The following is a 144179-nucleotide window of genomic DNA, read 5'->3' as shown; positions in this document are numbered from 1 at the left end:
GACCATACTGCTAATATAAAGGATTTATTCTCATTGTTGGATAAACAAAAGGAAATAAAGAAGTTTCCTCAACACAAATGATGTTTTTCTTCCTTAGATCAGTGTTCATTTTTTACATCGTTATTGCAGTGTAAACTTGCGTTTCTTCTGAGACCACCTCACATTTCAAATTTAGACACTCACCTATTGTTAAGTGCATGCAATAATTTCCATAGCAATCCTCTTTCTCTTTAGTTTTCTAGTATTATCATTTTAAAACATAAATTATCTGGTTGTTTGGTTGCATAAATCACAGACCAAAAAATATAGAATTGATTAAAAATGTGCATAACATGGTCTGATGTTTCTAGAAATGAAAGAATGTTCAGTAAAAGCCCAGTTTTTCATTATTATTTGTAGCTCTGTGCTGTTCTTTCTCATAGCTTTAACCTCTGCATCCTTGCCAAAAAAGAAAAGAAAGGAGACAAAAAAAAAAAAAAAAAGTACTTTAAAAGCTGAGTCTATCATCGAGGTAGTTAGGTTCAATCCTTTTATCTTACCTTATTGTAGCAACTGAAATGGGGCTCTGGAGAGCTTTCCATTCCTGAAACTGCTTCTTAGTAGATTCTAAGAGAGTAACCAGGTTATTTGAAGAATCCTTGACAGATACTGATAAAGAAAAAACAATCCATGAAACATACCATATGCTTTGAATCTAGAGATATCCATGTGAACCATTACAATTCTAGTTGAAAGTTTGTTCTTGTGGAAACCTTCTCATGAGCCGTTGTACCTTCAAATAACTTTTCCCTCATCCTTGCTCCCACACTTGCCTACATCCACTGCCCTTTCCTCCACCCAAACCATCAGGGAGCAAGCCCTCCTGCACCTTTCTTCCTGGGTGCCTGGGTGTCACATTTGTACCTGCCTCCACAGATCATCTGTGAAAACTCTTTGTGCAACATGGGTGGGCTTCCCAGAGGCCTCTAAAAAAGATTCAGTGACTCTGGAATTCATAAACCGCCTTTGTCAATACCCCTCTGAGACCTGAGCAAGAAGGTTTCCTGCCCAGAGCTCCATGCTTAAAAGAACCTCACATATCACAAACATACACACACATAAAAGTTGTAAGAAACACATGGGTGCCTTTTGTCACTTGGAATCTGGTGTGCAACTGTGGTAATGTGCAAATCATAGCTTGAAATATCCATGCTTGTAACTAACACCATGCATGTCCCAGGGGATTTTTCCCCCTAGTTCCCTATATCCTAGAAGTAAAAGTCACTATATCCAAACATCATGAAGGTTTGGATTATGTCCCTATTGACACTGAATAGAGACACAGCTATGGAGTCAAAGGAGAATTAAGGTAGCAGATGTACTAAGTTAAAAAAAATTTTTTTTTTTTTTTTTATTAAATTTATTGAGGTGACAATTGTTAGTAAAATTACATAGATTTCAGGTGTACAATTCTGTATTACATCATCTATAAATCCCATTGTGTGTTCATCACCCAGAGTCAGTTCTCCTTCCATCACCATATATTCGATCCCCCTTACCCTCATCTCCCATCCCCCACCCCCCACCCCCCTTACCCTCTGGCAACCACCAAACCATTGTCTGTGTCTATGAGTTTCTGTTTCTCATTTGTTTGTCTTGTTCTTTTGTTGTTTTGGTTTATATACCACCTATCAGTGAAATCACATGGTTCTCTGCTTTTTCTGTCTGACTTATTTCGCTCAGCATTACACTCTCAAGATCCATCCATGTTGTCACAAATGTTCTTATATCATCTTTTCTTACCGCCGAATAGTATTCCATTGTGTATATATACCACAACTTCTTCATCCATTCATCTATCGAAGGACATTTTGGTTGTTTCCATGTCTTGGCCACTGTAAACAAAGCTGCAATGAACATTGGAGCACACGTGTCTTTATCTCTAAATGTTTTCAGGTTTTTTGGGGTAATACCCAGGAGCAGGATTGCTGGGTCATATGGCAATTCTATTCGTAATTTTTTGAGGAACCTCCACACCGCCTTCCATAATGGCTGCACCAGTCTGCATTCCCACCAACAGTGTATGAGGGTTCCCTTTTCTCCACAGCCTCTCCAACATTTGTTACTATTTGTCTTGTTGATGATGGCCATTCTGACTGGGGTGAGGTGATATCTCATTGTGGTTTTGATTTGCATTTCTCTGATGATTAGTGATGTTGAGCATCTTTCATATGTCTATTTGCCATTTGTATGTCCTCTTTGGAGAAATGTCTCTTCAAGTCCTCTGCCCATTTTTCAATTGGGTTGTTTGTTTTTTTGTTGTTGAGTTGCATGAGTTCCTTGTATATTCTGGATACTAGCCCCTTATCGGAGGCACTGTTTGCAAAAATCTTCTCCCATTCAGTTGGTGGCCTCTTTATTTTGTCAATGGTTTCTTTTGCTGTGCAGAAGCTTTTAAGTTTCATATAATCCCATTCGTTTATTTTAGCTTTTACTTCCATTGCCTTTGGAGTCAAATTCATAAAATGCTCTTTGAACCCAAGATCCATAAGTTTAGTACCTATGTTTTCTTCTATGCAGTTTATTGTGTCAGGTCTTATGCTTAAGTCTTTGATCCATTTTGAATGGCCATATTACCCAAAGCAATATACAGATTCAATGCAATCCCCATCAAAATCCCAATGGCATATTTTAAAAAAATAGAACAAAAAATCATCAGATTTGTTTGGAACCACAAAAGACCCCGAATAGCCAAAGCAATCTTAAGAAAAAAGAACTATAATGGAGGTATCACACTTCCTGACTTTGGCTTGTACTACAGGGCCACTATAATCAAAACAGCATGGTATTGGCAGAAAAACAGACATATAGACCAATGGAATAGAATTGAGAACCCAGAAATAAAACCACATAAATATGGACAGATAATTTTTGACAAAGAAGCTAAAAACATACAATGGAGCAAAGACAGCCTCTTCAATAAATGGTGCTGGGAGAATTGGATAGCCACGTGCAAAAGAATGAAACTGGACTGCTATTTGTCACCATGTACCAAAAAAATTTTTTAAGACAAATTAATTTGTCAAACCTTTCCACTCAGCATGGGTGCAATAGATTCTTGTAGAATAAAAAAATCATATACAGGGAGTGCTGAACGTCTTTTTCTTGCTCCTTTGTGTTCCAATTTATAATTCTGGAGATATTCATGGGTGGATTCAACTATTCACAACATTTGGACTTAGCTGAGGAATATTTTGCAATATTAAACAATTCATTTTCCCCTTAAATGAGTACATCCAGGCACAACACCAAGAAGCATGATACCATTTATTTACATTGACAACTAGTTGGAAGATGAATGACATAATTGGAAATACTTTTGTAAGAATATTTAGTAAAATCAAATAACATTTAAACATATATATAGATTTCAGCTTCATTTAAATTGTTTTTTATTTAAAATGTGACATTCATTAGTTATAGTTTATTTTTGCCTTTAAATTTAATTGATAATTATGACTATTAATTTTATAAAGCTATATAGTTGTAAAATAATAGCATTATACAAAATTTTCAATATATCATATATGGAATTAAAATCTCAGGGTAGGAGTATAGAACATCTTTTATTCACTCCATACTACTCTTCTAGAGTTTTCTTGGATTCTCAGAAGGACATAAAAGTGGACAAAAATGATGAAGCATCTCCACCTCCACCCAGAATTTTATCTTCCACGTTCTTTTCAGAAATATACAAAGATATGATCTCAAGGCTTAGGGAAATGAAAGCTATAAAATTCTCACCAGAATGTTGGGGAACCTCTTCCAAATCTATCCTACAGTAGGTGCCCAAATGAAAAGAGTTTTCTTCTTGCCCTTCATCTTATGACTTTATGACCCATTCAAAAGCTATAAAAGCTTTAATCACACCAAGTATGTAATACATATTTTCTGTGGGCAAGGCAAAATTTTCTGATTAGTGAGTCATTCACAAAAAATTACTCATGTGGGCTAAAATTATTTGGTGAAAGTTTCTGGAACATTACTTTTTAACACTCCATATATTTTTAGATCTTTGCTTTATGGTCTAAATTTAAGAAGTTAAACCTCCCTTTGAACTTTATTTGAAATAAACTACTCTTGTATCACTATTTTAGGAATGCCAAGATCTAGCTAATGGGGGGGAGGCTTCACCAATCTGCTCTGAAGTCTGCAGGGATCAGTCTCCCAAGATATGTAATGCATGTGTAAGCTACAATTAATAATAATTTGTCATGATTAGGGAAAAAATTAGGTAGTCCTGCAACTGTCAGGCTGTTATCCTAATGAAAAAGCTGTCAAGATAATTTTATTTTACTCTGAAATGTCTCCATCAATTAACTTTAGCTGATTGCTAGAACATTAACCTTGGTTTGTCTTTCAGATCTGCTGTTCCTAGAATGGTTGAAAATAAAGATATGGTATCAAATACCTCACTGTGCAAAGCTGATTTGCTGGATTTTTTTTTCTATGCTATATAAATAAAATTAAATGTCCCAAACATGAAAAATGTATTAGGTATTTCCCTGGGATTGAAAATGTATACCCAAAAGTGTCAAATGAACTCTAAATCTTATGGCAGGTGCAGGCCTATTCAGATTTTTCAGTTTATAGAACTACTCTATGAGCATATGAAGCTATAAAATAATTGACCCAACAAAGTGACAATCATTGTTATGATTAGTACCGGAAGCAACACCCTCAAGATCTCCTTCACAATGTTGGTGATAGCAGCCTCCTCAGAAAGGTCATACTCATGATTCATGGTTCACAAGAGTGAAGCAGGTTCAGATGACAGAGAGAGCAGACTATATCAGCATGGCCCCAAGAGAACAGGTTTAGGCTGTCACAATATCCTTAGAACCCCCATCTCTACCCCAGTTCTGTTCCTCAGTCCCCTTCTATTGGAGCTTTGTTATCTCATAGGAGCCAAGAAAAACTATGGTGTTGATGCACACTAATGTTGATGCTACAGAGCTGAGTTATTTTTTTCCCCCTTTCTTCAGCCTCCCCTGTCCCCAAGGGCTGCTCACTGCAGCCCAGCTGCATGGAGAGCTGTTGTTCACAATCTTAGCTATAGAGGGTGCAACTCACTAGCCCATGTGGGAATTGAACTGGCGACCTCGGAGTTAGGAGCCAAGCATTCCAACCACCTGAGTCACCGGGCTGGCCTAGCGCTGAGTTCTTAATTATTCCAATTGCATTTGGGGAAAACACAGGGATACTGCATTATAAATAATGTTGAACTTCTCAACAGTTCAACAAAATTTTGCATCGAATAGTCTTTATGCACCTCCTCCTGTACTTGTAAGCTCCTCAAGGACAGGAACAATATCCAGTGCATAATTGCCTCCCCCAAATATCCAGCACAGCAGTAGATGTTTAAATATTGTTTGTTGATTAAATGAATAGACTTCTGTTTCTGATAAAATGTTTGGTCAGGCATCTGACTGAAAGCAACTAAAAAGACTGAAGAAAATATTTTTAAGCCTTATTAATTGCATGGAAGACCTCGCAAGACTGTGGGGAATGTTCAGGCCAAATTCTATCTGTAGTAGGAAACACATAGAAGTTGTTTGTTTTTTCCCTCATAGGAGGAAACCACTTTTGCCCTGAGAGAATTTGCTAAATGTAGCAAACTTGAACTACAGTTCTCATGGCCTCACTGGTGCAGGAACAGAAACATGCTTAGAGGCTGCCAAGTGGGGAGTTTAACAGGAGACCTTGCCCTCAAAGCTCCATTCTCAATTTAAGCCTGAACCAGATGTAAACCACCTCTTCTTTCAACAGGAGGACACTTCAAGGAAAGTTGCTTTGGTGCTGAACAAAGAAGGGAGAAATGTCCCTGAGAAGTTACAAATAATAGCTGGTCATTATGCAGATTTGCAAACTAAATTTAAATTCACTAGGAACCTGTAACAAATGTACCACACTGGTGCGGGACATTGATATTGAGGCTGTATGTGAAGGTGGAGGGGTATGTTGGGAATTCTACTTCTCATTCAATTTTGCTATGAACCTAAAAATGTTCTAAAATAGTCTATTAATTGAAAAAAATTAACTAGGGGGAGTCCTCATATACCTGAAACTGAGGATTTATTTTTAAAAGAGACCAGACTCTTAAAGAAAGCTCCATGCTCTCCAAGCAATGAAAGTCCTCTCTGAACAATGCATCAACACTCCAGGCCTTGAGAATTCCCCAGAAACTTTTGTAAGAAAAATGCACATAGTCAAAAACCAAAAAATATCCAAGGAAACAAGTCTTCATGAGTAAACTTGAGCAGAAATTGGAGCTCTCTAAATTTCAAATGTTAAAATAGTAAGATTCACAATTTAAAATAAATCAAATACAAACTTGACAATATTGTCAGAAAATATGAAATATAAAATACAGGGTAAGAGATTTGAATGACAATGAGATAATACTTTCAGAAATGATAAATGTAACTACTGCAACAGAAAACTCAATAAATGGATATATCTGAACAAAAACATTGCAAACAAAATAAGTCAAAGGGAACATTTCAAAATGCATGATAGACAGAAGAGATGAAAACTATAAATGAACAGCTAAGAGACAGAGATGACAAAGTAAGAAGGTGTAAAATATACATAACTGGAGTTCCAGAAAGAGGAGAAGAAGGAAGAAATTGAGGCAATATTTGAAGAGGCAATAGTGTTTTCCACAACTGATAAAATACATTGATTCATAGTTTTAGGAATGTCAAAGAATCCCAAGCAGGATAAATATAAAGCAACATATATCCAGTAGTATAAAAGAAAAACTGCACAACAGCAAAGACCACTGGAAAATTTAAGGGCATCACAGAGAAAAAGATGATTACCATTAAAAGAGCAACACTTAGACTAACAGGGAAAATGGAAGCTATAGAAGAGTAGAATAGCTCTAATTTTCTGAGAGAAAAAAATTGCCAACCAACGTTAAGGGAGAAATAAGTCATTTTCAGAAAGAAGACAAAAAGTTTGCTAGGAGCAGACCCTCACAAAAAGAAATTCTAAACAGAGAAGGAAAGTGATCACAGATAGGTCTATGATGCAAGAAAAAATCAGAAAGTATAGACATTGATACGTATAGCACATGTTAGTGAATATAATATTTAAGTATATGTAAGTTAAAATAGAAATGTAGGCAAATCCTGTCCAAATTACATAGATAATTTGACCTCTTTTCACTACTTCCATTACCACCACCCTAAACTAAACTTTCGCTTGGATTGCTACAATGGTCTTTCTAACCGTCTTTCTGCTTCTGCCCTCAGACAGACTGATCCTTTTAAAATGTAAATCAATTCACAGCTCCTCTGTTGGAAATTCACCAATAGCTCCCATATGGATCAGAATAAAAAACAAAGTCTTTATAGACCTATAAGACCCACAGGTGAGCCCCACATAAGTGAGCACCCTCTTTTGTCTCTGGCCTTATTTCATAATACTCTTCCTCGTTAGCTGCATTCCAGTCAAACAGGACTCACACTGTCCTGAACACACCAGAGCCATTGCTGCCTCAGAGCCTTTAAAAGTTCTGCTCCCTCTGCCTAGAAAGCTCTTGCCTCGGAGATGCACAACTCTCTCCTTCACCTTGTTCAGTCATTATTCACAAGTTACCTTTTCAATGAGACTTAATTGGGAAAAGGTACTCAGCAGGGCATCTTCTAATGAATGGTAATGTCATATTCCTTATATTACTTGGGTGTTTGATTTATAACCATTCTTTAAAATCATTATATACTCATATGGTTTATATACACACCTGTGTGTATTCCAACACTTTAAAAATGAAAAAGAATGTTGAGTGAATGAATGAAAGAATGAGTGAACGAACAAATGAACAATGGCTGTTGATTGGTAATTGCCTTTTCCAAGAGAGTTCTTAGCTTGGGCTTCATATAACATTGCTACTCACATTTTGGGAAAAGTTAATTGAACCAGACTCCTACTATCCCTCTTGAAATTGCCAGCAGTCCTAGGCTTTTAAAAGAACACAAAGGTTTTCTTTTAAAAAATAACAATAGCTATTCTTGGAAACTCGTTCAATAGCATTTTTAAACAATTTATTGCTTTTTAAAAGCTTTTTATCTTCAAAGCCCCAGCTAAAGCTTTGGATTCTGTTTGCTTTATGTTCTTAAACCAGGCAATCTGCATAACAACTGTATTTCGTTTGAAATTTCCAGGCAATTTTTAGAAGACAGTTGTCTGCCCACTGTTTGGGGCATATTATTGGTACAGATGAGGATTAGCCAACTCTGGTGACAAGTTTTAATCGTTTAGGTTGTATTTAACTCCTATGTTTTCCCCAAGCTTATGACAGGCTTTGGAACTAAGCATGACTACAGTGAAATCCTACATTTACCATTTACTAACTGGATAAGCCTTCAGCAATTTTGTTAACTTCCCTGTGCCTCTGTTCCTTCAGCCTTGTAGGGTAAATGAAAAGATATGAAACAAGACAGGTAAGACATCTGTCACCAGTATTTAATACTTATAATAGATAGTCACTAAATGGAAAGAATTGTAATATTACATCAAAGTACATTTGGCTGATTCAAAAGTGAAGAATATGAGAATGAAGGTAAGAGGAAGAGTCTGGGAGGAAGAACAGAATCCATTTCATTCTACAAATGTGTTCTCCAAAACGTAGGTAGGATTTAGATTAGCCAGTTTTTGTAGGTGACAGTTATTCATCTGTGATTACAGGCACACAGGAACTAAAATAGCACTGTGAGGGTCATCAAGGGACCATGGGGCCACCAGCCTTTCAAATAAGGCTCAGTATCTCTGAGGAAATCTAGCCATATTCTAGAGTCCTCTTGAATAAACGAATTGTTTATCTCAGTCCCAACCTGCATCTGTGTCTGATACCTGGGAACTTACAGATCCCCCGTGACCCCCATGAAGTCTTCATTGGCTCTGTCTTTAAGCCTAGTTCTTCAGAATCCAATAGCACTCCATGGTTACAGTTTCCTACGGAACCCCGAAGCTCTCCTCAAATGAGGTTCCTGAAGCCACAGTTCTCTCAGCTACTGGAAGTTCCTCCTATTTTGCTCTTCCATTAGTCCTTTTCCCCTCACACAGCTGTGAAATTATATATTGGTGCTGGCCCTCTCCTCCCTTGCACCAATTTATCCTCAAAGCGAATTCAACCTTATAAGGGAATGAACAGAACGGGGCAAGATCACTCGTGGTAATAGCTGGTTTCTCGGCAAGGTTGTGTCCATAATTGTTCCTTGATTTTAGATTTGCCTACATGTTTCAAAAACTTAATTTTCCTGGGAGAAATAGAACTATGAATTATGTTTCACAGTTCATGTAGCTGATGATATGTCTTATCATGTTGTGTGTTCTTCCAACAGCTTCCTCCCATAGTCCCCTTTCTCCCATGCTCTGTGTTTCGTCCTTTCATCATGCAATGCTTGGTCTGCTATTAAGGTGTTGGAATATTGATATGGGTAGGCAAGGTAGGACGATATGCTCTCTATCTTTACCCAAATGTTCTACTTATCGAGAGGAGGTCCTAATACAAACTTAGTTCTGTTTGTGTAGGACCTAACAGACTTTTATAAGGGAGCTGGAATAATGATTTTAAAGCACCTAGAAGCAAAAGAATCCTGAACCTACCACCTAACTTAAGGCTCATTGGATGTGTACAAATCAATACTCCCATCTGAGAGAACAGACAGAAGTGTGGGGCAGCCAGCTTTCAGTGAAGTCAAGGAAGTATAGGGCACTTGTGGATTGTATTAAGGTAGGCTAGGCTGTGATTTTTTTTTTTAAAGCCAAATATTTCAGTAGTTTAACATAAAATGAATTTATTTTTTATTCATAAAAAAAAAGTATTCCTGTGTGATATGCAGTATTCTCCCTCAAATTTGGATATAGTTCTTTGAAGTCCCATGACTGAAGAACTAAAAGACAATTTTATCTCTCTCTTCACAATCCAAAGAAAATGGTGAAACCGAAGTAGTCTATTTGCAATAGAAATTCCCCTTCAGAAAGGGGAGAATGGGAGACAGAGAAGTGATCCATGTGACCGATGTCATCCTATTGGGCAGGTGTCAGAGACCCTATGCCCTGAGAGTGAGATCAGTTTGTTCATTCGACTCTGGCCCTGCCTTTGAGCCACCGCCCACCCCGAATGTTTGCATGGGGTGACTTATTTTCTTTTTTCTTTTTTTTTTAGGTTGATTCTTGTTTATACAAGTTTAAGAGCCTAAAGATTGCTCTGTGGCTTGAGCACTTGGTGCTTTTTTCAGGACACAGTCTGCTTTGTCAAATTGTCTCAAAATCTTATTATCTCTCTGATCAATTCGCTTCTAGTTGCTTCCACGTATCAACAACCATACTCACCCAATGCATAGTTCCTATACATAGTTTCCAAGTCCACTTTATTTCTTCATTTCTTCAACCCCATTGTTATTAATGGATGAATGAACACACATTTATAGAATCTTGTCTATAAGTCAGACACTATCCAGCACCTATAGGGTAGAACGCCAAGAGGTAAAAGACATGGTTTCAGATCTCAAGAAGTGTGGATGGGGTGGAAGAAAATATATGCATCAAAAGACAAATGACAATTCAAAGTATAGTTTTAGTACTAAATGAGTGGTGCAGATAATGATTTACACAAGTTTGGAAGTAGGAATGATGGCAGAGGTGGTGAGAGGACATGGGACGTTGGCCTGGAATGAACATTGACTCATGCAGGCTGAGAGGATTTGAAAAGACTTACAGGTATAGGAAATGGCAGGAAAATAGGCAGTGAGATACAAAAGCTCATGGTCTGTTGAGTGGACAAGGAATAGGCCAATTTGTCTGGCATGAGGAGTTCAAGCTATGGAGGAACAGAAGTACATTGAGGTAAAGAGAGATCAGGCCTTGGCTACCCTTAATGCCACGCTAAGCAATTTGGAAAAGAAAATCATATAGTATGATACTAAGTGTTGTGGAGGTAATGAACGTAGGTTCTGGGCTGAGGCAGGCAGTTATACACCTAAAGCATGGCTCTGTTCCTACCAGCCATGTGACCTCATGCCATGCTAAATCTGTCTAAGTCTTGGTTTCTTCATCTATACAAAGTGCTGATCCTACTTACCTCACAGGATTTTGGAAGATTCAATGACATAATTCATGTAAAGAGCTTAATATTGCCTCGACAGTACTGAGCAATAGTAATAGCTCCATTAAGAGTTACTATCACTGGTGGTTGGTAGCAAAGTTGAGCAGTTGAGGTGAGAGATAGTAGGTAGAGTCCAACTGCAATAATGTCATTAGTAGAGGTGATTCTCAATGCTCACAAAAATTTTCAAGAAGGAAGGTACATTTTACCTGATTCCCAGAGAAGACATTATAATAATCTGTGTTGTTTTTAGTTGTCATCACTGTGATAACGCTCCTTCTGCAACAAACAGAGTAAGTGACTTATTTCTGGAGTTGCTTAAATTGAAGTAACTAATATCCAGTTTGTACTTGTTTCTCCATTCTACTGCATACAAAAAAATTTTCCCATACAGATCCGGAAGAGTGATTTCCTCTCCTGGCCCTTTTTATTCCAAACAGATTTTTATACTTTTCAACCTATGAGAGGGGCACTATATATGCCCTTCATAGTGCCATAGGGGTCTTATCTTAATTTTACTATCTTTATGTCATTTCCCTAGTAGAACTCCAGGAGAACAGATTTATAAGTGAACACACATTTTAACACTATATTATTATACACAACAGAAGAATGTACTCCATAATTTGAGACCAAAAAAATCACTTCTTCATTTATCTATGCCTTTAAGAAACTTACCATCAGTAACTGGAATAAGAAATAAACACAAATGAGGATTCAGCAGAGGAAGAGAAAACATCCCACTTCATTGAAGAGACACCATTGAGCTGGACTTTAAAGGATGGTCAGGATTTAAAAGTGTAGAAAGACATTCCAGAGAGAGAGAGAGAGAGAGAGAGAGAGAGAGAACAGTAAGCAAGGCTGTTAAGTGGGAAGAGATCAAGACCACACTACGTGTACCAGCAAGGCGTCCATCGTTCTGCTATCTCAATCACTACTCACCAGCTGGTAACACGACACTTATTTCCAAAAGAATTTTTATTTCCATAGATTTACTTAAGATATCTAAGCCATATCACATTAGAAAATTACCTTATTAGCTAAAATTACAAATGCCCTTTCTACTGTTAAATCCTAAAAGACAGGCTTTTCCATCATTTTCATACATTTCCTCTACTACCCTTTACTCGTATCTTAACAAAGCAGTGAAGAAAGAGGCTGCAACATAGTCCATTTTTTCATGCAGAATATTTTTTATTATATGAACATTCCAGTGACTGAGTTCCTGATCCAGCCTATCACAACATCAGATTCCCTGTACTCTGAGAGGTGTGAATGCTCTCAGAAGGAATCCAAGTTGGTTGTTGAGAGTTCCAGGTACCTGGGATGCAATTTCCTTAGACCAGCTGGACATGTCAATGATATTAGAGATTGTGTCTGTCTCATTCCCTAGATGTATCCCCAGTTTCTGGCATAATGTCTGGTATACTTATTGAAGACATAAAATGCTTACCAGCCAGTCAGGTGGTCTTTTATAGTTTTGGTATCTGTGCCTGTACTATGAGGACCTGGAGACAGAATCAGATATGATCGTCTCTTAATGTTCTTTTGATGGTACACTCTAAGGTAGAGTTCACACTGTGACCCATAGACATGCTTTGTTTGATCTGCAGAGTCACCTAAAAATTTTAAATTAAATGCCCCAAATCTGGAGATTCACATACAAAATGTACTTGAAAAATCAAAAGACATGACAATATTGTGCCAAGCAATTTGCTTGCCTGATGCCAGTTGGTTAAAATGGATCTGACTTCTCTAGTGTACAGTTTGCTTTCCTGGCACCAGTCAACTGATTTAAATGAGGTCTGGTCTCTCCAGTATGCTGCATTCCCCCCCATTCCCTATTACTCACCATGCTCTTTCATTCATTTCCCTTTAACTCTTTGGTCCCTGTAGACATTTGACTTTGTGACCTCTCTTTTATAAAACATAATACCTTTCCCGTTTAATACATGGGAACATAGACACAAAAAACTTCTCTGTGATTATATTTGGGTCCCCATTAAATATCAAAACCTAAAAACAGAAGTCAAATCTACTGAAACATCACATCCAAGCCACTATGTACTTCTAGCTTTGAATTTTTTTCTCACTGCCAAAGCTTAGCTGTCTCTCATGTAAAAGCCTTCTCTGGGCTCATTTGGAAAAGAAAGAAATGTTCAACTCCATACAATTATAAAGTAGTTTCAGTAGAAACTGTAGCAGCATCTGTATTTTATAATTTTGAATCCATGATTTTGAAAAGATTAATTTTCCATGAAACTTTAGCTATAGTTAACTCGTGCTATTAGATAATTTCCCTCTCCACGACCCTAGAGAATATTGTTTCTTGCATTGTTTGGAATTACCACTGTCAAGGGTTGGAAGAGGTCTTCTACTCTAGTCCATTGTCAAAACCATTTTCTATTGTCTACAGAGAGGCTGCTTTTGGAGGATAGTGGACGTCCATATTTTCATTGACAGAAGAGGAAAACAGGCACACAAAATTTGAGCACTTACTCATGGTCACAGAATAAAGTGGAAGAACTGGAAAAAGAACCTGTATCTCTAACCTCTATTTGAACTCATTTTCCATTAAATCATGCTGACCACCCTTTCCCTTTTAATGCTGCAGAACAATAGTGGTAATAAGCTTAATCAGGGCCCAGTCCGCCAAGCATAGCGATGCCAACAAATTTGTGGAATTTGACAGTTTGCTTGGTGTTTTGCTAATTTCTCTAGAATCCTTCCTATCTAAAAATTGAACTGTCACTCCTTGAAAACAACGCTTGTTAAAAAAAGGAATTTCACTGGAAAATTCCACTGCTTTAATGTTGGCCGTGGCTAAATTTTAGTCTGTATTTGGAAAATGGTCAAATCTGAGAAATGAATAATTCTGTTATCAATCTACTAACCAATTCAGATTAATCACCCAATTATAGATTCCTCATTGTGAGTGGACATGGAGGGGTATTATAGAATCTTTAAAACAAAAACAAAGCCTAGGGAACAATTATTTTCCAGTCTGAGTGAGACCAGTTGAAAATACAGTAGGAATTTATTGAAGAAACTGATAGAGCAATCCGGATTCAATTGAACAGGCTGCTTGGAAGAGATAGGACTCTGTCTGAGTCTTACAGTGGAAGTAGATTGTAGGTAAATGAAGTTGGGGATGTACATTATTACCGATCTGCTGGCTCGCTTGTTGGTGTGGATCAATAGCCAAGACGGTAGCTCCTGCAGTTTCTGCAGGTTCTGCTTTGAATAAACCCTACCTGAAACACCATCATTTTACTTTTAAACTTTCCATATCCTTCTATTTAGGGTAGGTTTCTTATAAGCCTCATAAATGGGTTTTATATATTCATAACCAGTCAATCTGTCTTTGAACTGGAATATTTATTCAGTATTTAATATTATCTTTGGCACATTGTGTTCAAGTGTACCACTTAAATTTTTTTCCATACGTTCCATATGTTCTGCATTCTTTTTACTTTTAGTTCCTTTTTGTTTCCTTCTTTTTTTAGTTTTTTTTTTTGTTTTTCTAGTTTTTTGTGTTTTTTTTTTGTTTCCTTCTAGTATTTTTGTTGTTAGTTTTACATTCTTTCACTATTTTTATGGTTTACACTCATGAATCTTTAATTTACTTGAGTTTAATGATAGAAATATAGTCACGTTTCCTGTAGTTACTGATGTATTTGGGTTTAAATATGCCAATTTATGATTTAATTTTTATTTGTTCTAATGTTTTATGTAACTTTTTCCTTTCAATATTTTCATTTGCTTAATCAAAATTTTTTCATATTCTATTTTCCCTTCCTTTGTTTGTTATTGTTTGTTTTAGTCTTCTTTTGTGCCCTTGCAACATGCATCCTTGACTTATTAGAGTATCATATAAATTTCCCAAACAACACAAGAATTTTCAATACATTAGTTTCAATTACCACTGTCCCATGACTTATGCTATTTTTATCATGTATTATATTCCCATGTACATTTTAAATTCCACAAAACATTATTATCCATTTAAATTATATTTACCCTTTCCATTACTTTTCATTTCTACCAGTATTTCTGTATTTTCTTTCTGCCTTAAAAACTCTTTAGTAGTCTTCTAATATGGATCTGATGGTGATGAATTCTCTAATATTTTTATCTTCCTGAAGATATCTTTTCTTGCCTTTTTATAAAGCGTAGTTTTATTGGTTGAAGAATTCTAGGTTGGTGGTTGCTTTCTTTCAGCACTTAAAAATACTCTATTCTCTCCATTTTTAAGCCAAGCAAGCAGTAGATTTATTAAAAGGACACTACACTCTCAAGATAGTGAAGATGGTCAGGCCTGGAGAAGAGCAGCTGCCCCAAAGAACAAGAGGCTTAGGAATTTATTACTCCTAAAAAGAGGGTGAGAAATATTCAAGATTTAGGGGTGGCGTGATAGGTATTTCCTATGCGGGTCCACACTGACCACTCCTTCTCATCAGGAGGAGGGATTTTTGGTCTTATTTGCTCTTGTTGGAACTGTCATGGTGACACAAGGGGTGGAGATTTTTCTTGGCTGCCATGCTAATAATATTATAATCCATTATAATTAGCTAAAGTTCACCTAAACTGACAAGATGGCATCCTGGATCTGCCTATGGTAACATTCCCCCCTCAAGGAATCTGGGCCCTTGTAATCTTACAAGGGATTTGGGACAGAGGTCCGTCTTCCGGAGCTGCTTCCTGCTGAACAGGGGTGTTGTCCCTGCCTGTGGGTGCCAGAATTTCTTGCTATTCTATTAGTGCATGGAGGGGGCTATGGAGGATCTAGGGAGTGGGGTAAGGGGTAGCCATGAGAGTAAAATTCCACTTAGTTGAGCAGCCACTGGCATGGTTTGTCATCCTCAGAAGGATGGGTTAGAATCCTCGATGGACGACCATGTGGAGATGAAACTGCTAGAAGATACAAATTTGACAAGAGCTTGAAGAGACATGGTCTGAACACCAACAGTAGTATTATAGAGACCAAGGGTCCTAGTGAAGGTAGAAACCAGATTAGGAAAGCAAAGCACTTTTTACAGCCTGCCAGATTATATCAGCTGAGGGATTTTTATTTATAACTTCATAAAGCCATCTAGCTTAGTCATAGATGCTTTTGACATCTTTCTTCTACCTGGCTGGTAGTATTAATATAGGTGCAGCAAGTCTTATTAATTACTGCACAAATACCTCCTTGTTCAGCCAACAGGTAATTAAGGGCTAGTCAGTTGTCAAGGGCAACAATTGCAAGTAAATCAACGGATTGTTGTAAATTCTGGAGGGCGTCTCCAGTGTCTTGGGCTAAGGCAGCTATAGACCTTGCTAGGTTGGCTAAGGTAGCTTTCTGACAGGCAAATCCTCCCCAGGGGGCTGCTAGACTGATGGCAGCCCCAGTACCTACAAGAATGAGTCCTATGAGCTGACTGGCTCAGAGGCAGGTGATGTTATGAACTGTGACATACGCTGAGGACCTAGAAATCCTAGGGTGCATTGACCTTCAAACTGAGAGTTGTAAATGTATGAAAGGATAGGCTAGGGTCATAGGAGGTTGGTGGTAGACCCCATTGGGTGACTTTTTGCTGGGTAGTTCATTTTCACGAGGGCCACAGAGGAACAGGAATCCAGGGGAGCACAAATTTGACATGGAGGAATTATACCATGTGGTTAGGCTTGGACCCCAAGTAGGGTCTGTGTAACATTGGGAAGATGAGGGGCTCCCCCATTGCACAGCATCTCTGGGCCTGGTTGGTGTCCTTTCTGCCTTAGGGGGTAGGTAGTAGTATAGTCGCCAGAATTTCCTTTCACATCCCTGCCAATATGAACACCGGTTTGGGGGGCTTTTATTTTTGTTCCCATCTTTGATTAAATGGCTGGCCGGGTACCAAAAGTCAGTATTTGGAATGTGCTCTTTGAAGGTGTCAAATATTATGGGGTAGAAAGAGGAGCTGCTCAAAGACATGTGTTTCTCCAAAACATAGTTTCTACATGGAGTAGACGTGGAAGTGCTGTTGAGGACTCTAGCTCCGGCCTTATGAGACTGATTAAATAGTGGGCTGAGGTGTATGCAGCTCAGGTTTGTAGCTGAGGGGTCTAGTCTGACAATGACGGGGTGTTTTTTGGTATCCCTTCAAGGGGCTTGAAGGAAAAGTGAGGTTGACGTCACGGCATGCAGGCTGAAATGTAGGGGGGATTGTGGTTTGGTTGGGGCTGTTTATAGCATATCCAGCAGTCAGAGAGGCCACTGACCCTAGCAATTACATTAGAAAAATTTACAAAGATATTAGTTTCCCATTCTCCCCAGAGGAGCCCCTGTAGAAGAATTAAAAAGACTAAAATCATGGCAGTAACTGAGTATGGTTATGAAAGAAACAGTGTTTTATATGAGTCCCAGGGGAGCACAAGCACAGAGGAAGACTGGAGCTAAAATAAGGCTCAAGAGAAAGGCAATAATTAGCAAATCCAGAAGTCTGGGGTTAGTCATCAGTACTTACCAGTCTTAGGAGATTGACTTGCTTTGTCTGTTTGAAGAGGAGCTTGAGATCTTCAATCAGTTCACAGGAATAGGAAGGTGTCTCAGGGTTTTCTGAGTGACAGCCTTCCTCTCTGGGGGAGTCCTAGGGAGACTTAAATGAACAGGTTTGATTCCAGAGAGGTGTATGCAGCTGCTGACTCCTTGCAGCTGGACAGCGGTTGGAGTGCTGGAGAACTGTATGAACTGTATGAAAGAACTCCTTTCATTTAGTGTTAACTGGTCCCCTGGGGACCCCTCTTTCCAGGTCTCTAACAATACTTGGTCACCCGGTTCTATGAGGTTACAATGGGGAGAGGGGTTGGTCTGGGGGAGGTGCTGATCCCCATATTCCCTTAGTGCCCGTTGAACCTCTCCCAAGTTAATGATACAGGAAATACAGAATTGAGGTCGGAGTCTAGAAGTAGATCCAAGGTAAGTAGTGGCCTCCCATAGAGCATTTCATAAGGACTAAGTTGTAAGGACTTTTTGGGAGCAGGGTGACAATGAAGGAAAGCAATAAGCAGTAATCGGAGCCAGAGCTCAGAGGTCTCCTGACAAAGCTTTCCCAGGGTCCTTTTTAAAGTTTGGTTGGCTCATTCTTCCTGGACTGAGGTCTCCAGGAAGAATGGAGTTTGTAAGTTATCCCTAGAACAAATGTCAGGCTTTGGGTGACCTTACTGACAAAGGAAGGTCTGCTGTCACTCTTGAGTGACCTGGGGAACCAAATCTCAGGATTATCTCCCCTAAAAAGGCCTTAGAAGCCTCTGTAGCCTTTTCAGTCCTAGTAGGAAATCCTCTATCCACTTGGTGATGATGTCTATGAAAACAAGTACCCTGTTTCCCCGAAAATAAGATCTAGCCGGACAATCAGCTCTAATGCATCTTTTGGAGCAAAAATTAATATAAGGTCCAGTATTAAATTATATTACATTACATTATGTATTATATTACATTATTATTATATTATATTATATTATATTATATTATATTATATTATATTAATTATATTTATTATATTGACCCAGTCTTATAGTAAAATAGCACCAGGTCTTCTATTAATTTTTGCTCCCAAAGATGCATTAGAGCTGATGGTCCAGCCAGGTCTTATTTTCGGGGTAACATGGTAGGTACTGATATCCTGGGGCATCTGGGTGAAATCAAGCTGCCAATCTTCCCTGGGGTAGGTACCTTTATGCAGGACCGGTTTTAATGGTGGAGGTGGCCTGAAACCTCCAGCTGAGTTGTTTACGGTGCCGAGGGTACAAGCCTTGGTCACCTTTTTAATGACTGTAGGGAACCCGGCCCCAATGAAGAAGCGATGCGTGAGACAGAGCATGGCATCCCTTCCTAGCTGAGTAGAGTCATGTAGGGATCTAAACATGGCCCACTGACACTGGGCAGGTAACAAAATCTGCTTATCACCATCCCTCTGCCGTTTTTGATAGCCCTTCTGACAAGGCTCTTGATTCCTCTGAGGGAGAGTAAGAAGGAGTAGGTGGGGGCACCTCTCCTCCAGGACACGGGCTGAATTGTCCAGGAAGCTCTAGGAGGGCTGCTCTCTTGGCTGCCGGATCAGCCAGTCTATTACCTCTAATCTGGCTGAAATCTCCTTTTAAGTTTCCTCGGCAGTTCATTATTGCAACTTCAGCGGGCTCCAGGACAGGCTGAAGTAGACGCAAAATTTCGTGGTGATGTTTAATGGGGGAGTATTTTGTAGGTTAAGAGACCCGTTTTTTCCAGATAGCCATGTGAACATGGAGGATTAAAAATGTGTACTTTGAGTCAGTGTATTCATCTTTTTCCTTTACCCAGTTTCAGGACTCTGGTGAGGGCAATAAGTTCTGCCTTCCGAGCCGAGGTATTAGAAGGTCAAGGACCAGAGTCTATAAGGGAGTTGAGGCTTACTATGGTGTATCCTGCCCTGTGAATGCCATTGTGCATGTAGCTACTGCCATCTGTATACCACCCCTCATCTGTGTTGTCTAAAGGAGTGTCTCTTAGACCAGGCTTGCTAGAGTAGACCTCTTCTATAGTCTCTACACAGAAATGGGGTGTCAAGTCACTGTGAGCCCCTGTAGGTGTCAGGGAAGGTGGGTTAAGAGTTTGGCATGTCCTAAGGGTGATAGTAGGAGTGCCTGATATTTGGTAAGGCATCTTCCCATGAGCCAATGATGGCCTTTAGTCTCTAGGACTCCTTTGTACCTAGGGGAGTCCAAACCTCTAGTGTCATTCCCAGGGTTAACTTGGTGGCTTCTTCCACTAGGAGGGCCATAGCAGCCACTGCCCTTAAGCATCTCTGTCCTCCCTTGGCTATAGCATTTTTTTTTTTTTAATCACTCTCCAGTTTATTTTTCCTCCTTTAAAAGTAATGTCATTTGTTCTCTGGTTGCTTTTAAGATTTCTCTTTATCTTTGAATTTTAGCTATTGGCTACTGACATGTCTAGGTTTTGGTTTTGGTTTTAATCCTGCTTAGGTTTGTTGGAGCTTATTTAAATCTGTGGCTTAAGTTATTTTGACAGTCCAGGAAAATTCTTGGCCAATATTGTGCCTATTAGAGTTACCCCCATTCTTTCCTGCCTCTTCTTCTCTAACACTTTTACACAGATATTAAATGTTTTTACTATGTTCTATAGGGCCTCTAACACACTTTTCAGTATTTTTTAACCCTTTTATTGTTTTTGTGCTTCAGCCTGGATATTTTATGTTGTCCTATCTTCCAGTTTACTAATCTTCTCTTTCATTGTCTCTTCTGCTCTTATACCCATCTATTAAGTTCTTAATTTCAATATATCATATGTTAGGATTTCTCTGGTTAAATTCTGTCTCATTATCTATTTTCTTGAATATATGAATATTAATCTTTTTTTTAAGTCTGTGTCTGATGATTCCAACATCTGAATCACCTGTTTGTTATTGTGCTAGTAATTTGAGGCCCTTTCTGAGGTCCCCTTGAGAGGAGTTATCTTTTTCTTTCAGTCGAGTAGTCAGATTATGGACAGATCATCTTATTCCACTCAGGGACTGAGATGTTTTAGAGATGGGTTTTCGTCTTTACAAAGGCTTTTCTAGTTCTGGTCTAGCCTTACTTCTTAGGTATAGCCCTTCTTGGGAACTAATTGGATTTCTAGGGTGTTTGCTAGGACTCTTCTCTTCAGCTGGTGCTGGTGTTTAATTTTTGTCTCTCCTAATTCATGAGAGTTTAAGCTCTTCTAAGCTTTTCAGATTCTTAGCTGTCACTTTATACTTACTTTCTCAGTGTTTTGCCTCCACAAATACTATAAATTAGCAGATACCTCAAGGGGAAAAATGCTATGGACTGTCAAGCTTAAGAATATAAGACTAAGCTCATCGTGCTTCTTTTTTTTTTTTTTTTTTTGCTTCAGAAAGTTTCAGGTGCATTGTATGGTCTTTGATACCACAAACATTTTTTTTGTGTGAGATGGTGGTGGAGGTGGGGTGGGAAGGGTGGTCTATCTAACTTTCCCAGTTGCTTTCTGTGGTCAGTTTTATCTACAGCAATCTACCCCACCATTACTGGAAGTAGAAAATTTCCTGCTTGCTTTTTAAAAGAGTAATCTTTTTCATTTTACCTTAGAAAAAATGCTCATTGTCTGCTTCATAGAAGTAGATAGATCTGTAAATGCATATAATTATTGATGGTGCAAGGCTGGTTTTTCATAACTTCTCATTACAAGGCCAGAATAAGCTTTCACTGAGTATTTCTACATTTTTAAATCATCAGGTGTCCTTGGTGATAAATGAGAACTAATGAGAGACCACCATGAGAATTTATATTCATCTTTAATGGCCTGATGCTTCAATATTTTAAAACTGCCATTAATTTAAATGCCAGTAATTCTTGATTTCATATACTCCACTTGTCTACGAAGATGATAGGCAACTGAAAATCACAGATAATCCAATATCTCTTTTTAGCTGTTAGTTTTAAGCTTTCTCTCCGAACTTTTTTTTTCTTAACCAGAGATCTTACTTTAAGTAAATATTTTTCAAGCTCCAGGGGACAAAGAAACACATATGAAAATTCCCAAAAACAAGAGAGAGCAAACGTGGAAAAGCAGGGTTCCTAAATGAAAAACTATCTCCAATGTAGAGGGGAATTTTTTTAAGTAGTACTATGTATCAGGCACTTAAGATATATTTTTTAATACTAACAACAGTCCTATGAAGATATTATATCCATTTACATATTAGAAAAAAGACCCTGTGGGGTAAGAAACTTGTCCAGAGACATCCAACTAGTGGGTGGCATTCCTAGATAAAACAAAGCAAATAACTACTTCCTATTATTAATAGAGATACCTTTTTTTTTTTAATTCTACAGTTAAAAGTCAGGAAGAATACTCAACAAGGTTTTGAGAAGATTAAAAAGTCAATCTTTGAACTTATTATTTTTGCACTTATTTTTCACTGAAATTTTTACTGAGATAATTTCAAATTTCTCATTCAGTTGGAAGAAATATATATTTACCACTGAGATGTCCAATTTCCCATTACCTGTTTTCCTATGGTGGTGCTATCTTGCAAAACTGTATTACAATATATCAACCGGGTTAATGACATTGATACAATCCACCGATCTTATTCATATTTCTCCGGTTTTACTTGTACTTATTTGTCTGCATGTATTTAGTTCTATACAATTTTATCACACGTGTAGGTACCTATATCCATCACCACAGTGATGGATACAGAACAGCTCCAGGACCACAAGAATCCCTCATGTGATCCTGTTATAACCACACCCAGCTCCCTTCCACTCTCCCTCCCAGGACCCTAATCCCTGGTAATCACTAATTGGTTCTCCTTAAATTTTGTCATTTCAAAAGTGACACAAGTGAAATAATGTAGTATATAATCTTTCGGTATTTGCTTCTTTTCGTCAGCATCATTTCCTGGAGAGTCATCTTAGTTGTTATGTATATCAACAGTTTATTCCTTTTCAATGCTGGGTAGTATGCCCTGTTTTGGATGGACCACAGTTGGGTTTACCCATTGAAGGACATCTGGGCTGCTTCCAGCTTTTGGCTTTTATGAACAAAACTACTATAGATATTTGTGTATAGGTTTTTGTATGAACATCAGTTTTAATTTTCTGGAATAAATGCCCAAGAGTGTATTTGCTAGGCCATATGGCAATTGCATATGTAATTTTTAAAAAACACTGCCCAACTATTTTTCAGAGTGGCTATACTATTTTATATTCCCCAGAGCAATGTGAGGCTTATTTAGTGTCTCCACATCCTCATCGGCATTTAGTGTCATCCCTTTTTTTAATTGTAGTTAATTATAGGTGTGTAGTGACATCTCCTTGTTGTTTTCATTTGAATTTCCCTGATGGCTAATGATGTTGACGGTCTTTTCATACTTTTTGCCCTTGTTTTAATTCTCCTATTTAGCACCAAGATTTGCATTATTAGTAATTGGAAGAATAAAAGAAAACTTGATTTTTAAAAATCCATCCTCATAGTCTCTCCTGTCGAGACTCCAGTTCCTCTTGATTGAAGCTCTTATCCAAAATCCAATAGACCATTACTAAACTCCATATTCAGAACTGTGGTTATTATAAAGATGCTGAAATGGGTGCTGCATTTATATATTTCCTCTGAAAACCTTTTCAACATGAAAATTTTCAAATATACACTAAAGTGAATAGTATAATGAACTCCATGTACCCATTGACCAGCTTCAATAAGTATCAAAAAATTTGCCAATATTATTTCACTTTCTTTCCCAATTATTATTATTTGCCAGAGTATTTTTAAGCAAATCCCTATGTCATATAACTTCACCCATGAATTAGTGCTTTTCCTGACGAAGGCAAGTCATGAAATTGGCCAAGCTAGAGGACATACTGGTAGCTTGATTGTGGAGCAAAGGTTCAAACATGCTTTGTTTTTTGTATTAATGAAAAAAGACAGTGTTTGCAGAACACAATCTCTTAGGCAGGTGTACTTCTTGAAATGTTTCATTGAATTGTTTTTAACACAATTACTCTTTTTCTGGCCTAGACACCACTGTTCTATACATATAGACAGAATGACCTCTTGTATAATGGTCTGGATAAAATGAGAAAGATGTTTCACTATTAAAAAGAAAGCCATATGAGATAAACATATGGATCTATTCTATGTAAGGTCAGTCGTTTTTCTTTTAAACCCTCAATTTGTTTCCCTTCTACCATAAGAAATGACTTTTAAGTTTATGCCCAAGTTAACTTTCGTAAACATGTCCAGTTCTGCCACAAGCTCAGATGTCCTGGAAACAGTTCTTCTCTATGATACTATAGATGTCAACCAGGTCATTTCACAATTGCTTCTTTTTGGAAAAGCACAGCTGGCTCAGTTTGGTCAGGAACATTGCCTGAGTCACCACAGTATTTCAATTGAACTCTTCAGAACAGATTGTGTGTATGTAATATTCTTCCACAATAAAATGGCTATAATCAAAGGACTACAATAGCCATTGAGTGGTATGCCCTTACTCTGCACTAGGGTTGTTTTATTTCATATCCTTTCAGTAACTCCATCTGCACTGAAACTTTGAAGTTCAGATGGTCTCAAACCAAGCTAAGAGATGGCTTACTTTTGTCCTTACCAGGAGTGTGGCACTGTTTATGGCAGAATTCCTTTTGTTTTTATGTAGATCATTGTAATTCATAAATTGCTTATTCTCCCCACTGTTTTGTGCTTTGCTTTTTTTGTTTGTTTTTGATTGTTAGGAGTCACTGGAGCTGCTTCTTTGCAAACATGGTTACATATTTTATTGAACATTCTGTGATATTTTTAAGAATGTGCTGAACAAAGGCAAGTGTGAAATCCAATCTCAAGATCCCTCTAAACACTCTCATGGTACACATACTTTTCCTTTATATACAAGGAAAATTCAACACAATTATGAGTTTACTCTTAAGTATAATTATTGCATTAAGAACTCTCCACTCTTATTGCTATATCCTCAGCACCTAGCGCGGTCCTGGCCTACAGTAGGTGTTTATGCCAGCTATCAATTTATTGCCTTTCAGCTCCAAATCCAGCCTTCATTGTCTGCTCCATTATAATGGAGACGGACCCTGTAAATGGGCCTTTGCCACCTGGCACTATGCTAAGTTTTGTCAGCAGGTGCTGGAGAGACACGAGAGGAAGAAGTTTCTCCTCCTGATATGATGCACTTCACTTCTAAAAATGCTGCAGCTCACAATTTCTCCACTGTCCAGCCCCTCAGCACACACAGCTTCTCCAGCATCCAGAAACTACAGCACAGTCGGATTCTCCAGTTCCTGGCTCTTGCAGGGTGTGGTGGCTAAGGCGGCCCCGTGCTATCGGCTTCCCCAGCATTCCTTTTGGTGGCTTTGCAGTGGACTGTCACAAGTGACACACCTCCCTGTGAACAGCTTTCCTGGCATCTCTTCAGGTGGCTTTGTGGAAACTTCTGAAGTGTAGCTCTCCACCTAGGGACAGCTTCTTCTGGCACCTCCGAGGCAGATTTCCAGCAAGTTCTGTGGCATGGTAGGTACCACAGTGACTTCTCTGCCATCCAGCAAACCACAGCTGCGTGCTCTCCTACAAGGTCTGGATCTCCATCCTGGGGGCCTCTTCCTCACATGCTCTGTCTTAACACTAAGGGTATGGCTCATCCTTTTGACTATTATCCATGTTATTTCAAGTTCTATCTTATTTTTTAACTTTCTAATTCCTCATCACTCTAATCCCGGGTTATAACTAATAATTCTTTATATTAAACTTTGTTTGACTTACCATGAAGTTTCTGTCTCCTGTTTGGACTCTGATTTATGAAGTGCTCAATAAGTATCTGTTGAAAAATAAAAAAAGAACGAGAGGAAAAAGGAAAGAGAGGGAAGTAAGGGGGAGAGAGAGAACCTAAATTATTAGTAGCTATCACCAAACCAGTTGTGTGTTTATTTCCTGTTATTTGGAGTTTGAAATTGAAAAGAAAGAACTGAATTTTGTATGAATATGATCCTGTGTCACTGACTATTTCATTAGTTTACCCACTCTTTAATTTAATCACTCCTTTACTAAAAATGTATTGAGTAACTAGTTTGCCAAGCATATGCTAATAGATTTTTTGGGATAATGAGAGAGTTGATAAATCTGCAAAGAAAATTCAGACTCTAAGTATCAGCTTTCAGGAACACTAGGTTTCAAGACAGCCTTTAGATCAACTACATAATACTTCTCCTGTCCCTCCCCTCCCTCAACTCCTACCAATAAATGAATGAATGAGTAAACAAATAAATAGGTAGGTTAATTCTTGTACTTTGAATCTCACCAGCGGGAAATGCTATTTACTGTCTAAATTATAATTTTTCACCCCTTTCCTTCTTTCCTTTTAGACCTAGGGTATTCTTCATTAGATATACATAGCAGTTCTTTAAATTCTTATTAAATCACTCCTTTACCTTGTCTTCTGCAAGTTAAATAGTCCATGTATTTTATTCTTTCCGCATAGTTTTATTCTTTTTAATATTTTAATATCCAATGCTGTGACCGGTTTTCTTGTTTTCATGGACCCCATCTTCCCTGGCAAAGAGAATGGCACTCGATCTCACTGAGTCATACTCTCTCCATGTCACCAAGAACATTTATTTTCAGACTGCCGCTATCAACCTTATCTCCAGGGTTCAACTGAATGAGTCTGAGCCACAACCCTGACTTTGCACATAGGTGAAGGTTAACGCCATGGAAACCAAATTTCAGAAAGGTGTTCATACACAAAGATGACAGTGTCCCTCAGCCAGCCCCTCCTGCTGGTGTTAGCTGGGCATTCTTGCTTATTTACGGTTGCTTACACAGAGCCTTTCATCTGAGCAAACCCAGTAATTGCAAGTCTTCCACAGGGCCATTTGCCTGGTGAGTGTCATTACCTTTTTTTTTTTTTTTTGACAACTACCCATTTCCTTACAAACTGGGTTGTACACAAGAGCTGTGTGGACAGGGAGAATAAAACTTCAAGACTTGTCCCATTAGGTTTAAAGGTTTTGGACTCTCTGTTTTATAGCTTATCAGATAGTAACAAATCTAGTTCTATTGGGGGGTTTAATTCACATGTCATTAACTACCTTGGCAAAATCCAACATTAGCCCTGAAAGGCTAATTTGATTAAAGAATTGATGGACATTACTCCTCTCAGACAAATGAAGTTAATTTTAATGGAGATAATGTCTCCCTGGCAGATTATTGTGAGAATGCAATAAGCTAGCTAGCATATTTCAGAGGTTTTGTAAATTATAAAATGCTGAACGAATGTAGGTGATTATGACATGTCTCTTTATTCCTTTGTTACAGCCTCCAGATTCCTCCTTTTATGTCTTTCCCTCTTATGTCTTTTCCTACCTCTTCTCTAGAGGTCTTACCTAATTATTTAGCGGAGGGAAATCCTCAGTCCTGGCCTACTGTCATTTTGTATTTTCAACTAGCAAACTGATTTAATAAACATACGAGTATGTTTTAAAACATATGAATAGGTATTTGGAAACCTACCACGGGCACGTCATGGAGGTGTTATACTAACATACAAGATGCACACACACGCACAGTATGCCACATTCCAAAATGAGGCCACTGTGCACACATTTTGAAACATCTGGCTGAGAACTAGTAAGACAACTCTTAAATTCTTATTCACATTGAGTGCTTTACTAGTTCTCAGACAGGTATTTCAAAATGTGTGCACAGTGGATTGTAGCAAACTCAGCACACCACTAGGACACTAATAAACAGCATGTGTATCCTAAAGGAATGTTAGATAAATGCAAAAAAATTAACACAGGAAGCCTGGGATAATAAATTTTTATAGACAAATGATTAGCTCTGACAGACCAAAGAGCAGAATTCATTTGGGTAAACATTTCATTTGTACTTTTATGAAGGACAGTATCTTTTCTTTGAAAAGATAAAAAAAGAGTAGCAACAACTTGTTTAGAAGCAGAAAAGTGTGCTGATTTTTATTGTTAGCCATTCTACCAGTTTCTGTTGTATTATTCCCATGTGCAGTCACACGATTCCCAAATGAGAAAAAGGACAATCACACCAATCTACATACATTTGGAATATTTATTGTATTTCATAATGCATTTAATGTCCATAGCATTCTTTAATCAAGAATATAAAGTCATCTACTTAGCCTCTTCCATTCAAAGTTGGGAACATTCTTAGAATCCCATTATCTTAAAAGAACAGACTGGAATGATAAGCAAGTAAATTTGCCAATATAGCTATCATCAATAACATACATGTTTCCACATCATAACGCTAACATAGATATATATTAGTCTCTAGACCTCGCAAATTCTAAGAGTCCATTTTACGAGTACTGGGAGAGTACGCTTTTCAACCACATAGCCAGCCAGAAAGACTATGCTACATATGGAGTGTGCTTCTCACAAAAAAAGTCTCTCTCGTCCCTCTAATACCACGCATGCTACAACTGTAGCTATATTTGAAGAGAAAGTGAGTTCCAATGACAACCAATGCCTAAAAACATGTATAGATTCCTAGTCCTGGTTCCAGAAGAATGGCACACTGCACTGGACTCCTATGCCTACCTCTGTACAGAGAACAGCTGTCTGGCCTGTCTTCAGGGTGCCTAGACTTTCTGCCCCGTTTGAGATCCAGGATGCCTGGTCACCTGCTGGGTAACTGGCAAGAGGATACTTCAGAGGAGAAGTTCCTTACAAAACCTAACCCTTCACGTTTATTTTCTAACAGTGAAAATTCACTCATTGCTCTTCAATGCCTGGATTTGCTCATCATTATTTCCCCAACTTGGAGGGTCAAACTAAAAGTACTTTGTTCAAGGAAGTAGCTTGAACAGAAGAAAGAACTGTTCTGTAGAAAAAGGCATTCAATATTTAGAAAGTTTTCTGAGTAGAAAAGAGAACCTGAAAACAAAGACTTTAAAAAAAAATAAATTATCTGCTGTCATTGTGACTATGGATTCATGATAAATAATTCCACAGCCCTTCTTGGTTTAAGAGGAGGTATTTTTCAAATAGCTCACTGGTCCTCAATAACCTAGAGAAAGACTCTTAAGGACCCACTGGATACATACGAATACCGTAGTTTCAAAATGAGAAAACTGATTAGATCAGTTAGGCTTACAGCCCCCTTCCATAATAAACCTCCCTCTTTGGCAAAGCACAAATGGTTGGTTGGATGGTTTACAAAGGCAACCTTCTGGTAGAGTGTCAGCACCAACAAACCCTACACCCTTTAGTCTTTCCCACAAGCTAGTTACTTCTCCAACACAGAGATGCTCCTGTTTTTCTTCTTGGGCATCTATTTAGTTATAAGAAGTATGGAGGGAAGAGAGATATAATCACAACATCTAAGGCTCCAAAAGAAAAGTCAGAGGAGGTAAAAGGAAAAACAATCATTAAGATAAAATTTCTCTTAATCAAAATTCACAATTTTCTTTTTTTATCTCTCAGGAATCGTACAAGGCTGCTGTGGGTATACTCTGGCAGGGGGGGAGGGCAGTTATTTTTCTCCCTCGTTCTTTTTTCTACATGTCAAGATTTAGTCAGGAGGGAAAGCACATCAATGAAAGTCTTCCTATAGGCCCATCTTGATACAAACTGCACACAGGTTCGTGTACGTACACAGAAGATGGAGAGAATTCCCATGTGAACACCAATTATAAAGACAGCCTTCTCAACCCTTATAAAACAAATAAGATAACCATATATATTTTTTTCTTTTTGTTTTTCACTGAAATGGCACAGCTTGCCAGAGAACAGCCTATATGGGTGCATAAAGCATACAATGCTAGAAAAAACTAGTAAAAAACTGCTTGTTAAATATACAATTATTATTATTGATGTCCTTTTGATAAAATCCTATGTGATTTAAAATGAAAAACACACAGCCTGGGACAAACATCTATTCCACATTTCAAGTTGCGATCTGCTGCATTGGCATGAGTTTTGGTGAAACCTGGTAAAAGAAAAAGAAAAAAATAACCAAATTATGAAAAACCTCATGGTATAAACGTCTTTCCTTTCAATTTCTGAACTTGAATGATACAAGCAACACACAGCCTTTCCATGAACATCACCTGGAATGTCCTCATTATTTTCCATTCTGAATCATCAAGACAGAGAACTCCCTTTCTGCTCACATTTTGTGTACGTAGTAGTCCTCAACCTTCTTGCATTATAGATTCTAAATTAAGGACCATTAAGACTGGAACAGGGAGCAGAGGGAGACAAATACAGGGTCCAGATAATCAAGCTCTCTACTGAATGGATCACTGAGTTCTGAGGTTAATGCCTCTGAGACTTCACTCAAAACTGAGACATAGAGTAAGGCATATGTCTCAAACTCCTCAAAACAGGTCCAATTTACAGTTTTGCAAAGAGACATTTAATATGGTCTTTGGATTAACAGGATACATACTATGAAGAGATGCATGGTCAATGACAAAGTTTTATCACAGATTTTATAATCAGAATGGAAATGATACAAAGGCAGTAAAAAGATTCCAAGTTATTACAAAAAGGAGGTAACAGCATTAAAAATATTATAATAAATGTTGACTATATTTATGTCCAATGTAAAGAACAGCAAATGCATTCCTAGGAGTCTTGAAGCAGAGAAAAATGTGGACAGATTTACATTTAATGGTAGAGCTGGTGGAAGAAGAAACCTAAATGTAAGTGGTCTGGCTTCATTTTCATGGGTCTTTCGAGGTGTAATGCCACGTAGGTATTTCTTCCATCAATCCAGCAAACATTTCTCAAGTCCTAATAAGTAATAGTCCCCATGGAATGCACAGCAGAGAATACTAAAATTTAGGTGATTTTTTAAGCCCCTCAGGGATGTGGCAATTGAATGGCCTTACTAGCATTTTGCCTTAAACAGTTAATATTTTGTTAAATTAATGAATGAACAAATGAGTGAGTAGATTAGATAAGCTTCAAAGAACTAGAATAAAGGTTTCTAACAGAAGTTAAGTCAGTATTAAAAATAGGAGTAGGCAATTATTTGGGTTTGATGAGGTTAAATATTTTTAGTTCATTTACACATTCTTTCTGTATTAACTCTTCACAATGTCAAGAGTTAATGCCCCCTTTTCTATTTCTGTATTAAAAGAATGACATCACCAAAATAAAAAGGATTGGTGTGTCTTGGTATAGAGCTTAGAATAAATGAGAGCTCATTCAGACTTGCCAGTTCCAAGAACAGACATATAAAGACAAACAGTAGACATATAATAAATGGACAAAAGTCACGGCTCACATTTGCATAGAACTTCAACTCTACTGAAAAGAATAAGAATAAAAGATATATGGTCTCTGAGCATTTAGAAAGTTTGTCTCATAATCCATTTTCTATTTTTAAACAACAGAGCATCTGTGCAAATAATGAAATAAAACTTTTTTTTTGAAAACATAATTTCTAATAGATTCTTTATAGAATTTCCTATTAAAGGAAACTGGACACCTTATTTTCTTAAACTAAACATCCGATCCTTTTCCTTGTCAGGTTGGCCCTATTTTGAGTTCTTTATATAATTTATATCCTCAATGTGGAAACTGACTTTTATCAGAAGATGGAGCTTTATATAGACTGACTTGGCCTCTCTAATTTTTGTAATGAAAAACATCTATCAAACCACCATTTCTCATTCTGTTCTCTTATAGTCTCATCAACTTTGAACACCCAGGCGAGCGGGAACGGATTTTCCTGCCAAGGTGATCTACCAGCTAAGCACAAGACTAGATGATTTAAGTGTAGAAGACAAGCCAATGATTTGTCTTCCCAGTTCACTGATGTCCCAAGAGTGTACTGTTTAATTCTGGTTTAATGCCAGTTCATAACAGATATTGAGAATTTATTCAACTTGGCAAATAATGTCTGCTGCTGGCTTCTTTCAGATTCCTTTGCCAACATATAAATAAGCAGCATTCTTATTTAACTTTTTGCCACTGGTGGTTTAGGTGTATTTCTGCCTGGAGAATAAGACCAAGATCCTTGGGAGGAGGAAATGTACCAATTTGTTCTATTTTATTCACATTTCATAGCTCTCTGTAGGGAGCACGTATTGTGTTTTGCTCTCAGCCCCGTGAAAGAAGCTCACAAATAAAGGCTCGCCTCTGTGTACGAGGCCTACAGTTTTCCAAGGTTGTCTCTAACTGGGAGCTGAAGTCTCTCCCACCTCTGGAGTTCATATCTGAAAAGCCTGTTGTGGCTGCAACTAAGCCACACACTCCATGCTAGCCTTTATAATAACAGTGATATTATTACCTCAACCTGCCCAGACCCTTTATCTCCCTCAATAGATTCACAACTCAATCCCCAAGAAACACAGACAGAAGTCCCTTTCTTTATAACAATTACATTTTGAAGGATAGTGATCATATGGAACAAGATCTCTGTCCATTATGGGTTGGCATCTCTTGCTATGAACTACTCCTGACCAGAATCTTATTTTGGGAGTGTGGTGAAGGTTCCAGAAATATAGTCAATATTTGCATTTCTATGACAAAATTTCCACAGCCTCCTTTGGAGTCCAGACATATAAAAGACCCTTAAGAGACTTTTTCACCAATTGAATAGAAAACTCCTCCTTTCAACTGACACAAAATCATGAGTATAACTCATTACTCATTTTTTTGGTCATTACAATTTTTTTTAAGACGCTATTTCAGGTGATACTTAAAAGACACAATTTCCACATTTTTTGTTGTTGCTAACTGCAATGTAGTATACAAGAAACTCTTAGTAATTCTTTTTTTTTTAATGGCCAAATATTTCATTATAACCATTATTTTTTAATAACCTGAAACCACAATTTTGTCATGTCCTGTTATCTGATGCTGTCATATTTTGCCTTTTTCTTTGAAATTCTCAGTATTTTCTCAATCAGCTTATAGCCACAGTCTGTATATCTGTGCATTCACTTGCCCATATTCTTAAGTATATGAGACTTTTACCAACACAGTTTCACAATTACTTTGACCTAGGTTTTTACCTATTTTTCTTTATTGTGCAACAACCTGACTATTCTCTTCAAGAATGTTCACTTCCAATTATATAATGAAGGCTGAGTGGGCTTTTTCTCAAACAGAAAATCTTGAGTAACTTTATGTAGTTACATGTACAGTAAAACAAACCTACGTAGCAATAATCACCTGGGGTAGCTTGGGAATTCTAACATAGAATACCTTCTGAATTATCAAATAAAGAAATGTTATCCTCAATGTACTTTTACTCTTAAATAAGTAACCCAGCTATTAAGCAGAACGTTTTATTAATCAGAACACTCCAGTGCCTAGCTGTACAGAGAAACAATCTGCTCTATGTGATTTCATCTGTCAGGACCTAAAGAGATGCCATTGATGAGATCGTCACAAGCTAGTTCTTTGTCAAGGTGGTTCAGCTGATACTACACCATTTCATTTGCAGGACAACTCTGACATACAAGTTAACACTTCATCTCAACAGCCTAATTTGAAGGACACACGATTACATGTCAGTATCAAAAGAGGAGGGTGGTATTGTAGCAAAGGAGGGACCAAAGAGCTATTTTTCAATGTATCAAGACATGGAAACTATCACTTAAAAAAAAAAAAAAAGAAAGCAAAACAGTTAAGTCCATCTTTTTCATTCCTGATTTACCTACATGATTAAAAAAGAAACAGGTAACAATGAGGGCCTTCCTTTATTTATTCTCTTTTGAAGCAGAGAATTGAACATTTTATGGATTTCAAATAGGCTACCTGCTGAAGAAGAGGTTAATTCATCCACATGGGGAAAAAATACGAAGAAAAGTTGATTAAGTAAGAAGAATTGTTTGCTTTTATCACTGGAGTAAGAAATTCTAAATAGTTCAAGTATAGACAAATCCCATTTTTATGCCCTGAAGTTATTGAAAAGGTAATTAAAGATGTGCTATTTGTGTAACGTATTGCTGGCAGACTTCTTTTCTCCAAAGGGAAATTCAGAAAAGGTTAATAGACAAAGACCTTCATACAATACCAGAAATAGTTACATGTGGATAATTAATTATGCAGCAAAATTGTTTTTACGGAAATTTGTTATGCACGGATAGGAACCAGCCAAACATGTAGTACCTAAGGAAGAAATGTATGAATGACTCATCAAATAAGTTTTGTTAAATTACTTTCTCTAGGACAGGTAGCTGCAATGTTTCTTCTCATAAATACATTTCATTTTAACTAGTAGATCTGTTTTTAAAATGTATGCAAGAAGCAAATTCTTTTCCTTCATTTTTTCAGAGACATTTCGCCTTTACTTCTATTGACTTCAAATGGACTGAGCCATTCTCTCAAGACCCACTACATAGGTGATTGGTGACTTATAAACAAGCATTTACATTAAAAGGCAATTAATTATTACAGTATTATTCTCTTTGTTTTAAAAAGGGATTTGAAGATTTCTTAAATGGATACTCCCCTCATGTACTTATCTATTTTGTAAGTCAGAGTTTTCATGCACTAAGCTTTTCTTTAAGTGGAGGATACATCTATTTAGTGACTATAATCTGGTGGTGTCAGAAGCCCAACATTCTATTATCTTCAACAGATGGAATAATCAGGCATGGAAGCTCATCAAAGAGAAATTTATAAACCATAGATGAGTTTAAAAATAAAGAAGTATCAATGCTCTGTGTAGCTCATATTATTCAGTTAATCAAGTTTAGTTTCAGCTGATATGTAACCCAAGAACAGAGGAGTGCAAGGAACTTCACAAAGAGTAGCTTAGAGTTCAAACTCGACCTTCTGTTTCCAGCATCTCCTGGTGGTTCCTCTCCTCCCTGTTTCTGACCCCTGAGCCAAATCCTGGCCCACAAGCCAGAGCCTGCTCCTGCTCCCGTTCCTACCTGCTTTCGTCTGGACGCCCCCTTCCTTCCACTCCTGCTCCCTGCAAAGGTCAACTCCAAAAATGATCCTAAATTAATGGTTCATGTCCTATAAAGGCCCATTAATCAAGCTCTCGATATAGGATAAGTGGCTGGATTTGTTCACGGAAACACTTACTGCAAAATCACATCCAGTGCTCTTTTTTATGTCATCCACTGTCAGGCCTTCCCAGAGTTCAATCAGAGTCAGCCCTTTCTTGCTGTCCACGTCAAACACAGCCTGTCGGAGTCAAGAAAGTGACAATGACAATTGCTATCACAGTAATTATTTTCTAGCACAAACAGAAGCAAGCTCTCAAATTTTTAAAGGAGAGAAAAGACCCAGGGCAAAAGACTTTGAACATCAGCAATGAAAAAATGTAAACCAATAGCTAATGTATTTTGGTGAGAATAAATGCCAACTCCCTAAGTGTCAATGAGTTATGGAGCACTACCAATGCCAGAAACAAAGGAATGTTGACTACTGATGGCATTTGCTATTATTTTAACCAGTTGTTTTTTTTAACTACTTTACTTTTGTTAGGTCAAAAGTTCAATTAGGTGATTAATAATGATTTGAAGAAAGAAAAGAATGAAGAAAAGCAGGGAGGGAGGAGATATTTGGAAGGTGAAAGCACAGGGATGATGGGGGAAAAGCTGATCGCTGGGTAAGGAGTTACAGGAAACCAAAGAAGGTACTCTGAAGCGGCTAGAAGTAATTACAACGGAATAGCTGTCCTGGCCCTGAAAGACCCCCCACAGGTAAATAATAAAACTTCCCCTGTAAGTCCCGTGAAAATACATAGGTCCAAGAGGATAGCATGAGAACCTCCCTCTGGAATGCAAATCAAATTTATGTTTAGGACAAGCATAGAAGACTAACCTCACCCTAAACATCCCATTACAACTTTCTGGTCAGTAACACAGGTGACGGCAGGGCCAACTGGTATAGTTTGACCTCTGTAGGTAGACTCAACCTGTTGTATCTGATTTAAAACACAGGCTGTCACAGTTATATGACAACGTGAGTAGAAGAGACCCATAAAGTCACTTAATATAACTTCCCACCCAAGAATTCTTCAAAACGTTCTTCTGAAATGGTCACTGGGACTCTGCTTAGAAACTCCCAGTGGCAGGAGGCTACTTGTCCTAAGGAAGATGGGCTATAGATGGGAAGCGCTAACTGTAAGGGCCCGAGCTGCTTTCTTATGACTTTAACTTGCTGGTGCTGCAAGCTGTCCTCCAGTAACAGACACTGGTACAGGTAACAGGCACTGTTTCCTCTTTCGGTTTTCATGGTTGATTTCCTCTTCCTCAGACTTAAATATTATGCTGCCCAGATCTCTCCTCTCCTGTAGATTTACCTTAAATTCAACTATTATTTGCAGGCTTAGAGTCTTTATTTTCAGCTGGCTTGGAAGTCAAACCCTAAATTGTCATTTTAAACACTCTCCTGGTTAGGAGATTAAAGGGAAGACATCACATGCAGAGGAAAGAATCCAGGCTTTCCAGCGGGACAGGAATGCCAGCTCTGCTGCAATGCAGTAGCAATGCAATCTTTGCTGAACCTAGCTTCACATCTACAGATGAATATCAAAAACCCCTGCTTCCCAAGATTGTTATACAGGACAAAAATAATAACAGACATATTCTGAGCACATGGCATCAGTCATGGAATATAGCAGGGGCACCGAAGGGAACATTCTTTCTCCTTAATAGCTTAATTCATTGTCACTTGTGTGTGAACCCAAACCAAAGCGCCAAAATGTTTATTTGTCTCCAGTTAATTGATATTTTTCACCAAGAGCAAAACATCAAGAGAACCAGTGATCCATTTGTGTGATGAATTCATAGACAACCTAGTTGGTTTTACTGGAAAAGATGGTTAAATTTAGAAGGAAATATTTCAGCAAACTTTTTCTATGTTTACATATTTTTAGGTTTCTAAGAAAACCTTTTCTTTTAGTAGATATGTGTGTTTTGAAAAGGAAAACAATGGTCATTTAGAAATGTCTGTATGCTGCATTGGGTCTTTTAATTCCAAAAGGACAAATTAAAAATTTTAAATGGATACTTTCCAGAAAATGTGTCTGGAGCACTATTCACACTGATTTGCTCTTTTCTGCATTATGAACAGCTGTAAATTTATCAAAATGGAACAAATCAGAGAAATAAAGCCTCTGGATTGTGTTATTAAGAATAGGCAGGGAAGAAGATAGTTGTGGTATCATGAATATAAGGCTTCAGTGATCAGGGAGATAAAATTTATGGCAAATTGACTTACTGCTTTTAAAAAATGTTTATTAATACTTTTATCAAACCTTAATTAGCTTTCAACATCATGTATCGGAAATCCAAGCATCTATTATTAAAAAGGGGAAAATTTACTTTTGAAACGTTTAGGAAAGTTCCCATTTAGTGGTATAAAGTATAAACAAAAACTTGGTAAAAATGGAGGCTACAATAAATTGTTCAACTACCAAGAATAATATTTCAACTACTCTATTTGTTTTACAGATGAATAAGTCAATTATTCTATCAATCATAGCCCATGTACTGGTGAGGTAGGCATCTTTCATAACCTCATTCTAGTAACACAAAACTAGGAAATTGGGGTCAGAACATCTCCAAAGCCTCTTTCAAATGGCCAATGGAATTTTCCATTAAGAGTTGAAAATGGAATTCTAGTCCCATATCTGCTACGGCAGGGCTGTGCGCATTCATTGTCCTCAGGGGCACTGCATTCTCATGTACTTATTCAATAGACATCTGGTGAGCGCCCACTAGGATGGAGCAGAGGGGTAAACGTGCACCACTCCTTTCCATGAGGTACCCAAAGTTCCATATTTAGATGCCTTTCACTCAACTCATTTTTGCTACACAATGTAATTCACTGTTAAGGTTCCAATTATCCTCACATGCTAATGACTTCCACAAGTTTGTCCCAATACTGATGTCTCTTCTGAGCTCTCGATCCACATCTCCAATTGCTTATCACAAATATTTGACTGGATGTTCAGTATGTTAAGTTATTCCAATTGGGAATATCAGATTGAGAACGTCCAAAGTGAACCTATTCTTTCCCTGCCTCCCATTGCTCTGCCCTTTCTCTTCCAACAGTCCTGGCTTCATTGAAGATACATACAACTGGTCGATCATCCCCTCTAGCCAGAAAACTTAAAATCACCTCTGCTTTAGCATCCATGTCCAATTCACCATTGAGTGAGGTTGAGTCCATTGCCTAAATTTCTTCCAATCTCCCTTTCTGTCCTGTGGTTTAGGATCTTGACATTTCTGGTCCAGATCACTGAAGGGGACTACCAACTAGACTCTGTCTCATCTTTTCTCCCCCTACTCTATAGAAAAGCTTCTCCCCCTGCTCTTTCTAAAATGCAAATCTCATCAATTGTGTCCCCAGCTACTAAAAATCATTGAAAGCCTTCTTATAGTCTGCTGTTGACCAGAAGCTTACTGATAACATAAACAGTCAATTAACACACATTTTGTATGTTACATGTATGATATTCTTACAATAAAGCAAGCTAGAGAAAAGCAAATGTTATTGAGAAAATCATAAGGAAGAGAAAATACAGTAATTATTAAAAAAACTTATGCATATAAGTGGACCCGTGTAGTTCAAACCTGTGTTGTTCAAGGGTCAACTGTAATGGATTCCTTTCAACAAGTCCTGTCCATAGTTTTGGAGAAGTTCCAGAAATGGTAAGACTCAGTAAATAAATGGTGGGATAAAATATTCTGCCCTTTTATCTAGTTGTTCTCTCTACAAGTCATCTTTATGGAATTTCATATAAATAGTCCTAGGGAAAGGCACTATTTAGAACAGAACACTCCTTAAAATGTGGCTTCTGCAAAGTATTATGAACCTCCTGACCTGTTTCAAAGGGCTGCTTTAGGGTGCTTGTTACCACCTTAGTGAGGATTAGACAACCAGATTAATGCTAAGACACCACTACCACAGCTCTTGGCAAAAGGAATGGCATCCGTAACAGAAAAAAACAAACAAACATGCTCTGACATCGATAATTCTGTTTTGTGGTTTCATCAAGATACTGAATGAAGAAAATGATACCCTCCTAGCTCACTTATGAGAATTGTCATTCCAACAACCCTGGGTTCAAATCTGGATCAGAAAGGAAACTAGGCAACTAGCAGTGACAGCCCTCTCTGATCTGAACAGTTTTCAGTTGTACCATTGGTCAACATTTTCTGTCTAAGAAGAAATAATCTAGAGAAGCACGAAAGTGGCTGGTGTGTTCTGAAGTACACTTTATAAAAGAGAGCTGGAAGCATGCAAGAACCAGAAAAAATAGATTTCTTGGTTCACTGTGAGGCCTGCACTGAAATTTGCACCAAAATGATTAAAACCCAATTATCACTCAGTTTCCTAAAATGAAATCCAACAATTTGTACTTGTGATTTGCAAAAGCAAAGAAGGTAGAAATAATATGTATAATCTTAACTTTGCATGTATCATCCATCTTAATAGTCCAAGCATAAAAATCAATAAAACTTTTCTTTGACTATATCACATGGTCAAAATTACCAAGGACAGTCGTTCTATTTTGTGTGCATGTGTATATTTCCAGAGTTGCATATTAAGAATTCTACATTTTGGGACAGTAAGTTGATGAATTTTCCTATTCAGTCTACCCACGGATTAAATTAATCTTCTGACTACCAACGTAACACACTTTCAGAAGGTAAAAAAAGAAAAATCTACAGATGGTTATAAATAAAAAGGTGGTGGTAGACATTAGAGGAAATAAAAAGAGAAAGCACTTTACCTTTTCGGTAATGATGCGGCTGACACATTGCTTTCCAGTTAATGGTAATGTACATTTCTCCATGATTTTATGTGCATTTCCCTGTTTCAAAAAAAGAAACATCAAGAAGAGTAGTTAGGGACCAAGTTTTATTTAGAATTGATATAACTATAGGACAAACAGAAACTATCAGAGAAATTGTCTGCTAATTACAGGCTGTTTCAAAAGCTTTGCACAGTCATGCTTTTACCTCCTTTCTTGAGTCAGCATCTGTCCCTAAAATAATTTAGGGAGAACGCCAAATGAATAGCCAAAGGCATAAATGATTTAGTTGGGAAATCCCTGCCACAGATTTGACCTCTCAAGCCTCAGTCCTTATATCGTGGAATGAGAAATTTCGATTCTAGTATTCTGCTTGTTTTTTTCCAGGGAACGGACTCCTTGACAAACATGAGCTACTATTTACCAAGGGTAGGAAGCACACATGGAATGCAAATGCATAATATCCCCTTTTAAAAATGATATTTTATTTGCTAAAACAATAATATATACACAGAAAACAGCACTTACCTCCTTTCTGCACCTTAAACCTGCACTCAACAGAAATCAATCTCAATTTTTTTTCAGTATTTTCTTTTAGATTTCTATACATTTTCTCCTTAGTTTTGTATTTAAAAATACTATTTTGCCATGCTTTTTTCCCTTGATTAATCAATTTTAGACATTACCTACTAATTTCTTATTGGGTATATGAAGACTTAACTCTCTTACAAACCTCCATCATCCATCACGTTCAGTTCTCCCAGTATAATTATGTCATAACTTGTAGGTAATTCTCTAGTCAGAATTTACTTATCATACTGATGAAATGACCATGTAAAACTGTTCATTGCTGAGCCATGCAGTGTCGTGCACCATGATTATATTCACTTTCTTATACAGCTATTTGCTTTTCTGGGAATTTGTCCGAGCCTCAGTTTGCTCATTGGTAAAATGTGTGACCTGTCCTAAATCCACATTTTATTTTTCAAAATTTCCTTTGGCCACAGTACCCTTTCTTCAAACATAAAATAAAAAGGGATTAAGTGGAGAAAGCATGCCCCATTAACCCCCTGCCCCCAACCTGGATGGCCTCGGAGGCACATCTATGGAGCACAGTTGAAACATTAGCTCTGATAATCTGATCTTTAAATCATTATCTTCTGATTACGATCAAGCTACTTGCTAAGTACCAAGCACCAGGAACCCACATTAACATTTCCCTTGAGGCTGAAGGCTAACCTACCACATTTTAGATCTTCCGTTAAAAATGGCAAAATGCTGTCACGGTTTCCTTTTTGGATCTGTAAGCACCACACATGATATCATGATCATCTTTTGCCATTTCAACGTTTACCTACTAGAATATGCACCTGCTACCTGGTTTACACCTGTCTCAAAACTGCAGTCAGACCAAGTATATGATCAGAGGCAAGGAATTTCAGATAACTGGGCTTAATTAAGAAGATGCTACTCCTTGTGACAACCTGCCAACTCCCCAACGCACCAATAATTAGAAGGTTTTACTGTACTTAACCCAGGGCATGGCACACAAGGTATTCATGAATGAATGGGATAGAAAAAGAAAGTCTACTGGCAATTTTGGATGGATTTGAATAAAAGACAAACTCTCTTACTTTGTCAAAATTAGTGTTAAATACATATAAAGTAGATAGACATTATACCTTTAATAACAAGTTATATGCTTCTGGATTTTACTGTATAAGAAAATGTATAGCTGTAGAAATAAAACCTTATTTTCTCTTCAATTTTAATGATCTGTTTTCCTTTCCAAATTTCAAAAGAAGTTTGTATGTGCCATAGAAGCTTAAAGAGGTGAAATGAATGATGAATATTCAAACTTGTACATTTGTCAGGTCTCCTTACATTTGATAGAACTGAAACAAGGCATGTCACAACGAATTCCGGGTCTGCCCGTGAACAAAGTGAACAATCTGTGGGCCTCTGAAGAACATTTTCTGCAGGGAGCGCTTCCTTTGTTCTCATTATTCCATCTAGCATGAAAGCAGCCACGTGGATTTTAATGAACAACCAACTTATTTTAGGAGCAATCATGAATTTCAATTGACAAAATTAACTATGTCCTACCAATAGAGACCTTTTATAGACTATTTTCTTTTGTTTTTAATTAAAGTTTATTGGAGTGACAATTGTTAGTAAAGTTACATAGGTTTCAGGTGTACAATTCTGTAATACATCATCTATATATCACATTGTGTATTCACCACCCAGAGCCAGTTCTCCTTCCATCATCCAAAAAAATCTGAAAACATTTATCCATAAAGATATATGTGCTCCAATGTTCATTGCTGCTTTATTTACTGTGGCCAAGATATGGAGACAACCAAAGTGTCCTTCGAATAGATGAATGGATAAAGAAGTTGTGGTACACATACACAACGGAATACTGCTCTGCAGTAAGAAAATATGAAATAGTACCACCTGCGACAACACGGATGGATCTTGACATTATTATGCTGAGTGAAATAAATCAGACAGAAAAAGTCGAGAACCATATGATTTCACTGATATGTGGTATATGAAACTGTAAACAACAAAAGAACAAGACAAACAAATGAAGAAACAAAAACTCATAGGCACAGACAATAGTTGAGTGGTTACCAGAGGGTAAGGGGGAGGAAGGGAGTGGTAGAAGAGGGTAAACGGGGTTTAATATATGGTGAAGGAAAAGGAACTGACTCTGGGTGGTGAACACAATGTGATATATAGATGATGTATTACAGAATTGTACACCTGAAATCTATGTAACTTTACTAACAATTGTCACCCCAATAAACTTTAATTAAAAGAAAACTCATAGACACAGACAATAGTTTAGTGGTTACCAGAGAGTAAGGGGCAGGGCGGTTGGTAGATGAGGGTAACAGGGATCAAATATACAGACCATTTTCTACAACCAGTACAGTGTAAGCGGTTCAGAGTATGGGCTGGAGCCAAAGCACCTCCACGTGAAGTCTGACTCTGCTCCACACTAGCTGTGCAGCGTCCCCGGCTGCCTCATCTCACAGGGTTATTCACTGCAAGGCTTTGAGGAGACAGACGCAAGCATCCAGCCCTTAGCAAGTACTCGATACAGTTAACTTGTACTGTTTCTACATCTTATATTTAACATTTCTACACTCTGCCAGGGGATTCTTTAGGAGTTCTTAAGTTCCTATATAAACTTGGACATATAATGACACAGAAAAATGTCCTCAACACAATTCCTGAGACCCACAAAACGAATGACACCACAACTCATATTTGGGGGCAAACCATGTGGCTGGCCTGGAAAACTGGCACCAAATGTATTCTTGCAGTGAGAACAATGTAGCTAGATGATTCCATTCACGTTTAGCTCCAAGACATAACACAGACCACAGAAAAAGAGAAATGAAATGCAGAAGGATTAAGAATGTCACAATTTCAAATTCAACAATAGGTTAGCTATGAAGCCAAAATATGACTAACTCCCACTTTAGTTCTCTATTCTAACCAGGCAGGGCTGAGCCTTACAATGTGCTATGGCAGCTGCATGGATTAATGATTCACAAAGGAGGAACAATTGCTGAGTTTTTTGTATTTAAAAAGAAATCCTAGAAAAGAGATGCCGTGTAGTGTGGTAGCAAAAAAATAATATATTACAAGTTCAAAGACCCAGGTTTTTCTCTTAACTCTTCCATCTAATAGTCATTTGGTCCCTTAAATTCTCTGTGCTGTCGTTTTCTCCTCGACTGCCTGGTCTTCCTTACTTGAACACTGTAGGAATCAAATGAAATGTGACCAAGCAGTGAAGTAGGAGGGGTCGAGTCTACATGCAAATATCTAGAGTTAGTGGGGTCTCGTTCATCCTTATCATTCTGTTTCTCTCTCTCTCTTTCCCCCCTCTTTTCTTTCCTTCCTCCCCCTCTCTCTCTTTCTTTCTTTCTCCACAAAGAAATGTCAGAAGAGGCAGAGGAATGAATATGAAGTGTAGCACTAAAAATGCTTTAGTCCTGAGGGTTCCTGTTTGCTCTCATTTGCTAACTTCATCATAACCTTAGTGAATTAGCTAAATCTCTTTCTTCCACGTGTTTCTCCAGCTTTTTGCTTTTTTCCTTTTCATCGCTTACAGGCCTCATGCAAGACCTAGGAATTCATCATTCCACTTTTAAGTGACTCAGGGCCTTCGAACTTTCTGTTATTGCTTCATGGTGATCTCAATTTAATTATTTAGATATCTGTGTGAAACCCTGGGCCTAAATTCTTTAGTACAAGACAACTCTGGTTGAATGATAATAAATCCCCTTGTTATCATTACAGTAAGTTTCATGTTCTCAGGATAAACTTAACCCCAAATAACAAGCTCTTTTTTTCATAACATGATGATTTCTGCATTTGATGTCAACATTTGATTTGCCTGAGTCAACAGAGCATCCATGTAAGATTTTGCTTCACATAAAACCCCACTTTATGCCCATCTTTTCTGTTAACTGCTTCTTAAATGTGGCTGTAATATATTTCTTCTTTCAGCCACCTTCTTTGGGAATGCTCTAAATGATCAACTACAGAGAAGGAATATTGTAGAAGGTGGTTACTCCTTAAGGGACCAAGTCTTTAAGCCTTTGTTCATGCTACTTGAAACATACATCACCATGTGCTCCATCACCTCACATTCAAATGGCAACACCTGCCTATTTTTCAGAGTTTGGCTCAGGTGTCATCTTCCCTGGAGAAACTACCACCAACACCCCCTACCCAACGCCTGCATTCCAGTGGCCCAGGAACGTACCCAGTCTGACGCACTTCTTAGGTGCTCCTGTGTTTCCTTCACTCACCACACAGGTCATAATCGTTGACCTCCCTTCACCACCACCCCTCCACTAGCCTCTGAGCTCACTGAATGCTCAGACAATTTATCTTTCTGTCTACAGCAATGAATTGAGCACTAGGCAGGTCCTAAGATATGTATTTCTACATTCCTAGCCTCTCTGAGCTCACTAGGAGAAGCACAGCTAGCAGGAATGTATGAGGGGTTTACAAGACTTTGGAGATAGAGATAAAGGCGTGATCAAAGGAAGCAAAGACATCTCAAGGCTGCACTATAAAACATACGGATTTACAAGTAAAGAGAGAAACACTAAATTGTGATTATTCTACCTCTTCCTGCTCCCTCCTACAGCTTCAAGGCTTGCATTCATCTGTGGAAAGGCTCCAAAGGCTGACTTGGCAAGAAAATGTTCAGTACTTTGTCTGGTGGCACAAATAAACCTACTATAGCTCTCTTTTTGGGCTTCCCAAAATGCCATAAAAGAGGTCTGAATGTCACTGTCCCTTGAGCCTTCCTTCTTCCTACTGGTCTCAATGCTTAAACCACATGAAACAGCTTCACACACACACACACACACACACACACACACACACACACACCACACACACACACCCCAGATATAAAATTTGGGGGAATGCTGTATTAAAAAACACATAACTGTCAAATCACTATGATGATTGATGTGGTACAGACAAGAAAAATGGGACTTGCTAAATAAGGAAAATCAAGGTACACAGAATAAAAGAACAAGATGATAATATTACTCACACTAAGTTTATCTTCATGGGATATTTATGGCCTTTACACAGCACCTATTCAATAGGGATTCCAACAATCCACATAGAATTTCATTGGAAAGACTCGGCTAGCTCTGAAGTGGAGAACAGTTGCTATTACAAATGGTTTTTATAATGTGGATGTAATAACAGTTTGTGGTTACAGGCACATTCTCAAAGGGGAAGACTCACCAAATGAGATGATACATACAGCAAACCATTTCCCTGAAAACAGTCTTCAGGGCTTCGAGATCTTAGAATAGAAGGCCATTTTTCTTCAATATAATATAAAAATCTTTACCATAGCTTTTTATTTTCTCTCTAAAGATTGTATCTTATGATCTCTAGCCTAAGGATGGCAGAGCCCAGGAATTGGCAGGAATTCTTTTTTCTTTCCATTCATGAATTATTGTGGTACCTTAGAAAGCTTCTCTTAGCATTAGTTTTCCTTTTAACAACTGTAGATACTCAGTCATAGAATTTAAAGTTATTAGTTTAATTAATTCTGTAAGACATCTTAAAGAGTTTTATTGGTTGTTGGACTATGTTCTGCTTTTTCTTTTGTTTTCCATTAGAACACGTTTTGCAGGCATTTCTATCATCAAGGGAAAATAAAAAGGCAAAACCATGTAAGGATTTTTATTTTGTAGAGGTGAATCTTTTTTTCCAGATTAAGCCACGAAATAGTCTCATTAAAAAATTATAAAATATTGCCAAGTTTTTATGAATGGAAAAATATTAAACCAGCTGAAACTATGTTAATTATGAATTATCCTAACAAAGGAGTACTTTTTGATCTGGCGATACTTTTCAATGTTTCTGAAAATTGTCTCAAAAATGTTTCCCAGAAAATGATTTTTTAAAAAATCATTTGGTAATACAATTGGTTCAAAATAACTAGAATTAATAAACCTCTTTTACTTTTTATAATTCCTGTCCACAAAGAACGAAGACAAGCTAAAGCATCATTCAAGATTTCTATAGGACACATTTATTATCAGATACAGATTGGACTCAATAAAAATATTACTCACAAAGATTTGTTCTCAACTTTTCCTAACAGTATAATTATGATTCTTCTTATCCCTTCAGAATCCAGACCTTCTACTGTAATACAAATAAAATCTAAACCTCTTTTAGAAATAGAGCTCTCATGTACCCAAGCTTTGCTTATTTCCAACAAATGACTGAATTTCTTTGCTTTTGTGCTCTGAAAGTTATACCCTTAGGAATACATTTTCAGTAGACAATACTGAGAACAAAACACTTTATATTGTTAGTGGTGATGATACTTGCCAGGATAGAAAAGTTTAGTAAAAGAAAATGGAGGCCCAGAGGCAGGATACTTAGATGTTCAGCTTTCTTTTGCTTTTAATTTTCCACTTGACTTTTATCAAAATATTTAATCTCTATTGAATTCAGATTGCTTCTCTTTCAAAGGGAAAAAATAAGACCTACCTCACAAGGTACTGTTATGATAAAATGGAGGCAGCAAACATGTAACTGCATGGAAAAAGTTAAAAGTGCCCTAGATGTTCAAAGTATCATTATTATTTGAAGAATTAATGAGTTCAACAAGTATTTATTGAGTCCTAACGTGCATCCGGAATGATTCTCTTTAGTTGTTATGATCAATAGAGGCGCCTGTCCTCATGGAACTTACATTCTAGTGAAAAAGGGGGATGAAGGATCATCAGAAGTGGGGAGACTTCTATTTTATATAATAGAGAAGTCACGGAAAGCTTTTCTGTTATGATGAGCAGAAACCTAAGTGAACTGAGGGAGACAGCCATGCAGGTGTCTGAGGAGGAGCAGTCCAGGCACAGAGAGTAACAAGTGCAAAGGCCTTGAGGCAGGAGGATGCTCAGAATGCTCCAGAAACTTACAGGAAGAGAGTATGGCTGGAGATCAGAGGACAAAAGGGAGAATGTAGTGGATGGAAAAAGACACATAGTGGGACTGGAGTCAACAGCCACGGAGGGACTTAGAGACAATGGTAAGAACTTTAAACTTGAATTTAAGTGCGATGGAAAGCTATGGAGGGTTTCTAAGATGAGGAAGAAGTGATGTGATTGATTTATATTTAAACAAAAAAAAATCACTCTGGCCACTGTGTGTGTGTGTGTGTGTGTGTGTGTGTGTGTGTTTCCAACCAACTCTGCTTCCCTTCTCCCCTTGCTGTTTGACAACAGAGACCTAATTGTAAATCCCTCACACACACTGCCTTCCTATACCCCAGTGCCCATTCCCTCGACCTGCAACATTCCAGTTCCTGTCAAACTCTGGCCCATCCTTCACGTCTCCATGCAAATGCTACATGGGAAGCTCCCTTACAAAGGAATTGGGTGTTCGACTCTGTGTACTCTACCTTGTACACTTTTTTATTTTAAGTTTTGATTTCTATGAAACTCTCCCAAGGAGACTCCAAGCTGCTCAAAGGAAGGACCACATCTTTCCATTTGTCATTTTCTCAGATCTCATCATGGTGCCTAGCATATGGTGCCTGGTCCTGAACAAATATTTTATGACTGCAAAAACAAGCAAAGTAGATAAGATAATTCTACCAAATTTCAAGACAAAGCATCAAAGAATATTCATTTAGGCATCCATAATATCTAGAGATAGAAGGCACTAAGCTAGCAAATTCATAAAATGCCGGCTCACTTACAAATGATTGTGTAAAGGTAGGAGTGAGCCAGATAAAAAGGGAAAGGAAAAGACTGTGTTAACACTGAAGAACAGGAAACAACATGGTGCATCTGTGGAGATCCTAGAAGAACTGAAGCCTGGGAATCACAGAGGAGGTAGGCTGCCGGGAGCCGATCACAAAAGGTCAGTGGGCTAAAGCGAACTAAGTAGTGTGGACTTAACTCAGTCAAGCTTTGGTACAGACTAGTTACTCTGGCAGTGGTGTACCTGATTACCAGGAAGGTGGGTCAGTCTGGCAGCAAGAGGACTTTGGGAATGTTGTAACTGATCCAGGAAGATGTGACAAGAACCTAAACACGGAGAGTAGAAATAATACACAGGAGGGAGCAGATTACAGGGGTATTGTGGACGCAATTTCTATAGTGCTTGGTGTAGGGGGAGGGGCAGAAAGCACCATGGGTGTCTTTCCAGGGTGGGGGCTGGGAGAGCATCATTTCTCTTGTTGGGCTAAGCAGAAGGAAAAAGACTTTCAGGAGAAATGATAATGATTTCACTTGTGTATGTGTTGCAGTTGAGGTGGCTATGGAACAACCAGGTGGGGTTGTGGAGTTGTCTAATATGGAAGAAATATAGTTCTAGAGCTCATCAGGGAAGTCCAGTGTGGAATTCCAGTGTGAAAATAAGGATCAGGGAGCCACTGAGTGAAAAAATAATAGTCGGTGCCAAAAATGTGGACAGCGCCCAAGAAAGGTGCAGAGGGTGAGACGAGCAGAATGGCAAAGACGGATTCATGAGGAGTCCCGGCAGGAACCCATATCAAAGGGGAAGGGCACGGAGGGATCCAGGGTGGTGGGGCAGCTCTGTAAGCCTCGGCATGTGGGTTACAACTTTGGGTCCAAGGTTACTGCTTCAGCTAAGCCCTTTCTCAGATGGTTGGAAGGGGAACAAAGAAAATCCAATGAAATTGGCTTTATCTTTAAGGACATGACTCAGAAATTACATGTCTCAAATGCTCAAATCCCATCAATCCAAGCTTGGGCACATGGATGCATCTATATGCAAGAGAGTCTGAGAAATACAGTCCGTCACTGGGCCAGTATGCGCCCAGGTAAAACTTGGAAAAAAAGGGAGATGGATTCTAAGGGGCACAATTAGCTTCTCAGATTGTTTTCTTTTAAGTACTTTGCTGGTATCTATCTCTCCAAAGCAAGGACACCTTTGACCAGGGAAAATGATGGAAAAAGAAAAAAATATCTAATTCTGAAAACTCAAGCTTCAGGAGATGTGGGCAGGATGCTGGTGCAGAAGTAGCTTTGGTATGGTGAACACAGGCTGGACCAAACTGAGTGAGACTCCTAGCTCTGCCACTTACCCACACAAGTCTCTTGCCTACCTGCATCCTAGTCTTACTTCAGAGGATCCCCGAGAGGGTAATGAGAGCCAGTATATGTGATGCCAGGCACAACGCCTTGCACCTACCTACTAAGGATTCAAACTGTTGCTCGTTTTGTTCGTTTTATTCCCATTTTTAGAGGACAGAAAGACATGCCAAGAGATGAAAAGAAGCTCAAGAAAAAAGGTGGCTGGACACCAGAAAACTGGCTACTTTGCAACTGTGCCTGCACTTGCTGTCTAAGCTTACATGAAAATCATGCTACGGTGCCAATTTGACACCAGTGTCTGCCATTCACCTCCAGAGGTAGTTTTAAGGCAGGGGAACATTATTATGGTTACTCTAGGACAGCACTAGCAGGCAGACAGGTTTCAGATTCCAGAAGCTGCTGGTTGCAAAGACTTGCAAGGAACGAGTTTCCTTTGTCTGATGAAAACAACAAAAAAAGCATGCTTTTAACGGTCAGATAACGTTATATTTACAAGCAACCTGCATCCATTACCCTATGATGAAGAAAAGGACTAAAAAGAAAGCTGCACCGAAAACCACTTGAGAGCTCCACCCACTTACCAAAGGGGGTGGGGGGAGAGGGAATGGCAGCATCAGAATACAAGATTATATTTCTTTTCTCAGGTTGTATTTGCAAACTTTTCACTCTTGTGTCTTACGAAACTCTAGGGATTTGTCCCCTAGGCTGTTCACTTCATCGTTAGGCAGCAGAAGTTACTTGGCATGTCTGGAAGAACAGATCATTAACTAGAGAGGTTACCAGGAGTGAAAAATCTCTCTCTCCTATCTCCTTTTCAGCCCCTACCAACCTCTAGCCAGAGTAACAGACGCAGAAAAGAAGTGGTGAGGTCCCCATGTTGCCTTGAGCTGGGCCAATAACCTTGAGTCCAGGTGAACAATATATAATAGCAACCACACATTGGTATCACAGGTAACAAGTGATGGTGGCAAGACGACAAAACGCTTGTGGTTAGTTTCCAAGGTTACTCACTATTAAGTATGAACAAATCCCTATTATTATTTTAATCACAACTGTATTTTTGTTAGTTTATTCAAATGAAAGAATTTAGGGAAAAATATCTAACTTCAACTCTGGTCTAAAACTCAATGCCATTTCCCCACTTAGAGAAGAAGAAAAAAAGAAATGGTGAAAATAGCTTGCTTCTGTGAAAAGCTTTAATAAGGGATTTCTGATCAGAATTTGAAGCACCGGTTCTTTTCCGCTATCAAAAATTCCAGCTGAGAAGAAAGAAAACATTTGGGGGAAAAAAGACAGAGAGAGAGAATTTGCCAAATACAGGCCGAATGTTTTGAAAACGAATGCACAAAAATAATCTGAAATGAGTAGGACTTCAGTGCCTATGCATAAACATTAAAGTTACAACAAAAGGAAAGTCGGAAAGAGTTTTCCCCAAATAGACATTATGTTCCAGAAAAGATTTGGATTTGATTTGTATGCTTGGCATCCTTTTGCCTCTGAAATGAAGTATTTTAAATGCTTTTGCAAGGCATCTCTCAGAAGTCACCTGTGTTGGTCTCATTTCCAGTGTTCCATATTTATGCTCTACTTCTCACTTTCCACTGTTTACTAAACAATTTATGGTAATTTCATATTTATTATAGTTTTTACAACAAAACCGTTTCATGGCACACATCACTGTACACTCCCCCATGGGAAGCAAGTCAGATGCAAACCTTCTAGCTCTCCCACGATGCTGCATCACTAAATAAAAACAGAGCCAATGAACTACCACTTCCACTCAAAATCACTGGTCCCAAGGTATGAACAGATAGATTTTATTTTAAAACTAAGAATTACAAAGACTAAAGGAGAATGAACAAAGGACATAGAAAATGAAAAGGGTACCACCCAAGATCAACTTTTCAATCATCAGAAGCCTGTGGATTCAGGTCAGGACGGCAATTAAGCTCAGCTGGTTCAAAGACCCCGAGTCGGCAACAAGGAAGAAAGTAATAGAGATAGCTTTGTAGTTACAGCCTGGGCTTCAGAGTCAGAGACCCCCAGATCTAATCTCAGTTCCTCCAGTTATGTGACCTCAGGCAAGTTACTTAGCCTGTCTGAAACTGTCTCTGGAACCACGAAAGATACTTACGATCAAGTTCGTATGCTTGTACACACCAACACAAGTGTTTCGTGTGATTTTGGCACTCGGTAAGCTCAGTAAGTGGGAGCTGTCATCATCATCGTCATCATCAAATGTAAGCTCCGTTTTGGTCACTGCCAAATCCCAGTAGTGCCTGGCACATAACAGGCACTCAATAATATTTGAGGATTTATTCAAGTCAAAGTATGATACTTTTCAGAATAAGGGTGCTTACTATCACCCAGCCCACAATTTTCCAACACCTTCTCAAAATGGCTCCTCACAGCGTTGGTAAGAGGCCATATTGTCCATTTGAAAATAACTGTTGTTAAACACCAATATTCTGTTGTGTCTTTCATTTTCACACTGCTAGCAATGACTCCAATCATCTTTAAACCTGAATCGACACGTGTGCCTGGATACCTTGTCACTGCCTTTGAAGACATTATAGCTTTTACTTTTAATGTGTGCTCAAGGCAAATAATCAAAGAATGCCCTGAGGTTGGCTTCACTCAAAGTAAACAACCATTTAGCTAAATGATAATAAATAACTGCCTTTATGTAACCTTTCTCTCAAAACGTAAATGCTCTCAACTTGAAGAAGCCAGAGAAAACAATGAAGGCCATGGCCGTGTGACCTGGTGCACAGGACTTTGGCATACTGTGACTTCCTAAAAGCAGCACATGTTACCTTTGCAGAATGCTCCATGGTGACCACCACCTTGGTTTTGGCACTGGATACTAGATCCATCGCACCTCCCATTCCTTTCACCATCTTCCCCTGCAAAACAGAAACAGAAAATAAGTAATTCTCTGTCTTTCACTTCTTTAGTATGAAGTAGAATAAAATTAACTTGTAAGAATAAGCCACTGGAATGATTAGTGAGAGAAAAAAAAATCACTGACCTTCATTGCTTAGTAAATGAAGGTTTACAACCTTAATATTCTGCTCTTCTATTATTCTATGGTTAAAGGATAAGTTCAGGCTAAATACTGTGATGTCACTTTTATTAAGTGTGGCTCACATTATTTCGTTGATGATACCTTAATGATATGACAACAGGTAGATAAGAAAAATCTTAAGAACCTTTCCAGAATTCTGGCACATTATTGTAGTAAGATGAGATTGAAATCCACATGCCCCTGACATTCATTTCTTCCTTTTTAAACATATAATCAGTACCACTGAGTCTTCAATTACAGACCCTTTCCAAAGTACTCCTGGACTTCCTGCAAATTAAATGCCACTAGGTAGTAGGCTGAGACACGAATGGTGTTTCCTTAGTAATGATTAATATTAAAAGTGGGTCTGTCGTTCTGAAACTTGACATTTATCTTGCTCTTAGAGAAACAAGCCAAAACAAAATGAAAGATATATTCCTGTTAAATAAAAAAAGAAAACAGGAGCAGTGTTCAGGATCCTTTCACCATTCTATTTTTGGCCAGCTGTCCATGTCCTCATTTATTAAACATTTACCAACCAGCTTCCACGTGCCACACTCTGAATAATTCCCACTGTCTATTCGGTCTCTTGGTACAGAGTTTTGTAAAAAGTGTTTCCAGAGATGATGAAATAAATTTTTATTCAAGTATCTTGAAGAACAATATCTTCTAACATTGAAAAGCTCCTTAAAATTTTATTTATTTTTTAATCTAAGTCTTCTTGCTGATTTGACAGTAAACTCATACAGGACTCCTGGCTCCTTTCCCATAATTTCATAACTAAGGAGATTAGGCAATGCACTCACACCTGGCTTTAGGAGTAAAACAGTTTAGAATCCCTCGATTTTAGAGGTCAATGCAACACAGCATGAATATGAATTAGATGTATAGTATAAACGAAAGGAACAAGTAGTCAGGATGCTTTCATGGGTTGGAGCCGGCCACTACATAAGATGGGCAGCAGCTGGCAATGAGTGAGAGGGCGGGGAACAGGAAATGAGTGGGAGGTACAAAATGAGTGTCTTTAGGCGTGTAAATTTGAAGTGAATCGGAGTATCTGTGTGGAAGTGTATAATTTTATACTTCTCTAAGCCATGCCTAGTCAGCTGCAATTTTACTAAGTTAGTTACCAGGGTCATAATATTTCTGTAGACAACATTGATACCTGATGTTATGAAATATGGATAAGACAAAGATGGAAGCAATAAATGTCCATCATAAACTCCAATACTAAGGAAGTTTGAGATTTTTACAGCATCAAGACACTAAAGCAAATCCATTTTACAATGTGTCAATCTTCTGTGAGGAGAATACCCAGCCAGTCTCAGCTCTCAGAGAGTGTCGTTGGGCAGACTCAAAGGGTGTAAGCGCTAGAAGAATGACGAAGCCAAAGAAAACCAGAAACCAAGCTAATCTATTAAAAATGTCATGAATTAAAAAAAGCATTCCTTGAATTAGAATATACCACAGACAAATTTTGTCCCCTGTGACACAATGATTATAGGTTAGAGCTTATGACAGCCTCTAAGAGGAAGGTTGTCCAATTTAAGTGACACTGAATTACACATTTTAAACCATTGTCAATTATTTAAGAAATATTTATAGAGCACCTACTGGGTACAAAATACTGTGCTGGCAGGAGTATAAAGAGCTATAAAATACGGTGCAAGAACAATTTCTTTGTTTCTGTTAAAAAGAACATTCTTGTTTGACTCAGGGTAAATCAGCAGCCTTCATCACTCAAAGAGATTCAAGTGGTCTGATGTCTCCTCTTCAAAGCACACTCTACAAATTTCAAAGCACTATTATCATACTTAAATATTTGTTTCCAAGAGGGAAAAATACACAAGATTAGGTGCAGAATACCTGAGATCTATTATACTAACCCACTGTGTGACACTGGAAAAACAACAAATCTCTCTCAATTTGGGTTCACTATCTATCAACCAGGAATAAGAGTATCTGCCCTATCTTAGAGCTGGTGCGAGGAGTACATGAAATAGTGTATAGAAAATTGTGTAGTAAACAAAGTTTATAAATTTGTTGACTTACATCTTCATTCAGTCAATTCAGTTCACTGAGTGTCTAGTATGAGCCTGGCACTGCTGGAGTTAGAGATTATCAAAACAGGCTTGTTTTTCTCATACACCTTATTGTCTGAGGGAGGGAACGCAGCCACGAGTAATTAGAAACTTAGACTAAACTTCCTTCCTCTAAAAGAAAACATACCCCACCTCTCCCTCAACCCCATGGCAAGGCCTTTTCCCTGTGTCCTTGTGCTATTCAGTAAGTAATTCTATCACAATAAATTTCAACTTTTTTCTTTCCTTTTGTCTTTTTTTTTTTTTTTTTTGCATGAAAACTGCTTGGATGAGTGTGTAGACAGATTAAACTAACATCGGTATGTTCAAACACTGAGGATGCAACTGCTAACTGTGTCTGGGGCAGCAAAGAACAAAGAGACAGGGGCATTTCACAGAGGAGGTGTTTCACAGAAGTAGTCTGCCAGACGGGAAAGAACAGCAGTATCTCCTAATAGAAAGCATTTCTAGCAAGTTAACTTGAAAACCTTCCAATATTTGGTTTTTCTATTATTTTCGATATGTTTATTGTATTGGAAAAAGAAAAAATGTTTCCCTCCATTTCAATTCCCAAATGATTTCTGAAACTGAATCAATGACTACAGGAAAACGATTCATTCTATCTATACTGGCAGGAAAAAAACAGGCTTACATAAGACATATTCTCCAATACAAGTGAAAAATTCATCACCGTCCTTCAACTCAGCTGAGCAGGCACTCTTTGGGGACCCAACTACTTGTAATTTCCCAGTTCTCTGCTGCAGTTGGGTGTGGCCACGTGCCCAACTGCCAGACAACGGAAAAGAACAAGGTGATATCTGTGATTTCCAGGCTCTAGCCCATAAAAACCTCTCACATACAATTCTTCGACTTTTTTTGCTTTCTGTAAACTGGACACTGACATCGAAGGTGACCTTGGAAAATAACTGAGCTTCCTTCAGCCTGGATCTTAAAATGACTGTGTGTAACAGAACCCACTTAACTTGGAACTACATTGCATTGTTCAACAAGAGTGGGGGGAGAAAACATATAGGATGCTAAGCCACTGAAATTGGGAGGCTTATTTGTTACAGCAGCCAGCATGACTAATATAATGAGTTCAACAGAAGTGTCAGAATTCAGTGTAGAATTAAAACCAACTGGTCCAGCTACAGAACAACACAGCAGGCCTCTTAAGGGGATGTTTAACTACTATTCCTTGAGGGAAGGGGATATGTGGAGGTGGCTATATGCCAGATACTGAGCTAGGCACTGTCATTCACCTCTATCCAAATGTCCAACACACTGCTTGACATTTTACAGAGATGAGATACTGACCTCACCTCCATCTTCACCTCCCTCCTCTAAATCCAACATCCTAGTCAACATACAAAACAACAAGTTGATAAAACAGAGAGTTAAGGAGTTAAAAATATATCTTTAAATCACAAGAGGGAAAGTGATACTTGGAAAAAAATAGGCCTAAAATGAAGAAAGGATTCTGGGCATGATTGAAGCACTGGATATGATTGAAGCACTGGGTCAGGGTGACAGAAAGTGCGGCTTTCTTTAAAACCTCATCAACAAATATACATTTCTTGAATGGTGCAACTTTAGTAATGTACTCTGGCTAGCATAATGGAGAGATGATTGCTGGATACTCATTTCATAGCTAACTCATTTTTTTGCAGTTAAGGACTGACCCTGACATCAAGTATGGAAAGAATATTGAAAAAAAAAAAGTGAGCTAGAAATACTGTATGCTCTGTCATGACAGTTACATGTCTTTTCAAAGGAAAAAAAAAATACTACCTCAAGTATTGTCTTGAGTTCATAAATATTTATTCAGGGTTTATTATAAACCAGGTACCAAGATAGGAATCAGAAATAAAAGATGAACATAATTATCTAGCTTTTTTCTAGAAAATAGATTGAAACTAAAATCATTATTTTAAATATATTCTACGTACTTTGATCCATTTCTTAATTATCATAATTTTGAAGAAAGTAAGTCTGCTGACGATGCAATAACATTAAAAAACCTCCATGCATCAAAGTACAAATAGTAAATTGCATTCCCAAAGAAACAGCAATTTAAGTTCGAAACATGACCTTTAGTGATATTTTAAGGGTTTTACAAAAAGGTAAAATGAATATCTTTGAACAGTTCTGTGAAGTTCTATTTAAAATAAAATATAAAACATACTGAAAATCATTCTTGCCGTCTCCTGTATCATTGGTGTATAAAAAATAATGGCTTATTTGCAGATATGTTACCTCTAAATATTCTGGTCTTAAAAAAGAAATAACTTATAATATATAGAAATAATTTTTAAAGCATTTTAAACGAATGCTATGTGCCCCCCCCCCCCCGGAAAATGTGAATCGCCTGGAAGTAAAAGAGAAAGATAGCTGTAGAGTGATTTATTAATAAAACTAGGGTTTGTTGCTCAATATTGAACAGGAGAACATTCAGTACCTATCTCAATCCAAATGTAAACCTCTTGATTTCTGTCTCACTTCCCCATTATTGAAAATGCCCTAGGAAAAAGAAAGGGCTTCTAAACGTGCTCCTATATAAAGAGAAAGAGAAAGGGACACTAAGAAGCATGATAACATTCATTTAACTACAGAGACAGGTAGTATAACTCCCCTTTATAGAGAAAATAAAATGTGTACAATTTGCCTCAGTTTAGTAAAGTTATAGCAAAGTTACAGCAGAATATTTATTTTTTCTGTGTTATTCTTTGTATTCAAAACCAAGAAAAATGGGATTTTCTTTTCAAAGAGTAACTATATTTCCCAGGACATGTGAAATGATCATATAAATTAACTAATATGGAACTGAAAATATAATTTTAGTCTCTATTGCTAGGTAAGTTAACAAAATTGCTTATAACAAATATTGGCTATCAATCATCATGTGGGCTAAAAAGAGCATGTCAAAAAAGTAGTAGTTGGATAAACTCAAAATTTTATTTTTAAGTTCTCTTTTGTTCCTATTCTCTCGGGGACCTTGTTTTATTAGTTATCCTCTCCCTCCAGGTTCTCTATCCTCCCCCTCTCTATAGCTCTTTTCTGTTGATTTCTCAATGCACTGAAATTGGTTTCTGCATTGACCATGCCCTTGAAGTGAGTACTCAATCAGGTCTCTAATATTAAATCATTTGATTCAGTAGACAAATGTGTGTTTATGTTAGTACATTTTTGGACCTTTTAACTACACTTTATGCTGTTTTCCACTAACTCCCTGAAACTCTACTCTTGGGCTTCCATGGCACAACACCTCAGACTTCAGGGCTTTCAGGCTCCTCCCTAGCATCCTGTTTCCACGTCACCTTTGCGTCCTCATCAACTTAAAAGCTCTGTCCTTGGCCTCCTGCTCTTTTCTCAAAGAGCAACTTCATGCACTCTCAGGATACAAACTTACCCTGTCTCTGATCATTCCTAAAACCACATTTCCAGCTCAGATCTTTGCTCTGAGTTCTACATGTCAATATCCCAAAGCTTCTCTTAGCTGGTTCCCAACACTGCATCCTCTTGTTCCTGGGCACATCATTAGGCCACATTTTCCAACCTTCCAAATGAATAATTTCTGGCCAATGGAAAGTGGGTAAAAGTGATATAACAGAGCTGGACCATAACACTTTCCAAGAACAATGCTCCATGTTCTTCCTCTTTCTAGACGGAAGGAATCTCAATCACAAAATTACCGCACAGAGAACTGCCAGTCAGTCAGGGATACTCGTTTTGGTTCTATGTGTGTGAGAAATAAAAACTTATATTATGTTAACTATTACATGGCTCAGCTCAGTGTGGTCCAAACCAAGTTAGCATCTTTATCAAGGCAACTCTCACCTACCTAGTGATTTCCTATCTCAGTTAGTAGCCAACCATCTACCTCAAGGTCCAAATCAGAAACGTCTTTGTCTCTTGCCTCTCCTTTATTATCTATGTACAATCAATCAGTCATTCAAACACAAAGAACTCCGATTTTCCCTATATTTCTTGAACTTGACCTTTTCTCATGCCACCTAAGATCCTAATGGTTTCTCCCTAGTGTTCTAACAACAGCGCTACTAGTGAACCTGTGTCCAGCCTGTCCTTCTCGAATCCTTCCAACCCACAGCCATGAAAATCTCTGTTTAATAAGCATCTTACATCATTCCTCTGCTTAAAACCTTTCACTGGTTCCCCAGTGCTTCCGGGTAAAGTCCAAGCACCTCAGTCTAGCATATAAGCCTGGGACAACCTGGCCTCAACCTCATTTCCTTACACTCCAGTTTCCATTTCTATGCCAGGAACAGTGAGCTGCTTGTACACAGCATATGGCTTCCTACTGTATCATAAGGTCCCACCCACCCTCATTCTATCAAGTGTACTCCTGCTCACCTTTTATGTATCAAATCGTGATGACTTTCACCAAAAGTTCACATGCCTCTGCCCCATCCTATCAACAACATTATATTAGGGACCTCTTTTGGGTGCTCTCGCAGCATCTTAATTTTTCACCACTTTAAATTTATCACATAATCTGCATTAAGATCAGGGTTGATGGTCCACTGGCAGGTAGTGGCAAGGCTATACAGGTATTTATAACTTAATTCTTCCTCATGAGAAGCACCCTATCCCCTCTCTAACCCTCCCCCACCCCATCCACCATCATCCTCTAGCAACTTAAAACACAACAGCGGATCGCCAAGGCCCTATCCAGCTACAATACCCTCTGTTCTGACTGATCACATCTATTCTGATTAATCAGTACCTGTGCACTAAAAGAAATCAATTAATTTCAAATAGGAAAAATGAACTCTGTTCCTAGCTATTAACACTGATTCTCTCATTTGTAAAAGTATAAATTGCATTCAATAGTGTCTTCCTAGTTCTTATGAAACCTCATCGCTTCAAGTAAAAAATAAATCCTGATGTACGTAAAATTGATTATAGGTCATTAACTCTAACTTTGCACAGGAAATTAATAAGCATTTATTAAGTGAATAGTTAGAAGTATGAAATTTTCATGCTTTCTTTTCCTAAAGTACAATCAATATGTGACTAAGTTTCTTTTTGGTTATAAATGAGGCACTTTGGGATAGGTTAACTTCTTTGTACAAGGTCAGATAGACTGACACTCTGATCTTTCTATTTGCTGCATTAATAAAATGGACAGCAGGAGAAAAGCTGCTATTCTTAGCTCTGTTTTGAAGCTATATTTCAGTTTTCATAGAGTCTATTTGTAATTCTGCAGAGATGAAAACAAGCATCAAAAATCTTGGCTGAGTTCACTCTTTTTTATCAGGGTCTCCTACAGAATATCAGTATAAAGAGATTGAAGACGTACTCCAGGACAGACATAAGAAAACTTTTTGTAAAAATTTAAAATGATTAATTATTATTATACTGTAAGTAAGTTATTTAATTGAATTTATTAAATACAACTAAGCACTGGAGTTCTGGTCCTGTATATTATCCAGAAACAGAATAAGTACAATATTTTAAAATGCAAGGTTAAGTTATTTTCTGCATGAACAACCTCTCTCTGCCATTGGGTCACTGAGACAAAAGTATTAGAATCACATGAAATTGCCCATGTGTGACCTACAAACACAGAAATTTCATATGGTTGGTTCAAACTAATGTTCTAATGGTGGGAAAATATATCTCATTTACTATCACAAAGAATTTTCTTAAGGTTTATATTATTTTTAGTAGATCCCTAGATAATCACAACAAAAGTGACAGCTAAAATACAAAAGGAAAAGTATTAATCACTTTTATGTGTCTCCATGTACTAAAATATATCAGTCCCCTCAACAACTCATTCCCATAGAACATGAAATTATCACTGCTTCTTTTGGAAACAGGAAACAGTTGTTGTCAGAAATTTTATTTGCTGATTCCTCAAAGAGGGTGTGGGTTGGCTGGAAGGAAGCGGGAGGATGTGAGAACTAGAACCATGGGCAGAAAAAGTACACTTGCTCCATAATCTCCTCCCACTGTCTGCAAGGCTCTAAAAAGCAAATTACAGAATTATTGTAATTACACTGCTATCTCTGACAGCTGGGTAGAATTTTCACAGAGCGACACGGTGATTGAAAGAACATCATTAAGGAATACACTGAAATCACTTAGCAGTGTTTTTATCCACAGATCAAAAAATAACTTAGTAAATAATTTGAATGTGGAAAAAAAAACAAGAACACCAAAGAATTCCAAAACCCACTTAAGAGTATCCTAGGTATAACAAACACACGTGTCCTATTAAGCAAGTATTGGAGGGTTAGGTGGAAGACTACAAAACAATTTTGATTCTATATTAAATTAATAAGTACTCTATTTATTCCCAAGATGTCCTCTAGATTTAGCTGACGACCTAGTTTAATGACTGCTAAGTACCTACTGGGAGTTAACAGCTATAAACATTAATGTCGAACTGATAACCTTTTGGTCATTGTTTGAAAGTCTCAATCTTTTTTCTTCCTGTGCAATCCTAATCTGTGAAATGGGGAGCCAGGGCCTCTCACATGCGAAGACAGGTCTTACCTCTGGACCATATAAACAACATCATTCCATAGCGATTCAGATCCTGGGAGGTCTGAGCCCCAAGAAGGAGAAGCACATCATCTTTGTGAGAATGACCCAGTCTGGGAGCAACTGAGAATGCTAAGGAGCCATGTCACTGTGGGAGGGTCCTAACGTCACAGTATTGGGTGGCTTTAGAAACCAAAAACACAATTTCTCCTTCGAAGACCCTGAAACTGAAAGTGCATATAAGGTAAAACGGCTCCTGCTCAAACTGCGGAGAATGAGGTGGAAGCAACGGACATTTTCATACATTGAAACAGGTTAAAAAATTATTTTGAGGAATTTGTCACAAAGTTAATATTTTTGAAAGATATATAAGGAAAATTGAGAAAGCATTAATTTCTATCTTCTTATCTTTTCAAGTCAACTGTGCCACAGTAAGCTCTTGGATGGCAAAAACAAACAAACAAACAAACAAACAAAAACCTCACTTTTTAGTGAAGTTCTTAGTAAAGGAGAAATCAAAATACTGAGAATAGAATGAAAAAAACTGAAAGATATTCTTTTGAAGGAAAATACAAGAGAGATCAAAAGAGGTAGAACTATATAGAAAAATATTAACTTTAAATTCATTTCTCGTTATGCCAGTGTTTTAACTCCCTAAACTTTGTAAATGACCTGTTAAGTTTCTAAGCTTGGTGCTTTTAATAACTTTATCTAACTATCTGTTAAAAAAAAATACCATGATAATGAGGGCCTTTTAAAACATTGTTCTACAATTGTATTATTATAAGTTTGAAAAGATTAGGAATACAGACTGGACCTTTGTTCTATGACATATGTCCCATTTCTATTTTTTTAACTATTATTTTTTCATTCTTCTTATTAAAGTTTATTTTTTTCATATTGAGCACCTTTTAATAAACTCAATTTTAGGAAGACAATTTCTCATTACCTAACTGTTCTTGCAGAAAGTAAGCAGATATAATAAGCTTTCCTTTATAAAAAATGAAAATACTGCAAGGAAAAATTTAAAAAATTACCTGAAGTTATAAAACAAGTCAGAAAAAGAACTGGATAAAGTCTCTCCATAGCATCCAGAATGAGGTAATTGAATCCCCATCGAAGATGCTTCCTATTTTAAAGTGTCCATTATGTTGAACTTATTGCACCATTTTTCTTTCTCATTGTTCCAGTTCTGTTGGATGGTGTTAATTTAGTTAGGAGGCAGACAGCAAGCCAACAGATGCCTTATGTAGCTTCAGTTTAGCCAACTTCTAAAGATCCTTTAGGACTAAAATTACAAAACTTTCCAAATGTGCTTATAAACAAACCATGTATCTTTTACGAACCTGAAATCCATGATTTACGAAAATTAAATTTCCTAAAAACTACATGATTATGAGCAGAAGTTACATTCAGGATGGAAATATGTTAGCTGACAAAGCTTCTAAATGTGGAGTAATAAGTTAATTTTTCATAAAGTTCTGACAGTAAGAAAAATGTTATATTTTTTAGGAGAACTATTTCTATGTAATTTGTGGATTAAGTTTTCAAGATCCAATTATTTAGATGATTGGTTTATTAGTCTTCTTCATTCTAATGTACATTTTTGGGAATCTTAATTATTTTATAATAAGTTCATGATCTCTACCAGAAGAAGGTGGTGGTTCTAAAAACAGGAGGTAAGACCCAAATCATAGTAACAACTGCCCAATCAGAAATGCCATTATCCAGTACTGTTAAAGTTTTAGGCTACAACTATATTCAGAAATATGCAAAACCCATGAATGGCTAAAACATGTCAAATCTCATGTACTTAAATTAAAGCTTATGAGACTCCCTCAAAGGAATTGGTATCAAACCTTCATGCAAAACATATTTACTGTTTTTATTTGCAATTGTAACAACATGGGTGATCTGGTTTTCTATCCAAAATTATATTTAGAAATTGATACTTACTAAATTTGGGTAACCTGAAAAAATTATATATAATGCATATCTTATTCTCTAATAATTCTCTATAAGTGAAGAATTATTACAAATATTTCAATGATCTACTTGAGTTACCAAATGATGAAATGAGCAATGATGAATTTATTGGGTACAATAAAGGTCAAAAATTCTATCTGCCTTTTACTTAGAAAAATTCTACTATACTAGCTGAGGAGGGAAAAGAAAGGAGAAAAAAGGTTAAATGTAAAATACTGACGATTTTTTCCTGGCATTCTATTTAGACAGCGAAGGTCTGGAAAGAGGATAAGATGGGAGATAGGAAACCAATGTTCACTTAGCTCAATCCCATACGCCTTTCATAATGTGAATTTACCAAGATGACTCCAGGTTTAAAGACATACGTTGCTGTATCATATGACCCCCAAATGGAAGACATATGATCTACTGGGTTCTTAACAATGATAACCGGGATCTGATTGGGCAGTGTTCTGAGGGTCTTACCAATACACGTCTCAGTGCTAATCTGATCAAGTGCTGGAAGTCCTTCAAACACTGCCACACCACATGCATTACACTGGGAAGGAACGCAAGCAAGCCACAAGTATTAATGCAGGGTTTCTGCAAATAAAAGCATTTAAGGCTCTCCATTTTTTCTGAGTTTAATTTTTAATTGTAATCCACAAGTTTTGACATAAAGTTCTTGTTTTCATTTATTCTTAGGTAATCTGTAATTTCGGTTTTGATTTCCTTTTTGATTCAGTGTCCTATGAGGAAAGAATGTGGGACAGCTTTTACAAATTTCCCAGCCTTAAACAAAGAAGTAAAACACACTTTTAAGTGTAGTTTGAATAATGTGACTTTCACCTTAAGGTTGACTTTTAGAAGCTTACACTCAGTAAAATAAATGCATTTTAAAACCTTTGGATTAACAGAGGCTCGATTATTTAACACAAGATTGGCCATGAATGGATAACAATCTAAGCTGAATATATACATTTTAATATTCTATTTTTATATATATTTGATATTTTCCCTAATAAAACTTTTTTTGTAAATAAAAGTGCTGATCAAAGATTATCTCTAAACCCAAAAAATAAAGAAGTAAAGATTTCATCAACTGGAAATGCCAAATTCAGTCATTTAATAATATTTGGTCTTCAAGATTCATTAGCCTGTAGCTGCAGGGTTACATTGTCTTCAGCATTTTGGCTTCATTCCCTGCTAAGTCTTATCAGCAGCACCATTATTTATGAAATTACTAATAATGGCTTTCTAGGAGACCTCATCTATCATTTTAATATTTCCTCCCCTCCGTCTAAGGGGGCTGTTTAATGAGAAGGGGCTGCTGCAGTCATACAAACACATCATTAGCCAAAGGGATATTTATTGAAAACATCAAACTCAGTGCTCATTCTCTCTGTAAAGGGGAAGGGGAGGGGAGGAAAGTGGAAGGAGAAAAGAAGGAAAGGGAAGGGAAGACAAGGAACAAGAAGAGAAAGTAAAGAGAGGGATTGACTGACTGATTAGGAAAAAACAAAATAAAACATGATCAAACTCCTATTCTATGTACAGAAGTCTGTTCTAACACCAGAGCTGCTTGGGGGGCCATGGCTTGGAATCAATCAGGCGTCTCGCTCACCTTTCTTTCCGTCTGGTTTTGGTACATCTGAGTTCCAGGGAATTGTTAAAGTTCTTAGAGCTAAGCAGTTGTTCACAAACACGTCATATGAAACAAACAATATTTCCTGTCTTCAGAGCAAGAACTGATTCAGACAGCAATCAAAAGACAACAGTCTCTAAGATCACTGAAAATTGAAGATCACTGAGTGTGGGGACAGAGACCCAGAGAATAGTTTACAGGCTCTCGGCCTCACGTGGAAGGGTGCTGGTTCGGGTGGTGAATGGCCCTAGCCGAGTGAGGAACAGAGGAGAGTGGAGAAAGTCGTCGGTCGGTCAGTTGGCGGAGGAGCGGATGGCAGGTCGGCGCCCTGTGGGCCCAGCCTCCAGTGAGACCATAGTGGTATGACTCCCCAACCTATGGCTCCGTGGGTGTTCCTTTTTGGCCTCACCGTATCCTGTGTTCTTATGTGGGGAGCGGGACCAGAGACCCCGCAGGCCGCCCCGCACGACAAACGGCGCAGCGAGCAGGGTCTCCCGCACGAACTGAGATATTCCAAAAAGAAAAGTCTATTTCACATTCTCATATCCCTTTGCTTACGTAAATGATTAATATTAATATCTGTAGGAACCTAAGCTGAGTGAGCTGATTTGCTAATGAATTGGCTAATGTTCCTATTTAGCACTCCCCTTGGCAATGACTCCCATATTTCTACAGTTATGTTTTAATATTTCCACTTTAAGAAGTACTGAAAACTAATTTTATAAACACCCAATAGAGGACTTGAACTCTTCCAAAGAACTCTTTGATTGGTAAATTATAAGAAACAGAATGGATAAATAAAATGGATAAAATACTTCATACACAAGATTATATTAACTATATGTGATTAGGCAGTGGAGACTTTAGAATTTGAGTGAGAACTTTAAAAATGATAAGATGCAGAAGAAAGAACATACAATTGTTCAATCCAATGCCTTTCAAAACCCCCAGCTTGATCTAGCATCATATATACAGCATGTATCCTTACAATTACAATAGACTTTATCCCATACAAGAAAACAGTAATTTATTTATCAAGTTTACAGAAATGCTGTAAGGATATTTATTTATTTCACATGTATTTTTTGCTTCCATCATGAAAGGCATTTGTTAAATAACCCCCACAAAAGAACCTTGTGTCAGAACATGAAGTACATAAGAGCAAAAGAGACTGATCAAATCCCCATTTCATAACTTGCTACATATGTAAACTTGAATGGTTAAATCTCTTTGCCTGAGTCTCTTCGTCTATAAAAACAGGGATGGTTATATTTAAGTCATAATGTTCTATAAGGATTAAATGACAATGAATACACAAATAAATAGAATAGCGCCTGGCCAGTGGCATGTGCTTAATAGCTGTTAGTTCCCTCCTTGTAAAAATACTAAATTTACTATTTAGCTGTGGCTTTTAAACCTTAATCATAGCTATTAGTCACCAAAGGATCCCCCAAGTAAGAGAAATTTTCCTTATGAAATTAATACATCAAATATGTTATTCTATAAATATACTTTTAGTCTGAAAAATATTGGATATAAATAATAAAACCAATTAGTTTTCAAAGATAAAATTATTTTGGGATAACCAAATATAGTATTCAAATAAAGAACAATAATAAAGAGCTTATGTTTCTAATAACAGCCTAAATTCACAAATTTCACTAATACTTAGTTGTCATTCTTTTTAAATGTATTCCCATTTCTTAAATCTCTGTAAAAGAAGAAATCATTCTTTGCTCTTGGAAATTCTGCAAGTATTAAATGTGTCTCTAATTGGTATAGGAAGTAAAAAAAGGCCCATACATTCAATCAGTGCAGTTTTTATTTCCTGATAGAATGAGCAGGGCTTGGATAGGTTCCTCCATGGACCCCACTTCTAAAGCACCTGGGAAACAGAATAGGCTGAGGGGATCACCCTGATGTACAGGAGCCATAGATGGAAGACACGCCCATATCTAGAGAGGGAGGTTTGGCTGAGTATGAGCTTACGGAGGAGAAATAATGTCAGCAAAGAAACAGCAGGCCCACGGGTCAAAGTGGCAGCAACCAGATGCTGAATTGGAATTTTTTTTCTTGATTTTGACTGATGTTCAGATATGACAGCTATGAGATACCAGCATGTGAGAGAGATGCTCAGAAACAGAATTTACAGAGAAAGTACTTGAAAACAAGTTTCCAGAATTCCTGAGACCCTTGGCAAGGTCAAGGAATATAGTATGGGCCATAGCAGAGGATTTTATATGAAGAAATCTGAAGAAAAGTGATCTCTGTGCAGCAAACAAGTATATGACTGTTTCTCACCCAACCGACAACTCACAGAGCCTGAATGACAGCTCCAGAGCACCTTGCTCTCAGGAGAGGAGCGAGGATGTAAGTAGGGGATGGCATGCCTGACTTTTACCTGAGAAAACTGATGTGACTGTTTTGGGGAAGTTACTACACTACATCTGAAGGTGGAATAAGAAATGTGAGAGTGCTTCCCAGATGTGGGCTATGAGGGAGAAGGCCAGCCTAAAGATGATTTAATCATTTTCTCAACAGGACGTCCAAAAAGGAAGGGAGGGCCGTTATCAGTGAGAATCTATGTGTGAAGTGGACGACAGGAAACCCAGGAGCTGCTAGGGAAACATCCAGCCATCATCTATCAGGGCAGACACTGCAGAGGGGTCCAGGGGAGTCTCCAAAGATACCCCCCCCAAACACACACACACACACAGAGAGAGAGAGAGAGAGAGAGAGAGAGAGAGAGAGAGAGAGAGAGAGATCAGCTTTAAACATCTGAAAGGACCAGGGAACATGGAGCCAGCTCATAGCATTACTAGTCATCAGCCATGTAAGAATTTTCCTGCCCTATTTCCTTACCTTCCTGAATTTTGTCCCCGGTGAGTGCCAAACAGTGAGTTAAGCAAGGCAGTGAGTGAAGAGAAAAACCAAAAGAACACCACACAACCTTCTCCTAATGTGGGCAGCCTACCCTACCCATAGCTGGGCGGCAGGAATGGGAGGAGATGCACTGCTTTTGAATGCATATTGAAGCATTGTTCACTGTTTCAGACTGGACCCTTTAATTCTTGAATCAAGACTGAGCTTGTGAATTAAAGTGACCCAATGACAGTGTATTATCTGAGAATGAGCTGACATGTCATGCAGAGGAAAAGCTTCCCTAATTGAGTAACTTTAAAAAGACCACATGAGATAAAAATAGCGGTGTTTTGATTTCATCCCACACATAGAGCTTGTACCACATGTTGGATACAAAACACACACTCACATACACATGCTCATTACAGCTGGTCTTGTAAGACACGTTCACTAGCACTATCAATGCTGTCTTTTAAAGTAATCAAAGACAGCAGCACTGGAACAGTATTTGATACAAGATACTGATAAAAGCCCAAATGGAAGGCCTTCAGAACAAAGGGGAGAGGATTAGTGCCCCTCGAGAAGAGTAAGGCACTGCCTGCTCTTTAAACAGTCCAGATGACAGGTTTTCAAGAAATACTAAATAACAGAATAAAATATAATAAGTCCTCGTCTAACATTGTTAATAGGTTTTGCAACTTTAAGCAAAACAACATTTAATGAAACCAATTTTACCACAGGCTACTTGATATAAACAAAGTTAAGTTCCTGAAGCATCTCATCAACATTATAACAAAACAACATTATTCAAGGATCTGCTCTAACAGAATAGGAAAAAAAGTGTTGGTAATAGAGTAGAGACAGTGTGAGTGTGAATTGGGATAATTTTTCTGGACAGTAATTCAATATATATCAAAAAACTTTAAAAAATTGACCAAGATATTCTATTTCTAGGGATTTATATACACTAAGAAAATCATCCAAGAAATATATAAGACATAAATTCAAAAATATTATTAATGGTATAAAACAAATAGAAAATCAGACAAAACACAAGAAAAGGTAGCTTTCAGACATTAGACAACAGAGAGTACAGGACTGTGATTTCTGATAGCAGGGACGCCAACAAGGTGGGCCCACAACTGCCCCAGCTACGGCCTGGAGAGAGTTTGCAAGCTACAGTGCAGGGAGGGAACCTCGGTGGAACCCAGCAGTCTTGGGTTCAGAGAAATGAAGGCAACTAGAATTTAACTTGAGATCTCAAAATATCAGCAAGGAGGTTGCTACAGAGAGAGAGAGAGAGAGAGAGAGAGAGAGAGAGAGAGAGAGATCAGAAGATTTGCAAAAGGTTCACCTCAAGTCTTTGGCAGAGTGTGAATATATGAGAAGAAATCACCCAAGGCCTGGGAAAGAACCAGTAGGAAGTATTAGGCAAAAAATATCCAGAACTCACACAAGTCTGGGAACAATTCACATTCCCACTAACTAGAGGGAAAAGGCTTTATAATACATGGGACATCAGGTAGAGTCCTCAGAAGAAAATTGCTTTGGTAGTGAGGTTAATTAGACTGAAACCAAAGGCTGCCATCAACTAACCTTAACAAAACTTAAAAGAAAAGACTGAACGAATGACATCTATAAGATGACATCTATAAAACTACAAGAAACATCAAAGAATGTCCTTCAAGCACAAGGAAAATAATATCCGATGGAAATTTAGATCAATGTAAGGGAAAAGTGTGGGAAAGAGCAAATACGTTGGGAAAATACACATACACACACACACACACACATAAAATAGTATATAATAAAATATATAAAATGCACAATTTCCCCCATTTTTAATATAATATATTTAAAAGAGAGTTGACTGTTTAGAGCAAAAATATTATCCTGGGGTTTATAACACATACAAAATAAAATGTATGACCAACAACAGCAAACAGGATAAGGACAGAGAATTGAAGTTTACAATGCATGGTTCTTACATTATATGTAAAATGATACAATGTTACTTGAAGTAGACTGTGATAAATAAAAAAATGAGTATTGTAAACCCTGGAGGAAGCACTAAAAATAATAAAAAAAATAAGTCAACAGTGAAGATAATATGGAATCATAAAAAAATACTTGATTAATCCAAAAGAAGGTAGAGAAAGAAGAAAAAAAAAACATATGGGCAAATAGGGAGGGTGGGGAATCATATGCTGATAGTTTTAAAACCAACTATGTCAATAATTGCTTTAAATGTAAATGGTCTAAGCCTGCACTTAAAGGTCAGCTATTATAAGACTGGATACAAGAGCAAGGCATAGCTCTAAATTAATTATAAAATCTCATTTAAATACAAAGATGCTGATAGGCTGTAGGCAGAAGAAAAGAAAAAGATACACCATGCAGAGTGACTATATTACTATCAGACAGTAGATTTCAGAACAAGAAATATTACCAGAGATGAAGAGGGATATAATGAGAAAAGGTCAGTTTGTTAGGAGAACTAACGATCTTAAATGTGTACTAATGCAACTAATAATGGAACTCAAAAATATGTGTAGCAACAAGTGATACAATTGAAAGGAGAAATAGACAAATGCACAATTATAGCTGAAGATTTCAATACTCCTCTCTTAGTAATAGATAGGATATAGAAGACTTGAATAACACTCTCTACCTACTTGACCTAATTAACAGACATAGAACACTCTACCCAACAAGAGCAGAACACATTCCTTTCCAGTGCAATTGGAACAGTCACTAAGACTATATTCTGAGTCATAATTAAATCTCAAATTTAAGAAAATGCAAAACCATAATAAAATATGTTCTCTGACCTTAAGAGAATTAAACTAGAAATTAATACAACGTTTTATTGAAAATCACCAAATATTTAGAAATTAAATGACATACTTCTAAATAACAAATATTATCATAAAAATATCATAAGTGAGATAAAATTTTTGAAGAGAATGAAAATAACACAACATAAAAATTTGAGGGATGTCACTAACAGAGTGCTTACAGAGAAATTTATAGCATTACAAGCTTATGGTAGGAAAGAAGAAAGGTTTCAAATCAATGATCTAAAAGCAGGAATTGGCAGATTTTTCTAAAAGGTAACAGGTTTTGCAGGCTATACAGTGTCTGTTGCAACTTCTCAATTCTGCTGTTGCAGCACAAAAGCAGTTCTAGGTAACATGTAACTGTGGCTCTGTTCCAACAAAACTTTATTTACAAAAACAGGCAGTGGGCCAGATTCAACAAGTGGGACATATTTGCTACAATATCAGCTCTATCAATGTGGAGAATTTCATTTGTTTTGTTAACTGCTGCATCTTCAAAAGGTTAAAACAGTGCATGGCCCTTAATACATGTCTAATAAATATTTGTTGAATAAATGAACTAATTTAATCCTCAGAACAAGCATATGAGTTAAGTAGTATCATTTTACAAATACGTATACCAAGATGAAATAATTTGCCACATCACCAATAAGTGACAGAACCAGCACTTAAGCACAGTTTTATTTAATTCCAAAGTTCTGTGCACTTTCCCCTACATTACACTGATATGGCAAAAACATAACTGAATTACTGTAAAAGTATCATACTATCAAATACGTACTTTTTACCTGTCTTTTTTCCTTACTCATGGTTTGTAGTTTCCTGAGAATTAGGACCAAATGAACAAGCCAATACATTAAAATCATATCTACATATCTGTATGCTTGTATCTTTATCCATACCAAAATCTTCATATTTATATATCTGTATCTATGGATTTAATATTTAGACTACAATTGATGAAACAATCTAGTGGTTACTAGATTGAATCTTGGACATAAACCCCGTCAGGTGTACAAGCAGGAAGCTTCTTTAAAACAGATGTCTAGAAGACCAAGCCAATTTTGTGCACTCATGCATATAGCATACATGAGTATGGCATGAATTTGTATTTATTCTTTTAAAATGCACAAAGAAATGAAAAACGTGAGGGGAAGAACAAACACCAAAAATCCCATTCTGCTTTAAGAACCCCTCATTTCAGTTCGAGAAAGAGCAGGTCCTTGGCTGTGTGGCTCGCACACAGCAGCCCTGTCCCGCATGCTGCTGTCACATGCTTTCCATAACCAGCTCCCGTAGCTGACCAGACACATCTGCTTTCCTTCACAAGTCAATCATCCACGGCAGCTGTTTTTAAAAAATAGGCATTAGGAAAGCCAGCGCCGTTTTGAATGTATATTTTGCAGATTTTGCCACATTTCTGTAGCTTGCCTGGGGTTTTACCATCATCATGATAATCAGGGAATGCAAAGGAGTCAAGTACTGTTTTGTTACATTTTCTCTCTTCAGATGCTCAGGGCAGAATTTTTAAAAATCTGTATACGTGGGACCAATGTTGTATACTAAGATGCAATTAAAGAATAAGACAAATAGTATCCACACCATTTGCTTGCCTTAAAACTTAATGTTTATTGTAATCTGACACTGTAATGATTAATGGGGATGCCATGATGCAGAGAAACTCAAGGCTTTACAACCATTGAAAGATTATTAAACTCAGTAAAAAGATAAAAGTAAATGAAAAATGATACAATAAATCTGAACTTTTCAGCTTCTTGACTGCCAGATCTTGCAATAAAAAAATATCTAAATTTTATAAGTCAACATAAATCTTTGGGACAAATAGAAAGAGACTGATCACTGAAACTATATAAGGAGGCGAGACTGCACCTTATTCATAACCAATAAGAGCAAGAAATCTATCCTCAAAGAGTTTAATTTTTGTACTTGAACATGAACATAGAATAAGTATGTTGTACTAGTTACTATAAAATATAGTCTTTGTTTATATCAATGTATTTTAAGGTAAATATCCCCTCTTTAATGTTAAGCAATAGAGCATTGAAGATAAAAATAACAGCCATTATTTACGGAATACTTTTAGTGTTCACTTTTCATTTTCTTCTCACTTAACCCTAACAAAAACATGTACTCCAGATTGTATAATTTGTAAGGACGAGAGCTGAAATTCTCATCAGATTTCTTCCAGATTAAAGATCATGGGCTTGACTCTTCAGCTAACTTGTGTCCAAAAGAATTAAATATATACACTGTACATCACAGACAAAGAAGCCAAGAACTTATTAACAGTTACTAAAAGGACAAAAGAGACGCTCATCAAAAATGATACTACCAATTCCTTTGCCAAAAGAGTAGAACAAGACACAAGAACATTTTTTATGCTTAATTTTTCTCCATGTTTCCTCAGAACTCCAGAGTTTCCCACTGCTGCCCAACTAGTTCTAGTTCTTTGGAAACTCATGAGCGCCAAATTGAAACAAGAAAATTATAAAGTAATAAACACTGATTCTTTAATCATTCACAGGAATCTCAACAGGATATGTAAAAATGTAATACACATTGGAAAATCTTTCCTACAAGTGACAACTACATAAAGCATATTGCCACTATGAGAGCTTCCAGCCTCACTGGGTGCTAAACCATAAACAAATCGTATACCGACTTTTCCAAGATGTCCAAGTTCCCTGAAGGCAAAAATGTATTAAATATGTTTCTGCTCCATACCCAGGACCACTGTGCAAATGTATTTCAAAACTCATTAACAGTCCAACAAACTAGATATATTTAAAACTCTATGGTGACCAATACTATTCCCTTCTCTGCTAGGTATCCCCAACTACTCCCTCTAAACTTATCAAACAATAATAACCCACTTATTTAGCATGTATTATGTTCAAGCTCTGTGGTATGTACTTTGTATGCATTATATCATTTATTCCTTTATATAGTCATATAAAGTAAGATACTAGTATATCATTCACATTTTATAGATGAGGAAACATAGGCAACTGCTTCAAGTTACATTGCTAGCAAGTGACAAACATAGAATTTTAATGCAGATCTATCTCACTAAATGGTCCTTTACTCTTAACCACTAAGCTATGAGAGTCAGACGTGACCCCTGAAATTATCTAGTCTCAAATCCTCAGTTTATAGATGAGGATTCTCAAACCTTGATTACTGGTAGAGTCAAGGCTAAAACCTAAGGTTTACTTTTCTATGCTCCTTCTATTACCCACGTGGGTAGTAGAATTTTTCTAAAATTTAAAAACAGAAACACATTCTGATTTCCCACAAAAATAAGTATTTCCATAAACTGTCAACCTGACTCACTGTATGATATTTAGGAAACCCTCTATGATTCTCTGAAGCCTCCAAAAGGTTCCAACTCTATGACTATGGCTGCTACAGAAAGATGAACATTTTTAAATGAAAATAAGAATATAATCAATAATTTGCTAAGGGTTCTTACTATTAATGGGTCAAACATATTTTCCCTTACATTTTAAAATATGAATTATGATCATTATTTAATGCATTGGTTCTCAAACCTGACTATACATTGCAATCACCACAGTTGCGTTTAAAATGTCCAGTGCCCAGGCTACATCCCACATTAATTAAATTGGAAACTCTGGGGGTGGGACCCAGACATCAGTATATTTTAAAACTTCCATGTGATTCCAATACGCAACCAAGTTTGAGAACCAGGGCTTTAATAATTATTGAAACTTCAAAATAGTGTTTCAGGAAGTATTAAATCAAAAGAGCTAAACTAACAAAATCTCTAACATTGTTATCAACTATATTAGTCCACTTTCCTCCAAAACTTATTAGAGAAAAATCTAACAGATTTTTTAAAACCCTCTCAAATCATAGAACATGAGCCTCAGTTACTAAACCAATATTTTTTAGCTGTTGCTACAGAGAAACACACAGGAATCCTTAAACATACACATAAAAGTAACCTGAGCTACCAGCCAAAATGAGCCCATAATTATGGACATGCATTCACTGTTCTTTCCATACACATATTAGCAAGCAACAACCAGGAAATAAGGAACCATACTCATAAGTTAACTGATTACATTCCTTTTTTCCAAAGCTAATTCTCAGAGGTTTCTTCCTTGAGTTAGATCATTAGTAAATGAAAACTGCGTTTTACAAGCATGTTTAAACATCACCGGTTTTGTTTTCCATAATAGTAAACAATGTGATTGATTATTTATAGGGTCACATGATCGATCAAGAGAAGATTTTAATCACTGTGAATAAGAAAATAATAGAATTAACATAAAATGAATAAACTTGTTCACTATTTTTTCTAGTGATAAAAACTCAGTTATTATGATAAGTATTTGTATGTCTTTCTTTTATCAGACTATAATTAAACCTTTTTTTTTTAATCTTCCCTACCTGTTTCTTCACAGAAAATTCTGCTTTGGCCCTGATCTTGCCTATTTTTAGTTCCAACTACACAGTAAACTGGAAAAGCTGAATATTTCCCAGTGTTTGCTTAATTAAAATTTGATTCAAATAAGAAAAACAAATTAAAATATTTATTTTTTTAAATAATTACATTGTACTCCCATAGCAATTTCACAAGATTTTTCTTAATGTGTCAGAAATAATTATTCTGACCCGAGCATAATTCAAAAGAAGAAAATGTCTACTTACAGGTATCATCCAGTTGGCCAGGTCACCATATTTGGAAACCTGCATCGCTCCTAGCATTGTCAGATTGACATGGCCCCTGACAAAGGAAAAGAGGAAATATAAATCAAACTTCACTAGCTTTATGTCCTGCTTGCTTGAAATTGCCAGCAATTAAAATAAATAATTCTATATTCCCCAAAATACATTTACTTTCTCCCACCCAACACCTGATTTCCAAATATGTCAGCTCACGCTGATGTAGAGAAATAATCGTTAAGAGCTGTTTTAAAATATATATATAGCCTATATTTTCTCCCAAAACAAATTAAAAACAGGTGTACACAGTGAGTTTGTTTCCTTCGGTGAGGGAGAATGTGGCTTGACTTGAAGACAAACACTGGCTAGAAAATGAACACACAGTTTGTAAAAAATGTTGGGATCCTCAGAAAGAATCTTTTAAAAACGTTTACTTCAATATAGTTAGCACACAGATATATATTCCATTTTGGGGGCTCTTTTAATACTAGCAAGCTGGATGTTCCAGTTCCCAACATCTGATGTGAGTAATTTCACATCTTCGTGCAGCCGAACTAGCCCGAGAGCATTTTCCAGCTGGAAGACACGGCTCTGTTTCAGAACCGTGCTAACACAAGTGGATGACTCAGCTCATTCCACACGGTGAGAAACCCGAGGGGCTCCATTATTACATACCCTCTAATCATTGCAAATGATTCATCGCTGGAGAAGTAAGAGGCTCCTGGAAGAACAGTAACTGTTTCCTTGCCTAAACACACACACACACACACAAAAAGGCTATTAGATTTCTGAGAGTATCATGGTGGAGAGAGGGGTCTATACCTTCTGTTTCCAAAAGAGCTAAGGCTCCCTTTACCAAATGCAGTGGCAAAGGGGGTATGGCGGACACAGTGGGAACTGTCTGCCCTGTGAAGAGCAGTATTTTGTCACTGACATTGTTATGATTTGCCCTTGCACGGCGATAATAAAAAGCAAACCAACTTTTAATTTTATTATTGTTTTGAAATTATCTACAGACAATGCGACCCCCTATTGCCGATACCCTTCCAGGCCTCCCAGCAGCCCCACTCCCTTCACAAGACCCTGCTCAATGCTAATCGGAGTGAGGAAGAACAGAGTTCCTGGGATGCACCTTTCAGAATCCGATGCTACTGTGGTCAATGGAGCAAAGAGATTGTGGAATGACCATGAAGAAATGGAATTTTGAAGGGAATGACACAGGAGATGCTTCTCAGGTATTTCTTAAGAACCAAAGAATAACCTAGAAAGACAGGTACCACCTAATTCCTTAACATCATTAGGTCTGAGTCTCCTCTTTCAATCTCAATCTCTCTCTTTCACTCTCGCTCTCTCTCCCCCTCATCTTCCCCTCTCTTGCCCCTAGAAGTTTCTATTAAAACCACAGGATTTTGATGAAACTGGGGAATAACACCTTAATCCTGGCCAACGTATTTAATGTTAACTTCCTTGAGAGGACTTCCCTCAAATCTTACATCTCATAATAAAAGTTCAGAACTGGGAAAGATCTTGAAGCTCATCCAGTCCTCACACAACTAATAATGTCACCTGACTCATACCTAAGCTACTTTCTTCTTGTCATCTATTTCCTGTCTGTCCAGGAGGATCAGGTGCACAGGAAAAGCTTCTGGTCTCAACCAGGAAGTGCTCACCTGCCCCTTTGCCAAAAGTCAACTGTGTGAGAACACCCCATACATCACCCCGCTGTAATACGGCAGACAAAAAGAAAGGGCAGAAAAGCTGTGATTCCAAGACTGGACTAGAGGAAGACTCGTGGACACAACAGGACCAGAGTGCTCTGGCCACACCCAGCTGTGCAGCACAGCTGTACCTTCAGCTTCTCAAGTCTTGCTTGAAAGCTAACTTCTCCAGCAACATCCCCTCTATTCAAACTCGACTGTGGAGAAAGAGTGAGACTATTTAGATCATGCTGAAATATTTATTCCCCATTAATCAAAGGAGTTTGATTCTAAACAAAGGAGATGTTTTCTCATCTGTCAAAGTACCATAAAGCTAAAAATCTTTGGAAAATACTTTCTGGTGTGGTAAGTAGGAGCTTTTAGACGGCACCTAAGATTTGAAGGATGAAATGAAATAATGCGTGTAAAGGCCGTACTCTGGTGCCTGGAACTCCATAGACATTGGCTTTGACTAGTGTCCTGGTTATTATTGTTTGCACCAAATCTACTTATAAGAGATTGTGCTGTCACTCCTTAAGACATAAATGCTACAAAACCAAGAGATTGGCTTTTATGGTGGGGATATACAGCCAGCCTGTGCACTCTAAATTTTAGGACAGGCATAATACAACTAAAACTTATCCTAACACAGTTTCCATGTCCAGCAAATTCAGTTCCTCACTAATCCTGTGAAGTGGACAGGCAAGGAGAAATAATTTGTAGGACAATAAAGCAGAGAAACATTAAAAATCTCGATTCCTTTATTCTCCCTGTGTTAAATCACAAAGTCTTCCAAATGTCAATTTCCATAGGCTGATAGCCCATAGAAGGCATGATTCACCACTTTATAGGAAACTTTCAGATCAATGTGGAGAGTCTTAGCTCTCCCCATATGATTTCTGAAGCATAGTTTGATTAAAAGAGCCCAGAAAATAACCTCATGAAAAAAGTTGTCATGCCCTTGCTAGTAATACATTCTGGTATCTTATAAGTTACACTCTTCAGAAGCAAAGTTAATTTGCAGCATTTTAAAACATTCACTATCTAAACAAAAATAGGAATCCTGAAGTTGAAACCATGCTTTTCAAATACAATGTCCAAATAAGGTCAAGAAATAACTATAATTAATGATACAATTACTATCTTAAAGAAAAAGGGCTTTCTTATTTGGCTATTTCTGATTCATTCCTGTCTCCTCCAAATTTTGTGTGTATAAAAAGTCTAGATCCTTTCATGATATTTCGGCAGTGGTGTTTCTCAATTTCAAAGTTACTGAGTCCTTTGGCTCGTGATTTAACATGTCATTCACACGACATCAAGTAAATGTCTACGCTATGCCTTATAAACAAAACAGATGCCCTAACCTTGTGGTTCTTAACTTTAACACCCACCAAAGTCACATGGAGGGCTAATAAAAATGCAGACTGCTGAGCTCAACTCCTAGAGTTTGTAATTCTGGAGGCATGTGGTGGGGCCTCCTAATTTCCATTTCTAACAAGTCCAGGTAATGGTGATGCTGATGCTGTGGATTTGGGGGCCACATTTCAAGAACCACTGCCCTAAGCAAAAGAAATATACTATCCAGCAAGAGAGATGAATGTACCCAAATAAGTTGTAGGAGGATTTGGAGAGGACAAATGAACTGGGACCTGAGGACCAGTATACTGCATTTCAACAGGAAATTGCCAAATAAGGAGATGGGGGGGTGGAAGGAAGGAGACAGTGTAAGAAACTGGTGATGGGCACAGGAAGAGCCAGGCATGGGGGAAGGAAAGCATGAGTCATGACAGTCATGATCAGAGTGGACTCAGCATCCTTGGAGAGTACAGTAAAAGATAAAGCTGGAAAGGTCAGGTGCAACCATTAGCTAGACCTTGAATGCTGAACTTTTGGTACTTTAGTCTGTATGCCTGTGACACCTCAGTTGTGGCACATATACCCATAGAACAGGGTTTCTCCTCCTTGGCACTACTGATATTTTGGGTTGGATAACTCATCATAGGGGGCTATTCTGGTTATTGTAGGATATTTAGCAGCATCCCTGGCCTCTACTCATTAGATGCCAATAACACTCTCCAAGGCATGAAAATGAAAAACTGTCTCCAGGCATTGTCAAATGTCCCCAGTGTCACCTCTTTTTGCCTATTGAGAACCACTGCTCTAGAGGCATGTGGCAGAGGCTAGGGATATTTATAAGCCACGAGATTAACATGGTAGTTCTTTCTAGAGCAGTTTTAATCAAAGGTAAGTCATTTAAAACAGTATTTACATATTAAAATAAGAAAACAATATTAAGAAATAGAGAACACAAAATGCATAGTAATATGAAAGCTAAAACATACGAGACTTATTAAAAATTTCCCAATTGCATTGGGGCGTTGCAGATCTTCACAGGACCTCCGCAACGCCCTAAGCACTGCCTTTTGCACCTTTGTAAAACTCAGCTTACCAGAGGGTGCAGCTCAATGTACAGAACAAAGGGACAGGGGCCAAGAGTAGAAGACTGTGTGTGTCTAGTCCCTAGCAATGTTATCTTGAGCACATCACTTCAATTTTCTCGGCCTCAGTTTCCCAATCTGTAAAATGGAAAGGCTCAAATGGTATAATACAAGTGAAAAAGTATGCTGTATACCATATGGTGCTATACAAGTGGTAATTCCTTTTTACATAATCCTACTAGATTATTATTTAGCAAAAAAGGATCCTTCAAAATAGTTCCATTATTATTTTAATATTTTAACGCACTGATTATACCTAGAAACATAACTCTTTGTATTCATTTCAAGGAACTTCTATGAAAATCTTTTCAAATTAACCCAAACAATGGGCTGATCGTCCAGGTAATTTCCAAATTTGAGGAGCTGAGGAAACCACCAATGTATATTCTGGGTTTATTTGGTCCCTAATTTGGACAGCTCCAAAATCGAAACCATCATAAATCCTAAAGAGGACTTTGATGAGTTAGTATATCATTAAACTGATTTGCAGCTGGCTTTCCAAAAGCAATGAATTACTGTTTTACAAAGTAGTTTAAGATTACGTGTTATTTCTGAAGTTTAAATATAAAGCTGGTGGTTTCATTAGGATTGAGTTACTTTTAAACGGAATCAGAAATGCCTAACATCCAACAAAGTCATTGAAAAGTAACTATTTTTCCAAGGAAAGTGGGTTTTATTGTGAACTCAAGCCTGAAATTTGAAAAATGGAGTTCTTCATTTCACAAATAACTCACTAACATCATTAATTAAACCAAGCAGCAAATATTTTCACAGATCAATGAGCTATTGCTAAAGGGTACAGTACAATTAAATTACAGACTTGGTTAAATGTCATTGCTTTATCACAGTGGGATTTTCAGAGTTGAGTCGTGTTAACTAATTCGACTATTCAACCAGAAGCTGTTTTACTTCAAAAAACTCTAAGTATCAAACGTCAGTTCTACTTGGCAGTTGGCCTTTATGTTCAGCTTATGTTCCTTCTCCTCTGAGATTGCCACATACTATTTTTGAATGTGAAGGAAGAATAATACTTCTGTGGGGGTAGAGTGAACAGCAGTAAAAGAAGGGTAAAGAAAATCAGGCTACAATATAAAAATTAGCTTCTCATGGGCAGCCCCACCTAAGGATACTCTTTAGCCCCAGCACAGTGCAGTGTTGCCTCAAGCATGGGCAAGGAATATGACCAAAATATCTGACCTGTCTTTCCTCCTCTAGGCTGCTAATATATGCGACTCTCCGTTCTAGTCAAATAAAAAGCTAATGACACAAGGTAAAGCACTTGAGTGTGGGAATAAAGATGTGGCAAGGCAAGAGCCCCCACTTCAAAGAAACTCTATTAACTCCAATCACCGGGTCATACTTCGTGGCAGGACACACCCTTAAACAGCCACGAAGAACCTGTGGAGGATGCTCTGCCAGTCTGATGACAACTAGAGGACAGTAAGTATCTCCTACAACAAAACCCCCAGTGTACCAGTTCTTTTTCTCTTTGCCACTATGGATCACTCCCCCACCCTTCTCATCATGAGAACGCAGACCTATTTCAACCTGGGGTTGTCCAATGGGAGGCACAGGCAGGAGAGCCAGAAGAGGAGATCCTTACCCAAGTCATGGCAAGATGGCTGTGTTTTTCTACCAGAGGCCATAGTTCCTTTTAGGTGGTCTGATCCTACAGCTGCCCCTTAAGGCCCTCGGGTGATAATGACTCCCTGTGGTACTTTACCATCCTTTCCTGGTTTCCCTTAATCTTGTCCACACCCTTGTAAATTGTCCCTTCCGTTCATTCTCTTCATACCCCCTGTGAGAGTGCTCTCTATTTAGAGCCAGGACCCTGACTAACTGACTCACCAAAACTCTTGCCAATTTTATGTGGCCCCATCTGCAATTTCTCCTTTATCTTAATCTACCCTAAATAAGAGATTACTGACAAGAAGCCAGGCAAAGATGGGACTAGGAAGGCTTATCGCCCCCTCCTCAATAAAAAGTACAGTGGAACACCCTCTAGGAAGAGACAAAGAATCAAGCCCAGGACCCTACTATTATTTGCATAGAACTAAATTAATAGCAATAGAACACGCTGGAAAAACATGCAATGAGTGAGTTTACCTGCATTGATTAGATCTGCATCAACTTCATTTTGTGATGGATATGGACCCTGTCAAATAGAGGAAGTTTAGTCAGTTAGAAAAAGAAGTTTCTCACTAAATCACACACTAAAGCTGTAATATAAATAACTTCTCTAAAAACTCTAGGAAATTATCATCAAAACACTTGAAGTGAAATTTAAAAAATAATTCTGATGTTTTCATGGCTCTGTTGCTCATACTGATCAGCTTTTTCTACACTAATAATTGTGATTGAAAATGAAAATTATTTTCTAAAAATTATCAAAGTTTGAAAAAAAATTATCAAAGTTTGAAATAAATGTTAAGCTATTAGAACTATAGGTCAGTAAAACAAAAAGTAACTGTTTACTACCTACTATGCAGCCAATGTTATTCATAAACCTTCCTCTTAGTATCAATGAATATAAACTAAATGGCTGCATTATTTGGCTAGAGGGACCTGGAGAGGCAAATTTCACATTTTTGATATGTAGCAGCTAAGGGCCAGAATTTAGGGTTCTAATCTTATCTCTCACAACATCTAACTTTGGCTAACTTTATTTTCCTTTTGCCCACTTATTCTCAGTAAGTTTTTTTTTTTTAATTGTGTATGTATTTTTACAAGGCATCTCTAATTCCTTGAATGGGGCAAGTAGTCTCGTAACATAACATATATTAAACAAAAAGAGAGGAAAAGAGAAAAGAAAAAGGCATAAGATAAAGCCAAGAATGAATATGTTTTGGCTGTGAAATTTTAACAGATTTTCTAAGGGACGAAAAATTGATTCTTTAAATAAACTGAGGTAGTAAGTAACGTTTAGACATATATAAATTTTCCTTTAAACATTGACCATGGGTAATTCACATAAACTTATTTCCTTTATCTTCAAAATGAGGGAATTGATCACTCTAGATAATCTCTAAGATACCTTAACAATGTCTTTGACTTCAATACATTTTTGTGTCTTTGAAAATAGTTATGATTATTGCCTCAATAAATCAGTATTGACTATATGCCCATGATCATTATTTATATCTTAAATAATAGATATACATTTTTCTATATGTACAATTTTTATTACCAGTTAAGATCTACTGAGGAACAATAAAGATTAGGAATATAAATTGGCAAGCTATAAATAATCTCTGCCACAGTTAAAAATTAAATTTAAAAATGTCATCCAGGAAGTAAAAGTATTTCTTACTTTTATCATAATATTGAATAAAAACTGTGGCCGAATTCTATGAGAATATTGAGCTCATCTGGAAAGTTAATCTTGAGGAAAAGAAAATTCTACTCTTTTGGACAACACGACCTTAAAACAATCGTTAGATGAAAAGAACTTCCAAGATTTTTTGAATTAATCAACAGTCAAAAAATATCCCTGCCCTAAGTAGACATCTTACTCTTCAGTTTTCATTCAGAGCCTTACTGATTTTTATTTAATTGCTAATGACCTTCACTCTTGTCCAACTACACAACAGTTAGAAACAGTTAACTAAACAGAAAACTGTGAGGTCTCCAAAGCAGGTACTCTAGGGGAGATGGAAGCCAATAAACTGACAAAAGAAGAGCAGTCAGAAAGCTCACGTAGTCAGGAAACTACCATGTACTACATAAAATACAATACTACGTACAATTACCACCATTTTCTGGGAAAGTTAAGCATTTTCTAATGATGATAAACAGAAAAATAAGGTTGGGAACTCTAAGCTAACAACTCTCAGTTGTAAGATTTCACTATGTGGAATATCTCATTCTCCATCCAGATATGAATGAAACTTAAATTTATATCTTACCAAACCCAGCACTCCATTTTCACTTTGCAGGTGAACAGTTATATTTGGACTGATGAAATTGCTGGCCAGAAGTGGGATTCCTATGCCCAAATTAGCTGGGAAAAAAAAAAAAGATATTAAGGTACAACACAGACAAGTTAGATTATGCCACAAATCTTCTACATATATAAATCTGAAGAGAAGCCTTCTTTAAAGGCACTTGCTCTGAATATAATCACTGAATGCATTCTCCAATCACCGTATAGGTACTATTTTGTAATTTTTTAAAAAAGGAAATCTCTCATTGATTACAGCTTTTGCAATAATACTAATATGCCTTCCCATAACTATCGCAAAGTAGTAGCTTCAGAAGACTGGCCAACGTCATTATTGTTGCGAGATATATTTTATTTTCATTAATGTGCTCAGCAAATTGGGACTGATGTATTATTAAAGATGGCCTGACCTTTGTTTAAAAGCAATTTTCACTATTCAAAACTCCAACTAAAAATAGATGATTTAATACTCTTAAAAAGGGCTACCTACCATTTCTAAATATAAAAAAGTTTTCTGACAATACTAAAATGTCTGCCTAAAAGTAGATCAGCTCCTTTGGGTCACTATGATAACATTCACTGGTAACTGAGTCCTCCCTAAGAGTTAAGGAGGAGTGGGGGTAAGTTTCAGTGAGTACAAGTGAGACCATATAAAAAGCTAGTCACGATATGTGGAGTACAGCATAGGGAATAGAGTCAATGGAACTGTAACAGCTTTATACGATGTCAGTGGGGTAGTAGCTTGGGGGAGGGGGTTATCACTTTGTGAGGGGTGTAAATGTCTAACTATTACATTGTTTTGTACACCTGAAACTGATGAAGAAGAAGGAGGAGGTGGAGGAGGAAGAAAATGAGGAGGAGGAAGAGGAGGAGAAAAAGGAGGAAGAGAAATAAAAAAGTAGCTACCGTGTTTCCCCAAAAATAAGACCAGGTCTTATATTAAGTTTTGTTCCAAAAGATGCATTAGGGCTTATGTTCAGGGGACGTCATCCTGAAAAATCACGCTAGGGCTTATTTTCCAGTTAGGTCTTATTTTTGGTGAAACATTGTAGCTGTGTTAAGGCATCAAAGAACTAACTGAGGGTGTTGATGCTTCTTCCTTTGATGATCAAAATAGGGTCAATCCTGACTTGTATGCAAATGGTGGGGGTTTAATCTTGTCTCAACACAAGCAGGCTGACAGATCAGAGAGGCTGCCTGGAACTGCTGCCTGGGCTGTCCACTACTAGAGCAAAATGGCAAACACTCACCGTTATTTAAATTCAAATACTCATTGAACTCGATTATTTCTACCTACCTCTTTTTTGACAAAGTATTTAAAGCAGAATTTAAATCATTTATTGAATACCCTTACAAAACATTAGACATAAAAGGGTTCACTCAAGGGATCTTTGTCAGGTGAACCAAGGTGTTGTTAAGAAGTTGGACCTTATGTTTCAGTGAGTATGCAAATGTGAAAACAGAGAAAGTAAATAACACTGGTTAAAACTAATACTTCTGAGATTTGAAACCCTCATAATCTCTTTTCCCAATAACCGTTAGCCAAATGCAAATTCTACTGAAATCCATTGCATATTAGAAAATAGCTCAGCAAATTTTTGGTCACCATTTTGTTTCAAGGAGGGTAACTGATTATAATTCCAATTCCATATATTTTGATATCTTTAGGTTATATGCCTATTTTGTAAAAATTGATCAACTGCTTCAAAAGTTACAATGGACTAGACAAGAATCACTATGCAGGAGGCCTAGTAGCCTGATGAATATGGAAACAGTGAGGGCTATGTCGTCTCCCAGTTCCACAAAGATAAAGGATACCTACCATACATGCCATCCTCAAATTCAAGAGCTGCCCGTCTGATGATACGTTCCCTCACATTATCTCCAGGTTTACCAGATTTGGTTTTTACATCTCCCTCTTTCCGGATTGATAAACGCTTTAAAATAAATAGAAATAAATTACTCATGGTTGAGGTATGCCTTGGATGTTATCACTGTTAAAGCATAAAATTTTACTTTGGAAAAATGTAACTCTTTCCCGTTACTACTATGAGGCGAATCTGCAATATAACAGAGTTTAAAAAAAAATAAAAACATGGAAGACATTTGACATAACAAAAATAACTCTTTAGAAAGTAAATGAAAGAGGTCATATTTTATTTGAAGAGGAAGATATACCAGTTCTGTCTCTTTGAAGCAAATAACCCCTCTGCTACTGTCACGCTGACTGCTACCACTGCTACCTCTTAAGACTCCTGCAACTAAATTCTCCTCAGATGCTCAGGGACTGAGCAGGAACTTAGAAAAAAGAAATAGACCTTGGGACTCAGTTTTTGCAGGGATGTCAGAATGTGTTTACCAGGTGGTGTTGCTCTCCATTGCCTGTTTTCACCTGGAGAGTCTAGACTGATTTTGCTACAAGTGCATCACAGGGATCACAGAAATATCCAGAAACCAGCCAAGAAAGTATTTCCATTGGGAAATCTCCTTGACAGAATTTGGTTCCTGTTTTTAAATGTCCCATCCTTTTTCCCTAGCCGCTGACATTAGTTTTAGATTACACAATGTCTTTCTGTGTGATGTCTGCAGGGTACAGGGTATCTCTGATTTCCTGCTATTCCTATTTGTGATTGATCTCTAGACACTTATGAATATTGCTATCAATTCTGGCCCAGCTGATCGTTCTTCATGCTCTGAGTATACCTGAAATACCTACAATGCTCCTAGAAGCCACTCCTTAACACAATTTCATTCCCACCAGCTGCCTAGAGCCTAATGCCTAATGCTAATGGGAAACGATGTTCTTTCTGGACTCTATAAAGTGCAAAGCAACTTCAAGACAGGTAAACATTTCTGAACAATCAAACATTAAGAGTCCAGCAGGGGTAAAGCCACCATAGACCCAATTAGCCTTCTCTACCCTATTGAACAGGGTGGATGCAAAACTATGCCTCATAAATTAGGACAATTACAAAATCTTGGAAACAATACCTACAGAATCACATAACTTGGTGATATACACCTTGTAAACACAAGGCACTTTGGGGTTGGACGATGCACAGATGCTCATGCCCCTTCACAACAGACACATGAGAAGCTCCTAAGATCCAAAGCAAGACTTCCTGTTCAGCTCTAATTACCTATCATCTGGAATGGTCTCAGGGACACATATCTCTGAGAATCAGATCCACAAATATCGACAAAGAAGCTAAGTCAATTACCTCAATTCTTTTCTCGTATTTTTCTCCCTTTATAAGACGATGTACATAAATCTTAGGAATATGGATGTCTTCTGGGGCAAAAGATCCAATATCCACAATTTCTTCAACCTAGACAAAGAGAAAAAAATTAAAAATTAAATAGTGAAAGCTTAAACTGAAAATTTTTATTTAAAAAGTGAAGTATATACACCTTCACCTCCAACTTAGGTTGGATACATAATGTAAAAAAAAATACACATATACATATATAAAAGAGAGAATATGTTTATTGTGTGTGGGGGTGTAATGTGTATTATATGTTCTGGACCCACAAAAAGGAAGAAATTCAAATGCATGTGTCTGAACATGAAATGCAGAACAAAATCTCCAGAACTTAGTGTTTGCCTAAAACAGCCTCAGTTACAAATTTGTCAAATCGTTTCTCAGTACAGCTGCTTGAACTTTCACAAATTGCAGTTCAACTATGCATACTTGAAAGCACATCCCTTAAGACCAGATTTTAAAAATTAATGGGAAATTTATCATATCAAAGACAATAATCTGTAACAACATCTGCTTGGTCAATTGAAGAGCTTTTTAAATATAGATATTTGTAAGTTTTTCATTATTCCTGTTGTTAGCATCCTAGGATCATGATAGAACTGCAACCACTGAAACAATTTTACTTAAAGATAAATTATTAATTTCAATATGAAAATTTCAAAAAGGAAATATTAACTCATAACTAGAAATACTCAATGTAATTAGAATTCAAGTCATTCACAGAGTAAAAGGACATTTTATAGCAATGTGAAATGTCTCAAGTTAGTCAGCTGTTTTAGAATTTATACAAAAAAGAAAAAAGTCATTTTTTTTTACATACATCAACATAAAAAAAAATCAGAATAAAACGGATCAAGAAAAACTAAGGACAATGTTGTTCTTATCAAAGAATTATCTTTCTGGTGCCATGAAAAAAAAATGTTATCTTGAAGATTAGAGTGCTTAATTTAATAAATGCCATATCTGAAGCAAATAGCTATTTGCTTAAATGTACTAAGTGTATAAGGAGAGTTGTATTACACTGGTCTCCTAAACTAATAACTGAACTCTCCAGAAGTTTTTGAGGTGACGTAGTTCTCCTTATGCTATTCTAGTGTGCATACCCACACCACGGTCGTCCTACAATCAAAGAATACCAGGGATTACAAGAGTCATTTTAGTTACTGTGCACTGCTCCCAAATAGTTGAAAAGGAATAGAACAAGGTAGACAAAAGCTGTCTTCTTTGACAAAAAGAAGGATCTTGACCAAATCTAACAAAAACGCCAAGGAAAAGTTAGAAAACATGTGGGCATCTAAGCAGAGATAGTGGGTAGAGTTGTATACTCAGGTAAATACCTGAGAATGAGAATGAGTCGGGGTGGGGGGAGACAAGGGGACTTCCCATCACTGTACTCTGTATTTTCCCCTCCAAACCTCTCTACGCTCTGGTATTTCCTACCCAAGTTGGTGACCAGGTAAAGAGGAGGTGGACGTAAGGTGTGCAGAGCACCTAAGCACTATTGCTACCTCTTCAACGGGATGGAACTTTCAGTCACTACGGCTCATTCACATCTTTACGCTTATTCAATTCAACCCTCCAAAGAAGTCCTTGACTTTAAATATTTGTTCATATATCAATCCATTATCCTGAGGATAAATATAGAGACTTATTAATAGAGACTTATTATTCATGAAAATATTAACCACAGCATTTGTTAAAATATTAATAGGTTGGAAACAACCCAAATGGTTAATAATAGGATAATGGTAAAATATTTATAGTGCATCCACATAATGAATCAATATTATGGCCTCATAATATTTAATGATATCTCATAGTTTAATGTTTCATAAAAATGCAAGATTTTGTATAAATATATATTTACAGATAAGCTCTTTGGCTTAAACCATTATTTCTATACCTACCAAAAACTGAAAGAAAATACACTGAAATGCTCATAATTATTATCTCTGGGTGACAGTACAAGTTATTTTTGTTTCCCTTCTATTTTTATAATCAAGGAAACCCACAATGTTATTTTTTTTTAAAGATGCAATAGACACCACGTAAGTAGTTAACAAAACTAGAAAATACAGAAGTGGAGGATGTGATAAATTCCTTAATTAGTTAGACGCGTACCAAAGAGAATATGTCAGAAAGAAAATACAGACTCTAAGAAAAACTGTAGTTTCTTAACACTGTAAGTACTTACAACATTATGAAATAAACTAAGAAAACCCTTTTGTCTACATTTTTCAAGATAACAATGTGAATTATTCTCCATGTCTAATGCTGTTCCATAAGTTCAGGCCCTCATTTCTCTTGCTTGAATTATTGCAGCAGCTTCCTAATTGGTCTCCCTGCCTTTACTCGTCAGCAGGGGCAAGAACTATAATGGAAAGGAAAAGAAAAAAACAAAAAAGAAATACTTCTCACTTTAAACCTGAAATGCCAATGGTAACCAATCACTATTTTCTTCTGGTTCTACCAAACAAAGTTGCTACCAAAAAAACACCAAATTAAGACTAAATACTTCACTAAGGGCAATTACATCATGACTTTCATAACAAATAGAGTGAAAGAACATGTCCTGGTAAACAACTCTGATGAAAAGCAAGAATCTGGTTAAACATAATTAGTCCCATGCTTTGTCATCCTAATATGATGATTTCCATAATACAGAAAATGCATGTGTAGCAATTGTCAAAACAATATCAACACTTAACAATACTGAAAATTTCTATACAAAAAATCAAAGCTTTCTCAGAGTTGGTTAACAGAGTTAATACCAAAGGAAGAAAATAGTTGAAGTACAAACCAAAAGAAGAAAACACGTTTTCAGACAATTTGTGAAAAGAGTTTTAAAGAAACTGAAGAGGCAGGACTATCTTCTTTTTTTTTCTTTTTTTTAGTTTCAGGTGCACAAAACAATGTAATGGTTAGACATTTATCATTTATATCCCTCACACAGTGACTATCTTAATGCTAGCTCCTGAAAGGATTGAAGTCTTCCACGCTGGTTTTGTGTGACGTTGAGAAAGAACCAGTGTGAGGGGGAAAGTTTAGTGAGATCAGGCAATAACATGAGATCAAAGAAATTTGAAAAGAAAAAGATGAATAAAATGAGCTTGTTATGGAAAAAGTAAAAATAAAAGCTCATAAAAGCACTCAATAATGATGGCGGAAATGCACCTCCTAAAATCACAAGTGGTTAGAGAATAAAGAACACAGAACAAACCTCAGTGCCAAGCAATGGGTATGTCAAGTGTCCTCAGACAAGATCACGATGGAGGAAAGGTAGCTTACGAATCCTTCCTCCCCAGACTTCTCCCTGGCATTTTGCAAAGTTCTTATGTAGCACCATCTGCTACGTCTAAAAATCCAGACACTTGAAGCTTCTCTAATAAGTACTTGTCTTCAGTCATTAACAGGAAAATAAAAGCTAGGAAATGTTAATTATTGTTGATTTGAACTTTGTTTTTAAACGTTGCTTTCTTTGCCCTGCACTCTTCCAACTTTATAATTCTGAAAAGTTTTATTTTAAAGCTTGCAGAAGGATAAGAATTCATCCTTGGGGGACAATGTTTTTGTTTTTACTTGGCAAACATTATTTATATCTCAGGTAAGGGATCAGACTTACCTGAGAGGCCAGGCCTTGACTTTATTTTTTATGTTTGATGACAACCTCAATCTGTTATAGCCACAAAAATGGGCCCAACCCTGAAGATCGTTAGTGGAAAAGCTGTACACCTGCAAACCTCACTGCATGATGCAAAGTGAGGGCTGTGATGGAAGGTAGGGAAGGAAGGAGGGATCACGTTCGTATGTTTTTCCGCGAGTCATTTTAACTTTCAAAAAGCTTTAGGATGAACATTCTTCTTTTGCCAAGAAATAAGAAAGCAGGCAACCACAAGCAATATTGTCTGGAATCGTAACCCCAAATTAGCAAAAGCGGAAGACTGGAAAAATGGAAGAGGCCGGGCAATGAGTAATAACAGAAAAGGTTACAAGTTAGATGCAGAGGTGCTGTGGATGTTAATTTAACCCAGAGAATGGGTGAGATGAAGAGAAAATATTGAGAAAAAGGGAGGTCAGCACGAAGGGGGCATCGTTCCCCAAAATCCAAAAGAGGAAAAAAAGTTTGTTAATTAACCCAAAGGAGCAAGAGCAGCTTCCTAACTGGTCTCCCTCCCTCTCTTAAGCTTCATACTAAGGCATGACATGACTAGTACAAAAATATAGGATAAAACGGCATGAAAGCTCTAAGGGCTTGGAACAGACACATATGGTCTTAGATGTCTCCATAGAACTGTACATAGAACTGTGCAAACACTGAAAAGATGAGTGGCTATTAAAGAATCTGCAACCTTAAAAACGGCAGTAATTATGATCGCAATCATTATTGAAACCTGGTTGATTGGATCGCCTGCCAACAGTCTGCTATATCCAGTGAAAATAAGCTGACAAAAGAACATGTTATGTCAAGAAAATATGCACATGCCTGGGTAGCCACAGACTTAGCGATAAAATACGGTGAAGTATATTTAAAGTGAGTTTAAAAGAAGAAAGACTATCACAGTAATGGCCATATAATCAGAGTGCTCACCAAATTAAAGATATAGATGACATATTTGTATAGAAATGACAAAATTGGCTCAGAAATAAGATAGTGATATCAGGAGATGCCAATTATTTGAACATCTTCTGTTCAACATATTCTGCTAATAAATTCTATATTGCCTGCTGACAAGTTCTATCTTTCAGAATGAGACAGTGAGAAACCATGATTCTGGACTTCTAACCAATGAGGATAAACTGCTTGGTAAAGTAGAAATGATGGAAACCCTGAGTGAAAGTGACTGTAAAATTAGAATTTGCAACAGATCAGGAACTGAATCCTGGACATACATAGAAATGTATCTTGGTCTTTGAAGAAAAGCAGATTTCAAAAAGTTGAGAGGAAAAAATAAGCAGAATCAATTGGTCAGACACTCTAAATGACAAATGGGCTTATCAGGTTCTCAAACCCCCATTGCAACAAAATGAAGACAGATCATCTTGATGATGAAAAGAATAACATGGATAGCTACCGTGCTTCCCCAAAAATAAGACCTAGCCAGACAATCAGCTCTAATGCATCTTTTGGAGCAAAAATTAATATAAGACCTGGTATTGTATTATATAATATTACCCAGCCTTATATTAAAATAAGACCAGGTATTATTAGATTAGATTAGATTAGATCCAGACTTATATTATATTAATACCGGGTCTTATATTAATTTTTGCTCCAAAAGACGCATTAGAGCTGATTGTCCGGCTAGGTCTTATTTTCGGGGAAACACGGTATGTGTTTCCCTGTATTTTAAAAAGGCCCGTAAAAAGAGAGACACGAATGACCTAAGACAAATGGGAGTCACATGAAACCTTAAGAGGTACGTTAAAGGCACAATATTGGAATGAGATGAGTTGGTTCCAAAATGCTAAAGATGATGAAAGAGGGGTTTGGGGGTGATTTTGTTGTTTTTGCTGATGGAGAATCCAGAAATGATCACCACTGCTTGAGAGAGATGACAGAAAAAAGCAGAGCAATTTGATTTCATTTTGCTCCTGACTTTCCCATCAGGGAGAAGGAATGGGCAGACCTGATATGGCTAAGGAGGAATTGAATTCCAAGAAGAGATACCCAGATTCTCTGAACTAATTGCAGGCTGTAGACCCATGAAAATTATAGCCCAGGATTCTCAAAGAGCCTAAAGATATACAGTCACAGAATTACAGTCAAGTGAAAAAGGGCAGAGATGGCAACAGAGGAGAGAGGCAGATATACTCCTTTTCAAAATGGGGCTTCATTCACAACAGTATTTTTAAATGGTTCTTAAACAGATTGTAATGTCATAAACAGAGAAAAGAATATTGTTAGACACTGGTACAAGCCATACCAAATGAACTTCATTACTTTGCAGATCAGGCTACCACACCAGCAGGCCAGGAAAAAAGCAGTGATTTCACAAAGCACCTGACCAACACCCTCACACAAGAGTTTTATAGACATAGGGGGAAAATGTGACTTGGATTCCAATCAACAAATATGAATGAAGCACTTACTACCATAGATACAGCAATGAAGAATACAGACAGGGAGCCTCCGGTGATGTACAGATAGTTAATAATTACTTGAAAAACCACCAAAGTATCTGATGTTTGACAAAGCCTTAGAAGTCTCTAATGCTGTGTTTTTTAGCTTTGAAGGAACACCTACTTCTTTAAGAATCTAATGAAAGCTATAGACTATTCACACACAAAAAACTGCTTTATCTGTAAAATCCTTCATGAGATTTCAGGGGATTGGTCCATACACATCCTCCCACTCCCATCGCCAGCCTCAGCTAGACCCCTGTTCTAATGGTTTCACGTCTTTGGTTCTACCCTGCTCGACATGATTACCAAGACCTTAAATGAGGACAGGGAACACATCAGACTTGCTATGGTTAAGGGCAGGGGTCTGGGTGCAACTGGACAATTGTGAACTGATGCAGTCCCATTTCTATGAGAGAAGACAATCTCAGGCTCCTGACCCCCAAGTATTTACCAAAAGTTTAGGTGAGAAAGACAGTATTCAAGGATTCCACCTGCTCTTTTAATGCTCCAAGAACAGTATGACCCTGGAGCAAACCAGTGTCTTTATATCACAGTTACAAAGTCAGTTTCTCTTTCTTGCCATCAAGTGAGTTCTTTCTTGCAGTTAAAACAGGGTGCCTAAGATAAAATTCTGTCTAGTTTTAATAGAGAGAATAGTTATGCTTCACCTGCTCATTAGTTTCCTTTAAATTATATGTACTGTCAGGGTGACCCATGGCTCAGTTGGGTAGAGCGCGAGTTCTGAACAACAGTGTTGCCGGTTCAATTCCCACGTGGACCAGTGAGCTGTGTCCTCCACAACTGGATTGAAGACAATGAGCTGCCACTGAGTTGCGGAAGGGGCGGCTGGATGGCTCAGCTGGTTAGAGTGCAAGCTCTCAACAACAAGGTTGCCTGTTCAATTCTCACATGGGATGGTGGGCTGTGCCCCCTGCAACTAAAGATTGAAAATGGCGACTAGACTTGCAGCTGAGCTGCACCCTCCACAACTAGACTGAAGGAAAACGACTTGGAGCTGATGGGCCCTGGAGAAACACACTGTCCCCCAATATAATTTTTTTTAATTAAAAAACATTTTTAATTAAAAAAATTATATGTATTATCAAATCTATAAATGAGTACTTTAATGTTCATTTGGCATCTAGTGGCTCACTCATGTTTGTCATTACAGTATAATTTTTTAGTCCAATCCTAGGTCTATTTTACAGCCTTACCACTGCTTGTCTTTCTTTTTATAGCCCTGCTTTTAATTATGTTGTCTTGTATATTGTCTGTACCTTATAAATATCATCCCTGGAACAAAATGGGTAAAAATTAAACTGCTCATTTGTCAAATTGGAGAATGATACAAGGCCAAAGAGAACAGCTGATGCAATGAAGATATAAAATGGTCTCTACTGGTTAGGAAGATAAAACAGGCCCATGTTAACTGAATGAAATACACCAGGGATCAAAGTTAATATTGTAAAATAATGCTTTGTTTAATAACTTTTTTGAAAAAGGAAATCAAAGGGTTTAGCTAACCACCAGCAACAAAGACTATAATGCAATAGATACCTCAAAAAAGGACGAAAGAATCTTCCTTTCTCTACTTGCTATCTAACCTCAGAGTTGATGACAATCATCTTCAACTAAATATTCCTCCTTACAAAACAAAAACAGTCCTTCCTCCCTTAAAAACATGAAATGAGAAGGAAAATGGAGGAATCAGTTTGAATTCTTTAGAAGAAAAGCTTTACATAAAATAACTCCATTTATTAAAACTATGACTAGCAGCAAAATCAGTAGGGCATATTATTTAAAAAAAAGTAGAAATATTACTCACTTCATGGACCCGATAGATTTGTAACGTGGGAGAACTGGGTTTTTTAAACAAATTTAAAAAGCAGCTTATGATAAGTAGTATTTTCATTTCCACTGACCCTAATACCATGTCCAAACAGTCAGTCCATGCTGGTATTTTGCTAACACTTTTTATTTGACCAAAAATGCCAATCTTCATTAAGTATGTAATTTAATAACATTTAGGCAGTATTATAAATATACAATTTTATGTGTCATCTCTTTTTCCTAAAAGGAAATTTTATTTGAGCTGCAGCAAATCCAGAGACATAATTAAAATGAATTAAAATAATTCTAACATGTTCATTCAAAACCCCAGTCTTATCTATAATAGCAAGAAAAAAAATTATGCTATTATCACATACCCTGAGAAAAACAGGGAGACATGAGATAACTAACAGAATTAAACTGGAACATTTTTCAATGAAGAAAGTTATGAAGAAACAGGGAGAAAAAGAAAGTATGTGCTGGGTTTTACAGACACGGAAAAACTGCTTATTAGTAATGCCAACTAAAACTTTAAAGGGTTACTCTTTAAGACTGTTTCCTTCAATTTGGGGCTTTTAATCATCCTTGGAACTTTTAATTATCCTTGGAACTTTTTATAACAGTATTTTACAGTATTTTAACACGTAAACCGCAAAGGAGAACTGGGTTAAACTAACATTCCCAGGACACAGATAATGGCTGCTTAATCTAACAGTGATTGTGACTCCAATTCCGTTTATGAATGAGTCAATAATTCCTAAATTTAAAATCATTTTGCATGTGCAATAGAACAAGAGTTTTCTTTTTCATTTCATCTTTAAAAGTAGCAAGCAAAGCAGAATCCTAATCCTATTTATTTCATTAAAAATTTTAAATGCTGTTTGTTTTCCCTGCTTTAGTGTAAGGTAGGCATAAAATGCAAAAATACATAAACTTCAAAAAAAATCTCTTCTTTCCACTCTCTGTCCTCCAATTTCCCAAACTAGTCCTTTAAGTCCTAAAGAAATTCAAACATAATCATCATATTCTCAGCTGTGATTTTAACATTGAGATCAAATGGCTCTTTCCTTCGTGTAAACAGCAGACACGCAATCAGTTTTAAGGCTAAAATCACTTGGTTCCCGTTTTCTCCAACAGGCTGAATTTCAGCCTCCTGTCATCATTAGGAAAGCAGGGCCAGTCCTAACTCTGAGGCCATCATTCAGAGCAACTGAAACCCACCGAACGACAATTAAAAGAAACACCCTGATCTTTTAGACATTATTTGCCTATTAAAGAAAAGTGGCTACGGTTGATAGAAAACAGCAATTTATTGATGCCAAAACTTTCTAAGAGAGTGACTTTTGTCCATATGATTCTAATGCCATGTATTTCACTGATTTCTCCCACGCTGAAAAATAAGGAGACAACAGAGCATGATACAGAGAACTAGACTTGGGGTCAGAAGATGTAGATTCTGGTTTTAGCTCTAATAGCATCTAGTACTGTGTTCTTTTGTGAACCGTTTCATCTCTAAAATGTGGAAGTTTAATTTTAAATGATGCCTAATATTCTTTCCACCCTTCACATGTTGTAAGTCTACATTAGTTCCTGAATGTTTTATAACAAGACTTTAAACTACGCACATTAACGTATCTTTCTAATTATTTTCGGTTGTTGAACACGAGATCAATACCCTCTTACTGAATGTACTTTGGTAAACACAACACATGATTTTAATTCCATGCCACTTAGTATATCTTCAATACCCCTCTGCATTTGTGTATTTGCTATGCCAAATCTCTCCTGACTAATCAGGCTGCATATACAAGGCCAGTTTATTATAACTCTGCATAACTAGCTAACGGGCCGTATGGCTTGCTCTGCTTTAGCTGAATAATAGAAGTCTATTGAATGAGACACACTATCTATTCCAGACAGCATTAAAAGGCACACCTTAAGATAAAATGATCCTACAGAAGTCAGAGGATGGTAGTCACAGTAACAAGGAAGGGAATTACAGAACAGCTGGTGGCAGATTATCTAGTCTTTCAAGGCAGGGCCTGACTAAGGCCTCAAATACACGGCTGTCAGGAGCAACCACTGAGCATAAAGCATTTCTTGCTTCCTTACACTACGGCAGGATAATGATGTCAATCAACTAGAATGGTCAGAACATTTCTAAGCCTGCAAAATGATGCTTATATTTTAAAACTGCTGGTTCTGTGATTCCCACATCATTTATTGAGCATCTATTATGTGCCAGGCATTGTGCCAGGTCCTGGGGATACAAAGATAAGAAGAACAAGGTCCCACGAGGTGCTCAGTCTAATGGAGGAGATAGGTAAACAGCCAATCACAATACAACCTGGTAATAAATGCTATAATGGAGGGAAAGCTCCACTGAGAAGCAGAAAATGACCCATGCAAGAAGAGCAGGGAGGGCATTCCAGGAAGCAGGAATGACAAGGTCAAGGCCCTCGAGTCAGGGAAGGATGTGATCAATTGGAGAATGTGAAGAGATGGTACCTGTGAAAGGATTCAGGGCACACAGGAAGCAGAGAGGCAGAAGGAAGTTTGAAATTTTTATTTTGCGGAACGAGGAACCTAATTTTGGAAAAGCTATCAGAAATAGCAACAGCTACCATGAACAAAAAAGAAATGTGATTTCCTTCATACTTCAAAAAACTCACAAGAGAGTTCACCTTAACTAATGCTGCTAGGGCAGCTTCTTTTGATTACTGTGGCTTCCCTCCAGAAAGAAATTTTTAACAGCTAGGCAATTACAGTCTCTCACTTTTATTAATTGTTGGTTGTGTACCTGGATTTTCTAGGGGCCTAGTAAAAAGGCCACTGGGACATTTGAATATATTCTAATTTTAGGAGGCTGTCATATGCTATGGGCTCGAACTACAATAACTATACATGCAGAAATGTGTTTATAAGAAATATAACTAAATGGTAACACAAAAGAGGTCAATGAGTAACGTTTATCATTTTTCCTCTCACACATTTCTTCCTTAAATCATTTATGTAAGCCATGACTTTAAAATGCTTTCCTTTCTTAAGGTATATCTTTGAACAAGAAAGATTTAGAGTAACTCCAAAAAAAAAAAGCCAGCTGATTTTTAAAATGAAACAATCTTGCACAAGCCCTAATTATCACTTCAGTATTTGTAGACTAGATCTATATTTGAGATGGAAAAAATAACACTTTTTGACAAGGTCTCTGAAAGGAGTGAGGAAAGCCACTATTATTTTAATAGGAGTGACTTTAAAATCCCAAATTATTAACACCAGCATGGAATAAATCGATACGTAGGCAAAAGTTATTAGTTAAACGAAAGGAGAAAGCAAAATTAGTAAATGGCATCTTTCTCCTTTTTTGCAATAAAACAATTTTGTAAAAGAGCATCCCCACTATTGATGTCAGTCATACTGTGCCTTATTATTCAATAACCTTTCAGGAGAGAATATCATAGGTAAGGAATCCAAAACCATTATATTATGTTAGAAATGCCCTCTGGCCCTTTCCTCCCTTCTCTTTTCAACAGAATCTATGTCCCTATTTGCAAGGAGATGATATTGTAGAAAATCATAACCATAAGTTTTAGAAAGCTGTCTCAAAACAGTGAATCAACAGAGCGCTTGACTCACACCTTATTTTAGGAATGGATTCTGCAGGTATAGCTGTCAGTCATGGTTACCTTCTCTTTGAGAGTCTTACCTATCTTTACTTCCATAACTGGGTTACTGCTGCAGGCTCAAGATGCTCTTCCTTTTCTAGTCTACTAGCTATAGCCAATCAAGTTCTTGCCCACAGTGGAAGATGCCCCAGGAAGCTGGGTTCAAACCCAGAGAGCTTAGCTCCACAGCATACATCAGCCACAACCCTGCACTTCTTCCCTCTTATACAGCTCCTCATCTAAGTGGGAGATCTAAAAACACCTGGGAATGAAATAGTAGAGACATTCCCATTAAAATACCTATAGTAATACTTATAACACATATAATCACAAAAGAAATACAAACAGCCAATAAATATTTCAACATCCACTCTCAGCAAAGATATGCAAATTAAACCATAGGACAGCATTTTTAGCAAATTATCAAAAAAATTTAAGTATGATATTCATCTTATCAAAAATGGTTCAAAATGATACTTTTATATATCACGGTGGGGATATAACTGAAATTACTTTCCTAGAAAACTATTTAGCAATAGTTATCAAAACTTTGTAAAATGTTGATGAACAAGTACACACCCAAAAAAATCCACTTGTGGAAATTTTGTCAAAGAAAAGTAGACATGCACAGAAATAAAGGTACTTACTAACGCATTATTAATAATAGTGAAAGATGGAAAACAACCTAAAAGTCCAACAACAGGGAGCTATTAATATAAATTTGAGTATAACTACTGAAATATCCTTTAGTGGGGAGTATTTAGTGACCTGCAAAAACATTCTTAATGTTTTGTGTAATGAAAAAATACATATACAATATGGCCCTAATTTTATAAAAAACAAACGTATACATGGACAGGAATTAAGGAAATCAACAACCAATTCCATTTTTTTCCTTCAACACCCTTGGTTCCATGCAGGAATGAGACAGGGTAGTTAGTATGGTTGCTAGGTAGACAGGGAGTCCCTGGCGGAATAAACAAAAAAGCAGCCATATCCTGAAACTCCAGGTCCTGGAATGTCTCCTTCACTCCAGGACAGACATGAGAATACGCCTTAAGGTTTAACAGATAATCTCAAATCCCTTCTGGCCAGACAAAGGAGCAGATCTGATAAAATAGGAAAGGGTTGCTTCGTTAATCCTTTCAGGATAAGCAAACAGGACAAACCTAACAGATGAATTCTATTAGAAGGTTCCAGTCCCCTTTCCCAAGCAGGCAGGGGAAAGTATAAAAGTAAAAGCCTTTTGCCTTGAATAGTGGGCACCCCCATTCGGGACCCCCTCCAGCTCAGGAGCTGCAACCTCTTCTCCTGCCGCTAATAAACTATCCTCTTTTTAAAGCTCTTTGCCTCTCCCTGGTCCGTGTGTGCATTCTTTGGATTTAGGAGACATGATCCCGGCCCACACCCAGAAAGTGCCGGCAGATCCAACATCATTTACATCATTTCGTCTGGAAGACTCTCATTTTATAGCTTTTAGGAGAGTATACTATTTTATAAGAGGTTAACATTACTGAGTGGTTTTTAATTTTGTGTTTATGGAAGTAGTAACATTGTCCTGGAGCTACACTTAGTTGACTGAAAAATTCAATTAGCTAAATGTCCATGACCCTGCCAGTAAGGAGGTAGTAAATTATATTGAAAGTGTTAATACTGAAAACTGTAAAGCAAAAGACACTTTAAAATATACCCACCATCCTTCACTCGTGCTTAAGAACACAGGCTTTGGAGGCAGAAAGAAATGTGTTTAGGTTGTAACTCTCCCTCTTACCAGCTTTGTTAACATAAAGTCTTTCCTTATCCTCATTTCCTCACACTATAAAGACAATAAAACCTATCTCACTGACTTACTATGATTGCTGACTCAAAGTGCTCTGCATGTGACTGTATGGTATAAACAGTACCTGTTGTTACTTTCATTATTATTAGGCTGTAATTCTTTCACTTGCTATTGCCACTGTTGAAAATATTTCAATTAAAAAATCTACTGCACTCTGTGTAGGGTATACTTTGGTTATATCCATTATATACTTGGAGCATTTTTACTGCCCCTCCTATTTCCTGGGAATTTTATGAAAAGTTTTCCATTATATTTTCCTATCTCCTTATAAAACCTAGTCCTCATCAATCCACATATAAAATGCTACTTTGTACATTAAAATATGAACCAGTGAAGAGGAAATGTAAATGAAAACATTTTAGGTGCAAATATATTGCCAAAAGTATTGGAGTAAAAAAATCTATAAAGAAAACGGCAGCTAAAATACTTCGTTTTACCAATTCTCAAACTGAATTAGCTTTGTAAATTCCTCGTACTAAAAGAAATTCAAATTATACCAAAACTTCCGAACTCAGTAGCCTTAATCCTGTAATTTTTATTGTCAACCTGTACACATCTGAGTTTGGTAATGATGAATTTTTCTTCCCTGAGTTTTGTCTGTGCCAGTAAAGCTTTTCCAAAATAAAATGAAATTCTAAACTGAAAAGAACTTTTTCACAATGCAAAGCAAAACTTGTATCCTTTTCCCAGATTATTAAGGAAACTAAAATAGCTTCTTTAAGTAAATAACCCAGCTCCTCTTCACAGAAAGCACAAAAAAGGTAGGTACTAGGGTTCTTCCCAGTCCCGTTTAACTTCCCTTTTATAGCATTTTGACTTAAAATGCTCTTCAAAGTAATTGAATGTAGACTTAGTTATTCAGTGACAGAAACACTGTTTATGAACAGTAAATTTCAGAAGCAGAATCAGAGGTGACCTATATTCTTGGACATGCGTAGTCTTGGTTTCTTCAAGGAACAAAACAACAGAATAGAAAATCATTACTTTCTAATAGTTAAGTTGTTCTTGGTTTCTAATCTTTCATTGTTTCTCCCAAATTAACCAACTGTTTCAAACCATTTCATCTAAAAACAAACAAAACAAAACATACTTTTTCAGGAGCCTGAAAATTCAATAGGGCAAAACTTTCATACGTAAAATATCTATGTTTGGACCCTTTAATCCTTCTGCTGTTGTGTGCCCATGGTTGAACATAAATCATCAATGAATATCTGAGGCCATCTTTATTCATTTTGTTTCCCTATTCCTCAAAAAATAACAAATGTTACTTTCACTCAAAAGAAGTCAAGATATTCAGCAGGAGCAAGTTTCATCAGAGGACAAATTTTAGTTTTCATAGCAAACCAGAATATCTGAATCTTTCGAACTAAAGTACAAAAAAAGATAAACAGGTCATTAACTAATGCTCCATTTAAAATGTGACATCAGAGAGAGGTCATCAACTTTTGAGTGTACTGTAGTCCCCCCTTTAGGCTCTGTTTTGCTTTCTGTGGTTTCAATGACCTGCAGTCAACCATGGGCTGAAAATATTAAATAAAAAATTCCAGAAATAAACAACTCATAAGTTTGAAATTGTGCGCCCTTCTGATCAGCATGATGCAACTCACATCGTCCTTTTGTGTCCTGCCTGAATAGTGCCTCATTTATCAATTAAACTTTATCATAAGTACATATATGTGGCATAGGAAAATACATAGTATATATAGAATTTGGTACTATCTGTGGTTTCAGACATCCACTGAGGGTCTTGGGTCTTAGAAAACATCCCCCACAGATAAGAGGAGACTACTCTATGCAACTTAAACTAATGAAATGACAGATTTATAAGAATGTTCCTTTCTTCAATATGTTCATAATGCTCCCCCTTAAAAGACATCAATCATAGTTTTTGCATGACGTAAGGGATCAACATATTAGGTTGATTTTGGTGGGCTTTAAATATTAGGTAATTAGGTAAAGGGACTAGAAAATACAAATTAGTAGTCACAATATTGCCACAGGGATATGAAAGACAGTTTGGAGAATACAATCAATAACGTTGCAAAGATTTTGTAGGCTGTCAGACTGGCCCTTGTCTTATTAGGGAGACCACTCATGGGCTGTGTAGATGCCTGACCACTGTGCTGTACACCTGAAGCTGAAGCTGAATAATATCGAATGTTAACTATAATTATATATATTCACAGGACATGGAGTACAGCATAGGGAATGGAGTCAGTGGTATTGTAACAGCTATACACAATGTCAGAGGGCTAGTAGATTGGGGGAAGGGAGTTATCACTTTGTGAGGGGTGTAAATGTCTAACGATTACATTGTTTTGTACACCTGAAACCTATAAAAAAATTAGGTAATTTACTGACAATTAAAGCTAACAATATATTTAAAGCACAATCTAGGTTATTCTTTTCATAACAGATGAAGATTTTAGAAATTGGGGATATTGTGGAATTTTCATTCCCTTGGATATCAAGAACCTTAGAAGACAGGGAAAGGACAGGGAGGATGAGCCTTACCAGCTGCCATTCATCCATTGCCTTATTCTATCGTCATCATCACTGGGTAAGTGAGAACAAAACCTCATCTTAGGTTTATTAACCAAAGCAGCAGGAGGGATCAAGGGGAGAAACTTAGCACTTCAGAGCTTTAGAGAACACATTCCAATGCCCTATCTCACTGGTGCTCAAAATAAATCAGTTAAATAGGCAAATAGGAGATGTCCTGAAGAAGATGGAAGATTCTAAAGTAAAGTAATTTGTCCAAGGTCACAATACTAGTGAGAGGCAAAAACGTGATTATTAATCTCATATTATGTTTACAAAAAATATACTGAGACTCCTCAGGGCTTAGTCCCAGGACTTCTTTCCCTAAGTGGTCTTTTCCATTCCTCGGCTAACTTATCAAATACATGTGGATTGTTCCCAATTATATAACTCCCTTCCAGACCTCTTCTCTGAGCGTTACACATACACGTCCATCTGCCCCTGCAACACCACCACTCGCATGCCTAAAAAAGCCAATCAATCCTAGCAGAGCTCTTGTTTCCTCTCCTCCTAGAAAAGCTGTTCCTCCCAGGATTCCTCACCTCAGTAAGTGACACACCATTGCTCAAGTCAGGCGCAGGAGTCATTTGCATCTCTGCCTTTCCTCTACCTCTACACTCCACATCCAAGGCATTGGCAAGTCTGATAGATTCCTCTTCCAAAATACCGTATACCTCAATTCCATCACCATTTCCAGTCTCCACTCCACCATTCAAGTTCAAGCCACCTTGAACCACTCCTCCTTGAACCACTGCAATAGCCTCCTCACTGGCCACCTCGCCTCCCTCATCCCTCCATAAAATCCAACCCACACAAAATACCTAAACTAAAATCATGAGCCTTTTATTTGTCCTTAAAATAAAGTCCAAGCTCCTATAAAAACCCACATAGCTACCTACCCACATTTTCAGAATTTTACAGTCATCTTATTGGTGATTGTCTCATAAATAAAGCTTTGGTTCCTACCATGGCATGTCAATGGCAGATGGAGTTAGGACGTAAACCAAGTCTTCCGGGTGTCCTTTTCATTAAGCCAGTCAACTTCCTAGTGCTCTATTCCCAGAAACTTATCCATGTCTCAGTTTTCTCATTTGTAACATTGCAATAAAACTGCTTCTCCACCTATCTCACCTTACAATTAAGAGAATCAAGTGAGACAATATAATGTGAAAATGCTTTGAAAAACATAAAGCATTATACAAAATAAAATACATTCTACTGCAGAAATGGTGCTCAAGTATGGAGTTTCCTGAGCCTTTGTTTACAGGAGGAGTTAAATGAATCTAGCTAAAATAACCAACTTTTGTCTCTCGTGACATTTGGCTGGTTCAAGCCTTTTGTATTGCTTAAGAGGACTAATGCTAGACAAGAAAGTATGTGGCCACCCTGGTTAACTTCCTGATTTCAGGCTTTCCCTTACCAACAAATAAAAAATAACCAGATAAATCTTACAACTATGTTTCTGACTAAAAAGAAAATAGGAATCTAAAAGCCACACGTTGGAAGGCAGAGAAATCAGCCTCACCATGCCCCAAGTCTCTCTACTCTTCTTTCTCTCTCTCTCCAGAATATGGAGGGTACAGCTCCAGAGGAAATGAAAACCCAGTGCCTTCTGAAAACTCTGCCAGCCGGCAGTAGCTGCAACCACACGCTGGATGCAGGTCAGGTTGGAGAGGTCCTCACGCCATCAACCCAGGGTACCAACAACCACCTGCATGGGCATTTGTGTACACAAAAGACTGGCCCTCCATGTGACATCAAACAGGCAAGAGAATTCAATATGCTTCTAATACAATGAGTCCATCAATAGGCAATTGTATTAAAATTGGATTTATTGACAAAGACCCAGAGATTTTAAAGAAATTGTAATAACTGTGGTTGGATAAACAAGTTGCCATATATAATCTTCTTTTCTTCATGGTTGCCCCCCAAAATAGGCCTACCAAATTGCATAGTCATTTTACTTTTACACAAATTCATATCATTCAATTTAATTTTTCATTAATTATCATTATTTTATTTTAGTTCTACTTAAGTTCATTGGTCCTTTAAAAAATAATACTGAGTGACATTTAATATATTCAGACTACAGAAATGGAAATTGAGTTGTAAATTAAGGATCTGCAAACTTTTTCTGTAAAGAGCCAAAACAAATCACACAGGTTCAACAGGCTTCCTTTTCCTGAAGCAGGTACTAAAGCTAAGAATGCCCTATAGTGGAGAAGGCTGAGGAATATGCCTGACTGTTTTCCATGAGGCAAAAAATTCTCCTCAGATATTTTTTTCCCCTCCCTAGGTGGTCAAGGATAAAAGATGTTCGCTAAGAATTAATGAAGCATCACTTATAATGTACATATTTGTATTAAAATTTAAAAACCTAGGTTTATACAGTGCAGGTTGATAAAACACAAGTTTGTGAAGCCTCAAAAATTATAAATAGATACAAAGTTAAAAAGCCAAAAACAGCTAGAATACAATTCACCAATCCATTAAAAAAAAGAGGGCTATATTATTAAAATGACTTTCTTTTAGGATCTCTGCACTAACAATGAAAAACAGCACCAAAATTTTGTAAGGATAATGGCATACAAATTACCTGCTGTAATTGATATTTCTATCCCACAGTGCAATGAAGTCCATTGTACCTGAGATAATGGAATTCTCTCAGTTACTGCATTGTTACCAAGCAACAAGAAATAAAATGTCAGGATTAGTACTTCATTTAATATATTTTTATCATCAATAAACCATATTTCTATTCTGCTATTCTTCTGGATGTAAATGGTCATTAGACTAACAATTAAATTTGGCAATCTACAAAAGTATACCAAAAAATGCAGTAACGTTTACACTGCATTTCACCAAGTCCATGTTTTTTTTTATATTTACTGCTTCCTTGGTAGAAACAGTAAATATTTACACTGCAGTAATTCTATGACTGATACAGTCATTTTGCCAAAATACTCAACTACAATATGTCTTCATAAAATACATCTCCCTTACCATTCAAATATTTTCAAACCAATATTGCATTTCACAGGAATTCAAAGAAATGAATGATCTTTAAATATTTCAATACTTTGAAATAAGTAGAATCAATCAGTTCATTTAGTTTAGTGTATAAGGATGTTACCATCTTATAAGTCAAAGCACTCTGTATCTGGCTAAATTTGTAGCGTACGAGTAAGACTATACAGCTAGCCCTTTCAGAGTGGTTTAGTAATTAATTAAAAAAAATAAAATCCAAAGCAGAAGGAAGATCCTATAACTGAAAAACTAAGAGAAATAAATGTAAATTAAAGATATTATATAATTTAGTAAGTCTAAAAATTAATCAACATAAATGATAGCCATCGCTCACCACATCCATCCCAAAAGTGAACACTTAGGTGACTGCACTCTGCTTTTGGATCAAGGATTCCCACGTTTCATGGGCGTTGGTAAGGAAGATGGTGTTCTTTCTTCTTTGCATTGTATCAAACAACATTCTTAACTCCCTCCTCTTTTTTTTTTTTTTTTTTTTTTTTGTTTTGAAGAACTTGTGTTGGGTATTCAACTCAAAGGGCCCATGTGGATGAAACAGGGAGGATTGGGATAAACAGTTTCTTGCTTGTTGTCTTCATTAGTCGAACTGAAGTAGAGAGCTTTACCAGGTAAATACTAAAGGGCAGTGAAGGACATTTAACATATTATGGTTCACAACAGTGAATATCAAATCTGACATTTTAGCTAAATTCTCATAAATATCATGTCTCCAAATGTCAATCAGAGATTTGTGTGTGTGAATAAATTCCACACAGGCATGAGAAGTAGTTGCCTGTGTATGGATGTGTGTGTTTGAAACTAAATCTGTTTAATGAAGTTTCTCTGCATGATTAGACGTATTTGTCTTAAGTGGAAAGAAGCTTTAATTTTTCTCCTGTTTTTACCTATTTTGTTTTCCTTTTACTGTCTCATGGAAAAATTATGAGTTTCACTGCTTTTAAAACTGTAATATCATGAGGCATTAGCAATCTAAAGATTAAGAATAAAAGAAACTTAAGAGGAAAGGAATTATGCTTATCCTTTAGGCATTTTCATTTTCTCTAAAGCAGGAAGAAAGATAACCAAAGTCTCTAAAACACTGATACATTAATTGGACTGCTTGGTGGAGATTACATATTCACAGGATCCATTGACGTGATTAAATCCTGTGATTAAAATCCACTGTGTTCCTACCTTCTATTGTAATGTGAAATAAGAACCCGTTTGATCACTTCTGTTATCATTATTTATGAGGAGCTATCAACACAAAGTTTTCCACAGAGGGCCAGAGAGTCACAAAAGCCAGGAGGCTCCAATCACAAAATTATATTTTCCATTCACCTCAGAGTTTTAAAGTCAAAATTAGGCCTCATCATCTCTTGGGAACCACTGCAAAATGAACTAAAAACGTAAACTATATTTCACATAGCCTCGGAAGAAGATACTACCATTACACTCAAAAAAGGTACCCTCAGGTAAGATAGGACTCCCCAGCCTACCACCTTGCACTAAAGAAAGGAGGTTATGTCATCCTTACTCTTCAGACCCACCAGGAATGCTTCCACCTCAGGTATTTTCACCCGCTACTCCTTCCTTCATATAATATAAACCATTCTGTCATAAGCACATATATAAATATACCATAATATAAATAAAATAACTTTATTGAAGTTGTCATAATGAATATCTTATTTTAACTAAAAGCTGAAATTAGCTAACTAGTTGAAAAAGCTTTGTGTAACCCTTGCTGTCTTCGAACACCAGCCAAGGTACAGGCCTGAGAAAACCAGCTGGGTTATTTCAGTCACAGGCAGCCTCCACAGCCTTCAGTAGCTGAGTCAGAGGACCTTTTGTGACAGTGCAGGCGTGCCAGACTGCTTCCAAAGAGACAGTGTCAACAGCCTCCTGTGTGAAGCACTCCCGCCCCTCCCCCTAGGTTTTCTATTATAAGTTGCTCTTTAAAAAATGTAGAAACAGATCACTTCTCTAAGAAACCCAGGATGGTGGAATATGCACCCAGGAGACTGGCAGAGGGACTCACGGGAAGTTGAGGGTTAATAAGATCCCTCCTGAAGCCAAAAGAATTCCCCTTGGAAGACTGGACATCCCGCTGCTCCTTATTATACACCCAGAACACCCTGCCGAGAGTCATTCCCTGGCTGCTTTGCACCTAAACTTGTGAAGTTTATCAGGAAAGACTTCACCCACTCAAAGAGAGGGAGGTCCAGAAATAACACTGTCTAGGTTAAAAAGAGACGCATTTTTCTGGCATGTGTGCCAATATGTGCACCCACTTGTACTTACTTTTCCCAAGTAACTACCCGGTTTCTTAAAAGGGAAAGAAAAATATAGCCAGCATTTACTAGGTCACAACTTTGTGGTGAAGCATGCAAATGGCTTCAGGTTTTAAGAAATACATATGCAATATTTATATTGGTTTTGTTAAAGAGGAAAACAGACATAACTGATCATCTCTTTGGTTCTGTACAACTCATAAGTTTGTTTAGGACACATCTGCAAAGGGAAACTTTTCCAAAAAAGAGTAAGGTTCTCCTTTTACAGAAGCTGAAATAATTCACATCAATGGCAAATTTGGTATTTTCTTTAATTCAAGATAAACATATTGGTTTACTTGTTGACATAAAAAAGCAAGAGGCAGCTTCTATGTTCCCTTACCACCCTACTTCTAAGTCCAAAAATGTTAAGATGTCTAAGGGAATCATCATTAATATTTTAGGTATTTACGAGTATAATTCTAACCTCCTTAAAACTCGAATTACAGGATAGAAACAGGGAGAAAGGTTGAAAAGATACAGCACTATGCAATGGCATGGAGCTGCAGGAGACAGGCTGTAACCCAGATTCTGCTACTGAAAAGTCTTCCACATCCTCTTCTATAAGGGAAAGAAGATAAGCTGAGAGTGCTTAAAAAAAAAAGGGAAAAAAAGTTGTTGAGATGTAGGGTATAGTCACTGTTATAGTTCCCACTGTTAAAGATAGCGCAGTACTAGAATAGACATTCAATCACCACGGTTAGGAAAATTTATGAAAAACTGCAAAGTTCAAAGAGGCTACACAACAGAATGAACAGAGTCCAAGAGAAGGTTGAATGAACCCGTAGGGCTATTGACCATAGGATGACGTTTTTCTCAAAGCCACCTCCAAGGTAGAGGGGACGGGAGGAAAAAAGACCACAACTGGAATAACTGGCAAGGAAGGTCAGGGATAGAGGAAGACACTGGCCAAAACCCTCCGTATCTGCTTGATTCTAATAGTCCTGAAATGGCCTACTGCAGATTTTCAGTATCTTTCATGAGTTTGAAACAGCATCCATTTATGATGATTTCAGAGTACTTCATAAAATAATGGAAAAAAGGAGACGCTTTGGAATCAGTCTTTCTATGGTTCTATCCTAGTTACACCTAGCTGTGTGACATCAGGTATGTTTTAAAGTCCTCATCTGTAAAATGAGGATAATAATGGTTCCTACTTCATAGAACTATTGTGAAGATTAAAATCATAATAATGTACACAAGGAATACTGCAATGACGAATATATAATAAGTACTTGATGAATGGTAGCTACTATTATTGTTTAGATCTAGCCGGCAGGAGACTCCGCAGGTAATTCACGATCTCTGAAGAATCCTCTGAAACACTACCCTTCAGAAACCAGCTCATTATCATCCATCCTCCTAGGATCACCATAAAATAAAGCAGGACCGGGCTAGAGGCCAAGGATTATAGAATCCTAGAGGCCCACACCAGTAATGGCCTGCACAGAACATAGCACAGAAGAGGAGTGAGAGGTCCAGGGTATTCACTATACTCAAAATAATCCAAAGTCATAAGGTCAAAATAGACTTTTCATATCAGAAAACACCCAATCTACTCTTTATCCCTAATTCCAAATTATTTTCTACTTTCCAGCACACAGTACTTACAAGTCAACCTACGGGCATCTGGCCCTCTTCTATAACAATGCACAGGGGCTTGGCTTACAATAATCTATCGTTGAGGTAGCTGTTCTGCTAAGATTCCTAAAGTAGAATAAAAAATTAGATTTTATCTTGATCCTTCTCATTAAGCTCTGTCCACTAAAACTTTCTGTATCTATGGTGATCAACATAGTAGTTAGTAGCCATACGTGGCTACTGAAGAGAAACCAAATTTTTACTTTAATTTTCATTAATTTAAACTTTAAGTCACACGTGGCTGGTGACTACCATGTTGGGCAGTGCAGGTTTAGTCAATGGGGAATAGCTGTCTGCAGGCCTGGATTAAAAAAGGATCCTAATGAAGCCGGGCCTTAACAGGAAAGTGTGTGCTGTGATAGGTCAGAGATGTGTGTTATAGGACAAGGAATAAGCCTTCATTTTATTTGCAGGCTCAGTAAAGGATTTTATCTCCCCTTTTCTTACACCAAAAGAGAACCTCTCTTTCTAATATCTACAGTGATTCTCAGGTACTTGAGCATTTCTGCTCTTGAAAGAAATAAGATTGGCTGAAAAGAACCAGACTATAAAAGAAGGGAAAAAAAGAAAACTTCACCCAGAAAAATACATAATGCTCTTTGGTACTCAGAGAAGAAATAGTGACTTCTGATAGTTTACGGAAGTATGTAAAATCAATAGAGTGCTAAACTATCAATTATTTTAAGCTATGTTATAGGCCTTGCTTCAGTAATGTGAAAGATGTGTGCCATGGACAGGTCATTAAGCTGATTCAATTAAAAAAAAATTACACAGAGAGAGTAAACCACATTATCCATTTTAAATTAAGAAAATACACTAAAGCCCTTGCAAAAGAAACCACCATGCCTAGGTTGAAAGTACCACATCCCCATCCCCCAGCACTTTAAAAACAATACACTTCACTTTCAAAGAAAAATAGAACTATAACATTCAATTGTCTCAAAAATACCACTGTACTGCCACCGTGAAATACCATCTTGGCCAAGCATATGGAGGAATCAAAGAATGTGACATACAACACTCCCATTATGAGAAAAGTCAAGAATATACATTCTTATTTCCAGATCCGAAGATGGGTTCTTATAAATCCCTCTCAAGGGAAAATTATCTCAAACTACCAGAAAATTTTAGTTCCAAGGTGATCCTCAAAGCCTTGAGTTAGGAATCATTCATTTTAAAGTCTCCTTTAGGGTTCAACTGTGTATAACCAAAATGGCAGGGGTTTAGTACAAGCACCTTTTCTGCCCCAGAGCTTTAATCCTGGGAAAGTTCTAGAATTACTCAACTCTCTCCCAAATTCTGAGCTGTCCAAAGGAGAGTCTGTTAGTATCTTAATTCAACTGCTCTGAATAGAACCACATCAAACAATTATGTGTACCATCCTCCTTCTTCCTTAGAGAATTCATAGTATTTTATACAGTAAGATAATGAACTTCTCCTGATATAACTTACTATTTTCCTGGGATTCTGTATACCAAAATTCATCTTGGGATCTCATTCAAGAAGATCTATTTTACTCAAGTATCAAAGGACTTTCATAAACTGGTCCCATCACAGCTTGATTCCCAAAGAAAGTATTCTGGTGAGACCCTAGCAACCAGAAAACTAATGTTACAGCAAAATTTCAACTATTATATTTTTAAGTCGAATCCTTCCATACCCAAAACAGAAAAGCTGTCATTGCTTGTCCTCCAAAAAAACAAATGAGCTGTACTTTTTCTTGAACTAATACACAACGTCAAGTTAAAAATTTAACATCAGGAAATCAGAGATAACCTCTCCTCTTACCTCTACCACTGAAGTTTCTGCAGCTTTGCACATCGGCAAGTTGAAATTTCGTGCACTCTTCCTACATTAGGGGTTGGGGGAAATAAGGAAATGGGGAAAGAAGAACAAAAATAAGGAATGTCTCTTTCAGCTTTAATTATAGATTAAAAGGATTTCTATGAACTAAGAATTTGTGAATCTTTTCAAAAAGAGTATATCATATTTTTTGTTATAAAGTTTTATGATTATTTCATAAATAAAAACAGCATGATACCTACTTCGATTACATAGTTTTTTTATGAGGTTGAGAGAGAGACTATTTTTCATGTTCAACATATAAATTATACACAGAAAAATAAAATGGATATTAACAAATCTACTTAAAACGAATTTCCCTAAATCTTTTAACTGTGATGCTGCTTCTTTCCTATAGTTAAATATTTCATCAAACTTGCTCTTATTAAAATATTAAGGAAAAGCAGCAAGTGCTTCGTATGAGAACACATAGTAATTATGTTCTTTACTCAAGAGAAGGCTATTGCTGAAATTAAATGAAACATTCATTGGTAATCTGTGAGTCACCTATAAAGATCATTGTGGGGAACTGATTTCTAATAACATTTTTGAAAGTACAACACCCACCATCAGACCTTGAGGTATAAAAATCTCAAGAAATTGCCAATTTTTCTGAACGTTTTCCATTTCCAAGTCCCTAAATTAATGCACTTCCTCTAACCAAAAAAATTTAAATACATTTTTGTTTCTGAGAGCATGAGTTGATAGAAAAATTTCTTTAGTAAAGGGAAATAAGTCAGAGCTATGTTTTACTAGTGCTTTTAAGCCACCAATGCTTATTTCACTTAGATTCAAGAATAGGCATGTCCTTGAGAGAGGAGCCCTTGTGTACTTCCACAAGTTTTTCTGTTGGATTCCACCAGAGGTCCAGCATCAAAAGCTCCAAGGACAGAGTGGCCAGAGGTCAAGGTGTGCAGGGCTCTCCCACTTTAACAATGGCCCTACTCTGTACCAGTTGTCCCACTAAACGTCAAGGTTGTCCCAGAAGTCAGTATCTTAAGAGCCGAGGTCACCTGACCACTGGTGAGGAGGCCTCTCATTTCACATCAAAGCTCCATGTTTGTTTGAACCACAGGCATGAAGTCTGTGCTCAGAACAGCCCTTGTACAGTCTTTCGATACCAGAGCCAGGCAATGGAGTACAGGATAAACTCATGGAAATATTTTAAATAATTCATTTCCTTTTGCTCCTATATAATTTCACTACTGTTTGTTTTTTTTAAAAAGCAACTACACCTTGTAAACATTATATCAAAGTGTCAAATATGGTAGACATGATGCAAAATGTCTTTTGTAATTGCCAAAATTAGTTGTAATTCCAAAAACTAATTGAAGTCAAGAAATCAAACATAATATTAATATTATATGTTCTTCAGAAATGAACAAAAACAACATGAGTCTGGTCACTGAGGATTTAATTGTTATTACATCAAAGCTGCATTTGCTAAAGATAAAAAATTGCTAACTAAAAGCACTAAATGACAATATTATGAGAAAGAAAGTGATTTCTGTAACCTATCAGATAAAGCCTTTAATACCAAACATTTTGTGAAAAAATTTTTTAATTTTTATGTGTATATTAAAAGGTGCCATACTTAAAAAAAAAAACTATATAATCTATAAATCCAAGATACTAAATACTTGGTATTTAGTCTGCTTAGGGTAATAAAAAGACCTTAAACTCTATTAAGCCTATGGCTTAATATCTGCGACTATCCAGATAATGAGAATGAAACTTCAGCATTATTATAATCAATTTTTCAGACAAAACCTTTTTATAAGCATTTCCTAGTAGACGCCAATAGGACTGGCAAAGAACTGATCTAAATAATTATTAGCAATATTTTTCTAGAATATAGAAGTAACAGGTATTTTAAGACAATGCATATAAATAACAGTATCAAAATTAAATATAATTGTGTGCTTTTGTCATGTTTTCTAAGCATGTCAACATTGTAACTAGTCTTGGCGACTAAAACACACAGGGGAAGAATAATTTGTATGTGACCATACAGAAGCATATATAGATTCAAATATTTAATAAGCTCCATGTTTGTTTGAACCACAGGCATGCTGCATCCCTGTTCACAGTGCAACAGGGACACCAACCTACAAGAACAGACTCCCACAAGTACCTCATGCCAGCAAGACTGCATAACAGCAGCACTGCACACACCTGTATATATACCGTGTTTCCCCGAAAATAAGACCGGGTCTTATATTAATTTTTGCTCCAAAAGAAGCATTAGGGCTTATGATCAGGGGATGTCATCCTGAAAAATTATGCTAGGGCTTATTTTCCGGTTAGGTCTTATTTTCGGGGAAGCACGGTAGATGCACGTGGGTGTGTTTGATTTTCAGCCATTTCTTAAATGAATTTTTAAATACCAGACACATCAAGATATCCATTTTGCAATCATAATTTAGGAAATATAAAGTTGCTGAAGTACATTGTATTCATATTTAAAATAATCACACTACCTGAAAATTACGTTTCCTGCTTGGTCTGCCTTCCAGGCTTTCACCAAGGCAAAATCCCCTGTAATTGCTTCCTCCAAAATAAAATGTTGACCATTAAACTCTTTCACCTGCAAGAGATAAAAAGGTCTGCACTGTCAGGTATTTGCACAGCTCTTATTTGGTTGTGATATGTGCTCTGATAAGGGCAGATAAAAGGGATACAAGCTCAGTCAGGGAAGGTTTCTCAGAGGGAGAAGAACCAAAACTGAGACCTGAAGGATGAATAGTGGTAGGCAACTAGGAGTCAGTCAAAGTGGTGGAAGGGAGAACTGAGGGAACAGCATGTGCAAAGGCTCAGCAACAGGAAAGAGCTTGGCAAATCTGAGGAACTGCAAGTTCCTTATGCCTGAGGCATAGACTGTGTATGTTAGTATTCACTTTATCACTTGTGTGCATAGGCTACATATTGAACATGAAAAACAGTCCCCTCTGATCCTGTACCCCAGAAAAAACTACAAAGTTGCATGAAGTGGCCAATGTATTCCTTTTATATACAAAATAGTTATAAAAATCCATCTCTTTTAATAAATCTATAATCACCTGTTGAGATTTGAATTGGGATTCCTAGAATTTGCAGATTAATTTAGAGAGAACGGACATGCCATATCTTCCAACCCAAGAGCATAATACATGCCTACATTTTTTTAAGTCTTCTTTTACCTCCTTCAATACTTTTATGATTCCCCCCCCCAAAAGCTTTGTATATATTTTTTAGGTTTAATCATAGGTACTTCATGGTTTCTGATGTTACTATGAATGTTACATTTTATTCTATTACAGCTTCTCGTCAGTCATTACTGGTCTAATGGAATGCTACAGATATTCGTATGTTATTGCTTTTAATTCTACTACGAATAAGGGGGCGGGGGGTGAAGAACAGAAGAAACGTAATGTAATCTATGCCTCAGCATTGGACACAACATCAAAGCTATGCTCCATCCATCCTGCACTACACAGGATGGCAGCCATTGGAGGGCAGAACCCATTCCCATTCCTACTCCTCCCCCTAGTGGACAATCTGCGTGCGTTTGGAAAGCTTCAGCAGAAAGGTTAGATGTATTTACTTTTCTTTAACTATGGTTTAAAACAGAAATCCTTTCTTAAAGAACAGCTTGCTTAAATACATTATCCCACTCTCCTGCTAGAAAAGATTAATGAATTTACAGAATCCTTGATGAATGAGGATCTTATTAATATGAACTTAGACAAATTTGATAAAAGATATTTATAAGCTGCACGTCAATATATAGTTTCTTAAAGAATCTTATGTATTTCAAAGTCATTACAGTAAACGCCAATGATGATAACTGAGTATTTGTGGGGACAGAGCCCCAGAGAGTAGTTTACAGGCTCTCGGCCTCACGTGAAGGGGTGCTGGCTCGGGTGGTGAATGGCTGTCGGCTGTGGCTGATTGGCCCTCGGCTGTGGCCGGTTAGCCAATTGGCCGCTGGTATAACTGCTGCGACTACGGAGGACTGCCGAGGATTGCCGAGGAGCCAAGCAGAGCCGAGCAGAGCTGAAGAGAGCGGAAGAGGAGAGCTGAGAGAGAGGAACAGAGTCGAGAGAGTGGAGGAGAGTCGTCGGTTGGTCGGTTGGCGGAAAGGCGGACGGCAGGTCACGCGTCCGGTGGGCCCAGCCTCCAGTGAGACCATAGTGGTATGACTCCCCTACCTATGGCTCCGTGGGTGTTCCTTTTCGGCCTCACCATATCCTGCGTTCTTATGTGGGGAGCGGGAGCAGAGACCCCGCAGGCCGCCCCGCCTGAAAGATGGCGCGGCGAGAAGGCCTCCGCGCAGGGTCTCCCGCATGACAGTATTTTACATACAGATCTAGAAAACTACATATAGATCTGAATATATGCTAAGCCAGGGCAAAGTAAGAAAAAGAAAAAAAAAGGCTTCTTTTTCTATTCCAATTATGTAATTTCCTGATGGATCTACACAGTAGCAGTTGCTGAATGTTAGCTATTCTAAAATTTTAAAAGGGAAGGAATTGGTTTTGTCAAACTACCATAGCTATTATACTCCCTTAAAAGAGTTGTGCATTTCACAGTTTACACTTTCTCATCTTTCAGTTCTTTTTTCAATCCACTCCCATTAAATTTTTACCACTCCAGAAAAATCCTCTACCTCGGAAAAATTGCTCTTTAAGGTCTCCAATGACCAAATCCATGTTTCCAAATCCAATGGTCAAGTCCCAGTACTCTATTACACTACCTCTTTAGTGTAACCACTTTTGACACATTTGATCACACCCACCTTTGTAAAATGTCCCGTTGTCTTTCAAATCACCAGACTCCCCCACGTTTCTGCTTCACTCACTAGACACTCTTTCTAATTCTTTTTTCCTGCTCCCTTTCCTCTTCCCAACCTTTAAATGTCAGAGACCTCTTCTCAACCTTCAAATGCAAAATAGGTATTTTCTATCTGCTCTCCAGCCCTATCCACTCATCCAGTCCCATAGATTTAGCTACGATATGCTGATGCCTCCAACGTTCTTATCCCAGCTCTTAACCCTCCCTGAGCTGGAGCCTACTGAGCACCTCCTCTTGGAGACTAATGGGCATCTTAAATGCACCAAGCCTCTCTCTGATTACCCCCATGCATGGCCCCTCTCAATAAGTAGCATACTTGATTCTTGTCTTTTCTTAAACCCTACAACCAATTCATTAGTAAATCCCGTTGGCTTTACCATCAACATAATCTCGATTTCAACCACTTCTTTCCATAAATTCTACTGTTACCACCTTAGTCTAAGCCACCTTACATTCCCACATGGATAAATACAACAGCCTCGTAATTTCTCTTGCAGCTTCTGCTCTTGGCCCTGTACAAAAACACTCACCTCCCAACAGCGACAACTTGCCAAAATAGAAATCAGATCATATCATTCCCACCAACTTTCTGCTGGCCTCTATCATACTCAGTAAAATCCAAGCTCATGTGATGTGGCTCCTGCCTCTCTTCAACCTCCAATCCTACCACTCTCTGCCTCACATACTCTGTTCCAGTCTCATTGCCATGCTGTTCCACACACAGGGCAAACTGGCCTCAGGACCTTGTCCCCTTCTTCCGTCTGACTAGAACACAACCCTATGATCTTTGCCCTGCTCATTCTATTTTATTCAGATCTCTACCAAATGTCACCTCCACAGAAAGGTTTTCCCTGACCCAGTCTGGAACACTACCTCTCTGGCCACTGATCACTCTCTCTGCCCTTACCCTACTTGACTTTTCTTCACAGCACTTTCAGTATTGATATGTGTGTTTGCTTATTCATCCCCTTGTCGGTTCCTCCACTACAGGGGCACTTGGTCTACATTATCCTTTTTCCACCATACATAGACCACTGCCTGGGAAAGAGCAGGACCTCAACAAATATCACTCACTCACCTCCTCTTCCTACGATAAGCAAGGAACATAAAGAACTAACAAGAGTTGTCTCAAGAAATTATTTGTCATATTCCTAGGGGATTCAGACAAAATTACAAAACTACAACTGTGTTTCCTCGAAAATAAGACCTAACCAGAAAATAAGCCTTAGCATGATTTTTCAGGATGACATCTCCTGAACATAAGCCCTAATGCATCTTTTGGAGCAAAAATTAATATAAGACCTGGTCTTATTTTTGGGAAAACATGGTAGATTCACACACCTGACTCTAGGCAAAAATATTCAGGAGAGATATTCAGGACCGATTCCAGTGTACCCGATGTTTTCCTCAGAGAGTTAATCCTTTAAGTTCTAGCAAACTCTCAAAGTAGTAACGCAATTTTTCTGGGCATATTTATGTATATTACTAAGACCCACTTTAATACTTAGACTCCTGTCATTTACTTTGTCAAGGACTTTTTAAACATAATCAGGCAGTAAAAGAAGAAGCAAGAGAGAATATTTTTAAAATGTTAATAAAAGCTTGGAGTTAATATAGGTCACCTTAAGCAGAAAGGCAAAGCTCCAGATGGAGGATGCTGCTGGAGATGACACTGAACAGCAGGAGACATGTTCAGTGACCCTTTATCTTCCCTCAAAACATGGAGGTGCACAGCTAACATCTCACACCTCTATAAGCAGAACGGCAAGTAAGACATCAGCCCTTGATTTGAAGTTTTTAATTCCATAGAGATCAACTCAGCATTTCTACAACCTAGGTTAACCTGCCTAAGCCATGTGGGCAGGGAGAATGCAGAGTCTGAAAACACAGTAATGAAATATTGGCCCTGTGTAATTTTAACAGGTGATTCAGATCTCAGCATTTCAAATACCGATACCTAGAGTTCTATTCTTTTCTAATACGTGAATGAAATTAACCAGTATAAAGGTGCCCCATTCTTTCTAGAAGTTTACATTAAACTAAGTTACTGAGTCTAAAACTCAAGTGTGTCCAGTATACAAAATGAAGGTTAAAGGAAATCATATGAATTCTCTATTTATTCCACTATACAAATATAACTATCCCCTCCTTTTTAAGATTGTAAACAAACTTGTGATTTCCTTCGCTTACTTTCATCCTTCAGTCATATCCATCTACCCATAAAATTAGTTTGATAACTAATCCTGACTTGCACATCTTATATGAGTTACAGTTTATTTTCATTTATTGATTCTGGCTTCTGTATGCGATTTTAATTACTAGCAGATGCTCAGTTTTAGCTTGAAAATTTTACCTGACATATTTATGGTAATGAATGACAATGTTTGTTCCCACACAGAGGTGATTTTATACCTCTTTACCCAGTGAGCCCACCCGGAGTCCTAGGCTAAAAGAAGTGTCCCGGTATTACCTGGACAAGAGTGCTTCTTACCTCTTTAGGCTTACTGGCAATGGCAACGCTGCCGTCTTTGTTGTATTTGATCGGTGCCCCTCCCTCTTGCACCAGGGTCCCATACCCTGTTCTGGTGTAAAATGCAGGAACTCCAGCCCCACCTGCACGAATCCTCTCTGCAAGTGTCCCCTACAAGTGAGCAAGCAACACGCAATAAAAAGGTCAGTAAGCACACTTTTGTATGTGGACACAGAAACATTTATAGACTTTCTAGAGGTTTATCATTCTTAACAGTACCTAGCATATATATGTGTGTGTGTGTGTGTGTGTGTATTTCACTAACACTGTATGCTATGATTAATTTAAAACAATTGCTGTCTCTCTAGAAAACAACCTCTCTATTCTTAATCGATATTCGAAAACGTAACTGCTTATTTGTATAATTATGCTTTTAGCTTCCATGTCTCCAATTGGTTTCTTGACATCATATTCTACATCCGTCTATTTGTAATATTTTTCAATCAATTTTCAAAGTTGAACTGTGTAACTTTAACTATACATTAAAAAGCATTAAATTTTGTGTTTTACTGTGTGCTATATGTAGGTATGGCCTGAATCTTATCTTTAGTAACAATAAGTGATTATTATATAATAATAATGTAAAGTGTTCAAACTTATTTAGAATTTATTCTAAACTATTCTCATAAGTTTTTCATGTGTTATGTTATCTAACTAAGGAAAAATCCAAAGTTAGACAAAGCATACAACATACAAGTAAATTGGTTTTCAAAAGCCAAGAATACTTCAAATTTTGTTTCAGAGTAGAAACAGCAGTAAGCAGTTCCTTTTTATCTTCTATTGATCATCTCCATCCCCTCCTAGGTGCCAGGGATTTCAGACCCAATGTCCCTAGCTCTCTCTCACCCCCAACTGCCTCTTCACCCAATTTGCCCACAGGGGAATAACTCTGGCCCTGAACATTCCCTGACACCCTCCCTAGCACTGAAACCTATTGTTAAGGTTGGGCCACATCTTGGTTGTACTAGATAACTGACTGGCTAATCAGTAGTAAGGTAGTCATGACAGTGTGTTAAAATTATCCCAACCTGAAAACAATTTTCTACTTTAACTGGGGCCTTTAAATACTAAACTCGAAGAAGAGAGTAATCCTTGGGGTTTCAAACACTGAGTCATTCAAGTAGGTGGGATTTTCTGGGGAAGGAGGGACATGTGGCATAACTGAAAATCTTCCGGATAACTACTTTTCTTCTCTATCCAATGGACATAGATGACTGCTTGTTTTGTGGGTATTTTAAGTTAACAACATTCATAAAAATTTAATCATCAACGATCCATAATAATTCCCCTAGTTTAAACTGCTTTTTATGTCCACCCACCCTGAATGCTTTAGTCCTTCTCTATGTTCAATTAAGCAAGGACCTGAAACTAGAACAAGTACTTCTGCAGACAGGCCCTCCGCGGGCACCCCCAAGGGGAGTCCTCATCCCTAGCACTGCATCAACACTTCTTCCTGGCGCTCAGGCTGCAAAACAAGTTATCAGAGCCAGTGTTTGTTTATGTGCCACTAAACTGGGGAGGGAGACAATGACCTCTTTCAACTTAAAGACAGAATATAAAGGAAACAGTAAGGAAGTTCCTCCCCCATGTATATGCCCTCTGACAAAATAAGGAGTAATGCAAAGCTAGAAAGGTTAATTTTTAATAGCTCCGAAACTGAAGGATAATGTGCCTCAACCTATAATGTGAAGAAGAAAAGTATATGTTATGGACTGAATTATGTCCCCTCGAAGCTCGTATGTTGGCGCCCAAACCCCAGTGTGACTGTATTCGGAGATAGGGCCTTTATGGAAGTTATTAAGGTTAAATGAGGTCCAATAGGATTGGTGTTCTTATAAAAAGAGATCCCTGAGTGCTCTCCTGCATGTGCATTCTCTCCTTCTCCCCCTGCCCTTCCCCTCCCCTTCCCGAGGCCCTCCCTTTCCTCTCCCCTACCCTACACCATCAAGAATCAAATCAGCCTGACACATTGAGCTTGCTCTTCCCAGCCACCAGAACAATATGAAACAAAGTTCTATTGTTTAAGCCAGCTAGTGTGTGGTATAATAATATCACAAGCAGACTAAGACAGTATGCCTTTTGTTAATTTCAAAAAAAAATCTTTAAATGAAGATTAAATACCACGCATACAGCAATGCTAGATAAGGCTGGGTGCCAACGCTGTAGAATAATCAAGATGTGACTGAGAAGCCTCATGTAGAAAGAACAGTTCCCCCATGCATGTTCACTCTAGACAAACATACTGTAATTTAATTACTGAAAATTTTTCATAAAATTCTGCTGCATTACATTATTATCAATTTGGTGAAGTCAGTGGCGACAAAAACTTTCTGTTGACAAAAATAAAGCAGACTAGTGGGCTTGGTTTCAGCACCCATGACAAAATGGAAGACCAACACATCCAACCCATAGACCACTGTTTTACACAAATGCCTTCATAAAGTTTGCATATCTCTATGAAAAACTCATCACTTAGAAGATGGTATAGAAAATGGGTGGGAAACTTGCTAGATTAATTTCAGTAACTGCTTGCTTTGTAATGACATCATTTCCCTGGAGATCTGGGCTTTGATTCCAGCACTTACTCTGTGATGTAGCTACTTTTACTCTCCAAGAGCTTCACTCTCCTGATAATGTCTTAGCAAGACCAGATTCCTCACAGATTTCTAATTTTATGATTCAGAGGAATTGACTTTTAAGACAATCCTCAAACATTTCAGCAAGTCCTTTTGCAGGCTTCCAGTATAAAATACATTACAATGCCAAAGTTAAAAATTTATCCTGTAGCCTAGATATTTTTCTTAGAAATACCTCATTTTCCAGTGCATAGCAGCAGAATATATTAGATCTGTGTAGCTGTAACCTACAGACAAATTTCCTTGGTTTGACAAAATAATATCTTCTCTGCCTTACTTCTCTTATTCAAAGAAATTTCTAGGGGGAAAAAGATAAAATTTTAAAAATAAGTTACTATTGTAAAAGAAAAGCAGAGAAATGTCCTTACCTGAGGTGTCAGCTCTACTTCTAATTCACCAGCTAAGTACTGTCGTTCAAATTCTGCATTTTCTCCCACGTACGAAGAAACCATGCGTTTTATCTGCTTGGATTGAAGTAAAAGGCCCAAGCCAAAGTTGTCAGTCCTAGAAGGAAAATGCAAGAAGCTTACAATCAAAGGAACATCTGGTAGAACGCTGATATCACTTATATTCAAAAACATACAATTTTATTAAATTAAAGGAATTATCTCTACTAGGCATTTAACCCACATTCTCTCTCAGTCCCTCACCACCCAAAGAGCTCTTTATAAGGTGGATATCTTTTTGTTATTTTACAGTTGAGAAAATTAAAGCTGAAAATGTTTAAGTGATTTTTATTCTAAGATCTTGGGTAATAAGTGACACAGCCAGTACTCAAACCCACATCAATCCTAGAATTCTACCCCACCCCTTTTATTCTTTCCACTGCTACAAAGTGATACTGGGTTAGAAGCTGAGCAAAGAGATGGATTCGTCCTTGGCCAATGCTTTAGAGGCGTACATAAATGCAATGGCAATGCCACTGTCCTAACCGGCACTGACCCCAAAGGAAGGTTTGGATGGAGAAACTCTTTCTGTCCTAAAAAGGGGGCATTTTCATATTTAGAAAAGGAAGAACAACAGACTCTTAAAATATAGACCCAAATTATAAATAATTGTAAACGTTTTCCTTATGCCACAGATATTTTGCTCAAGAAGACTTAAATACTTAAACAGTTTAACAACAACAAAAAATCAAGAAATTAATCACAAACCAGTGATGATTATAGGTAGCAAGAATAATGTTGTATCTGTTAAGTTACATATAATATGGTTTAGTATCTCTGTTAATGTTGGAGTTCGATTTATTCTTAGAAATAGTGTATGTAGTGTTGGCTTTTTTCATTAGGTGAAGGTCTCTAAGCTTGTGCTTCTCATTTATTTCTATTCTTTTCAAAGCAAAATACACCTAAAATTTCAAGCAAAGATAACATGACAAGACAGATTAATAACTGAATAAATACTTTTCCATTTTTAGTCACCTTATCCCTCTCTTCCACTCAAGAGTTTCAAAAATACGTTAAAAAACAACAACAACAACAACAAAAACTAGATAACAAAGAATATTTGAACTTAAGGTACAGAACTATTTTTAAAAGAAATGGTAGAGTGATGTCAGAAGCATGGCAGTGTGAGAGGGCCCCGATCTCTCCCCTTGAAGTTACAACAAGTTGAATAGCTATAATTCAACATAGGATTTCATGCTCAACACACAAACATGTCTGAGATATCCACACATCAAAACATCTTTGAAGGTGGAAGAATCAGGGCAAACAGGGGAGGAGGAAACGGAGAAAAGTAGAGACAAGTGCTGCCGATGCAGCACGGAGCTCAGTGCTGGTCCCGGGAGAGGGGAGAATTCAGGCTACAGGAGCACTCTTTGTGCCCCAGCCTGAGTGATCAGCATATAAAACAAAACCCAATCATATGCTGCCTTCAAGAGACACATCTCAGCTGCAAGGACAGATATAGACTCAAAGGGTGTAAAACGATACTTCAAGCAAATGGTGTACAGAGAATAGCGGAAGAAACCATACTTATATCTAACAAAACAGATTTCAAGATAAAAAAGGTAACAAGAGACAAAGACGGACATTTCATATTGATGGGATAATACGACATAGTACATCAAAAAGACATAACACTAATCAATAAATATGCTCCCACTTAGGGAGCACCAAAAATATATAAAGTTACTACTAATAGAACTAAGGGTATAAACTGACAAACCAGAATTTTAGTAGGGGACCTAAATAGACCATTGACAACTATGGATAGATCTTCCAAACAGAAAATCAATAAGGAAATATTGGCCTTAAATGACACATTAGACCAAATGTGTCAATTTACAGAACTTTTCATCCCAGAACACCAGATTATACATTCTTCTCCAGTGCACATGGAACATTCTCAAGGATAAACCATATGTTGGTATACAAAACTAGCCTCAGCAAATTTAAGGAAACTGAAATCATACCAACCATCCTGTCCAACCACAATGCTTTGCAATTGGAAATCAACTGCAAAAAGAAAGCAGGGAAAAAAAATATGTGGAAATTAAGCAACATGCTACTAAAGAACAACTTGGTCAAAGAAGAACTAAAAGGAGAGATCAAAAGATACTAGAAACAAATAAGAATGACAGTAAGCATACGAAAACTTTTGGGATACAACAAAAGTGGTAGTAAGAGGGGAGTTTATATCATTACCGGCCTATCTCAAGAAACAAGAAAAATCCCAAATAAATCACCTCACATTACATCTTAAAGAACTAGAAAAAAAAGTACAAATGAAACCCAAAGTCAGCAGAAAGAAGGAAATAATAAAAATTAGAGCAGAATTAAATAAAATAGAGAACAAAAAGACAATAGGGAAAAAATCAATGCAACAAAATGCGGTTCTGACAAGATTAATAAAATTGACAAACCCCTGGCTAGACTCATTGAGCAAAAAAGAGAAAAGACACAAACAAAATCAGAAATTAAAGAGGAGAAATTACAACAGATACCACAGAAATACAAAAAATCACAGAAAAATACTATGAAAGACTATATTCAACCAAATTAAAAAACTTAGAAGAAATGGACAAGTTCCTGGAAATATACAACCTTCTGAGACTGAATCGTGAAGAATGGAAAATCTAAATAGACCGATCAACAGTAAGGAAATTGAAACAATCATCCAAAACCTCCCCAAATGCAAAACTCCAGAACCAGATGACTTCTCCAGTGAATTCTTCCAAACATTCAAAGAGGACTTAATTAATACGTCTTTCTCAAACTCTTCCAAAAAAATGAAGAAGAGGTGATACTTCCTAACTCATTTTACGAGGCCAACATTACCCTGATACCAAAACCTGGTAAGGATAACACACACACACACACAAAATACAGACCAATATCTCTGATGAATATAAACACAAAAGTCCTAAACAAAATATTAGCAAGCTGAATACAACAACAAAAAGATTATATATCATGATCAAGAGCGCTTCATTCCAGGGCATCAGAATGGTTCAACATAAGCAAATTAATCAATGTGATACACCATATAAACAAAACAAAGGATAAAAATCATAGGATTATATCAATAGATACAGAAAAAGCATCTGGCAAGATATAACATTCATTTATGATTAAAATACTTAATAAAATGGGTATAGAAGGGAAGTACCTCAATATAATAAAGGCCATATATGACAAACCCTCAGCTAATATCATACTCAATGTTGAAACACTGAAAGCTTTTCCTCTAAGATCAGGAACAAGACAGGATGTCCTCTCTCACCACGGTTATGCAACATAGTATTGGAAGTCCTCGCCAGAGCAATCAGGCAAGAGAAAGAAATAACAGGCATCTGAATTGGGAATGAAGAAGTTAAATTGTCACTTTTTGCAGATGACATGATTCTTTATATAGAAAACCTTAAAGATTCCATCTAAAAACTATTAGAAACAATAAACAGGTACAGTAAAGTTGCAGGATACAAATCTCGATGTACAAAAATCCATTGCACTCCTGTATATTAACAATGAAATTTCAGGAAAAAAAATTCCTTTTGCAATTGCAACAAAAAGAATAAAATACCTAGGAATAAACTGAACAAAGGATGTGAAGGACCTATACACTGAAAACTACAAGACATTATTAAAAGAAATTGAAGAAAACACAAAGAAATGGAAAGATATTCCGTGTTAACAGATTGGAAGAATCAACAGAGTTAAAATGGCCATATTACCCAACACAATATACAGATTTAATGCAATCTCCATCAAAATCCCTATGGCATTTTTTAAAGAAATAGAATAAAAAGTCATCAAATTTGTATGTAATCACAAAAGGCCCCAAATAGCTAAAGCAATCCTGAGAAAAAAGAACAAAGCCAGAGGTATCACACTCCTTGACTTCAGTTTAAACTACAAAGCAACAATAATCAAAACAGCATGGCATTGACAGAAAAACAGACACATATACCAGTGGAAAAGATTGAGAACCTGGAAATAAACCCACATACAAGGTAAGACAATTTTCGCGGCGAACTTGTTGCAACAACGTTGCTAACCTTTGATATCACAGGGATTGTTCATTATGAATTTGTAAGTGGACAAACAGTTAACCAAGTTTACTATTTGCAAGTGCTGAAAAGGCTGCATGAAAAAGTTAGACGACCTGAACTTTTCACTAATAATTCATGGTTCTTGTATCACGACAATGCACCAGCTCACACGGCACTGTCTGTGAGGGAGATTTTAGCCAGTAAACAAATAACTGTATTGGCACACCCTCCCTTCTTACTTGATCTGGCCCCCAATGACTTCTTTCTTTATCCAAAAATAAAGGAAATATTGAAAGGAAGACATTTTGAGGACATTCAGGACATCAAGGGTAATACGATGACAGTTCTGATGGCCATTCAGAAAAGGAGTTCCAAAATTGCTTTGAAGGGTGGACTAGGCACTGGCATCAGTGCATAGCTTCCCAAGGTGAGTACTTTGAAGGTGACTATAGTGATATTCAGCAATGAGGTATGTACCGTAGCACTTTTTCTAGGATGAGTTCGCGAACTTAATTGTCTGACCTCGTATATATGGGCAAATAACTTTTGACAAAGAAGCCAAAAACATACAATGGAGAAAATAAAGCCTCTTCAATAAATGGTGCTGGGAAAATTGGAAAGCCATGTGCAGAAGAATGAAACTAAATCGTTATCTGTTACCACATACAAAAAATTAACTCAAAATGGATTAAAGACCTAAATATGCGACCTGAAACAATAAACTGCATAGAAAAAAGCATAGGTACTAGTGGACCTTGGGTTCACAGAGGATTTTATGAATTTGACCTTAAAGGCAAGGGAAGTAAAAGCAAAAGTAAATGAATGGGACTATATCAAACTAAAAAGCTTCTGCACAGCAAAAGAAATCGTCAATAAAACAAAGAGACAACCAACCAAATGGGAGAAGATATTTGCAAACAACACCTCCGATAAGGGGCTGATACATAAAATATATAAAGAATTCATACAACTCAACAACAATCCAATTAAAAAATGGGCAGAGGACCTGAACAGACACTTCTCCCAAGAAGACACACAAACGGCCAACAAATACATGAAAAAATGCTCAACTTCACGAGCTATTAGGGAAATTCAAATCAAAACCACAATGAGATACCACCTCACATCTGTTAGAATGGCTGTTATCAATAAGACAGGTAATAACAAGTGTTGGAGAGGCTATGGGAAAAAAGGAACCCTGATACAACTGCTGGTGGGAATGTAAATTGGTCCAGCTACTATAAAAAACAGTATGGAGTTTCCTCAAAAAATTAAGAATAGAATTACCATATGACCCAGCAATCCCTCTTCTGGGTTTCTACTCCAAAAATTTGAGAAAATTTATCCATAAAGAATATGTACCCCTATTTTCATTGCAGCATTATTCACAGTGGCCAAGACATGGAAAGAACTGAAGTGTCCTTCGATAGATGATTGGATAAAGGAGATATGGTACATATATACAATGGAATATTACTCAGCCATAAGAAAAGATGAAATACTGCCATTTGCAACAACATGGATATATTTTGAGATTATCATGCTAAGCAAAATATGCGTAAATTGTGGTGTATCCACAAAATGGAATAATGTACAGCAATGAGAAGGAATGCTCTACAACCACTAGCAACAATGGATGACTCTCACAGACAAAATGTTGAGCAAAAAAACAAAAAAGAATACATACTTTGACCTTTATGTTAAGGTCAAAGTCAAACAAAACTAATAGATAAGATCAGAAGTGAGGACAATGGTTAACCTTGGTAGTGAGAGAGTATTGACTGGAAGAAGCACGAGGAAGGCCTTACTGGGTTACTGGGCATATTCTGTTTCTTTATCTGGGTGTTGGTTACATGGGTATCCATCAAACTATATATCTATGACATGTTCACTTTCTGTGTTACTCTATATTATGCTTCAATAAAGTTTTCTGAAAGATAGAAATGCAGTGGTAAAGGCCTGAGTACCTCCTAGAAACAGAAGTCTTCACTTATGATCTCCCCTCCTAATTCCTTTAGTGCCTGATGGTTCTTCCCCCATGGAGCTTGTGTCATCTGCATGGTTCATTGATCTAACAATCATTTACTGAGTTATTACTGTACCCTAGGGCTGGTATGTCAGGTCCTGGGCCATTGGTAGCTCTGAGATTCTCCAGGAAAAAAATATGTAACCTTTAATTACAATAGAGGAAGAGGCGTGCTGCGATGAATCTGCGTGAAGTGCAATGAGAACAATGAAGATTGAGAACGCAATAGTCAGAGAGGAGAAAGAGGGCAGAAAAAAGCTTACAGAAGGTGACACTTCAACAGACTTGTAAGGAAAAAAAAGTCTTTGAGAGTAGAGGTGTGGAAGTGATGAGAAAAACAGACAGATGGGCAGCTTTGCAAAGGTATAAAATGGTCTGATGGGGTCAGGAAACTACATGTTGAGTGTGACCGCAATACGGACTGAAAGCAGAAGTCAGGCCGGAAAGGCAGAAGGCAGGCCAGGCTGTGATCTAGCCTGTAAGCCATACCAAGAAATTAGGACTTCATCCTGAAGGATATGGGAGACCCTGTGAATAATTTTAAGCAGAAAATAACAGGGTATACAATTTATTGGAGAGGAAAGGCAGGGAGATCAGTTAAGAGGCTTGAAACAGTCCTAACAAACAGTGATAAGGGTCTGAACTATGGCAGAAGCAATGAGAATGGAGAGGAAAGGATATATCAAGGAATATTTGGGGAAAAGAATTCATAAGACTCGTTGCCCATCCTGATGTAGATGCAGACCCACTCCAGGATTCTGGCTTTCGCAATGAAATATAGTGGGAGAATGGGTTAGAGGGGTTAAGTCTAATGACCACAAGTGACATCCACTTGTCTGACCTGGAAAGGTGGTATGTGTGGTACTTCGTAGGACATTTTTCCTGACAACCTAATTTTCTCCCACCTTCACTCCACCCTCCATCTTCATACTCCTCACGCCCAGGAGTGGCTATTCATGCTCAACTGACTTTCCTGTTCTCAGGATGTATCATTTCCAAGCCTCTATCTCCCCCAGGTAGTCATGATACAGTAAATATCTCAAAGTAATCCAAGTAACAGGTAACTGCCAACTTTCTACAAAATTTGTTTGAGTTCAAGCCTTCCAATACCGAATCTAATAACATTTCCCACTGCCCGTGAGTATAAAAAATAATACATGATTTCTCTGCACTTGTTTCAAAAGAAAACTAGAGCCTAAATAGCAAATATTTTCAAGAGTATACTTTTGCCATAGGGGGAGAACTCCCTGAAGATTAATAATACATTTTTCCACTAGAGGGCTCCAAATCACTACAGATTCTCTCTCGCGCAGGAAAATCAGTTCTTCCACACACTGCTATACACAATCCCGATTTGGGTTTGTTTTTCACCTGCTCCTAATTAACACCTAACTAGGCCCTCAGCTCTTCATGTTAGCAATTCTATTCCCTTAAACTCAGCTCCACTTGCAGCCTTCTCATCTCACCTGATGGCAGCCCCATCCTTACAGATCTTCAGTACAAAACTAACCGGGTGATCCTCGACTTCTTTCTCACACTCTCCACACCAACTCTATCGGGAAACCCTGACTCTCCCTACAAAATCTACCCAGAATCTGAGCATTTCTCTCTACTTCCCCTGTGACCTACACCATCTGTTGCATGGACACTGAAGTAACCTTAACTGTTTCTACTCCTGTTTTATGATCTACTCATAAAATGACAGCCAAAAATATACTCGTTGGTATAAAAGAAAGCGTCAGATCATGTCCCTGCTCTGCTCAAACCCCTGCAAAGGTATTCACTTATTCAGAGAAAAAGCAAAGGTCTCAGGAGTGGTTTTTAAGTCCCCTTGCAGTGGGAAGCCCTTTCATGTCTCTGACCTCACTGCTCCCACTTCCTTTTTGCTCTACCTCTGCCGGCGTCCTCACTGCCACTCCAACACACCAGGCATACCATCCTGCTGGGGGCCTTTCCACTGCCTTTCCCTGTCTTGGAAATTCTTCCCCCAGATATCCGTGTGGCTCAACCCCCCCTCACTTCCTTCCAAGTCTCTGGTCAACTGTCACCTCAATGAGTCTGGCCCTGACCACCCCATTTTATCCTGAAACCTGCCTCTCCACTTTCATATTCCCAGTCCTCGTTGCTCTTTTTCTTTTTGTCATAGCACTATAACCTTCTAGCATATTGGAAATCTTACTTATTTGTTACGTTTAATACTTTTTGTCTGCCTCTTCCCGCTGGAAGATAAGGTCCCCAAAGGCAGGGCAGTTGGCTTCTTGTTCACTGTTGTAGCCCAAGCACCTGGAAGCGTATGCAACATACAGCGGGCACTAAAAAAACATTTGCTGAACAAATCTATCAAATGAATTTATTGCTCACTGTCACTTTTCTCCTCACTAGCTCTTCTCTAATAAAAATGAAAGTCATCAAGTTCTTATGCTGGGTATTTTCTATTTGCCCTTCCGGATCCATTCTCCAACCTCCAGCCTGCACTGGGATGGCTGACCGGCGAGGACTAAATCGTGGGGCTCCCTTGCCCTGTGGCTTCTGATTGGGTTCAATCAATGGAAGGCACCATCAGGAGGATCAGAGGTGAGAGAACAACGTCAGGATGTATATTCTGCTGGCTCTCTCCCTGGCAAGCTGCAGCACATTGCATAGCCTTCCTCATCAAGCTTTCTTCTTGGTCTTAACAGTTTACTCCCCTCATTCCATCTGCCCTAGGGCTGGCGATCCTTTGTTACTAACTCCAGGGCTCTTCAGTACTCAGGTTGCTCTCCCTCAGTCCCCACCATTCTTTTCAAAAGAGTCGCTTTGGTAAACTCTCCTCCACTACCCAACATGAGAGTACCATTGATATGCTCTGGAGCCCTATCTAAATTAAGTCATAATAATAAAATAATCCATGAAGGTGGAAATAGACCATTTGCTATCTGTAGTATTTAACACCTGAAACTCGCTCCAAGCACACAGCTCCCTACCATAAACCAGAATATACTTGGTCATTCATTGACTTGGGAATTTTTCTAACCACTTTTTCATGGATCTCTGTTTAGTTTTTCAACCCATTAAACAAGTGAACTTGGCTCTGTTTGGAGATAACCTCTCTGTATTTGTTGATCTTGGCTCTGGAAATCATGTGTATTTTTTTTCTTTTTTCTTTACTTTGTTTTTGGACTAGAACCTGGCATGGCAACCAAACAGTGCATAAGATGATCACCCCAGGCTACTTCCTGACCGAGTACAGTGTTTATGCCTCAAAAAAATCTTGTTAGGTAGCTAATAATAAGGGGGTCTTTCCTGCGTATGAGACACCGATGATACAAACATGAAAAAGGTAAGGCCCTTACAATATAAAGAGAAAAGAAAGACATATGTGATCTTCTGCAAATGAGGAACATACCAATTGTAATAGAGAAACATATTAAAGCTTCTTGCAGCTCTTTGCTATCATTCTGATGACCTTTCAAATTGATTATCTTGCTTGCCATTAGTAGTCAACATTTTTCTAGCATACATAATAAAAGAGAGATTTAATATTTTTCATGCAGCACAACAAACTAGGTTTCAAACATTTTAGTGGTTAAATAAGTCTAAATCCAAAAATTCATTAAAGAGATACATTAATATAAAGCAAAACATTGTTTCATGGAAGATATCAATGTTCTGCAAATATTTTTCATTTTCTGAATCTGATTTTTCATTTTCTGAAATATCATTAATTGGCTATTCTTGTCAAAATGAAACTCTAACAAAAATGAAGCTGCAACCATTTACAAACTGTATTTCTTATTTACTCTCTTTTGAAACATACTTAAATCTCAATTATGCAATTTATATGAGGTGTGATCAAACAATATGATGAATGTTTAAATTTTAAAAATGTATTACAGTAAAAGATACATTGGCATTAATCCCCCTCAAAATACTCCCCCTCGCTTCGAACACACTTATCTCATCATTCTTGCCACTTTCTCAAGCAGTTCTGGAAGTCCTTTTTTGTGAGTGTCTTTGGTTGGTCTCATGGCTGCCTCGATGTCCTGAATCATTTTTACTTTGGGGAAGAGCCAAAGTCACATGGTGCCAGATCCAGTGAATAAGGTAGATAAGGACTGTGGGGACAGAGCCCCAGAGAGTAGTTTACAGGCTCTCGGCCTCACGTGAAGGGGTACTGGCTCGGGTGGTGAATGGCCATCGGCTGTGGCTGATTGGCCGTCGGCTGTGACCAGTTAGCCAATTGGCCGCTGGTATAACTGCTGCGACTACGGAGGACTGCCGAGGAGCCGAGCAGAGCCAAGCAGAGCCGAAGAGAGCGGAAGAGGAGAGCAGAGAGAGAGGAACAGAAGAGAGAGTGGAGAAGAGTCGTTGGTCGGTCTGTTGGCGGAAAAGCGGACAGCAGGTCGGCGTCCGGTGGGCCCAGCCTCCAGTGAGACCGTGGTGGTATGGCTCCCCTACCTATGGCTCCGTGGGTGTTCCTTGTTGGCCTCACCATATCCTGCGTTCTTATGTGGGGAGCGGGACCAGAGACCCCGCAGGCTGCCCCGCACGACAAATGGCGGAGCGAGCAAGGTCTCCCGCCCGACAAGGACACACTGTAATGTTTTTATTTGACAAAAATTGCCTTATACCAGAAGTGATGTGTGACATAGAGTGTTGTCATGACGGAGGATGATTTACGGCACACTTTAACACACACCTTCTCTCAATCGTAGCTCATACCCAACTGATTGCACCAAACAAGCTTAAATCTGTCACAATGTTACTAAGGTCCCACGCACCGCTTCCCATATTGAAGATCCCTGCCTTTCCGTTGGATGGCATGCGGCAGCAGTATTTACCATATTTTGTGATCATAACGGGTAAAGGCTCCGTGTCACATATTGCTTTTGGTACAGCAATTTCTGTCCAATAAAAACATTATTTATTTGAATAAGGTATGTCTTCATCCACCATATTCCCCGGATCTGGCACCAAGAGTCTTCTGGCTCTTGCCCACAGTAAAAATGACCATGAAAGGCAAACATTTTGAATCTATTCAACACATGGAGCCAGCCATGACAGAGCAACTAAATACACTCACAAAAGAGGACTGCTTCAGAAAGTGGCAAGAACAATGGGATAAGTGTGTTCGAAGTGAGGGGGAGTATTTTGAGAGGGATTAATGGGAATGTGTCTTTTACTGTAATAAACATTTTGTAATTTAAACATTCACCATATTTTTTGATCAGACCTCATATTTACTCTGATTACATCAAGAATATTGAAAAGAAAATGTTGCATTTAGATATAAGGTTAATTTATGACATAGTTCTACGACAAGTGAAATCTTCCATAAGTTGAGCAGAGACGTTCAAGTGCACACCCCAGGAAGTGGTTAGCCCTTGCCAGACAAAATAACCAAACTTGGGAGAATGCTTACAATTAGCCAAGGAGACCTAGATCTCTCCATTGAGCCCTTCAGAGATGCAGCCATCTCAACAAGACAAGATTATTTTAGACTGCGGTTCTTGAAGGTGGGGATTTAGACAACTCCAAGGGCAGCCCACTTCCATGTGCAAGACTAACACATACTGATAATCAACAGCATTTTAGATAAATATAAAGTCAGCTCAAAGGGCACTGGATGTGTTTAAGAAATATCAAGGGACCGTGAATAAACTTCTCTATTTACAGATGTGTTCCCTCTCTTAAATAAGGGAACTGGCACAGATGATCTCTACAATCCCCTCCTACTCTAGCATTCAGTGACTCTGAGACTCAGGCTGAGCACAGCAGGAAGCAGAAAACTACTGTAAGTAACCAGTGGCCTGTAATACATATCAAAGAGAATAAATACAATTCAGTACACAAAATAAAATAAAATAAAAGTGTAGAAAGGAATTCAGGAAGGGGCAAGATCAACAAAGGCTAGGAAGTTCTGTATTTGGATAAGGCTTGTTTGAGGATATGTAACCTGAGTCGAGTTCAGAAAGATGGGAAAGATGTAGATATGCAGAGAAGAGGTGGGAGAACCTTCCAGATGAAAATAATAGCATAAATAAACTCAGCAAAGGAAAAATGAGCACAAATGTAGGCTCAGCTTTGTTTCCTAAATAATCTGTGCTATTTATTCTAAGTTGCATTTATAATAGGCTAAACTGCCAATTTAGTTAATTTTAAGAATTTTTTTAAGACCTTTAAAGTCTTTTATTATTGAAAGAAAGCTGATGATTTACCACTTAGTGTAAAAATAGATTTTTCCTTTATAACTAAATATATCTTAATGTGCACGCCATTCATTATTAAAATGTTATGGCTCATTGTCGACCATTGTGATATGCGATCCTACTGTCTTAAGTGCTGGCTGCATAGCCTCCTCCTTCTATCAAGACTAGCAACATTTTTAATGATTAATGGTATACCTTATATATCATCTAGAGTAGTGGCATAACCAAAAGGAAGGACCTGACATATATTTCAAACTGATATCCACCTTTCTTTATAAATAATGATCTACAATATACAACATAAAGGAACATCTCTAAATTTTAAAATGCAGGACTCAATTTAAAAATATATATTTTGGGCCGGCCCGGTGGCTCAGGCGGTTGAAGCGCCATGCTCCTAATGCCGAAGTCTCACGTTCGATTCCCACATGGGCCAGTGAGCTGCACGCTCTACAGCTAAGATTGTGAACAACAGCTCTCCCTGGAGCTGGGCTGCTGTGAGCAGCCGGAGGTTGGCGTAAGCTGCCACGGGCTACTGTGTGCTGCCGTGGGCTACCGTGTGCTGCCATGAGCGGCTGGTGGCGAGCGTGAGTGGCCGGCAGCCGGCGAGAGCTGCCATGAGCTGCTGTGAGTGGCCGACCAACGAGACTGGCAACCGACTGCCTCAGCCAGGGGGAGCGCAAGGCTCATAACACCAGCATGGGCCAGGGAGCTGCGTCCTACACAACTAGACTGAGAAACAACGTCTTGAACTGGAGTGGGGGGGGAGGCAAAGAAAGGGGGGGGAAATATATATAAATATATATATATATTTAACTTTAATAATATATTTGAAGTTTAGAAAAATAAGAGCACATTAGATTAAGATATAAAGGTATGCAAGTTTCCTTTACTTATGATTATGAAGGATGGGACTGAAAATATTTGAATAAATGTAACTCCACTCTTGAACTTGTTAAACACTATCTTTTGATGTACAGTATTACTCATGTAAATGGAGATGTTGTTCATTTCATTGATAGACTTTGACTAAATACATATTATGGAAAAGTATTATTAAACACTTGTGTTAAAAATGCACTTACCCTGCATTGTTACTAACTGCAGTGAGCCCTTTTACTCCAGTCTTTAGTAAAGCTCCTATAAGATTCTCTGGAATGCCACATAACCCAAAACCTATAATAAGTCAAAAAGATAAACAAATGGTGAAGAGAGTAATGTTTTTCCAGGGAACTGCATGTTATTCTTTTTAATAAAAAAGAAAATATACAAAGCACATTATTAGACCTACTAAGCAAAATGCACAGATATTTCTCAACAACTCAATAAATGGTCATATACAAGTAGCTGTATCCAAACGTTTTACACCAATATATAATACCAGACATCACTGTCACATCCTTGATTCATAAGTATAAGGCCAAGTGCAATGTGTTACTATGGCTACCCACTGTTCTTCTTGCATTCAACTACATACTGCCCTACTTTATGATTTGAGTCTTATAAAGTCACCTTTTCAAGCATGTTTGTGTTATATGCCTGAGTATAATCTGCAGAATTGGAAGCCTAGGCCAATGACTTTCATTTCTTTACATTTTCCACAATTCCTCAAACAGTATTGTTTTAAAATGGACACTCAATGACTGATCAGTTGTAGGAAGGAAGGAAGGAAAAAAAATGGAAGGAAGGAAAGAAGGGAAAGGAAGGAAGGAAGAGAGGGCAGCTTAAAAATAAGCCTTTATTCCTGTGACCAAGGCCTAGAGACCCAAAGAAATTTATAAGAATTAGGCAGCAAATTTAATCAGTGTGAGACAGTGGTTCTAAAAGATATTTCAAGCAAAAAGAAACAATAGAACTTGGGAAGCTCAGTAACAGATAGATACTCATGTGCTATCTCAGAAAAGGAGGCATAACAAAAGGAGATACTCGGTGTGGGTGGATGAGATCAATGCAAATGTTTAAAATTAAATGGAATTCCCAGAAAAAAATTGGGGAATTTTTTTTAAGCTACTGTACTAATAAGAAATCACCATTTAAAGGTTCAGCTTTTCAAAATAATAAAAAAAACAAACCACAAAACGAATGAAAAGGTAAAAATATAAAATGCTAAACCTTGCTAAACTTTCAGGAAGGGGACACTAAAATAAAAAAGAATATAATACGTAATAAATGAAATAAAATAAATACTAACCAAGCAATAAAATAATTGGCATTTCCAATCTATGTAGCTTTGCTACTGTGATTTTTCTGCTTTGCTAAAAACATAATGGTGTTACCATAAAAAGGAAAACAATACGATTACTTACCACCAACCAGGAGCTTTGCACCATCAGGGATGTCTTTCACAGCTTCCACTGGATCCGTATAAAATTTGGTATGGCGATGCAGGCTGGTTGAAAAGTAGCAAACATATCCCTAAAACATTAAAACACATTTTAAGTGAATAATCATTTGGAGATACATCTTTACTTTACATGTATAGCGATTTATTCAATTTTTACATATACAAGGATAATTTTACTATGTCCTCTTTGAAAGAGTGGGACTGTAACTAACTAGTTCATCTTAAGAGTGGAATGGACACACTCTAGCCACAGATTATCACCAGAATCCCCCGGTGAACTAGGTCTTCTATTATGTAAGGAAAATTCTGTGACATTTGTGGCCACCCAAAAGTAGGCAGACCATATGTGAGGACTCAAATTCCCAATAATGGTGTCATCAAGCATCAATTTCTGACAGTAACCTAACCTTCCACTCAATCAATCAACTACTTATTGAGAACCTACTATGTGCCAGCTACTTTGCTATTTATTCCAATCTAGTAAGTATTAAGACATGATCACGGCTCTTGAGGAAACTTAGGACAGCATGACCAATACTACAAATTCTACAAATAGTTAGGCCCCGATCCAATCTTGGGTGACAGAGAAATGCCTCCTAAAGGGACAAGAACAGCATAAAAAGCCTCATTCTTCCTATGAGGCTTAGAACTCACGAATGCTGTTGAAAAGTAGCAAACTATTATCTGCAAAGGAGGCATGGCTAGAATTACTGTTATCTAGTGAGCTTTCACAATCAGTTTTAAACTGTTTCCCTCTTTAAACTTCATCCACAATATGGGCAAGAAAAAATTAGAGTCTATTGTAACGCAATTAATCACGATTCCCAACATCTCTTTATTATTATATAAATTACATGTAATACGTATAATCTCTCTTTGATTCTCACCATATATTCAAGCTAAAAAGAGGGAGTAGAGAGAATGACACATGACTCCTGATATGCTGCCACCTTAACAAGTCCATAATGTTGTACGTTTACACCCATTACCTATCAGTCTCCCAAGAGAGACATTGATAGTGTCAAGGTAATGGCATGAATGAGTTTCTATCACTTTTTGTCCTCTAAAAACTCCTTTTATAAAAAGTGCCAAGTGGTACAAAAGCCTATTTAAGAGAACTATACTGAAAGTCAAATGAGATTTGCAGAGGTAGAGGTTACACAGATGACTTTTGTCCCTTTAAATTTCAACCTTGGTCAAAGTCAGACAAGGAGGGCAGTATATATATATCCTGGCACACTGCCCAAACAAGGAAAATAGTGGAGGCAGAGACAGAAAGCAAAGGGCTTTCTTCTCTTTCTTATCTTCCGGTATCAAGGATTTATTTGATTCTGTTTTAAACACACACATACACACATGAATATATTTTTAATCCTGGTAGTTAAAAGTTTGAGAGCCTGAATAAATAGACCACCAGACAGATCTCAAAATAAAGTTGAAGATACCTCCTAGAAAAAAGAAAAATCCACAGATATCTGATTCAACCAACTCATTTTACAGATCAAGTTTCTGGAGCTTAGAAAGATCTTGTAATTTACCCAACATCGAGTTAAAACGAGATGAGATCCCAGGTTTTGGCTTTCTATCACAGGATCCTTCTACCACATATATTCCTCTCCATGTTCTTTAAAAGCCCTCAATCTTATTCTACTTCTATTTCATGACTTATATACAACAAATCTTTACGAGTGCCCTATTTTTTTCAGGAAGAGGTCTGCTGCCATTATCTGGAGTTAAAGATGAAGAGTCAGGGCCTTAGCAGGAGGGGGAAGAAAATGAAAGAATTCATCTACACCTAAGTAGTCTGGGGGTGAGGTTGCCCTGAACGATTTATCCATAGACTGAGAAACACACGTCCCACAGAGAGGGAGTGAGAAGAAAACTCATTTCTTCTACAGACCCAGAAAGGCTTTTCCAATTCAAGAGGAACAAAAGCACATAGCACAGACTTGGCAGGAATTCCATTGCTTTGCTTAAGCTAATAATTGGTGTCTCCATTACAAACAAAAATTACTGAGACACTTGCCCCTCACACCCCACCCCACCCCCGCAAAATTACCTCAGAAGCGTTTTAGAAAAGACCCAAGTGTTCCACATTTGCCCAGATAACCAAAAGGTTAAAAGCAAGAAAAGTGACCCATGTTTCCAGGGAATGTGAGAAGAGCTTAAGATAATGAAAAATTTACAGGCACTCAACTTTTGTTTTTCATTTTCCATACATTCAGTTAACAATATTTGCGTTCATTTATTATCTATTTATTATATTAACATTTGCTATCTATTGGTTAAGAAACCAAGTGTGGCATAAGGGGCCACACTCCCTGCTTCTGGGAATCCAGGGATATGCACTGCCATCACCTTCTAAGATTAGGCAGGGAGGCGGGGGATTGTGTCCCTAAAAATATCTACCTTTTCCCCTTAGATAACTGGTTTCAAAGCACAGCTCTAATCTGCTCATAAATTGGCCTCTAACTTCTAATATATTTTAAATCCTAAAACAAGGATATGAAAAGACCCAAACAAACAAATAACTTTCAAGTTTGCAGAAGTTACCTAAAACAACAAAAAGCAATGAATTGTACAATTTTGACATCTATTTATTCTGGGAATATATCTTTTTTTCACCGAGGTCATCTTTTACTTTCACTTAATGTATCTTGTTTTGTTTTTCCACTCTCCTACCTTCTGCAAATTTCATTTTATTGTTGCCACTAGTTTCTATTACTACTGGAAAAGAAAAATAATGATTCAGTAGTAACATGTAAAAAAATAATCAAAATTCTTAGTGTAAAATGTTTTCTATGTAACCTATTTCTCCTTTTAAAGTCCTCTCCGTAAGATTAAGTTAAACTTTGTCTACAAATACCCTTTGTCTTCTACTTCAAACTCTTGCACTTAACCATTGAGGCATGATTCCACTGTTGAGCCTAAATTTTATGTCATGACTTTCTAGTCCAGAGTCTCCTTCCCTTCTAACCACTTCTACCATTACTTCTTTCACTTAAATTTCTTTCTCTTGTCATTCAACACTCCAAAACTTAATGAAAATGCACTTCATTTTGAAGATCTCTCAGGGAAAACCACAAAGCACACTGCTTTTTCATTTTAAAATAAATTTTATCTTAATGATATGGAACTATACCCCCAGGTGACATTTACCTTGTCACCTTAGAGATAAATAAATCAGGACACCAGAAGATTGATAGTGCCCCCTTCGGTATGGGAGGAGAGGCGTGGAGAAAGGTAAAGAGAACCATATTAGAAGGAAAAGTCAGCAATATGTGGGTAGATACACACACTTACAGCTTTGCAAGGAAGAGCATGGCATCACTGCCAAGAGGAGGTAGTGACGTGTTGAAATGCGTTAGCTGCGTAGGAGAGGAAAAATAATTTTATTTCTATTCTTCTAAGTTCTTCTGGCTGGTCTATTAATCAAGTTAACCTGAGACAGAATAACAGGAAGAAATGACCAAATTTATTATGTACATTTGAGGGTTCCATAAGAATATGGGAACCCAGGAAAAATTGGACAGTTGAGGCTTACATGCCACCTTGAGCTAAAGAGAAGGGGGAGGGTAGTGATTGTGGTTTGGGAAGTCAAGGCAATTGACATGTTGATGGAAAAGCAAATGTTTGGTAAATAAATGTTTGCTAAGCCTTCTTTAATGATGAGACACAGAGAAGATTTTGATCAAACTGGCCTTGCTAATTCCCTGTCTATCACAAACTAGTTCATACTGAAATATACTTATCTACGACAATAGCTCCCTTCTTGAAACAGTTCCTCTATCTAAATTCTTTCAGGCAGTTGGGGTGGGAGGAGGTCAAAGTTTTTTCCTGAGTCCTTTCTTGAAAATAACCAGTTTAAAATAATCAATATCCTAAAAAAAGTATATTTTGGGGTGGCAAACTCTGCTTCCCCTCAGCTATCCCGCACTGGATCAGAATCTACCAAAGGTGGAAAGTTCATCTTAAACTAAACACTACCAGTTACACACTTGTGACATGAGTAAATCATGAGGTGCTCGCAGGGAGTTAATGACAATTGTCTATAGCAGTGGCATACTTTGTTTTTGAGGGGACATACGTGTACATGTTCTCTCCCGACGTTGGTGCGAGGCCCAGCACGCTAAAGGAGCACAAATGAAGGACTGATGCATCTGCCTGGCACCTCAGAAAGCTTGAGGGGTTCTCCAAGAGTTAAATTACTAATGAGGATGGGGAATCCAGAAAGAGAGAGCTGCCTGAGTAAAGGTACAAAGAGCTGAGAGGCTCAGTGTGTTCAGGACATGCGTGACCAGGTCCCATGGAGAGGGGCTCATGAAGAACAGGCTGGAGATGGAGACTGAGGCAGGTTGGACAAGGCGTTAAAGACCACATTAAAGAGTTTCAACTTCATCCTTCAATGACAAAGGAACAGCAAAGCTTTTGAAACAGAGATGTCACAACTCTCATTTAAAAGCCTGAATCAATCCATTTGTTCCAAAATATCTATTTTGTATAAATGTAGTAAATAATGAGGAAGCTGGGTTAAATCAAAGAAAACCACAGAGGCATAGTTCCTGCTCTGATGAAACTCCCAAAGGATAATAATGACTAAATAATTACAAAATTATTACACATGACACGAGTGATCAACTGGAGGGAGAGAAAGGAGGACAGGAGAGAATGGTTCCAAACTTACACATTGGATGGATACTGGTGCTGGTTAACCATAATGAAAAAATGCAAAACAAGGGAGGGAAAAGCCATTTTATGGCTGGTTCATTTGGGGTCAGAAAGAGCCTGAACTCCAAGTGGAGTCGACTAGTAAGTTATACTAGAAGGACTGCAGCTCAGGAGAATCTGGGGTTTGAGAAAGATCTGGAAAAGACAGTTTCAAGGAAGAGAGGTAGATAAAGTGTTAACGGTAGTTTTATTTTTTTCCCCAGTAATAACTTTCTATAGTGAATGGAAAATAGTACTAAATGTTTCCTCCAAAATAGCATGGAGGAAGGAAGATACCTTCAGAGAGCCTATTCTAATCTAAATGTATGCCAATGGTTCTGAAAGTGCAGTCCTCAGACCAATAGTATTAACATCACCTAGGAACTTTCTTAATGCAAATTAGGGGGCCTCACCCAGAACCTACTAAATCAGAAACCATGAGGGTGGACCCAGTAATCACTTTGATAAAGCAGCAGGTAATTCTGATGCACACTCAAGTTTGAGAAACTTGACTATCATAAAAAGCAAACAAACAAACAAACAAAAAACCTATCCATTTTACCTGTTGGTTATGTTTAGCAGAAAAATTCTCAAGGTTACTACTTAAGTTTGCTTACAAGGTTGGCTCATCCATGTATTAAACAAGTGTTGAGTGTCTCTTCTAGGCAGGGTAGGGTGAAATGTTGCGAAACATAGAGAATAGGCATACAGTATGGTCCCTAACAAGAAACTTTCATCTGGTGAAGAAGACAATGTACACATTTGAAAAGTTAAACAAGTACACAAGTGCTACAGTTTAACTGAAGTAGGAGGTGAGAATTTAGGGGCTAGATAAGCAGTAAAAGCACTAAATGCCAAACCCTGCGGGAACACTGGAAAGAACGCCCTGGAGCCATGATAATCAAACCTGAAAAGTAAGAGTTTGAAGCTTGATAGAAACGTTCAAAGAAATACAGCAAAACCCATTAATTTGTACCTGCCCTATCTAAGAAGAGATTTGCTGGGCTTGGGAATGGTTTAATGATATACTTAAAGGTGGGAAAATGAGTAAATTACACTGAGGTAAATAACTAACTACCAAAAGAGGGAATGTTATTGACCTTGGCCCAAGGGTATCTCCCTGTCCTGGTTTGCCTTCGTTTCAGTACCCGCAGCAACCTAACTGAAGGTCAAGTTCCCTTTTAATGCTTTATACATCCCAAGCTATCTACAATGATCAAAATGCTTCCTAAGAATCATTTAGGAGTAAACTGTTCCAGTTCTAAATCATCCCCTAGCACTTACCTACGGGGCTTTTAGTGGCCTCTCCGCACTTACTGCTCTCAGATATTGGATGTGGGAAAAATAGAAGAGCAACGGGACAGGACAGTTCTCTGTCAGTAGGCAAGGTGTGCAAGGCATGCTTTCAAACTCAGATTTATTATTCAATATGCTACTAAGTAAAGACATCACTTTTCGGTTACCCTTCCAAGAAAGAGGCTCCAGGGATTGCAAAGTAGCAGAGGTAAGCCACCGTCCTGGCCCTAGCACTCTGGTGCAGTACTCGCCTCCGAGGACTACGGACTGGAACGCCACCTGAGCGTGGGCTCCAGGCAAAGAAGGAGCACGGGGGGGAAAAATCCACATCAACCAACAATCGCGACGAGAGCTCCTCGGGATACCACTCGGGAAAGTTGGCAGTAAAGGCGGGACAAGGTTTTCAAACGGCTTTGAAAACGGAAATCCTATAACCCGGATTTCCTGGGGGGGCTCGGGAGAAGGGACGGTGACGTCCAAAGACGGCGCACGGGCAGCGGCCAGACCTTGACCGACTTCTCCGCTTGGCAGGAAAGACGCCCGTGCAAGCGTCCCAGTCCCGGTTCCCTTTCCCACAGCCGCGGGCGGCACAGCCATATAGGGAGAAGAAAGTGGGGCATGGCCTTCCACCGCCGTCACGCCAAGCATCCGCCCCCTTGGTGATGAAGCCGCGCAGAGACCTAGCTAACTCGACGGTGGGTTCTGGGCCTCTAGAGGCGCCCCTGCCTCGAGATCCCCAGAGCCGGGCGCAAACCCCTGCTGCCGTCACCTCTGCCCCTCCTTAAACTGGTGCGTCTCTCACGCCCCATTCCGGCCGCCAGAGCCCCATCCCGGAGGCTGCCCGCGGAGCGGAGACGCACGCCCGCAGGACGCGCGAGCTCAGAAGGGCGCCGGGCTGTCGCCCCTTCTCAGCCTCGCGCGCGCTCCGTTGCCTCGGCTCGCGCCATCCTGGAAGCAGGTGCAGAACCAAGCGACGGCGGTGACCCGAAGGAGGCGCGAGGCAAGGAAGGCGTCAGAGCATCTCAGTGCCCGGCTTACGGCGCCACAGATGCCAACTCCCAGGCTGGGGAGGGCGGTGCCCGCAGAGGAGAAAACGCAGGCAGCACAAGGGGTTTCGTCTGCATTCCTCCGGCGTCCTCCTCACCCGCACTTTTACCTTTGACCACGGGCCCCCAGAGCCGCGGGCGGGGGCGCAGAACCTCTGCCAGGACGAAAGGAGTTTGACAGCCGCCATGTTGGGGACCCTGCGGCCGGACTGGAGCGCGCGTGAGTGTGTCAGTGAGCGCTGCCGCCGCGTCACTGTAAAGGGAGGGAAAGAAAAGCGCGCGGGGGGCGGGGTGGAGGCTCGACCAGTGACGTCCTGGGGCCTCCGTCGCTGCGCGCCCGCCGCACCCTGAGACTGGAAGGGCAACCGACTGGGTCTTTTTCCGGGTCTGGCGAGTTCCAGGGAGCTTTGTTGGAGAGCGCTTGCCATCCTAGTCTCTTGGTCAGCCCTTTATCTTTCAGGGGGCTCAGGTGTCTGCTTTCCCCAAGGTCCGGGATAAGTATTGGCCTAAGCGTTCGGGAGGCTCAAGAGGGTCTCTTGCAGGGCTTGTGCTTTTCCAACGCAGTGCCTGGCACGGGTGTCATAAGCTTTACATGAGATAATTCATGCAAAGCTTCTGGCTCCATTATAAACAAATAAATTTAGGCATTATTCTAAGTATATTCAAGTTGCAGTGGCAGATTGGCAAGGCACGTACATTCTCGCAAAGCCTTTTGACCAACTCCTTGACGTGAGCCAAGTTTGATTTCTTCAGGACCATCTATGTACTTAGAATGGAAACTCAATAAACGTTTTATTTAACCGCTGACCAAGTTTTGAGAATATGGCTTAGTTTTGAGCCAAAGCTAAGCAAACAAGATAATTAAATGAGACTTCGCTTCCTTATTGCGCACAAAAGCAGTGATCAATCACAGTCCAATTTAAAGTCGGTCTATAAAAGCACTTCCATGGTATTCTTTTAACTCGGAACACTTTTCCCCGTATAAATATTATAATTTTAATCAAAATCAGTAAGAGAACAGATGACCTAGGTAGACTATCCAATTGCAAAAAAGAAAAAATAATAGTAATGTTCTGTATTTTCAACACATTTTAAGAAGTTGGGTAGAAGGGAAATTCAGGTATTAGA

General features: G+C 37.8%; 1 protein-coding gene across 1 annotated transcript; it reads right to left on the bottom strand.

Annotated features, from left to right (window-relative positions):
* Positions 1–27740: 27740 nt before the first annotated feature.
* OXCT1 (3-oxoacid CoA-transferase 1) lies at positions 27741–143394 on the bottom strand. Its single transcript, XM_019748541.2, has 17 exons — positions 143162–143394; positions 135965–136073; positions 134744–134834; positions 121318–121453; positions 118275–118424; positions 113431–113537; positions 110897–110957; positions 86070–86177; positions 84671–84785; positions 82814–82908; positions 81015–81063; positions 75389–75461; positions 74699–74774; positions 51847–51936; positions 39375–39455; positions 34709–34810; positions 27741–29639 (listed from the first exon to the last, which is right to left on the bottom strand). Exons 1-17 carry the CDS (start codon positions 143237–143239, stop codon positions 29598–29600), a joined length of 1563 nt encoding a protein of 520 aa, XP_019604100.2. The 5' UTR covers positions 143240–143394; the 3' UTR covers positions 27741–29597.
* Positions 143395–144179: the final 785 nt, after the last annotated feature.

The sequence above is a fragment of the Rhinolophus sinicus genome, linkage group LG03 (genome assembly GCF_036562045.2).
Source record: "Rhinolophus sinicus isolate RSC01 linkage group LG03, ASM3656204v1, whole genome shotgun sequence".
In the NCBI taxonomy this organism is placed as follows: Eukaryota; Metazoa; Chordata; class Mammalia; order Chiroptera; family Rhinolophidae; genus Rhinolophus; species Rhinolophus sinicus.
This window is presented reverse-complemented; position numbering and strand designations above follow the sequence as displayed.

What these genes read in the sequence shown, in the direction of transcription:
- OXCT1 (XM_019748541.2), bottom strand. Translation starts at nt 143,239, where the DNA reads ATGGCGGCTGTCAAACTCCTTTCGTCCTGGCAGAGGTTCTGCGCCCCC. An exon ending in ATTTGAGGATGGCATGTATG is followed by an intron (nt 82,909 to 84,670) that starts GTAGGTATCCTT and finishes TTTTTTTCCCAG; the next exon opens with CTAATTTGGGCATAGGAATC. An exon ending in CCATGGAGCATTCTGCAAAG is followed by an intron (nt 39,456 to 51,846) that starts GTAACATGTGCT and finishes TTTTTGAAACAG; the next exon opens with GGAAATGCACATAAAATCAT.